Below are 144,179 nucleotides of genomic sequence, written 5' to 3'. Positions count from 1 at the left end.
TTCACCTTTCCTGGCTGATCTCTTTCCTGATGCCCGCTGTGGATCTATCTATATAGCTTATTCCTTTGAGTACAAGAAGCTACTTCTTTCTTAGAGGATAGAGCCCCCATCTTTTTGGAAGAGTCTCTTCAAATGTAACAAAGGTACATACAAATATATACGCAAATGAATGAATGAATGAATGAATGAATGAATGAATGAATGAAGCAAATAGTTTATTAGAAGTGAAATGAGATTGAATCCAAGTTTTATCACTAACCAACTAGTTGCATGACCTTGGACACAAGAACCTCCCCAGATCTTAATTTCCTCATCTCTAACATTAGAAGGTCAAAAGATATAATTGCTTACATATTTTTTACAAAGGTTTTGTTTTTCTTTTTAAATTTTCAGTGGTGGTGGGGGGAATAGGAGAAAGAGGAAAATCAATTTTTGTTCATTGAAAAAAGTGGATTTTAACTTAAAACATTAAAAATAGTTTTAAAGAAGAAATTATTTTCAAGCTCATAGATTTCTGACATTCTGTGGATCCATAGAATCAATAGCCTTTCATATTTAGGCATTACATTTATGGTTACTTACTTGATTAGATAAGTTTCTGCAACCACAGCTGTAGAAGCACATAAATCAAGGCTTTCTTTGGAAATGCAATTTGTCATATTTTACGTCATGGGGCTAGAGGAGCAAGTGGAAATCCTAAAGGGGGACATATCAAGTTATCTTTGAACCAAATACTGCAGTTGAAAAAGAACACCTCCTCCACCTGTGTGTCACTGATATAAATGCAGCTGGAATTCACATAAAATCACGCGTTGGACATCAAAGACTAAGAACCGGTGTCACTCTCAATAGTATTGCGTGTGATTTTGTTCTGGACAAATCAGACTATTCTCTGCCTCCCAAACACACTGTCCCACTTTCTGTTTTGTATCTTTATTCATACTTCTCTCTATTCAAGAATACCCTCCCTCAAAGAATTTTTACAGCTAAGCTCGGGGATAAAGGCCTCATTTCTAGAATATATAGAGAACTGACTCATATGTATAATCATACAAGTCATTCCCCAATTGATAAATGGTCAAAGGATATGAACAGGCAATTTTCAGAGGAAGAAATTAAAGATATCTATAATCATATGAAAAAATGCTCTAAATCAGTATTGATTAGAGAGATGCAAATCAAAACAACTCTGAGGTACCACATCACACCTATAAGATTGGCAAACATGACAGAACAAGAAAATGATAAATGCTGGAGAGGATGTGGGAGAGTTGGAACACTAATTCATTGTTGGTGGAGCTGCGAGCACATCCAACCATTCTGGAGAGCAATTTGGAACTATGCCCAAAGGGCTACAAAAATGTGCATACCCTTTGACCCAGCAATATCGCTACTAGGACTATATCCCCAAGAGATCATAAAAATGGGAAAGGGTCCCACATGTACAAAAATATTTATAGCAGCACTCTATGTAGTTGCCAAAAGCTGGAAGTCAAGGGGATGTCCACCAATTGGGGAATGGCTGAATAAATTATGGTATATGAATGTAATGGAGTACTATTGTGCCATAAGAAATGATGAACAAGAAGACTTCAGAGAGGCCTGGAAGGACTTATATGACCTGATGCTGAGTGAAAGGAGCAGAACCAGGAGAACTTTGTGCACAGCAACGACCACAGTGTGTGAGAGTTTTTTCTGGTAGACTTGGAATTTTGTAATAACGCAAAAACTTCTTATAAAAAAAAAAAAATCCCAAAGGTGGTTCTCAAGGCAAAATGCCTTCCACACTCAGAGAAAGAAATATGGAAGTCATTCACAAAATGTAGCAGATCATGTTTGTGTATGTGTATGTGTTTGTGTTTCATGTTTTGATTTGTTATATGATTTCTTTCATTTATTTTAGTCTGACTACATAGCATGACTATAGTGAAAATATACTCAATAGGAAAGTATATGTAGAACCTATACAGAATTGTATGCAGTCGTGGGGAGGGAGGGGGGTAGTGGGGGGTAGGTGTGGGGGGGATAAAATCTCAATTGTATGGCAGTGATTGTTAAACATTAAAAAATAATTAAAAAAAAAGAATACCCTCCCTCTATCATCCTACTCCCTCCCAAACCCACAGTCTTTCCCTATCCATGGGCTTTCTCCCTTCCTTAAGAAACCCTCAAAAAATTTGATCTAACTATCCATGCTAACTCCCATCCTACGTCTATCTAAACTCCTCGAGTAAGCCATCTCCACTCAGTGCTACTTCTTCTCTCACTCCTAAAGCCTTAGCAATCTGACTTCTCACCTCATCATTCAACAAAAACTTTCCCTCCAAAGATATTAATGATCTCTTCCTTGCCAACACAAATAGCATGTCTCAATCCTCATCCTTCTTGACCTCTCTGCAAACTTTGGCACTATTGATCACTCCTCCTGAATACATACTCTCTCCTCTCTAGGTTTTTGTAACATTGCTGTCTCAGGGGTCTCCTCCAACCTGTGTCACTACTCTTGTAAAGTTTCATTTGTTGAATCTCCATCCAGGTCATGTCTACAAATAGTGGGTATCTCCCTAAGGCTCCACTTTGGAACTTTTTCTCTTCCTCTTCTTAACTATTTGGTGATGTCTAGAGAAATATGTCTGAATACTGAGATGAGGAAAGAGGGGAGAAGTGGGAACTCTTAGTCATTGGCCTCAGTTTTGGATGGTGAATTAAAAAGTGAGATTTTTCAGTTGACAGCAGGGAAAGGGAATGTCATGCTTGAAGAGAGAAGAAAGGTCTGGAATTGTTGCGGTGAGTCAGTGGGAGAGCAAATTGAAAAATTGGAATAAGTGAAAAAATTTTTTCTTAATCCTTAGGTGGCATACTACTATGTTAGTAGCTTATTCAATATTGTTTTAGCACAGAAGATTAAACTTGAGAGGATACAGCGACAAAAGAGCTGCTACCCTATCTACCAGGGATCATTTCTTTCTAAGTGGTAAGATTATAGCTGCCTGAAAATGCTGTCGGCATTGCTAAATTAACAGGAGGAGCTGCCACCTTAACAATCTTGGAGTACAGATCCATGAGAGTTTGACCAAAGGGAAGTGCCCCCATAGGCCTGGAAATAAGAATGTCCGTAAGAGCTGGCCTTTTCCTGCTTTGGGAATGTTTCCAAGTAGAGTTGCTGTGCTTCCCAGCTGACTTTAACCTCTCTCCAGTTCCAGTAGAGATGGGTGAACATGTTTTTAACCTGTGGATCACAGAGGTCGCATTTCCATCCCTTCTTTTCATTACCTCTAGGGAAAAAGAAGAAGTCTAAGGGAAGAGAATGAATAATCATGCCACAGTGGAGCAGCTAATGCATGCACTACTACAGTCTGAGCTGGCATTTGGAGATCGTTCCCAGAGTTTAATGTGAACTTGCTCTCCGAACAGTTCTCAAAATAAGGATTGAAAACCACTAACAACCATATGAAAGAATGTACAAAACCACCAAGAATAAGCAAAACAAAAACAAGGTGAGGTTTCAGCTGATCCCCAGTAAAGTGTCATAGATGACAAAAGATGGAAATAATTATTGTTGGAGGGGTTGTGGAAAGACAAACAAATTAATATATTGTTGGTGGAGCTATGAATTGGTCCTACCTCTCTGGAAAACAATTTGGCAGTTTGGAATTATGCAAAGGTAGTGACTAAGTGACCTAGAGATTCCACTATCATATACACCAAAGAGGTATATTACAAATATAAAGGCCCCATATGCATCAAAGTGTTTGTAAATACTTTTTGTGGTAGCAAAAAGCTAGCAACAGAGTAGATATTCAATGACTGGGAAATAACTAAGGAAAGTGTGGTACCTGAAATGTAACAGAACACTGCCATGTTGTTTAAAAAAATAATGAATGTGAAGAACACAGAGAAGCATGAGAAGAATTATATGAAATGATGCAAAGAGCTAAGAAAATAGTACACACATCTAATACAACAATGTGGATGGAAATCAGAATAATCTATTCAAGATTAAATGTTATGAAATGATAATGACCCAGTTTGTTCCTAAAGAAGAGATCTTAGAAGCTGCCTCTCCTATCTTTGCAGAGGTGGGGATCATGGGTGTGAAACACTGTATAGAATATGAGACTTTTTCATATACTGATCACTTTTGTTGATCTTTTTTTCCCTTTTTCTTCATTATTATAGGAGAGATTTCTGGGGTTGGGAGAAGAAAAGGTATATAATAGGAAATATAATAGGAAATGTGAAAACAGAACATATAAATACAATTTTTAAAAAAGATACACTAGTTCTTGTTGCAGATGCAATGCTAGGTACAGGAAGTTATACCTAGAAAAAAGAGATGCAATAATAATAAAAGTATATTGACTCGGAGGAAACAGAGGTCCACCAAAGTTAAATAACTTGCCCAATCTCATACAAGTAATAAGTATGAGAGGTAGGATTAGAACTAGGTTCTCTGGCTCCAGAGCTAGTATTCTTTCCACTATTAATATCTATCACAGATTACCTAGAGCACAGTTCTCCCCAACCTTCAATTCCTAACCTGGGTTCGTATGTTCATGCTCCCCTGACATTATACCCAGCTAGAATTTCTTCTGTCTTATGACCAGTTTGCTCCTATCAGACTCCGAATCTTATCGTTTCTCTTGTGTGCACTTAGAAACACATCAGTTATATACTTTAAAACGTGTGGTTTAGTTTCCAATAACACGGTCTCTTTTCCACTTTGTTATCAGTTTCAAAATCTGGAAAAGGCTTCACTCATTTCAACAGCAGCTCACATGGAAGGCACTATGGCCGAATGGTTAGATCACTGGATTTGAGGACCAGACAAAAATGGTCCAAATTCCACTTTGAGTATTTATTAGCAATATGATACCCATCAGACTATGAAAGCCTTGAGAATAGCAATCATCTTCTGCCTTTTTTTTGTATCCCCAGCAATTAGCTGGGAAAACTAAAAATTGATCTCTCATCTACCTTAAAGGGTTATTGTAAAACTCAAATGAGATCAAAATAGCTAATGTTAACTAACAGTTTTTGGATAGTACCTACTATGTGCCAGGACTGTGCCATGTGTTTTGTAATATTATCTCGTTTAATCCTCACAAACTCACAACAACATGGGAGGTTGGTGCTATTGTAACTGAGGCAAACAGAGGTTAAGTGACTTGCCCAGGGTCAAGAAGCTAGTAATTGTCTGAGTACAAATTTGAACTCAGGTTTTCCTGAATCCAAATCTGGTGCTCTATCTAATATGTCCCCATACTGGTAAGAGGCGAGAGTAGGAGTCAGGGAAGAGGGGGCCATAAGTGAGGTGTCATTTTTTATGAGGTTTTCATTAAAGGTAGAAAAAAAGTGAAACTTAGGTTAACCAATAGCTGAGGACACGGCTGCCCCATGGAATCGTGGAGCCCAGCACGCACACCTGGCTTACTTTTTCAGGTGCTTAAGAGTTGAGTGATAAATGAGAGGGGGAGGCACCCTCCTCCTCCTAAAAGTTAAAAAAAAGAACAGAGGAAACATTTGCCATCTACTCCCTATTACTCAACAATTGTGACAGACGTGTAAGTCCAGGCCCACAGAACATGAGTGTCCCCTCCTTGAGCCCCCAGACAGAGCACAGAATCCCTCCTGGTTGTCCAGTCTTCCACACACCTGCACTCAAGTTTTCACTGAGATTCAAGCTTAGCAACTAGAATGAAGAATTTTTCACTGGATTTCCCAGGATGATTCAATTCAACAAATATTTGCCTAATATTCCAACTCTATCTTGGTTTACGTTTATATAATGCTTTGGAGCTGGCAAAGGGCTCCACTTGTGTTAGTTCATTCAGTCCTCACAACTCCAATGAAAACATTATTTTCCTGGTTTTGCAAGTGAGGAAACAGACACTCAAGGAAGTCAAGAGATCAGCATTCCATACAGCTAACAAGTAGTGAAGCCAGGATTCAAATCCCCGAAACCATTGCATTCCTCACTCCCATATGTTGTCTCACACTGCTACACACCACGTAAAAGAATGAATAAATAAATGAAAGGACAGAGAGACATTGCCTCCAAACAAAGGGCATCATTTAGGGAAACTAGTTGGGAGCCAGGGTTTTTATGACAATCAAAAGAAATAATATATGCGCAGTTCTTTGAAAACTTTGAAGCACCATAAAATGTTAGCTATGCCTATCGTTGGGGTAGCTAGGTGGTACAGTGGATAAAATGTCAGACATGGAGCCAGAAAGACCTGAGTTCAAATCCAGTCTGAGACACTTGTTAGTTCTATGACCCGGGGCAAGTCATTTAGCCTGTTTGCCTCAGTTTCCTCATCTGTAAAATGAGCCGGAGAAGAAAATGGCAAACCACTCCAGTATCTTGTCAAGACAACCCCCAAAACAAAATACTTCATAAAGTGTCAGACATGACTGAAAATGATTCAACAACAATTATCATTGTCATCACTGTACTCGGGATGCATGGACTGTCTTATTAGGATTAAAAATGTTAAATTCTTACCCTCAGATAAGACAGGTGAAAAAGAGCAATTTGAATACAACAAAAGCTGTCATTGCATCATCAGAAAAAAAGCAGGAAGTTGCCTTTTGGAGAAGTCTTAGTAACTGGGCTCTTTTGCTTTTGTCAAAACCCCACCTCCTCCCATCTTCTTTATTCCAATTAATTTACCAGTTGTACCTAGTTCTGTGTCTTGTTCTGTTGTTGCATGGTAACAGCTTAAATAAACCCTTTAACTCTCAACAAAACCAGGCATTGTGCAAATCTGAATCATGGTTCACAAGGGGAGCTCCCCATAATAATCTGGATAAATCAGTGTAAATTCATCAGTTGTTGTTCAGTCATTTCAGTTGTGTCCAACTCTTTGTGCCCCCATTTGGGGTTTTCATACTGAGTGGTTTGCATTTCCTCCTCCAGCTCATTTTACACATGAGGAACTGAGGCAGACAGGATTAAGTGACTTGTCCAGGGTAACATAGCTAGTAAGTGTCCGAAGCTGAATTTGAACTCAGGTCTTCCTGACTCCAGGTCTGGTGCACTATCCACTGCTCCATCCACCACTCAAATTCATCTGTACTATGGAAAAATCACTCAAAACCCATGTCAATTAGAGTCATCCCTGCATCCAGGAGTCCCCAAACACTCCCATAGTACTTCCTTGGGAAAGACAGGGTATACTACTGTTTAAGGAAATCAGGAGACCTGGGCATGAATGCTGACTCTGCCATTTTTGTACATAGGATCAGGCCTAGCTTTAGAGCTAGAAGGAATGCTCAGAGTCATCTAAGCCACATGTATCAAACATGAAGCCCACATCACTCCCCTGCTACTGAGTACAACCCAATTCAAATTAAATTGTAACTGGGAAATATTTAATAAAAACATAAAAATACAATGAAACAGATAATATTAATACATTGTTTTCTAAGTCAATATATAAGGATCCGTAGGGATCCTTATGTATGATTTAGTGGGCCCCCATTTCTATGTAAATTTGACATCACTGCTATAGTCCATTTCCCCTATTCCCAACACATACCACACAGTAACACACATCCACAGAAATGGCAGACCCCTAGCTGGTCTAAGAAGTCATTTGTAGACCTTGGAGTCATTTCTCCCAAATAGAATTTCAGGTCCATGTAATTAAGGTGCTCCTCAGGACTAGAGTTAGGGACTCTATATGGTCAATGAGGGAAAGAATAAGCATTTATTAATTGCCTACTATGTGCCAGGCACTATGCTAAGTGCTTTACCAATCTTATCTATTCGATCCTCACAACAACCCTGTGAGGTAGAGTCTTTTATCATCACCATTTTACAGTTGAGGAAACTGAGATTAAGGTACTTGCCCAGAGTCACACAGCCAGTAGTAAATATTTGAGGTCAGACTGGAATTCATCTTCCTGACTCCAGATCCAGCACTCTATCCACTTGTCCACTTTTGACACCTCTGCACTCTGCTAAGTAAGCACTGGGGATACAAAGAGAGGCAAAAAACAGTTCTCAGAGATGACTATCTAAGGGGAGAAAATATGAAAACAACTACATGTAAATAAGAGATATAAAGGATAAGCTGAAGGTCGTCTCGAAGGGAAGAGTCTAAGAGGAGCACTTAGGCATCTTGCAGAAGGTGGGCAGGAAGCTAGGAGACAGAGATGAGGTGGGAGAACTTTCCAGGCAAGGGCGAGAGCAGTGAACATCCTAGGGGTCAGGAGATGGAATGCTGAGTTGGAGGACCGTAAGATCAATGTTACTGGATCACAGACTACATGAGTAAGGTATAAGAAGACTGGAAAAGTAGGAAGGAACTGAATTGTGAAGAACAGCTTTAAGAACCCAAAATGGAATTTAATATTTGATCTGGGAGGCAATAAGGAGCTACTGGAGTTTACTGAAGGAAGGGAGGGGAATGACAGTCAGATCTCTACTTTAGGAAGGCCACTTTAGCAGCTGAGTGGTTGAACTTCAATGGGAGAGACTTGAGGGAGGAAGATCAATCAACAGGCTATTTCAATAGTGAAGTGATCAGAACCTGCTAGAGGGTGGTTAAAGTGTCTGAGTTTCATGTTCAAGAGATGTCATGGAGATAGAAATATCAGAACTCGGCAACAGATTAGATGTGAGGTGTGAGAGATAGCGAGTAGCAGCTGACACCTAGGCTGTGAGTCTGACTGATTGGGAGTATGTATTAATAGGATATATAAATATGGTATAATAGTGTATATTAATAAGTAAGTTGGGAAGAGGAGAGAGTTTGGGGATAAAAACATGAGCCTGGTTTTACATGTGCTGAGTTTAAGATGTTGGTGGAACATCCAGTTTAAAAATATCTAAGTTGGAGATAGGAGACTGGAGGTCAGGAGAGAGGTTAGGGCTGGAAAAGATCTGAGAGTCATCAACATGGAGATAATTATTGAAACCATATGAGCTAATGAGATCACTAAGTGAATTATTGCTATTATTTTATTATTATTACATATGTATACTATACATAATGTTATTAATACAATATTATTATATATTAAACATTTATTTATTAAGCACCTGCCACATAGAAAGATGCTGTGATAGATACTACAGAAATAGACAAGTAGTTCTTGGCCTCCAGGAGCTTTCATTTTAATGATGGTATACAACATTGGATCCATTTATTGCAACAGTTTCAGAGACTTAAAAGCTTTCACAGAAAGGGAAGACAGGTCAGTAATACTAAAAAGAAGTAGGAAGCAATATAGTAGATAGAACGCTATGATCAAGTCAGTAAGATCTAGTTCAAATTTAGCCTTATATGCCTACTAGCTGTGTGACCTTGGGCAAGTCACTCAACTATTTGCCTCAGTTTCCCCATCTTTAAAATGTGAATAATAATAATCATCCTCAATTACCTCAAAGAGTTGTTGTAAGGATCAAATGAGATATTTGTAAAAGTTCTTAGCACAGAGTCTGGCACTCAGTAGACTCTAGATACATGCTAATTACTTTCCTTTTTTTACTTTCCTTATTACTTTCCTTCCTAAAGGAGGAGACCTTTATTAAAGGAGGATTTTAATTCACAGAAGAAAGTACAGGAGGTCCAAAATTGGATACCAGTTTTTTTTCCATTTACTTTGCTGTTCACAATGTTTGATTCAACTGGTATTTTGAAATAACCTAGAATTTCATTCTGGTTCTGATGCCTTAATATTATATGAGAGTATCAGGAGGGAGATCAAGAAATGCACAGAGATTCTTTATATCCCTGCGGCTTATAATTATTCAGAACTACCAAAAACAAAACAAAACCATCCTACACAGTAAAGATCAAACTCCTTCAGATGCTTTAACTGAGAAGAATAAAAGCTTATCCACATTTTTTCAATAGAATATGAGTAATTTAATGGGTTTCTCTAATCTACTACAATCTTCACTTATGATAAAGATAGCATTCAGTTAGTGTTGGGGATAGAGTGTTTGGCTTATAGTCAAGAAGACCTGGGTTAAAATGGTGCTTTGACATTTACTAGTTCTGGGCATATCTCTTATCATATATGTGCCTGAAACATATATGACTTAACATACTACTAAGTATTACAGTACTGTTGAAGGCTGCTGGGTGGCACAGTAGATAGAACTCTGGTTCTGGAGTCAGGAAGAGGAGTTCAAATCAGAAAGTTACTAGCTGTGTGGCTCTGAGCAAGTCACTTACCTTCTATTTGCCTTAATTTCTTTAGCTGTTAAATGGGGATAATAACAGAACCTACCTGACAGAGTTTTTGTAAGAATCAAATGAGATAATATTTGTAAAATGCCTGACATTTATTGGGTGCTATATAAATGTTTATCCTTTGCTGGATAGGTTGCTATTTGTATTGATAGAGCGAGTTCTCATACTGTCTTAAGGAAGTCACAAATCCTTCCTTATACACATGTATATATTATATTTAGGCATGTATAAATCTACTGACATTTACTTAACACTTTAAGGTTTTCGAAGCAAATTACACAGATTATCTCATCTGAGCTTCCCAACAGCACAGTGAGGTCGGTACTACAGACATTATTTCCATTTTACAGGTAAGAAAACTGAGGCTCAGAAAGTTAAATAATTTTGTTATGGTGAAAGGGGCAGGATTTGGCCTCCTCTGCATGAATGCAAGTCCGTCACTCTAATCACCACTCTATGCCATGATAAAGTGGTACTAGGTAAACTGCATTGGACTTGGAGGAGAAAGGCCAGTGCCGAGTCCCACCTCTGACACTTCTGTGTTACTGTGGACGAGACATTTAATTTATCTGAGTCTCAGTTTCCTTACCCGTAAAAATGGAGATAAGGATACTTGTAGCACATAACTCATAGGATTGTTGTAGGGATAAAATGAGATACGCATGTAAAGCAAATGTCAGATATCAAAAAATAAGAAAGTTTTGTAAGGTAGTCTGTAAGGTCCCTTCCAACTCTCAATCTTTGATCCTAGGATCAATTTCTACTCTACCTTCCCCCCGAAAAAAACTTCAGAATGAGTGTAAATTGATTAAAAAACAACAACATAGATTCACTTTGCTGAGTGACTAGGTAACCCAGAAACACTGGGGCTAGGATGAAAATACTTGCAATTTATTTAAAACATTATCTTTCTTCTTTTTTTCTTTCTGAAATGATTGTGCTTCATCGGGTCAAAAACAAAAACATTTAAAAACTCTGTGGTCATCAATTCTATTACTCCAAGAGCTAGGCACTTTGTTTTATAATAAATGATGACATTAGTTTATATCATGTGACCCGAAAGGATTCACCACCCATTAGAGCCCCTAATCACAGCTTACAATCCTATTTTTACATTTCTCATTGGGCTATGCCACTTGACCCTGCTTACCATAGCACTTTTATTGTGTTTTTTAAAATGACAAGGGATTGAGCCCTAACAAATAGACTGGGCTGAGAACTGCTTTCACACTCTCTGTTCAGTCCAGCTTTAACTCTCAATGAATAGAGATCATTGGAGGGTGGACAAAGTCATCTGATGGAAAGCTCCGCCTTCCAAAAGAAGTCCTGTTGTTTTTGAAATCCCTCCCTACCCCCTTCCTCACATGTCCAGGTTGAGAGAGAAAAGCCTGTCTTTTCAGAATGGCATCACAACAAAGGTAGCCTGTTGGGGGGGGAAATATCTTGAATATTATGCTATGAGAGCTTGTCTTATCCTTCCTTCTTGCCCAGTGTTGGTTGATTTTATGAAAGTTGGGTTTGAACTGTGTCAGTCAGTCATAACCATTTTTAAAGCATTTACTATGTGCTAAGTGCTGGGGGTACGAAGAAAGGCAAAAACATGACCCCTGCCCTTAAGGAGCTCCCATTCTAATGGCAGTGGCATATGGAATTAGCAGAGTTGTCATGATATTTGAGGGAGAGAGAATTACACTAGCAACATTGACATTTCAGTGGCTTTCAAGCCAGATAACTTGTTGCAGAAACTAACTATGGGCGTTGTTCATGGAATAAACATGCCATACTAGCTTTCATCAGCTTCAGTTAAGAGAAATTTCAATAGTTCAAACCTAAATTTTCTCTGGGATAAAATAGAAAAGGAATTAGAATAAATGGACCACAGATGTAGAGCTGGAAGGGACCTTTGAGGGTATTGAGTCTAACTGTCTCATTTTACAGATAAGGAAACTGAGGCCCAGAGAAGTTAACTGATTTGCCTAAGCTTGCACAGCTAGTCTCCATCTCTGAGGCAGGATTTGAACTCAGATCTTGGAATGATCCAAGTCCAGCAGCTGAAGCATTGTGCCTTCTAGCTGTCTCTGTCTTTATGGTTCATCCTTAAATGTAGGCTGCGGAAGTACCAAGGGACTGGCTGAAAATGAAGCTACTACAAAATGAGAGTCAGTTCATTTTGAAAAGAGACATATGACTAGGCATTGCAGAAAGAGAGAAATGAGATATAAACCACTCAGCAGAATGATGAGTTAGTTAGGCTATGCATGGCTCAAAGTCAGTTTTCAGTGGGTTCTTTTTGAGGGGAAATATGAAGGGAAATTGACAAGAAGGATTAATTGGTCATGAGATCTATAGCAAGTACTCTCTAGCTTCACTCTCCCTGAGTGTTGCCAGCGCTATTGCCAACTCAAGGATCTAGGGGTACCCCAGAAGGATTGGAATATCTCTCCTTTAAATTGTCAGATTGAGACCCCACTTCTAGTTTGTTTACCCTACAGTTAAAGTGTCAGTGATTAGTATACAAGTTTCATTTAACCAATTAATATAAATTAGCTTTTATGAAAGGATATTTACTTTAAAGATATAGCAAGAACAGAAGAACAAACTTTTTTCCTAACACCCTCTGCTCTATATCACCTTGGTCTCTGGGGAAAATGGGTTCAGATTTTACAGAGTTTCTACATAGCATTAGTCCCATCAAGATCACATTCAAAGGTGGTATCACTGCTGGATAAGACCTTGTTTCAGCTCCTTTGGGGCTGGATTTTGAATGCCACCTTAACAGCTCTCTTCCCACAAGATGTTTTCCTTGCATATGTCAAATTCATACAAGAAGTTTAATGAAATTATATAAGATTTCTTGAAAGGTACAACAGAGATAAATTTGTTTGATGATTCTTTAGTCATTATAGGGGAGGAAGAGGTAAGGTGATGAGCACTGATATAGTACCTACTATGTGTCAAGCACTATGCTAAGTGTTTTTACAAACATTATCCAATCTGATCCTCAAAACCAACCTTTTGAAGTAGGTGCTATTATTATTTTTTACACTTGAGGAAATTGAGGCACATAGAAGTGACTTGCCAAGAATTACACAGCTTTAAAGTGTCTGAGGCCAGTTTTGAACTCAGGTTAACAACAAAAGATGCATGAAACAGGGAACATAGACACTGGAAAGAAGGATAGGGAAACAGAGATTATTGGCTATCATCATGGAGGATGTTCAGTGCAGAGACCAAGATGATAATGTCCTTCAGCTGCTGCAGTATGTAGATTATATTATTCTGGCTACAAGCAAAGTCTATTAAATGAGACCCATAATTCCTCAGAACTGTTTGACCTGATTTACCATACAAGAAAAGAAAATTAGGTATAGAATACCTATTGTCTATACCAGTGGTCCCAAACATTTTTGATCGCTCATTTCTCTCAGTAAAAGAAATTTTGAGTATAAACCCCCTACTTTGTGGTAATGAGTTAGCCAAGATTTACTGTGAGTTTCCAGATGGGGGAGGAGCATCATATGCCCTGTCTCTGCCATATGTCCATTCCTGCATTGGTGCCTCTATTTTTCTTGTGTTTATTCTTCCCTGATCTTTGGTGAAGGAGTATTCTGAGAAAGGAGTGCCCAGGAACATAGTCAGATAAGGAGATCCATCAAGAAGGTCCCACCAACAACTGGAGCTGATAGCACCAACTGCATCCAGTAAAGAACTGGTAGAGCATTTGGACAACCTGCTTAACCCAGCCCCAGTGAACTTACCTGTCAGCAGAGACAGCATGCCCAGCAAAGAGCCAGCCCAGTTGAGTAAAGAAATGACTGGTACACCACAGATGAAACATTGTAAAACAAATTTGGTGGGGACATCTGACAGGGAGAAAAAGTCTCCCAAGGCCGGGAGCCACGAGTGTTTCTCTGTGCTTCCTGGTTGCCTTTATACTTTACATTTAACTGTGTGAGAATGTGTAAGGGGAGAGTGTGCCCTCCCTCACCCCAGTCTGGAAAGATTATGATAGTCAGTCATGGTACATAGTAAATTTGTGGTTTCATGTGTAATTACCTTTTTACTGCACTATATTATGGAAATGCTTGTTTTATTTCATGAATTAAAAAGAATTAATTAAAAAATAAGCATTTATTAAGTGTTATCTATGTGCTGGGCACTGTGCTAAGTGCTAGGGAATACAAAAATATGTAAAATCGGTCCCTGCCCTCTAAGAGATAACATTCTAGTGGAGAAATGACATGCAAACAATCATGTTCATACAAGAGGCATACAGAAATAGATGAAAGGTAATCTCAAAGGAAAGGCACTGGCAGTGGTAGGGTAGGGTAAAGGTGAGGCTAATAAGTAAATAAAGGCTTACTGCAAAAGGTAGGACTTAGAACTGAGTCCTGAAGAAAGACAAGGAAAACAGTAGGCAGAGGTGAGAAGAAAGAACATTCTAAGTATGAAAGACAGCCAGAAGACCAGAGTTGAATAAGGACTTCAAAATACAAAGAGAACAGAGAAATCTAGAATGGTGAATTTGAGTAATTAGAATGAGTTATATAATGATGTAGTGCTAATGTTCAAATAGAAGAGGAGAAGTAAGTGTCCTTTTAAAGTTTTAATATCTTCAAAGAGTATTGAGGAAGTTATAGGGGGAAAATAGAGGACCTAGGGATGGATTGATTCTATTCTGAGAGTTTTAAGAGGGGAAAGAAGGAGGAGGATATACAGAGAGCATCATTATAAAGAAAAATAACTTGCAATTCTGATCAAAGCAATAACCAACCATGCCTCCCCAAGTACAATGAAGCATATTACTTATCTCCTGGCAGAGAGAAAATGAATACAAGGTAAAAACAAGGAAAAAATGCTTTTGGACCTGGCCATGGTATGAATTACTTTTTGCCTTTCTTTCTCTTGATTTGTGGAGGAAGGAGGGGAAAGAGTTGTCATGAGGTAAGGAAAAGTGACATCAAAGATAAGACTTTTGAAACTTTTTTTAAATGCACAAAAGTGTCAGCTACTTCCCAACCTTAATCCCACTCCCTTGGTTCCTGATATCTGACCTCTAGTCACCTCAGCTACTGGATCACTTCCATCAAGACCTTCCCTAAACCTCTCCTCTAGTCACCCCAGACTACTTGGTCACCCCTAGATCCCTTCCTCAGTCTTTCCGTATATAAGATCCATCTTTCCTCCATGAAGGTGCTCAAATTAATTCTGGCCTGCTTGTCAATACAAGCATCACAAATGCTTTGATTCCACGAGTCTATCCAATATGGGAGATCTTTAATAAACTTTGTTTTTCTTTGACTGAAAAAAGATAAATGCACAAAAGAGAGCAGAACGTGATTCAAAAGGAAACACAGATAAGCAGGACAGTTTTGAAAGTAATGTGTAGAATGTATATGCATTAAAATAGCAGATGATACAACATGGAAATTCAGCTTCATAAAGAATTTTTTTTGTTTTCTGAAATGTATGGAAATACTCTTTTTTGGTGTTTAAGCTCAGACTTTTAAAAATAAAAATTTAAAATTTATGCTAAAAATTCCTATAATTGGAGGTAGTCAATAATATGTCTAGGTCAGCTAAATAGTCAGTTAGCCAATAAATATTTATATACCAAAAACTGGTAAGTGCTAAGGATACAAAAAGAGGTAAAAGTCTGTGCCCTCAAAAATAAAGGAAATATGTTAACATGTCCTACATTAACTTATTCATATGATAGAAACTAAATCAAACTAAGGAAATATTTCACAGAATTAGATAATAAAATTTATCTGGAAAAAAACAATAACACATGTCAATAAAATTTATGAAAAAAAGGAAAAGGAAGATAGAAGACAAACTGAGATCTTAAATTCTACTATAAAGTGGTAATTATTGAAATTGTCTGGAATTGGATTTTAAAATGTATCAATGATCTCAATAATATAGTGTAGAATGAAGACCAAAAAGTGCAAAAGACTGGTGTTTGACAAATTTGAGAATACAAAAGAATGGGGAAGGGATTTATTATTTAATAAAAATTGTTGAAAAAAACTGTACGAATAGGATACTGGTGCTACTATAATTTTGGACAGAATTTGTATGATGTAAATGAATTACCATTACCAGGAGAATTGAAAAACTGCGTAAGTTAACAAACACTTGCCAAATGAAGCCAAGGACATCAGTTTAGAATATAAATTTATTTGTAAAACTTTACAGAGAAGATTATGAGCAATATCACCTCATAACACAGTGAGAAGTGGTGGGAGAAAAACTGTTTTAGGGCAAGTTTGGCAAGAGACACAACTAAGCAGAATCATCTTGAGTGAATTTAAGAATAAAACTGGAAGACAACAAACAAATGAGAGAGATGGAGGAAGGTTACAAAGATGCTTGTAACAAATGGTGTTCACTACCAAGGGCAGTGTAACTATCACTTTTAGGGATTCTAATATCACAGTCTCAGATATGCTTATTTGTTGGGATTGGAAGCTCAATTCCGTGTGGATGGTCTCGGGCGGGTAAAAGTGGGACTTCTAAATCTTAGAGTCTTACGAGGCCCTCCATGAACAGCGGGGGTTCGAGAAGGTCAGACTGAGCTAGCTCGGCTAGCTCGGGTATTTCCGCCTCTCCCCGGGAGATACGTGATGGGTGGAGTCTCCCTGCCCTCGAGATTGTCCCGGATTGGAGCACACCTAGTTACCTAACAGCACGGTATTGAGATGCAAACTGTGTGGCTGAAGGTTAAGTAGGATTGAGGAAGCCTGAAAGCTCTCTCTTAGCACGTGTGGAGCCAAGAGGACAGTAGACTCCGCTCCTCTTCTCTCCTCTCTCCCCTCCCCCTCTCTCCCCGCTTGTACTTCTACTTCCAATCCCTTAAGCTTAGCCTCCTTAGGAAATCTCCCCCTCTTCCTCCTAAGGAAGACCCCCCTGCACTTGTAACCCAGACCCTGTAATAAAGCTCAACCCTTGTTCGACTCTGATTGTATTAGGCGACCTTTTCCCCTTTGTTTAGCGAGGATCGCCTTTAAGGTAAAATTGATAAGAATGCATAGTGGCTGTTTGTTTTGGTATAGCTGCTGCCAGGTACTTACAAATGCTTGATTAACATCTGTAAGGAACCTGAATTTCCCGGATTTTTTCTTTATAACAAACACAGGAGCATTCCAGGGTGCTAATTGCTCCTTAACCAGTAGTTGTAGTGCCTGGAGTTTTTCTGGAGTCAGGGGCCATTGCTCCACCCAAATCGGGGTGTCTGACTTCCAATTCAAGGGTGGGGACTCCAGAGCAACAACAATGGCCGTTACTAAAAATTTGATAACCTCATCCCGAGGCGGCTAATAGCCATTCCGGCAATCAAGACATAATCGGCGGCCAAGTACTGTAATTGATTTCCTGTAGCCTCAAACTGCCCTGTTCCTGTAAATTGCTGATAAGCCTGGGGGGCCTGAGCCCCTAGCCCACCGGTAGTGCTCTTTACCCTCTGAGAAAATTCTGATACCCAAATCACATTCTGCCCAGGGGTAAGGCAGGCTCTAGCTAAGCTCTTCCAGTCATTAGGAGTCAGAACGAACTGACCACTGAGAGTTTCAAGCATGGCTATAACAAAGGGTGAATTAGGGCCGTGCTTGGTACAAGCCTCTTTAAGAGTCGCCACTCTCTTCCACTCTATGGGTATGTGGCTCCTTCTAACGCCACCGGGGACACTGGGGTCCGCTATTTCTAGCACAGGAAATGTCCCTACATCTTCTCCATTCTCTATAGCCTTTCTTATTCCTTTTTCCAAACTGGACTGTGGCCCTGGACTGTCTGACCAATGGAGCAGGCTATAAGGAGGCGCGGAGGGAAGGCACGGCGTATTCTCCCCTGCCTCGCCTTTTCCATCCGCTAGATGGAGCTCCGAGTCTATTTTTTCTTTACGCTCCTTAACTTTCCGCTTAACTTTCTGCTTGCCTGGGTCTCCGTCCCTCCCGTGTTCTCCCCTCCCCTCTCTCCGCTTCCACTCTCATTCCAATCCCGCCCTGGCCTCTCCTGCCCTTCCAGCAGGCTCTTAATTACACCGAATATCAGGAAATCTAAATCCTCCAGCTCCCCAGGGTATTGTTGCTCATAAGCAGTCATTTGCTCTCCGACCGCTCCCCATTTTTCTCTTGATATTCCTGCCTGCTTGAGCCAAGGAGAAACTTTCCAAATTCTTTTACAAAATTCTCGGAGGTCATCTAACTCTATTGTGACCCCCGCCTTCCTGCATTCCCTGTGAAGTTTCTCAGCCCAGACCTCCTGTTCCTCTGGCTTTATTAATGGCAATAGATTCCCCATCTCCGCCCTTTTCCCAGGGGTTTGGGAAGCTTCTCTCCACTTTCTCTCCTTCCGAATCTAGGATTCGGGACTCGCTTCTTTCACAGCCCCTTCCGGGTGTACCCCAAAAGCACCCAGGATTATCTACGCTCCCAATCCCTGTTAGGGCGCCAACTGCCAGGCCTAGAGGCCTGTATTGGGCTACCCGAGTCTTTCTTACCTCACCTCCGAGGTCTTCGGCTGGCCAAGCCGGATGCACATATGAGAGAAAGGACGTTCCAGAGTTGAACAAGGGTTGAGCTTTATTACAGGGTCTGGGTTACAAGTGCAGGGGGGTCTTCCTTAGGAGGAAGAGGGGGAGATTTCCTAAGGAGGCTAAGCTTAAGGGATTGGAAGTAGAAGTACAAGCGGGGAGAGAGGGGGAGGGGAGAGAGGAAAGAAGAGGAGCGGAGCCTACTGTCCTCTTGGCTCCACACGTGCTAAGAGAGAGCTTTCAGGCTTCCTCAATCCTACTTAACCTTCAGCCACACAGTTTGCATCTCAATACCATGCTGTTAGGTAACTAGGTGTGCTCCAATCCGGGACAATCTCGAGGGCAGGGAGACTCCACCCATCACGTATCTCCCGGGGAGAGGCGGAAATACCCGAGCTAGCCGAGCTAGCTCAGTCTGACCTTCTCGAACCCCCGCTGTTCATGGAGGGCCTCGTAAGACTCTAAGATTTAGAAGTCCCACTTTTACCCGCCCGAGACCATCCACACGGAATTGAGCTTCCAATCCCAACACTTATTGAGGAGGTGGAAATGATATTAAAGAGGACAAAGATAGGAAAAACAGGGGGATTAAACTGAGTGTACACAACTATGAAAGGGTTAAGTGATTGATTCTCAAGGTATCTGAAAGAAGGAGTTAATGAAGGTGATAGAATACTGTACGGATAGATAGAATGCTCTAAGAAATGATGAAGAAGATGGTTTCAGAAAAACCTAGAAAGATTTGTATGAACTAATGCAAACTGAAATGGGTAGAACTAAGAAAATAAATTATACAATAGGAAAAATATTGTAATGATAGTTAACTTAGAAAGACTTAGAAACTCTGATCAACACAATGACAAATCCCACTTCCAGAGGACTTATGTTAAAATGTGCTAACTACCTCTAAGTAGAGAGATCATGAACTCGAGTGAATATTGAAACATATTTTTTCTTTTTTTCTCTTTTTGTGCAGGGGGTGGGGATCACGGCTAATGAAGGAATTTGTTTTGTATGTGTATACATATTTGTAATAAGTTGTATTTTTCTTGATTTCTCAATGAGTAGGGGAGGAGAAAACTCAGAGCTGAAAATAAAATAAAAGTTTTTTAAATGAGAAAGAGAACAGCCTGAATTTTCTTTGGGAAATTGTAAAAAAAAATTTTAATGACTCCAACCTTCTCCCTGAAATAAAGACAAATCTTTTTAATACAAATATTCATTCAATGCTATTATGTAATTGAGAGTTGTGGAATTCTGAAACCTCTGAACAACTGAAATGGAAAAATCATCTAAAGATTAATGGAGAAGAAATAAAGTAAAGGTCATCATAAAAATATATGACTGTAAAAGATGATGATCTGATTATGTGACAAGATGAAGGGATAGCCATTGGGTGGCCCATGTTCTCCACTGGTATCTTAATGATGTCAAAAATAAATGAGAAAGGTCCTGGAACATTAGAGGTATTCCCTGATGAATTTATGGGAAGATATGGATGATCATATAGTATGGACTGGAATGAATAAATTGCAATCTACATCACTGGATGGGATACCCATATCAATAGGTCACACATCCTGAGATGTGTGTAAAGAATATGACAGTCTTAAAGTGGGAATCGATCTACATCTCATATCATGCACTAAAATAAATTCCATATTAATCACTGATGAAAACATTTTAAAAATCATTTTAAGTGGAGCATGATGGAATATTATTTTTATAGCAACAGTTATGAAAAAATAGACAATTCTTATCTATTCAACAAGTAGAAAAAACTAGTGACAAAGTTGAAGAATTTGAACATATTAAAACAAAGCTTTTACATAAATAAAAATGCATTCAAAATAAAAGAGAAAGAAACAAAGTGGGCAAAATTTAACAAACATTTGATAATGCTGATAGCCAATATCTATAGAGAATTGAAAATACATAAAATTAAAATTTATTTCCAAATAGATAACTGGTCAAAAAGTATGAACAGGCCATTTTCAAAAGAAGAAATACAAGCCATCAATATCCACCTAAGAAAATGTTTAGACTCTTTAATGATTAAAGAAATGCACATGAAAACACTCAGAATGAAATGAAAACATCTTATATCCATTAAAGTGGCAAAGATTATGTTCACTCTGTTATAGTTATTAGTTTGTTTTGAGCGTACAAACAATATAATGGCACCCAAGATCCATGTGGTTCCCTCTTCTACAGTTTTAGGAACTTCATTTTGACAAAAAGTTATTAATTCAATCACAATTACTCCAGACACCCTAGTTAAGAAGATTACTAACACTAGGTTAGGTAGAAATTGGGATCTCTGCCTAAATTTATACTTATATGTATCTCTAGTTGGATACAACTGGACCTCTAGCCTCTTTGTAACTGAAGCAAAATTCAGTTTACTAGAAATACTTGTTAACAAAAGTAATTACATTATACAGCCTGTAGATTGACAGGCATTGAGAGAAAGATCAGATCTTTTCTCAGGATTTTCTTGTTCCATGAGTGCATGATAACTAACATTAGTGGCATTAATTTAGTTCTTCTGCTCCATGAAGTCAATGACCTTCCTTGAAATCTCCTTTTTTCTGATACATTCTTTCTTTCTTTTTATTGGTTTTCCCAGAGATATCAGTTGGCTTAGTTCTATATGTTCTGTGCCTTCCTTTCTTCCTCCAAACCTTCAAAATCTCTCTGATCCTAAGATAATGGGCTAAACAAATCTTGGTTTATCATAATGAAATATCTTACCCTAAGGAATAATGAATATGAAGATTATTAAAGATATGGAGAGGAACATAAAATGATATCAAGTGAAGAAATTAGAAGCAAAAGAACAGTATGACTGATTACAACCATGTATGCAATAATGACAAATAATAAAAATCAATAAAATATGTAGAAAATGGGGGAAAAGAGACAAATCAGAAGAGTTTGAAATCACTTTGGTGAAGTTAATTTATATATTTTGTTGAACTGTAATTGATGTAAGCTTATGATACTATCATTTTTGCTTTTGTTTATGCATTTAAAGGCTTGTATTTGTTGCTTTCTTCCTAGTTTATAATGAATTTTTAATTAGTAGAAAATATGGCCAAAACTGTGCATAAAGATTAATCTATTAGTGATATGAAGAATGAGTTGGAGAGAATGGAAGTAGAGAGGTCAGTTGGAGGTCGTAGTCCAGAGGGGTGGTAAAGTAAATAAGAAATGTGTCCTTGAGTGGGGGCAGTAGAAATAAAGAGGAGGTGATGGATATGTATTGGATCTGGAGCTCAGAAAAGAGTTCATGATTAGGGATGGTGATTTAGGATTTTGATTTTCCCAAGGAAAATTCTAGTTCCAAAGTCAAAGTAGAAATTCCAAAAATTAAAGGCAAGATTAATAAAATTAAAAGTTTGAAAAAAACCCACCAATGTTTAATTGGGGTGTGTGTGTGTTAATTTTTTGGTTGGTGACAGGGAAACTCAAGACACAAATACAGAAGAAGACAATGACTTGAAAGAATCTACAAGCAACACCCCCCACCCAGCCTCCGAAGAAAAATGTAGATTGGACACGAACTGAACAAGAATTTCTCGAAGAGCTAAAGAAAGAGATAAAAAAAGCCCCCTCAAAAGATTTTTGAAACCAAATAAGAGTGATAGAAAAAAAATTGAAAAAATGGGAAAAGAAATGAGAGCTAACCAAGAAAGTTATGAAAAGAGAATTAACAACTTGATAAAAGAAGTACAAAAATCTCTCTAAAAAAAATAACTCCTTAAAAATTAGAATTAGCCAAATGGAAGCTAATGACTCCATGAAACACAAAAAAAATAATAAAATCAAAAGACTGAACAAATAGAAGAAAATATAAAATATTTGATAGGAAAAACCACTAAGGAAAGGAAAGTGCTCCAAATCACTAATAATAAGAGAAATATAAATTTAAAACACTCTAAGGTTTCACTTCCCACCTCACAAATTGGCAAAAATGACAAAAAATGGCAACAATCAATGTTGGAGGTGTTATAGAAGTATAGATACTTTAATACATTGGTGATGCAGCTTTTTGGAAAGCAATTTGGAATGGGGAGGGAGTTATTAAAATGACCATATCCTTTGAACACCAGAAACTATATCACTGGGCTTATATATACCAAAGAAGTCATATAGAAGAAGCAAATATCCATGTACTCTAAAATATTTATAGTAGCACTTACTGTGATAGCTAAGGATTGGAAACAAAGTAGATGCAGATCAATCAAGAAATGACTAAACAAACTGTAGTACATGAATGTAAAGGAATACTGTATTACTGTGCTGTATAAGAAATGGTGTGTGTGATGAATACAGAGAAGATGGAAAGATCTATGCAAACTGATGCAGAGTGAAACAGGCAGAACCAAGAAAACAATAAATATAGTAAATTATAGCAATGTAAATGGAAAAGATGACACATCAAAGAATCAAAAATAAATGTAACAAAATTATACAGATCAAGAAGGACTTGAATGAAGAGATAGGAGAAGACATCAATAAACCACCCCTTCATGGAGTTGGGAGGTCATAAGTATTACCCATGGCACATGGTTTTGAATTTTTTCAATGTATCAATCAATCATGCTGATTTTTTTTCCTCTAAAAAAGATACTATTTTTCATATGAGATAGCTCTCTGGGAGGACCAGGGTGTCGGGGAGGGATATTTAGGATAAATGGTGACTTAAGAAACAGAAAATAATCAATTACATTTCGTTATATAGGGAACTGAGTCAAATTTATAAGAATAAGAGCCATTCCCCAGTTGATAACCAAAAGATATAAATAGTTTGTAGAGGAAGTCAAAGCCAGAAATAATTATACTTTCAAATCCTCTAAATTATTAATAATTAAAGAAATGCAAATTAAAACAACTTTGAGGTACTATTCCACATCCATCAAATTGACTAAAATGACCAAAAACAAAGGAAAATGACAAATGCCAGAGATGATGTGGGAAAATAGGAACACTAATGTACTGTTGGTGAAGCCGTGAACTATTCTGGAAAGTAATTTGTAACTGCATTCAAAAAGCTATTAAATTGTACATACCCTTTGATTCAGAGATACTGCTTTGAGTATAAAATTTTAGGCCATGGCATTTTATATCTTGTTTTTGAGGTTTTGAAGTTTGTTCTCCCAAAGAATATATTGCTTTACCCCAATTTCCTCCCCATCTATGCCTTGAGCTCTGTGATGGAATGGTTACTTTTTCCCAAAGTTTCCATCATTTCTACTTCTTCTTTGTAGTAATGTTAATTAGAATTAAAGTTCTTCCCTGCCCATTAACAGGCTTCAGGCAGAGCCCATTAAGGGAAGCTTGATTAGGGGAGGCTTGTTTTGTAGGAAGGCCCATATCTTTTGTTAATTGTTAATGAGGCACTGATGCCCTTCAGCTCTGCAAAGTATATATATACATATATATGTGTGTACACACACACACACACACACACACACACACACACACGGAGATGAGGTTTTGCTTTGGGGCTTACTCTTTAGAAAAAGGTTTGTATACCAGATGACACTCTGGGTAGCCGGCCCCCTGGCTTTGAAAATCCAGATGTTGGTGTTTCTCTCTCTCTGATAACTATGTATGCATATATAATGGTCAGAAAGTTGAACCTGTCTGTTGATCTGTGATGTATGAATTGCTTATGGTCAGGCAGTTACAAGCCCTGTCTTCCTTTCTCTGCTTGTATTTTTTCTGTTGGTATATGTGATTAAAGAAGACTGTTGACCCCTCAAAAGTTGCTTTCCTTTTAGAAAAGCAGATCTAAGAACCTGTACTAGCTGGCCATCCTGGATATGTCAGGATGCTACACTTGCTGCTACACTTGTCTAGGCAGGCCAAAAAAGAAAAAGAAAAGTGAAAGATGGATCAGAGGAATGAGATATTGGAGGCAAGGAGACCAATCAAGAGACTATTAGAATAGCCTGAATAATAGATGATAGGTGATAAATGAACTAGGGTAGTGGCAATTTGAGGGAGGACTAATGAGGAAAAAATGTGAAGTTCAAATCAACAAGACTCTAGTTTACCAATGCACTTGACAATTAATTCCTTTTGTTGTTTATTTTACCTTGCAAAGTATGAAATTATCATTAAGGTAAGTCAAAAAATTTAACAACTGTGCCACTGTTTTTTTCCCAGAAAAAGAAACCCTGCGTGATATCTAGACAATTGCAGACTCCCATCACTACCATACCATGCCTTCATGTCAGCTTTGTGATTTCTTTCCTAAACTCACTCTCATTTTTTCCCAAGAAACCCACCTGTCTTCCAAACTTCACTGTTTCTGTGGAGATCATCATCCTTTCAGTCTCCCAGGTTCTAATCTTGTTACCTTTGACTCCTCATTCAACTCAAATTGTTGTCCTTATAGTTACCAGTGATTGACAAATCTAATGGTCTTTGACACAGTGGATAGAGTGCCAGGCCAGGAGTCAGGAAGACCTGAGTTCAAATCTTACCTCAGACACTTGCTAACTCTGTGACTTTGGGCAAGTCATATAACTCTGCTTGCCTCAGTTTCCTCATCTGTAAAATGAGCTGGAGAAGGAAATGGTATCTTTGCCAAGAAAATCACATAAAGGGCACAAAGAGTCAGCCTCTGCTCCATCTTCATTCTTCTTGGCCTTTCTGTAGTTTGACAATCTTCTGTTCCTAGGAACTTCCTATCTTTTCTTTAGGTTATCCATGTACCTGTCTGGCTACTCCTGTTTCTCCTTTGCTGATAACCCCTAATTGCAGGTATATCCCAATGCTCTGTCCTAAGCCCTCTTCTCTTCTTCCTGTAGTCACTTACACCTGATGACCTCAAAAGCTTCCAAGGATTTAACTATGATCTCAATGTCACTCAAAAATCTATAATCATCCTGTTCACATTGTGAACACATCACAGTTTCGATATATAGTGGGTCAGCATAAGAAATTAAATAGGAATTTGGGTGGAGTTTAGTGGAAGCTGCAGATGACACACGAAGGTCAGCAGATGACACAAAAAGCTAGAAACTCAGAAATGCATCAAATTTATGTATATCATATGATATCAACATATTTTATCTTTTAATACCATAGTAATTCAGATTTCTTCTCTGATATGCAGAAAGGATCAAAAAAATTTACACAGATTTTCCAGACCATAGGGGTACCATGCCCCTAACCCCTGTGATGTAGAAGGGATAACTGTATATCTATCCCTGGTTTGTCTTCTGGACTTCATTCCCACATCACAAGCTGCCTATAGGTATCCCTATGTCCCATAGGCATCTCAAACTTAACATGTCCAAAACAGAATGGTGTTTTGCCCCCAAACACATCATTTTTCTAAATTTTCCTGTTTTTTCAAAATTATTACCATCTTTACAGATACTCAAGGGCTTTTTTCTTTGACTTCTCACTTGCCTTTAACCTACATATACAGTCAGTTACCAAATCTTGTTATTGCTATTTCCATATCATTTCTTTGATCCATTCCCTATTTCTACTAACACAACTCCAATGGGTCCTCATCATCTCTTGCCTTAATTGTTGCAATAGCCTCCTAATTGATCTCCTCAAATCTCTGCCCTCTCTACTCCATTCTCTACACTACTCCAAGTGATTTGCACAAAGCACAGGTTTGATCATATAACCCCTATACATATGTATAATCTACACATTAGGGACACATGCTCAAAAATTTCTTTACTACAATTCCATCCCTTCAAAATTACTTTATATCTATTTGATGTTATATTGTGTGTTCTGATTATATATGTTGTTTCTCCCATTTACATGTAAGCTTCTTGAGGGAACTATTTTTTTTTTTTTTTTTGCTTTTTCTCTTATCCCCAGTGTGTTAAGCACATGATAAATGTTTCTATAAATGCTTGGTGATTGTCAAATAAGGATGTATAATCAAAAGTTTGGACAAACAGCTCTGTGGTAAAGGCTTAATAGATGTAAGCAAGAAATTTTCCACTTTGAAGATAGCAGAGTAGAAAGATGCATATACTCTAGAGCTTTCCCCACAGCCCACAAAATACCTGTAAAAAATGACTCAACAAATTCTAAAGCAGCAGAAGCCACAGAACAACAGAGTGAAAGAGATTTCCAGCCAAAGGTAACCCAGAAGGCCAACAGGAAAGGTCTATCCCACAAGACACTGAGCAGAGCAGAGCCCAGCCCTGGCTGCATGGTCAGGGAGGAACAGGACCTGAACAGACCTCTGGGGCAGAATCCTCAGCAGGGAGGGTCCCAGATCCCTCAACCCCCAAGCGACAAAGAAAGCTTCAAAGGTCAGTATGGGAGGGCTTTTCCAGCTGGGCAGGAGGGGAGCGGGGTCTCCCCAGCACTGGCCCCAGATTGCGGCAGAGGCTTCAGCAATAGCAGCAGTGGGTGGCTATGGTGACTGCAGAAGCAGCCTGGGTGCATTGCCCCAGCAGTTCAGCTTAAAGCCTCTGGGGAAATTGAGCAACTGATTTGAAGCTCAGCCCTGAGTGGTGGCCCCACTCCCACCCAAAACCCCTGGGGGAATTGAGCAGCTGATCTGAATCTCAGGTCTGATCACAGTACTGGGAGGAGGAGGAGCACTAGGACCCTTCTCCTGACAAAGGATTCAGAAGTCAACTAACTGGCTGGGAAAATGCCCAAAAAAGAGGGAAAAATAAGACCATAGAAGGTTACTTTCTTGGTGAACAGGTGTCTCCTATCCTTTCAGATGAGGAAGAACAAGGAATACTGTCAGAGGAAGTCAAGGCTTATGCCTCCAGTACCTCCAAAATGAATATGAAATGGACTCAGGCCATAGAAGAGCTTGAAAAGCAAGACAGTAGCTTGCTAAAGGAGGACCAAAAAATGCTGAGAAAAATAACACCTTTAAAAATAGGCTAACTCAACTGGAAAAAGAGATCCAAAAAACCAATGAGGAGGAGGCTTTAAAAAGCAGAATTAGCCAAATGGAAAAGGAGGTTCAAAAGTTTGCTGAACAAAATAGTTCTTTAAAGAAGAGAGTGGAGTACAGGGAAGCTAATGACTATATAATAAACCAAGAAGTTACAAAACCAAACCAAAAGATTGAAAAAATAGAAGATAATGTGAAGTATCTCATTGGAAAAACAACTGACCTGGAAAATAGATCCAGGAGAAACAATTTAAAAATTATGGGACTACCTGAAAGCCATGATCAAAAATAGAGCCCAGACATTATCTTCCATGAAATTATCAAGGAAAACTGTCCTGATATTCTAGAACCAGAGGGCAAAATAAATATTGAAAGAATCCACTGATCACCTCCTGAAAGAGACCCAAAAAGAGAAACTCCTAGGAAAATTGTGGCCAAATTTCAGAGTTCCCAGGTAAAGGAGAAAATATTGCAAGCAGCTAGAAAGAAACAATTGAAGTACTGTGGAAATACTATCAGGATAACACAAGATCTGGTAGCTTCTACATTAAGTGATCAAAGGACTTGGAATAGGATATTCCAGAAGTCAAAAGAACTGGGACTAAAACCAAGAATCATCTCCCCAGCAAAACTGAGTATAATACTTCAATGGAAAAAAATTGTCATTCAATGACATAGAGGACTTTCAAGCATTCTTTATGAAAAGACCAGAATTGAAGAGAAAAATTGACTTTCAAACACAAGAATTAAGAGAAGCATGAAAAGGTAAACAGGAAAGAGAAATCATAAAGGACTTTTTAAAGCTGAACAGTTTACATTTCTACATGGAAAGACAATATTTGTAACTCTTGAGACTTTTCTCAGTATTTGGGTAGTTGGAGGGATTACACACACACACACACACACACACACACACACGCACACACACACACATAGACGGAGAGCACAGGATGAGTTGAATAAGAAGAGATGATATCTAAGAAAAATAAAATTAAGGGATGAGAGAGGAAAATATTGGGAGGAGAAAGGGAAAAATGGAATGGGGCACACTATCACTCATAAAAGAGATAAGAAAAATCTTTTTCAATGGAGGAGGAAAGGGAGGAGATGAGGGGAAAAATGAAACTTACTCTCTTCACATATGGCTTATGGAGGAAATAACATGCTCATTCAATTTGGTATGAAAATCTATCTTATACTACAGGAAAGTCAGGGAGAAGGGGACAAGTGGGGTGAGGGGGATGATAGAAGGGAGGGAAAGTGGGAGAAGGGAGTAACTAGAAGTAAACACTTAAGGGACAAGGTCAAATGAGATAATAGAAAAACAAGGTGGGGACAGGGTAGGATGGAGGGCAATATAGTTAGTCTTACACAATATGACTATTATGGAAGTCTTTTGCAAAACAACACATATATAGCCTGTATTGAATTGCTTGCCTTCTCAGTGGGGATGGGTGGGGAGGAAGGGAGAGAAGTAAGAATTCAAAGTATTAGAAACAAATGTTGAAAATTGTTTTTGCATATAACTGGGAAATAAGAAATACAGGTAATGGGGTATAGAAATCTATCCTGCCCTTCAAGAAAAGAGAGAAGATGGGAATAAGGGAAGGATGGGGTGTGATAGAAGAGAGGGCTCATTGAGGGAAGGGGTAATCAGAATGCAAGGTGTTATGGGGTGGGGAAAAATGGGGAGAAAAATGGGAACTCAAAATTTTGTGGAAATGAATGTTGAAATCTAAAAATAAATAAGTAAAACTAAAAAAAGTTAAAAAAAGTAAAAAATTAAAAAAAAAGAAATTTTCTACTTTCCATCTTTTTCATTTAAAGTTCTTTTAATCAGATTTGAAATACCACAGGCAAATATATTTATATTGGCCCTTGTTTTGGTATATTTCCCCCGGTCAATGGTTCAGCATTCCTATTTTTTAAGTGTTGGCCCAGATATCCAAATTCTGCTCTCAAATAGTGACTTATTAATATTCCTTCACTTTCTAAACATACTTATCTTTTCTGAATCCTCTATTTCCATCAGGGAAGAGTAATGAAAATACCACTTGTACACTTAAAGATTTCAGATTTTCACCCAGGCCTTGATCATCCTTAGGCAATATTTTCTAGGTTCTTTCTGGAACTATAATTTGTCTCCATATGAATCACTACAAGTGATCATCAGATTTAACACATTTTTGCTTCATGGCATCTTACCTGTCTGGTCTCTGAGTCCTTTTGAAATGTTATTCCAGAATCTAGGGTATACTACAGATACCTATATTTCTTTTCCTTAGCTATCATGAGCTTTGTAAAGGAGGGATTACTTGCTAATTCTTAGTCTCTTCTCATGTACATGCCATGGGTGATATGAATTGGCTCCTGCACACCCTTGGATTTCACATTGGGAAGACATTAGACCTATTGTTTGTCAAGTAGACAAATATAAAGACTTTATATCCCCAGAGAAAGAATTATTTGTTTGGTCTCATCTTTTGCTAAAAATTGGAAAACCATTTACTCAATGGCAACTAGGGGTCCCTAACATCATTGCTTGGAGTACAAGGAACTTCTTTCTTCTAAGATGAGATAAAAAGATATGGGAGAAAGATAGTTATTACTTAGCTTTTCATCCCTTTTTTCCATGTCGTATTCTACTCCACAAATTAATGGCACTAGTTGACTACCTCTGCTTCTTCACTACCTTTTTTTCCTTCATTTTTGTCTTTAAGCTCCACCTCCCCAACTCATTTGATCAAGAAATACTTCATTCAAGGGGGCAGAGCCAAGATCGTGGAAGTAGAAAGACATACCTACTCTAGTTCTTCCATCATCTCCCATAAAATACCTGTAAAAAATGACTCTAAACAAATTCTTGAGAAGGCACAAAATGACAGAGTGAAAGAGATTTCCAGCCCAAGGTAGCCCTTAAGGACAATAAGAAACGTCTATTGCCCAGGGTGCAGAGCGGAGTGCAACCCATGGAGCCCAGAAAAGCCTTGCCTGCACAATACCAGCAGGGACAGGATTGGAAAAGGCCCCAGGGGTGGAACCCCAGCAGCAGTTGTGGTTTTCAGATTCCTCAACCCAAAAACACCAAAGAAAGCTTCAAAGGTCAATGCAAACAGCAGCATCCATTGTTGGAGCCCTTGGCCTAAAGCCCATGGGGGAAATGAGCTGCTGATCTGAGTCTCAGGCCTGAGTGGTGGCCTTGGGGTGAGGAAGAGTCCTGACTGGCTTGGTGGAGCTGGTGGAGGCTCTTGAAAGGGCATTTTACTTGCAGATTCTGGAAAGAACATTTTGGTAAGAGAAGGGAGGGTAGATTGGGGGTAGAGGTAATCAGAATGCAAGGCATTTTGCGGTGGGGAGAGGGGGGAGATGAGGAGAAAATTTGGAACTCAAAATTTTGTGGAAATGAATGTTGAAACTAAAAATAAATAAGCATTAAAAAAAAGAAATACTTCATTCTTACTGATTACCTGGAGCGCAAAAATGTATTTCTTCAGGCTAAATTTTCCTTTTTTTTTCCATAGGGAGATTTTGCATTAAAAGGGGTTTCTTAGTACCAGGAGAAAATTAAATATTCCCAATCCCTGAGGATCACAGCAAAATTCCTCATTTGAAGCAAGAACCTCAATCTTTTGTTTTCTATTTAGTTGCATTCTGGGCTAACCTTTGTGGTTGACTACTAATGCAAGCTACATGATTACCAGGCTTGGTGAACAGTGGAATGATGGGTATTAGTCCTTGAAATTTTAATCTTCTAGGGTACCTTTAATGGGCAATTACCACACTGCTGCCTAGCTTAAAAGATATCCAATCATCTAATTAGGTCCACAGCTCATTAAAATTCATGGTCTCCAGTTCTATTTGTTCCTTTTCCTTACTGGACAACCTTCTACTGCAAGGGCCAACTTTTTTTGTTACGGATCTCTCTGACAGTCTAGCGAAAATCATAGACCTCTTCTCAGATTTAAGTGAACAAAATACATAAGATTACAAATGAAACATAATTATATTAAAATAAGGATGGCAAACTACTTTTTAAAAAAAATTCACAGATATAAACTGTTTGGAAAAATAAGCAAAGAAGAAGTCCTACCAAATTCATTCTATGACGTAAATATGGTGCTGATACCTAAACCAGAATGAGCAAAAACAGAGAAAGAAAACTGTAGACTAATTTCCCTGATGAATATTGATGCAGAAACTTTAAATAAAATACTAGTAAGGAGATTTTAGACATATATCACAAAAATCAAATACTATGACCCAGTGGGATTTTATACCAGGAATGCAAGTTTTTTAACCAGGAAAACTACTGGCATAATTGACTATTTCAATAACAAAACTAACAAAAATCATGATTATCTCAATAGATGCAGAAAAAGCTCTTGAAAAAATACAACACTCATTCCCATTATAAAAACAAAACAAAAAAAAAACCTCTAGAAAGCATAGGAATAAATGGAGCTTTCCTTAAAATAATGAATATCTACCTGAAATTATAAATGTGAATGATCTGTAATGGAGATAAACTAGAAGTCTTTCCAACAACATCAGGGGTGAAGTAAGGATGCCCATTATCACCACTATTATGCAATATTGCACTAGAAATATTATAGTAAGAGAAAAAAAATTGAAAGTATTAGAATAGGCAATGAGGAAACAAAACTGATACGATGGTATACTTAGAGAATCCTAAGGAATAAACTACAAAACTAGTTGAAATAATTAACAATTTCAACAAGTTGCAGGATAAAAAATAAACCCACATAAGTCCACAGGCCGAAGGTTAAGAATCTCTGCTTAGTTTTTATTAATTTCAAATCACGTGCCCCCAAACAAGGAGTCTAGTATAAAGAAGCATGACTTTGGGAGTCAGACTGCCGGTGTTGGAAAAGGAGCTGTACTACCTATGTGAGGTAAGGCAAGTCATGGCTGCCATACCAGAGGCAGTATGGTGCCAGTCAATAATAATTCATCAAGAGACAAAAAAAATTGTCTCATCTCATGGAACACATTATAACACACACATATATGTTTGTATATTTGTATTATGGGTGCGTATGCGAATGGAAGCAGCTAGGTGCCTCCATGGATAAAGTGCTGGGCCTACAGTCAGAAAGACCTGAGTTCAAATCCTTACTTAGTTGTGTGAACCTGTACAAGTCACTTAACGCTGTTTGCCTCAGTTCCCCATTTGTAAAATGAGCTGGAAATGGAAATGGTACTCCAGTATCTTTGGCAAGAAAACCTCATATGGGTTCAGAAAAAGTTGGCCATAACAGAATACACACATACATATATACACATACACACGTTGTATCTAGTTAGTTATCTCTTGAGAATAATAGGGAGTCACTTGGGCAAATGACTTAGCCTTCTATACTTAGCTTTCCCTTCTGTTAAATTAAGGGGTTGGATTAGATAAGCTATGAGGTTCCTTCTAGCTCTAAATCAACAATTTGACTATCTATTCAGAACTCTATTCAGAATATGCATCAAAGCTTCATGAAAGCAACAGAATAACAATCTATTCCCCAATGATTTTAGGACACAAATATAGTTGCCAATTTTTTTAGTTTGAAAATGGTACATTAATGTACATTGTACATTACCAAAAAACATAGGATTTAAAAATTCTAACTGCATTACTCAAATGAAATGGTTAAATTTTACAAAAAGCAAGTATTTGGACATTTCAAACTGTGCCATAATCAATCACATTTTACTTTCTCCAATATGAAATTCTTTCAAACTTGTTTTGTATGATGTTCCTGATTTTTCACTGTTAACAAAAGAGTGATTACATCAACATTTCATTGTATGTTGTGCCCACTCTGTGGCTATAAGGTCTTTGTTGTGTATTGACTGGAAGCTAGGTCATATGATTGTCTCAGACACTTACTACAATAGGATAAATAGCTTTCTTGTCAGCATCACTAGATTTGGGGAGGGAGAGGGAAAGGGAGAAATGAAGGTTACATACAATTACCTTTCATTGTAGAACTCCTCTTTTACAGAAAACCCTTTGAACTAGTGGGCCTTCATTGCTTAACTGAAAAAAAAATTGCATCCACAGTACTTCAAGTATCCTTTACTATGTAGAAAAGTCACAATGGAGCAGATTCCCACTCTAAGATAAATCTAAATCTTTCTAAGGCTGAATCACAAGATTTCAAACTGGAAGTTACCTTCAAGATAACTCACTCCTAATGTATCTGACAGGTAAAGAAATTCAAGACCGCAAAGGTCAGATGGCTTTCTGAAATTCGTATTTATTAGTCAGAGCCTAGATTAGAACATAACTAGAATATAACCCAGGTCTTCTGAATCCCAGCTGTAATAAATCAGCAAGCATTTTCTACCCATCAATGCGCTAAACCCTGAGAATATGACAAAAACAAAGAGTTCCTATATTGAAGAAGCTATTATGGGAGACATGTTCATAAATGTGGACATTTAAAATAGATAAATAAGAAAAAGCAGGGAGCATAGCAGCTGAAAGGATCCAGGAAACACCTTTTGTGATGCCAGAGCTGAGACTTGGAAGAAACTAGAGATTCTAAGACTGAATAGAGTGCATTTCAAAACAGCCAATGCAATGGTTGGAATGGAATTTTTTCTCATTTTCAGCAAGCTGAAAATGACACAAAGATGAGGGTTATTTCATAAATCTTGACTTTGAAACAAATCCTCATCTTCACACAAAGAGAAGTTATATGCATAACAAATGCATTATGCAGAAAATGTTATGTGAACTTGGTTGAATTATCAGTGTCCTTAAAACTGAAATAGGCTTTGCTTCCTTATCTAAAGGAAAAAGCACACTTGCCCTAAACTGAAGTGCATGGCAGTCAACTACAGAAAACACAACGGGTAAAGATTTTTTTTGCCCCTTGGATAAAACCTGTAAGATACAGGTTCTAACCCTTTAACATCAATGATCCTCAAATTTGCTATTTTCCAACTAAGAAATTTCATTACTCTAGTTAATTTCCTAGCACTCCTCAAATAAGAGTCTATTTTATGTGTAGCACAAGTCTCTCTACCACAATGGAGCCTAGTATCTTTTCTGACTTCTCCCAATACACGTTAATTTGTACCACATATTTTGACATTTAATGACAGTCAATGCTTTTTTTTTTTAAGGTAATTTGAATTCCAGAAGAGACTATTAACTCAATTTTAAAATTTCTGAAAGGTATTTGTGTGTACACACAGATATACTTGTACATGCAGTGTGTATATATCTCTATCTATATATATGTACATGTATTTCCTATGGCCCCTAATATGTTAGTCTTTCAGAATAAAATACTTCTTAAATGGTATACAAAATTGAAACCTTAGTTCTCATGGAAACCATGAGGATGCCCATCAATTGGGAAATAGGTGAATAGCTTTTGGTATATGAATGTGGAGTACAATTGTGCTACAATACATGATTTCCAAGAGACGTGGACTTTGATTTAAAGTAAGAAATGCATGTGTGTACGTTGAATAACTTGTATAAACTCATTAAGAGAATGTTTCCTTGATTATTCATACTTATTACAAGAAATGTAGCTTTTTTCCAGTCAGGTAAGAGGGTAGGGAAATATTTTTTTGTTTGTTCATTTAAGAGATGTGAGGGCGGTGCTAAATGTGAAATGTTGCTTGTATTTTCAGATGTTTTATCTATTATTAGTTTTACTTAACTTTTTAATTTGCTCTAAAAGACCTCACAGTGGAATTAATCTGAAAATATCTGTAAAAAACACATCAATAAAAACCTTTTTAAAAACCACTTAGTGAAATAGACTCATAGAGCTGGAAGGGACATTAGACCATCCAGTTTGAGGGTTAACCTGGGAAGTCCAGGAACTAAAATTTTCTTTACTAAAACAAAAATTTAGGATTTCCTTCAACTATGAAGGTTGGAAACATTCTGAGTTGTCCATTGGCTTCTCCAGACTGCCAAAGGGTCCATGATACATGCAAAAATAAATCCCTGATCTGGTTCAAACCCTCCGAGGTGGTACCTTCAGGATACAGGTTACAAACTGAGACTAGAATCTCGGTCTCCTTACTCTCTATAGGGGTCTTTATTATCTATCTCACTAACAGACCAATAGACTTTGTTTTGCTGCTTTTGAGCTGGTTATATCATCTGACATCAAATTTAGTTTAATTCAAACATCGAATGTTGGTGAAGCTATAGGCTATGTGGCCCTATTTGGTACATCGTGGACTTGGTAATCATTACTAGATCTGGTTCCTGTCTTTGAGGAGCTTTACAGATTAGCCCAGATAAGACTGTTAGTATAGACTAGCTGCTCAGAACCCATCCTAGATACTGCGGGGTATAGAGAAACACCAATAGCCATATCCCTGACCCCGGGAGATGTATTAAAAAAACAGCAACCCTAAAACATGATACCAATCACAAGAAATAATTGTGTAAAGTTATGTAGTGTGTGTTACAAATACTACAGGTGTTCTGAATGGATTTACAATTAGTTGAAGGCAGGACATTTGCTGGGTCACAAAACTGTGGATTTCAACAAGCAGAGGAAACCAGGGTGCTAATTACAGGTAAAAGTGATGAATCAGGAATATTGCAGCTATGTAATGTGAAGCCTTAGCACCATCTATCTATGAGTGTGTAGTCTAGATGTTCTAAAACAGAGCCTCACAAACTATGGCCCAAGGGACAAGGCTCGGCTGCCAGGGCAAAAATGTGAAAGCCATTCTTACACTTCATACGCAGCAGACCAGTTCACCAACCTGTTCTAAAATGCCTCTTCTAGCTTTAAGAATGGATCCTAAATTTCTGAGAACCTAGGACGGATCTTGACTAAAATATGGGATGTGTGCATGAGTAGTGGGAAGTAACATTGGAGAGGTAGAGTGAGAGCTCTGAGAGCCAGGAACAGATTAGATTTAAAGCCACAGTCATGAAGGAGCTGTGGAAGGTTTTGGAGAAGGTTCATAGGATGAAAGCAATGCTTAAGTAAATTTAATTTGGCAATGGTTTCTATAATGGCTCTGGAGTCTGGAGGAGCCTGGAATCCTAGGTGGTGACTCTGGCCATCAGCCTTTGTAACCCAACTTTATGTTTAGGCCAAATTACCCTCCGTATGTTTGTTCAAGCAGTTTTCTGTGCCAGGAAGAACATCATTGCACTCTCTGGTGAATTCTTGGTTACCCTTAAAAATCCCCAAACAAGTGGGAATCCCAAACACAATCCAACCAAGCCTTTCCTGACTCTGACATCATCCTTACCTGTGCCATTCAGATCTCACATGTGCTTGCAAGACATTTCTCTATTATAGCGTATGCTCTGTCTTTTAAAGTTTCAAACGTACATTACTGCAAAATGGTACCAGTGGCTAAATAATCAAGTTGAGGAGAAATGTATAGAAATTGGCTGGGGAAGAGGGGGTGGCTTGGTTTAGGCACAGTTTGAGTGGCCTACAAGTGTTAATCGCAAATATACAAGATGATATATAAACATGTTGGTATGTACAAATGTTGTAGTTTAGTTGGGTTTCTATTCTTTTACCATGTCAGAAAATGTTTCACAGAAACAGGAGATTACACTATATATATGCCATGTAATGTGAGAAAATATTTGGCTGTAGAATTCAAGGGTTAGATGGGTCAGTCTCACTGGAACAAACTGGTAGCTATTCAGTGACTAGAGCAAGGTCAGAGATCTTCAGCCATAATTTTCAATCTCTTATTCAAAAAGCCCATTATTTACACAAAGATGCTAACAATCATCAGTCAACTAGGCCAAGTTCCTAGCAGATATTAAAAATGCTATTTTAAATTATTATGGGCTTTAGCTAATAATTTCAAAAATTATTCAACCTCTTCCAATCATTTTTCATATTCTCAAAATTTTATCAGGTAGGAACTACAAATGCTTCGTTAAAACAAAACTATTTTAACATTATTCTGGAACCTTTACAAAATGGGCTTTTCCCTTGGTTTGCTGTCCCAGTAAAGTATCAGTTAAAAACTGTCTTTTGTTCCACAGATTTTTGAAATAAGTAGTTTAAGTACTTTATTGTTTTCCTCCATTACATGTAACTATCATCAATTAGGAACTCAATCACACATACAAAAAAAAGATAGCTGCCATACCTATCTCACTTTCACACCCACTCTGCCTAAAATCTGTATCAGAATACAGACTCTAGTATTCAGGTAACTTTGCACAAGTTACTTCAACAGTGATGTAAGAGAGAGAAATGCAGAAGGGTAAAATTACATCATCTAAGTGGGATGGCAGACCAGCTCTTTAAATTCAGGTAATGATTCTCTCCACCCTCCTTCTCCTTAGTGCAGACAGAACTGAAAGATGTGAGGAGGGAGATTAATGGAAGCTGTGTGAATTGTTCTCTAACATTAACTTCCACGTGTATCATATTTAAAAAACAAAAACTTCAGAAGTGGAAGCACACAGACACATATGTACTACATTAAAATATTTTGTTCTATACTGGCAGAGTACTCAGAGAATATAACCCTGCACCTGCGAATTCTCAATTCCACAAGCACTGAATCTTAAGCCCATAATCTTCCAACACTTCACAAAGAGAAAACTGGAAGAACAGAGAGGAAGGCTAAAAAGTAATGGCAGGAAAATGAAACATACTGGTCCTATCTTTCCAAATGGAAAATGACCAACAATTCTTCGTATACCTGGAAAAGGATTTGAGACATCCAAGAATCAATGAAGCAGTAAAATTAACATCTAGGTCATGCTTGCAAATTGTTTCTTTTAGACTTCAAATTCTCTAAATGGCTTTTTGTATGTTTGGAGGTGCCAATAAAATAATGCCCAAAATCTTCATTAAACATATTCTATTTGTATTAACTTCCAGGTGACAGTTTCCTTTTTATTTTGACGAATAGGAGCCCATATGAAAGGAAAAGCATTCTTTTGCAGCCTTGCTAGCAGGTGTATCATTGAAGATCCTCCATAAACTAATGCTATTTGTTAACACTAAAAGTGTAAACAAAAACTCTTAAAATTTTATTTGGAAGGCAAACATAGCCATTGTCAATATTCATGATTCCTAAATGCCAGTACCTAAAATGGAAGGCACATAGTATTTGCTGACCTTAACACAAAGGTATGACAACAGAAATAAAAGCACTGAGGGAGCATGACAGTGCACTGGCTCCAGAGAAGCTAGCTCCAAATTCTGCCTCTTCACATTTGTGTGGTCTTAGGTAAATCAAATTCCCTGGGCCCATGTTCTGTAAAAGGATGGGGTTGAACTACACGGCCTCTGAAATCCTTCCAAATAGATGATCCAGTGTTCACAAAATTTTAGTCAAGTATCACGTTGGTCTCTGCTGCCATCTGCTGGCTTCGACACAGAACTACAAATATATACATAGAATGCACTGATGAGAACTGAACACTCACGCTCAAAATAATCAGCTTTTTGTTTATTTACCAAGTGTCTCTGAAAAGTTGTCCAAGGCTTTTGCACTGACATCCTGCCCCCGATTTTCCATTTGCATGCTGAAAAGAAATTTACAACAGAAACAAATTCCCCCATGGAATCAGCTGAACTGTTTTGGGGGCAAAAAAGGGGGGGGGGGTGATGAGGAGGGGGTGAAAGGTGTGGATTGTAACCTAAGCTGAGTTTTAGCAGCACTACATTGGCTAGAAACACTCTACCATATTCACTCTGGCATCTTTCAACAAAATATTATCCTTATGACCTAGAGAGGCACTTCTTTGGGTCACACACCTTTTGGGACCCCTTCCATGTCTCTTTAAACCATTCCTACTAGACCAGCACCACTATTAGAACCAGACTATTGTTTTGTGCGTGAGGCTGAAGTTAAGAGCATAATGGCATTTTTATAATCAGTGGGGGTTGGGGGGTGGAGAAACTTGTGCTCAATTCTAGTATGCAATGTAGTTTCCTTATTAGAAAAAGATCTACTTCCCAGGTTTCATCTTTCCTTAGCCCCACTCCACAGCAGTATTTCACCTCTCCATGGCACTCTTTCGAACCACACAGGCTAATACATGTAGTAACATACAACAGCTACATCTTTTGCTTTTTTATTATACCATACACTAGTAAGATGCTAGGGATGGAATAGATATGTTTAACAAATGCTTATTGACATAACTGCTAGTGAGTTTTCATGTATTGAATTTATTTGTATTTAAGGATACCTATATAGGTCCTTTAAAATTCTGTCCTATACATATATATTTATTTGAGAGAATGAAAATGTTTGTGCTATTTTAGGAAACATACTTCTTATAAGTCCCTAAGAAAACTAAATGTATGTAGAAACCTTAAGATTTAAAGTTATTTGTACACAGGAACAAAATCGTAAGTACAGATTCACAAATCACATCAAAAGCATTAAGTTGTATATCTGATGCCTCCCAGTGGAAGTAACCAGTGACCATAAGGAAAAAAAACACGTCCTGAATCAATTTGATTTAACCCAACCAGAAAAGTCAATCACTTCTACATGTCTAAGATGAGACACTGCTTTCCATTTTCTACAATGAGCAGAAACTGAACTCTGTCTGAATATAGAGCCAGGGTTTTTTCCTCAAGATAAAAATATGCTAAAATATTATTTTATTGATACTCTCCTTGGCCCTATCATAATTATCTTATCTGCATATTAAACATTTTCTTTGGTCGGTTTACTCTCAAAGATTGACTTCATGAATCACTTTAAAATATAACAGTTTATTAAATGACCTTATACTGAGATCTTCAGGACACTCTATATATAGCCAGAACTGTTATTTCTTAGACCTTTAAGACTGCCAATGAAATGTTAAGGAGTAATAGGTAGTTAGGCTGCTCAGATGCTCAGGTAAAGAAAACAAAAGGTAAAGTCTTCCTTTACTACATCCCCAAAAAGAAGACTGTTTCTGAATTTGAGAGGTAGATTTTAATGTATTTAGGCTGTGGCCAACATCAGAATACTTATGTATATGAAGGGACATGTACTACTTAACAAGAAGCTGAGAAAACCTAGTAAAGATTCCATTTTCTCTGTGTGTATTGGTTGTTTATAGGTGTGGAAAATACAAGCACAACTTGAGTTTAAGAAAAAAACAGAGTCATTATTAGGAATTAAAGGAGAAAAATGAGAAATTTTAATACTAGTAAAATTTCACCTCTCATCCCTCCTACAGATAGGTTTTCATTAAAAGCAAGGGAACACAGTGAAAGAGAAGAGGGAAACTATAAGGAGCAATTGGAAATAGGAGAGAAGCTCATTAAGGATAAAGTCCAGGACTAAAATTGTAATTGAAGGAGGGAAATTAATTCTTAAAACACTAAAAAAAAATTAAATTTTCAAAATGTATGTACTGAAGGATAAGTGGGAATGCCTTATGGGCAATGCTGACTTACTGGAACCAAATGTAACTGACATATTTGTAACAAGAGAGAAAATTAAATTCTATCTTAATAAATGCTTAACAGTAGTTTTAGAAAATTAAAAAAATCTTGAACAAATCAGGCCCAAGGCATTGGTGAATAAAATAACCTAAAATTTCTCAATTTGGGGATAGCTCTATTTATTTTTTTAATGTTATAAATAAACTTAAAAAAAATAAAATCCCAGTAACTGCCAGAAAAATACTGAAAACATCCAAATGTATAGTACAATATGCACCTTCTTCCCATTCCAGAATTTCACCATATAACACCATGTAAATTAGTAACAACTTTTTAATAAAAAGAAAACCATAAACCAGTTCTTGTAACTTACAGATAAAAAAACTATTTAAATAATGGTATTATTATAGTGATAAAGATTAAACTTCTTACCTAACCAAACCCCCTTTAGCATCTTCACCTGTCTTCTAACAAAATTCAAAAACCAAAACAAAACAAAGGAATGAGTTATGCAGACTCAATTATCTAAGGAAACCATTTTACTTAATGTGGAGATAATAGCTTGTACTCAATGATGGCAAAATAAACTCTGTGAACAAGCTCCCCATCCCATCCCACCCCAACTCAAAGAAAACCCAGCAGCTCTCACAGCCCAGCATACTTAAGACAATGCAAAGTCACGTTTACCAGATGCTACATTCAGAAATCACCAAGGAACAATAAAGAACTTCCTTGTCCTCTATGGCATCTTTAACTACAGAAACAACAATCCAGGAACGAATGGAAATGTGGTTGGGAAGAACCTCAGACTAGTAAAACTTCCATATTACAATGAATTAATTTTGGAAAATAAACAGAATAATTGCTGGGCTAAACATAAAAGTTTAGAATTTAAATCCTGAATTGTGTCAAGGTCTAATTATTGCCAATTCCTTTCAGAAAACAGATACTCTGAATTACATTAAAATTTTGAACTAAAAAAGGTTAATGTAAATAGCAGCAAGGTCACTGATATGCCAATTATTTAACATTTGGGTAACTACATATTAGATGACATTTGAAAAAAACATTATTGCCCTTGACAGATTATTAGCACCATATTATGTGGAATAAAAAGAGTATTTGTATCAACCACTTTCTAATGTCATCAATATGTAGCTAAAGCATAAGTATTTGAAAGAGCCTGATTATAATTAGCGTTCTAAAAAATGGGAGAAGATTGAAACGGTCATTTTTTGCATTATAAATTGGGAACTGCTTACTCAGCTAAATAGAAAAGTAGCAATCTATTTTAGATAAGCGGTTATCAAGAGTTGCTACTGGCAACCTGATTTTTTTTACCAATAGATATAAAACACATTAAGGAATAGAAAAGTTATTGAGACTTACTAAAAATCTCAAGGACATGGAGCATTATAAAGAAAGTTTCATATGCCCAAAACAATTCAAATAATTATTGCCTGAGTATATTAATCACTGTACCTGTGAAATTTTTCTAAATGATGATTATTTTTGTAAGGTATACTAAATATTTTTCTGATAAAATAGGGCAGAATAGCCTAGGAATATGTAGTAATTTCTTGGGCACTGTGGAGAATAAGTTTGATTTTCCCAGCAATCATAATAATCTACAATAGTTATCATGATGTTTCAGTAATTATAAAGAAAAGATTACCACACAAATGCTACCAAGTTAGCCATATGTTCTTACTGATGATCTGCAATGAGCATTTTTCTCAGTATCCTGGAAAATACAACTTTAAATGAATTTCTTTCTTTTCAAAGAAAGGGTCTTAAAGTATAAACTGCTACGCAGAAGCACAAAGCCTTTTAATGCAATCTTCTATAAGAAGTAATTTGAATTTTAAAAGACAATCTAACAGCAGATATGATTCCCACTGAGATACACCTTAATCCTTTCTTTCCTTGTTCTCTATTAATATTTGAATTCTAGACATTAATAAGTTGTACTAACAAGCATCCAAAGTATCAGAATTACCACACTGGAAATTTTTGTAGTAAAAATGTGAGACCATCTTATTTACATGAGTTCAACTTCTGTGAAACAACCGTTTCTGGGATTGTGTTGCTTAAAACAACTCTATCCAAAATAATACCTCATCAGTTATTTTTGGGTGCAGATAAATGAACAAGAGATTAATTGGTAAAGTTTCAGATTATTTCAGCCAATACTGCACTATGGTCCATTTACTATGGGCAAAAAAACCCTCTACAATAGAATGCTAAGGATATTCGGGTACTTATGGCTGGCCAGTGAAAACAGAAGACAGTTCTAGCAATTTCATCAGACATTTTTACAAAGTAAATGTCTTGATGAGCATGTGCTTTAAACTTAGTCACTCTTTATATTAATTTTATTTATTGGGGCGATGCAGAAAGTCACAAATGAGGGAAGGACACTAAGGTTTTAATAAGGGGAACAAAAGAGTTGTTTTCACCAGTATAGATTCACATTACAGTACACCAATATTGACAGCATTCTTTTGTCTATTTTTGGTACATAAGATGGAATCCTCTCTACACAGACCTTGTAAGGCTTCAGAAACTAAAAAGTAAAAAAAAAAGACCTATTAGTTTACAGTTTATTTAAAAATTCTGAAAGACACTGCAAGTTCTAAACTTTAGTAGTGCTAACCCATACACAGCCACTGGGTTAAGAACCCAGTAAAAGAGCCCCCCCTTCCAAGGAAGCGTGGCGACAGTGGAGTTGTGCAATATGGATGTTTCTTACTACAAGAAATGAAATTACACATGGCACATTCTCATTCATATTTTGTAATGTAAAAAGTTACAAACATACCTAATCAAATAAATAATAAAAAAATGAATTTGAATGTGTTTGTTAAGTATCCTAAAACCACTACATAGATAATGGCAACTTTCACTCACAGATTATTTACATGGTAATACCCAGTGTGGGTACACTGCTACAAAACTCAAAACAGAAGGAGTAAACTTGAAATGTTTTCCATAATAAAGATCTAGCAGCATGACTATCTAATGCTGTTTATCCCAACTGCTTCTGAAAAGTTTATTTTAATCCGTGTCTTCATCCAGTTCATAATTGTCTTTATCATAAATATCTTTTACTAAAAGAACCCGTACAAGCATATTTTCCAACGTATTTCGGTCCAGTGAAGTAGAAGTATACCAGACAGGACTATCTGTTGAACTTGAACATTCTGGTTGCAAATAAAAAACATCTGTTCTTTGATTAAGATTCTGTGGACTGAGGGAGAGAGGGAGGTGGAGGGGGAGGGAGGGAGGGAGGGAGGGAGGGAGGGAGGGAGGGAGAGGGAGAGAGAGAGAGAGAGAGAGAGAGAGACACCCCGATCATTTTCATGTAATAAACATATATTTATTTCCCTATAATATTCTCTTTTCCCATTAGAAGACTTAACCAAGACCCATTAATCTCAGAATGTTGCAATTATTGCTAACATTCTTTTACAAAGTACGAGACAAGCACATAGTTGCAACATTACAAATATTTTTAAATGAAGTCCCATACATATAAACAGCTACTGGAAGACAACTGCTCTTATTGCACTGGTTGACAGGGCCTCTCTTGCCATTGCTCATCACAAAATTATTTATTAATATGGTTTGACTGCATTGTTCAATCGTACATTTAGGGGTTGGCCTAACCATCATCTATAATATCATTCCTATGAAAATTCAAACTATAAAGTGAACTTCTAGAATAGAATCTGTTTGTAAAATAGGAAATGGCCACATTAGAAAATGATGTGAAACATTCTAAGGACTCTAACCTAAAAAGTAAAAGCAACAGGAAATAAAAGACATTATTATTTCTCTAGCCCGATACTGAAAAAACCCTGGTAATTAAAAAAAAAAAAATGGATGTAATTAGCCACTACAATTATCACTCCTTTTTACAAGTGCTACTGCTTAAAATTTTATTACTGCTTGATTTCACTTCTTTTTAAAATAGCCTTACAAAGATCGGTATCACAGAAGTTCAAGCGCAGAAATATAACAGGCATTAATGAACATTCTAATAATTTGGAGAACCTTCTTAAAGTTCTACTTGGATTCCAAAATTCTCACTTGACTGTGATCTACAAAAGGGTCTAGAAAAATATGAGTAAATTAGGAAACAGTCAAAGGCAGCAAAACTAACTAAAAATAAGAAAAAATATAGCAGCTCCTGGAGTTGTAAAATCCAAATCCCACTCTTCAAGACCGTTACCTGACTTCATGTACACTAATACATATTATTGTGCTTTACTATTTACCTTTTTGCTAGGTAGCATTCAAACATTTTCACAGGACATCTAGAAGGATTGGCTGTGTTTTCAATTTGTTCAAATACTGGCTCATCATCTTCATGTTTTCTTTTTCCAGTAGTAATTTTATCTTCAAAAAACAATAATAAGAAAAAAAAAACTTCCTAATCTCATTAACACAGAGTAATAGCCATTTTGTCACTCTACACTACAACAAAGACAGTCACAAAGGTAATTGTAATCTATGGATACTCATGGGTTTTAAAAACAAGAACCACTATGTAGCTGAAAATTGATAGTCACTGTGCTACAAACATTATTTTTGAAGAAAAGCGGGGCTATGAATCACTTAAGTTTTATTAAATATAACCGGATACCTGGCATAATATCAATGGCATCCCTCAGCTAGACAAAGTAGGGACAACCCTGCCATAAATAGTCCCAAAATGAAAATTGGCTACTCTACCTTCACTATCAGCTCCACACAAGGAAGACACTTGGTATCGAAGACATGCTTTGTTTTCCATTGTTACAGAATTTTTTTTCCACTGCCTAAATACGGTGCCAAAGGAAAGCCTTAAATGTTGCTCCACTGTTTTCAGGCCAAAATATTTAGTGTTAAAGTAGAACAGTGTATTCAGAAGAGCTACTGGAGAGTGTGATCCTAGCTGTTTAATCCTCCAGAGATAATCTTCTTCAACACGAGAAAAAATTGACCCTTAAAAAAGAATAAGTATTAAAGGCAATAAACAACAGAGGTAGAAATGATACAGGTATGACCTTCCCTCTTACAAGCCCAAATCATGCTTCAAAAATGTATCAATCATGAAGAAAACATCAAGAGATTCCAAGGATTTTTATCAAACTGACCAAAAAAAAAATTCCTATCTAAAATTTCAGGTTAATTTAAAAATGCACAAATAGATAAAAGAAGGTCTATTTTTATGCTGACCATCACCCTCAACTCCCCATCATTTCATTAAAATAGAATGAAAGCAGAAAAGGGAAACATTTTCCAGCAATTGGAAAATGGATGAATAAACTGTGGCACATATTAACATATAATACACTAAAGTACTAACAGACCTCAAAATGATGAAAACGGACTGAAAGGAACCTAGGAAGAAGTGCAAAAATAGATGTGGAGAAAAGTAGAAATAAGAGAAAAGGCACCAGAAGGGAATAACAATCTCAATCTCGTCTCCTGAGGGCTGACATGAAATAACTGCCCTCTCTCTGCAGACCTAGTAGCAGTATAGGTGAAAAATAAGACATATAGTGACAGCCTTGGTCGATATGCTAGTCTGGTAATCTTACTGTTTTTGTTACAACAGAGGAATCTGTAGGAATAAAGATGGAGTTACAGGGAAATGATAGCAGCATTTCTTTAAAACATTAATTTTTATTAAAAAGGAAGAATCCAAATATGGTTACATTCTTCGAACCATAAGATATTCATATACAGTTTGGGAAAGAATAAGCAGAACAACCACTTTTAAAAATATGAAAAACATTTCTGCTATATGACTATAATTACTTTAATTTATAAATTTTCTCTGAGCAGCAAAATTATCAACACCTTTATCTAACATATCTATATTTCTTTATTCAATCCTTAAGCTATATACAATTTAACATCTTATATCTATTTATTTTAAATAAACACACAAAATATTACAGAAAATATTCATAGCAAAAAGAATATTACCATCTGGAAGTATACTTGGTTGCCAACTTCTAAGAATTTTACTTAATTCTTGTTCAAATGTCTGGTAACCTGGATCAATAAATATGTTGTCTTTTCGATTACTACCACACAAGTACTACAAATTTTAAAGAAATAAGAAAAAAAAGAATTAATTCTAGTGGAATAAAATTTGCTAGTTAGGAACAAAATTAGAAAAAAAAAATCAGTTTATTCACTACCTGACTGAAAAACTAAATAAGAGAGGTATAACATATAAATCAAATCAGATATCTGTGATGCACTTAACACAGTACCTGGAATATATAGTAAACGTTTAACAAATACTTCTTCCTCCACTCTTCCCCCATTCCAATTAAAAAAGAAAACTATTGGCTTCAGGTAATTTTGGCAGAAAATGATCAGTACTTAATGGCTCTAAATTAATCATGAATTATCATTAAAGTACTATTTTTAAAAGTTAAAACAATCACTGAAGATTGTAAAATAATCTTCCCACTAGCCAGATACCAATTTTAAATTTCACAGATTATAAGAAATAAATCAGAAAAAGTTTAAAAGGAAATATGTGGTAATAATTAAAGGTGTGGAAAACATCAGGAATGATAATGGTCCTGTTAACTAACCTACAGATATCTCTATTCTCACCTAACTTAAAACACACACTTCACATCTTAGCGGCATAAGTTTGCATTCTTGAGAAACTAAGTCTCACTAAGCTAGAGTAACTTCTAAGAGTGAGGGTTGTTAATGAAAATGACTAGAGTAAAAGCCATGAAAACTCCATCTCATGAGCCTGGGCTAACTGTGGTTTTGTCAAATTACCCCATTTGAATAATGCATAGAACTAAATGAGTCATGGGTTAGACTACCACTTGGAAATGAAATTTGTCCTTCCTTGGTTACATAAGTCTAAATTATACTACTTATCCTACCTCTCCACTCCTGCTTTAACTGAAAAAAAAATGCTTTCTTAACTCAGTTCACGAAGCTGTTAACAATGATACTCAAAGCTCAACATCAAAGCTAGCTTTCAGTATTCTACCTTCATACTCTGGGGCTACCACAAAATTACTAACCTCTTGGATGCCAAGGCAAAGATAATAGATGCTGTCAGGTGCATAGTTCTCTCCATTTGGCCTTCGGATTTCATTGACAAAATGGGCCAAGCCATAATTAAGTTCAGCTGTAGTGTGAGATAGTAGATCCTCTTTTAACTTTACTGACTTAGCTAGAAAAAATACAGCAAAGTGATTATAACTCATTTATGGTTATTATTTAAGACTGTTTCAAGCCACAAATACATTAAGATTCAATCTAATTCATACAGATTTCTTTTTGGTGGGTTTCTCCTCCTATGCTTCCACACTCCCCTCCACCCCTCTCCAACGAAAATAGCTATCAAAAGCTTAGGTCAAAAGACAAAATTCTAAGGAAACAGAATCAAAATACTCACTGGATTTTAGTTCATCTGATACCAGTAGGTCTTCGTCAAGTTGCCTAGTTTTGACCCAGTGTTTCCATGCATTCACACCATATGTATATTTGAAAGGAAAGCTGCATTCCGAATTATCAGAACTATCATCATGGGACTGGTATCCTGACACAGCTTTTCTTTTTGCTCCCTATTAACGAAAACATCCCTGTAAAGTCTTTTTTTTTTTATTTTTAAACCTAAATTCTTTTGCATGTAACAGAAATCACCACTCTTAAAAACAATTTTCAAATTGTTAAGTAAATCTTGTAACAGTTGCACATTTTGCTAAATGCAGTGAAATTATGACTGGCCCCCAAAAAAAGAGATAAGAAAATATGTTTCCCATGCACCCACAAAAGTGGGTGACTATGGAATGCTACATAGGAAAAGTAAGACTCAATATTTTTCTTAGCTTTGGAAACTGCTTTCCCCTTCCCTTTAATATGGGAATGTCTTCTGAGAGGAGAAGAGAGATACACTGAGAAATGTCGATGAAATAAAACAATAAAACATACTACAACAAGTCACATACTTTCAATTAAAAAAACATTTCTGAGGTTAAGAGAACTTTTGCAACATGACGTTGAACCAACATGTCACCTCAGGAATATCAGAATAATTTCTAGAATTACTTTATTTTTGAGAAAATTTAACATGAGCTTAAATATGTTTGCCTTCCAATGGGAAGTTAATGTAAAATGGAACTATTTTTTTAAAGTATCTTTTAAAGGAACTCATAATCTAAAAATAACTGTGCACCAAAAAAAGAGGAAATTCAAAAAGCTACTCTTGAGACAACAGATTTTGTATTCAGGCTGTCTCCAAACAATTATTATTTTTGAGACTACCAAATTGAGCATTTCAATCATCCATAATGGATGTGATATACCTCAGAAAATCTAAATCTGGAAACCTGGTGATAAAATATTCAATGATACTACTGGATTGGCTACCTTAAGCCTGCCTACCCACAACTGGTGGGAAAATAATTGGTCAAATTGATTAGGTTAATTAATTTCTGTAGACCTCTAGTTCTAATAGCCATTTACATCATAAACAAATCACTCCTGTCCAAAGAACTGATTTTATTTTTTCTGAGCAACTATTTAATTTCAATATATTTATAGGAATAAGTAAAATGTTAAGTGAAAAATAATTTATTTTTAAAAAGTCACTGATGAACCAGATAGAAAGGGTCCTCATAATTTTAAAGTAACCTATGTATGACACCTCTTAAAAGATTTTTTTAAAATTTAAGAGAAAAAAATGTAAAAGATTGCTTTCTCCTTATCTTAAGGGTATATTAAGACTACACTTAAGTGCTATTCTCAACAGCCAAAAAAAGACAATTTAGCAGATAGCTGGAATTTTTTACCTTCTTTTTAGACCGAGGTCTTGGCTGCTCCTCGTATTCTTCCCCAAAGACAGGTGGTAATAGAAATTCATTTTCCATATCAAGCTCCTCAGCAGCTAAAAAGCATATTAAGTTATTTTCACATAAAAACATAAAGTGTCTTAAGTTCCAGAACTACAAGAAGAATGGGATTAAGACAGACTGCAAATCAAATGAGCCCTGCCTGGGCAATGGGTAAAAATGTGCATTTTCATTCTGCATTTTCCAGGAGAGAGGTCAATCCTTCTCCCCGCTAAAAAAAGCAGCACAATCTGCTCTTTTATAGCCAAATGAAAACTATAATTAGAGACAATTCAAGCATGAAATGCATAGAAAACTATATAAAATGAATAAGGTTAAGAAAAATTTCATGAACTCTGAAAGACAGGGTTCAAAAATAGAACTGTTGATCAAAATATTAAACTTCATATATGACTTACAGTCAAAAGTAACTTCTAACAAAGAACTCACACTGATAAGAATATTCTGGTTATTTCATTTTTTTTTAAACTGGATAATACCTATGAATTGGCTTCTTCTGCAACATGGTAGGACAACTTCTTCGGTGGATACATAAAAACTAATCTTTTCCTACTTGGTATAAATATGTCTTGATTTTCCAAAAAATTCCCAACACACTACATATTTAATCTCCACTACTTTACAACCATTCTCCTATGATCCTAGTGACAACCTAAAACTGTGTTTCTTAGATAAGTCATGCTAATTCAGCTTAAACAACTATCACTAGTACCAAATGAATCCTCTATAGGGCCTTTTTGTGATTTCTATGCCATCCCAGGTAATGAGTTAGGGAACCAGGCAACAAAGGTAGTGATACTACAGTTTTAAGTGAATGAAAAATTATAAAAACAAAACAAAAATATAATGAACGTATATAATAGTATTTCAGTACCTCTAGGAAAATCAATTTCAATATCGAGGTCTGGTTCATATGGAACATCGGGCATATTTACTTGTGTTTCTGTGTCAGAATTCTTCATGGCATCTGTATCTACTGTTACATCTGTTTCAATAATTACACCTGAAATAAGTTTAGAAATATTACATGTGTAAAAATACTGACACAAAACACATAACATATTCAAAATTATGAAACCCATCTACACTGAATTTTAGAAAACAAAATCAAGGGAAGGCACTTAACAAAACACACTAAACATCAAAAGAAGAACAAATCTGCCAAATTCTCATGGAAAATTCCAGAAAGCAGAAAAATAAAGTTGTCTAAACATAAAAAATTTTACATTTTCATAAGCAATAATCACACCAACAGTTAAATCTAAAAAGTCTTTAACTTCAATCTACCTAAACTCTCACAACAATTGATGATGAGGTAATAATATAGCCTTAATGTGCAGAGTATTCTGGAAATGTTCTGATTAGTAATACTCAAAAACATTTTAGATTAACATGTGTTATTTCATGTTCCAACGGAAGCACAAATAGCATCACTGAACAACTGAATCAATTATTCTACACTCATTAACATTTTTGTCTAAACAGCCAAACTAAATCATTGAATCCAAGAGGCTCCCAATCAACTGTCTATGGCCCATTGCTTGTCTGTCACCATTAGCATATAACCTGCCCCATGTACTAGCCTGCCTCCAATATAGGTTTCACTTATTTTCTTTACTGACCTTCATTTTTATATGGAACAAGAGTTCAGTACATTATTTTTACTACGTAAAACTCAATGACCTCAAGCTTCTACTGAATATTTCATTGTGAACTGACATGCTAATGTGTAAGAACTATGGGTAATAATACTATTTGAGGTAAATTTGTCAACCATAATCCCTCTGTAAACCATTATAACAATGAACATTTCTGACCCTTTGGTCTACTCTCTATCCAGTTAATTCAGATGCAGATGATAACCATGAAATACAGATATTCCACTACTATCAAGAATTCCTAATAATCTATGTATATAGTGTCTTGAATATCACCTAAATTTATTTATTATCCATCTGGATATCTATCCCCAACTATCAAACACCCTTGAAAAGCAGTGGTGTACAAGACAAAAATAATACAAAAAGAAAATGCATGAGGCATTCAACATCAAACACAATGCTGTTTTAATATTCAAAATGCAGGAAAAAACCTCTAATGTAGCTATGAATCTAACAGTTTGGGGAAGATTCAATGTTCTTTGTGGACAGTGATTTGGCACAATTCTACCAACAATTTGGCTTCAGTCAGTATCTACTATTCATACTTTTCATGAAGTCAGCATACATTGTATTTACAGTTATCTTTTATATAAATGCATTCAAAATTTCTTTGCATTTAATGCCTTTAGGTAATCACAAATTCAGGTATACTTGTGAACTACATATAATCTTTATATTCTTCTTGAATTATGTCACCAAACGTGTTTCTTGCAAAACCAACACAAAAATCTGAAGGTTCACAAAGTTTTAATGAGGATTTTAAGCCTTGATGAGTTATGATTAAGAGGCAGTATGAGATAGCGGAGTGAATGCTTCACCTATAAAGTTCATGTCCATCCACTGATAAGTCTAAAAAACATTTTATCACTGTGGCCTTCATCCTACTATCCTGTTGGCATATTAAATAATTCAAAAGATCCATGATTCCATTAGTATTACAGTCCCTCAATAACACAGAACAGAGTCTTCAGGATAGGGTAGCATTCGTGAGTTGCTAAGGCCAAAAAATTAGCACCTGGTGGTCCATTCTATGATGATGAGCATCTCCTGATTAACTAGAATGTAATTTAAGACAACAAATGCTAAGCTGGCATGCCACTTAGAAAGTAATAAGCTTTCAAGAAACTACAATTGGGAATTGGTGAAGGAATTAAGAAAGGAAATACCAAATTATTTGTACTACCTTTACTATTAACTTAAAATATAATTACGTTGTCAATCTGTTGTCAAAAAATATTATTCTCTAATGTCAATTACTGAATTATTGGTGGCACTGCTCTCCTTCCATCATCAATGAGGCAGATGTATCTCTTTACAGAACAAATTCTGTTAAAATAAAAATGCTAAATCTTGTAATGTAATTTCGTTACCATGAACACTGTTTTGAAGAGGTAAGTCATTACCAACAACAGGGAACACTGGTAAATGCAAGAAAAATAAAAATTTGTGATAAAGAAAAAATGGAGGAGAAAATAAGGGTATGGGAAAGAGAGCAACAGGATTTAAATTATGAGGATGCTTTGAAGTATCTATGTTTGAGTAAGGGTAGCCAGGTAAAGCAATGGATAAAATGACAAGCCTGAAGTTAGGAAGAGTCATCTAATCTCAGATACTTCCTAGCAATGTCACCACAGAGAAGTCATTTAAACCTGTTTGTCTCAGCTTTCTCATCTGTAAAAAGGACTGGAGAAGGAAATAGCAAATCACTCCAATGTCTTTACCAAGAAGAGTCAAACACAACTAAAAAACAAGTTGGAGTAAACTGGTTTATACTACATACACACACACATGTACGCACGCAAACACACACACATTTCTTACTATTGTACTCACTGTTAATGTCAGTGGCTTCTGGTTTTGCTTCTTCCTCAGCCATTACATCTGCTGTCACTGTAAGTAGCTCACCACCAAGGGGATCTGAACATGCTTTTTTCTTTAACTCTTCAGGTACTACAGGAATTTTTTCATTACTCTCTGGTGGAGTAGGCAAAAATATAGGTACTGGCACCTAATAAACCAAAGTATCCACTGTTATTATAAACTAAAAAACTATTAGTAAATATCTATTACAGTGAAAATGATTTTGATACCCGATTTACTTTTATTATGCTACAATGTATGCAACTTTGAAAAGAACATGTTAATTGCTAGTATTTTCCAGGTAAACATAGAAAAATGTTTTTCAAGCATCTAGAGAAAATTAGAAAAAAGGTTTTTAGAAGCTGAATTACTCATATACCCAGTGACAGCAGCAGAACACTGTCAACATAATGAACAGCAGATAAAACCGATTTAGAAAGAAATAACAAAAACTTAAAGTCCAGCATTAAAACTAAAGGCAGGTAATATCCCAGCATTTGATAAATCCTAAATAACAAAACATTGGGGAGGTGAATTAGATTTAAGAACTGTTGGGAAAACTAGATAACAATATGGGGAAGAAGGAGAGATAAAGCACACTGAGCTTAGATCCATATCTCATAACACAAACAGAAAAAATTCCAAACATAACAATAAATATTAAAACATAGCACTGAAATATTGTGAAAAATTGAATTTGTATCTTGAAATTATGGAGATGATATTTATTCAATGAACAGTATGATCAGGAAGAAAGCAAAATGATCTAAAGATACTGAGATGCTTTCCCATATTCTTCTGTATTCATCATACTGGGTTTAAGTTTGTTTGGTTTTTTTTCATACCGGTGTCTCCTTTAACTTAGCAATATAATCCCCAGTAGCCTTCTCCCTTCCCTCAAAGGCTTCCCATATAATAAATAGTATTTAAAAAAAAGACAAATAGAAAGAGGTTTTAAAAAAACCATCAACATTGATCAAAACACTGAAAGACTGAAAATATGCACAATGCACCACACTTATGGAGCCTCCCACCTCTGGGAAGAGGTGGAGATATCTCTTCTTTCAAGCCATTTGTAATTTTGCAACATTCGTTTTTATAGCTGATCTTTCCATTTGCATTGTTTGGTCATCAGATATACTATTTTCCTGGCTTTGTTTACTTCAATCTGCATTAGTTCATAGGGATCACTCTATGAGAAATTCTCTGTATTCATCACATTTTTAATTTCCTTCAGCACAAAATATTCCACTGCATTCATGTACCATAATTTCTATAGTCACTTCCCAATGAACAACTATTTTGTTTCCAATCCTTTTCTATCACAAAAAGTACTGCTAAAAATATTTTTTATCAATATCCTCCTTGGGTATAAGCCTAGTGGTCTTAACTCTAGGTACAGGGGGTACAGACAGTTTAGCTAACATAAAATGTATATTTCCCAAATTACTTCCCAAAATTGCTATATTGATTCACAGATCCACTAGCATGCACTAGTGTACTTTTCTTCCCTCAACCCCTCTAATAATCAAATATTTCCCATCTTTTGTCACCTTTAACTATTTGCAAGAGGTCAAGTGAAAATTCAGGGTAGTTTACGTTCTACAACAAAGGATGAACACAAACACAGTCAATTCAGGTATCAAAACTTGTGTAGCTTTTAGATGAGCACCCAAAAGATAAAGCATCAGCTTTGTTAATTTCTTTAAACTGATTACAAAGTGAAGTAGAATCAGATGACCAATTGTACATGATAACAATAATCATATAAACAAAATCAATTTTAAAAACTGTTGCAAAATCGTAAAGAAAAAATCTGGACTCAAGTAAAACGTGAGGTAGCACTGCACCACACTTTCTATGCAGATCGAACATCATATAACCAGATTTTTTTTAAATACACTGTTATTCTTGATGAATGTTTTCCTTCTTTTTGATCCTTTATTAAAAAAGATGGCTCTCTAGGAGGTGGAGGGATACATCAACCAGGGTAGGGGATCAAAGGCTGCAATAAAAATATCTCAAAATAGAGGTGTTATATACCTCAAAGTAATGAATAAAAAAAGTGAAGCTCAATCTGAGAAATAATTCTCCCCCTAAGTCTTCCAGGAAACAAAATCAGAGAACTAATATTTATGACTTATACAATAAGACCCATTTCTGTAATAGTTAAGTGGTCAAAAGACAGTACAAAGCATGCTAAAAGGAAGAGAACTTATCAATAGCATATCTGTGTGTGTTTGTCCTTTGCTGCCGAAGCAGACCATGCTGATCAGAGAAATAATGACAAGACTTGCACTTGACTTCGTTTTGAGTGAGGGAGGGCTGTGCAGGTTACCAGCCTCACTTCTCCTTCAGAGCCATCTGAATCCAGTGACCAGATATTCATCAGGATGACTGAAGATGACCCAGGGTGAGGCAACTGGGGTTAAGTGACTTGCTCAAGGTCACACAGCTAGTAAATGTCAAGTGTCTGAGGTGAAATTTGAACTCAGGTAGTCCTGACTCCTACACTGGTGCTCTATCCACTGCAACACCTAGCTGCCCCTTCAATAGCATATCAAATTAGAAATGAAGTCATATGTCAGATTTTTTAAATGGAATGTCCCTGTATCTCAGCAACTTCACTGTGCTCAATTAAAACAGTACCTTGTTTACAAAAGTCTGTTGGATCTCAAAGATTTAACTTACGGGAACAGGAACAGTTGTAGGAACAGGAATGTTCTGACTGTACATATGCATGGGCACTGGGATATACACAGGTACAGGTATAGGAACCGGAATATATTCGGTTTTCCAATTGTCTTCTAAAAAGCCAAGATAAGCAAGTTTAGGCAATGGTATTAAATAGTGCTTATATTAACTGGTAAGAGTCAAATAAATTCAGAGAATCATAACATTCTGAGTAAAAACCAACTTGAAACTCTACCATGTAAAAAAGGCAGCTTACAAAAATAATTAAGAATTGGATCCTCTTGAAGCTCTGATATTCCTGATGCAGAGCTATATTTCTCCTGAGATATGTAAAAATGGAATTTAGGCATACACAACACTCCTCTCCCCCAAACAAATGGACACTGAAAGGAACTTTTTAAAGTATTAAAAGTCCTAAACAAAATATTAGATTGAATGAAAATTAAAAAGTCCCTTGGCCAATAGGTTAAAAGTGAATAAATCTAAGGTTTTTATAAAGAATAATTGCTTGCAATACTACAGCTTATATTTAAAGAGATAAAATTGTCCTGTGTTTATTAGTTTCATTTTAAGGAATGTGAAAACTGAAATATTAAGATTTTAAAAAATGATTTGTCTACAATCACACAAATATTATTTTAAAAATAATGAACGGAAACCATTACTTGTATATTTTTAACAGAAAAAGCAGTTACCAATATTTTTTTCAATTTCTATAGTTCATTATGTCACTATGTATATTTCCTCAGAAAAAGCTAATTTTTCATTTCCATTATTTAAAATGTTTGTTACATACTGAAGTTACAGTATTTCCCAGGAACTTACACCACAAATTCAACTAGCAGTTTTTCTGAAACTGAAATGATCTGTAAATCACTAGTGAAATGCACATTAAGTCATACTGTCAAAAAACTTACCTGTTTGACAAGATTTTGTTTGCATGTGAGGTTTACAATATGTGGCCTTTGTCATTGTCAAAGGTTTACAAAGAACTGCTTTGTTCTTCATCTCTTTGTTAGGCGTTGGGGAAGGAGGTGGTGCTGAACTCTAAGAGGGGAACACATAAGAGTTTATTTCTTAGCTATCCACTTTGAATATCCAAAAGTAAGGAGTTAGTTAACGTTATGGATACCAATGTTTGTTCTGACTAGCATGTAACAAATTCAATCAAATTTTACAACAGAGTTATAGAAATCAAATATGTACAAAAAGCAGTTCTATTGGAAATCTATCTGTATATGGATATATATTATATATATAAAATTAAAAGTACACGCCCTAGAGTTATAGGTCACGTGCAACATCTTTGAAATAAAAGATCATTTTGCCAAAACATGTGAAGACAGAATACTGATTTTTAATATAATAGTACGTCAGGCCCAAACAAAACGTTTATATCCTGTAAAACAAAAGTCTCTGAATTAAAAAAATACTTTCAGAAGAAAAATACTTCTTCCTGATCAGCTAAAGTGTAACTATAACATTCTAGCTCCCTTGACTAGATAACTGCAAAGTATTTAGAAAGGTAAGAAATTTTAATTAAGGAAAGAGAAATACCTTTATCTCACATTAGACTACTTTGCTATTATGAGTACAGTTTCAAGAAACAGAGTAAAGGAAACTGTGAGTGGGATCAAGGCACACTGTAACAGACTGGGAAAGCCAAAAAACTAGAAACATTTCACAACTGACAGCGTAACAAAAATAGGCTTGAAAGATCCATCGCACCTTACAAAACTACCTTCTCCTTCCCCGCCGTGTCTCTCATAAAACAAATGTTCTAAATTCCCTTGTAGCATTGTAATAAATCTCTAATGAAAGAAATGTAATGGAGCTGAAGGCTTATTTCCTGTGTCCCAACATAACATAAAATTCAAAGAACTTAACAGAAATAAGAAAGTCTTTTCATTAAAATCTTTCTTAAAATAAACTGGCAAGGACATAAGAAGCAGGAAGTAATTTAGTAGAGGTAAACATGTAGTTCATTTTACAGCATTCACTGTTTTAGTAGAATGAAATATAATGTTAATATTCAAAAATATTCTGTGAGGAAAGGTAATCTGGCAATTTATTATGTTCAAATATGCATATTTGTTGCAAAGACTTTCGTTTTTATTTTTTTGTCCAAGAGGGGCAAGAAGGAAATAAGAATGTGGTAGCAAAAAAGAAAAACGGTTAGAAGGGTGTTGAGGAATCCTTTACTAAAAAAAAAAAAAAAAAAAAAAAGACAGGAAAAAAGTCACACGGCATACATTTAAAAGTGACAGGTTGATCGTGTGTGCACGCACATACGTGCATGTGCTCTTGCAACAAGAATAAGCCATACATAAAAGATACCTGAAGTTTCATGTATAATCCTCTTTTTCTATTTTTGGTACATGCAATTTCCCATTCTATTTGGTGTGTGTTGTGTTCAGAACAAGAAGAAAAATTAAAATGAAGTAAAAAAAAGTATCAAATTTAACTGACTCACCGTCACTTTTGTCCGAGGAGTCTGGCAACCTTGGTCTAAATATAAGCAGAATGAAAATAAGACAACTTCATTTCATTCCATAAACCATTTAAATAAACATTACATCAGTAAGACCTGTGATGCTGTTGATATGAGAACTATCTCCCAGAACATTAATCTCAACCCTTCTGAAATTTATAGGATCCAAAGGTGCCTGACAATCAGCAAAATAAAGTGATTGTCTGCCATGACACCATTTATCAATTAAGAAAAACTTATTAAGGAACTATTAATGCGCCAGGCACCACCCTCAGTACTGAGGAGATAAGCATAAAAATATAACAATCACTATACTAAAGTTTAAATTCTTAGATAAAACATTAAGTGTCAGAAGGGGTATTTGAACTCAGGTCTTATTCCCAAATCCAATCCACTATGGCACAATGTCCTTCTAAATTAATATTACTTCTATTAAATTCTAGTGGATTTTAAAACAGTCATTTGAAGATCAAGTTCCAAAATTCTGGTATCCTTAAAATGGAAATTATTATCAATTAGCCAAAATGTTACAATGAAAACATCCTAGAGATAATTTGGCATAATATCTCTGCAAATAGGCAATAAAATAGGTTTGCTGAATGAATTATAAAAGGAAAAATCAGCTTGTCTCAGCAAAAATGGGTTTTCCTTTATGCAATTATGAGTCTTCCATACACAAAAGTCAATGCCAAGCACTTCTAGATGTGTTTTATAACACAGCATGGTAAATACAAAAAAAACTATTTAAAAAATTTTTTTTCAGTAAGTTAGATTTTAAAAAGCTTTTATCTCAGATTCTTTGATACTATTATTCCCTAATTTCAAATGCTCTGAAATTTTTAAACATGGAATCATAAAAGACAATGCAAGCGTCTAGCCAAGTGGTAAAGTGGTTTGTTTTCTAGATTTGGAATCAAGAAAATATGAATTCAAATTAGTGACCCTGGGCAAAGTCACTTAACCTGACTGCCTCAGTTTCCTCCTGTAAAATGGGGATAAGTTCACCTAACTCCCAGAGCTGTAAGGATCAAATGAGATATTGGTACAATGTTTTGTGTAAAGCTTAAGCCACTACACAAATGTTAACTCGTTTTGTTATTGGCAAATAATTTAAATTAATATTAACATTTATAAGAATGGATACTAACATGTCTTTGGACATGTCATGTTTTCTTAATGGTGTTTAATTCTTTAGAACCTATAAACTTAGGTCGAACTTAACCACATACAAATTCAGAAATATCGACAAGACTATTAAAAAATTCAGCAAAATAGAACTTTCATTAAAAGCTGTAGATAAAAATACACACTGTCAATAATATCTGGCAATAGGTACAAGTGTTAACATATTTTGCACTATTTTCATGAAGTACCATTCATGTAACAAAGCTTTTTAAAATGTCAAGAATTTTGAACCTTGCCTCAAAGTCCATGTCAAGTAGAAAATGAAATAGATTGCAGATAAATATACCTCCTTCCAATCTCAGATTCTCTGATTCTAAGCTATATTTACTTTTGTCCTCAACAACTCCAAGAAATGGAACACTGTTTGCTTTCAAAATGGAGAAGCTGAAAAGTTTGCAGAAGTTTTCCAAGTTACTAAGTGAAGCAGCATTACATACCATAATGTAAGTTTTCAGGTCCTTTTTGGGTTGCCATGTTAGGTTCATTTTGCTGACAGTAAAAACGCAGTAAGCAGTGCTGATCGCAGAAATGTTTCATTTCCCCACGCCACTGCACACGTTCTTTAAGAGTTCCTTGGGATTTACAACAGTCACACCTTGCAGCCTTAATATAAAAGGAAAGTTTCAGATATTTTAAATAAGAGTCCATTTAAAGAAAAATTCAATTGTATACATACACAAACTTAAAGATTTCTTAACATTTCTCATCAATTTTGAAATTCAAATCCAAATGAGATTTTTACAAATAAATCTGATGATGAAAAAAATTATGACTCAAATTAAGCTGTGTACACATGCAATTTAATTAACAGTATAAAAAATTTTTTCTTCCTTAGCAAAAAATGACTGGTTCACCAAATTTTCAATAGATTCTTATTACTTACCAAGGGGCAAAAAGACCAAAATCATAAATTATCAAACTTAAGTGTTATTTTAACACAAATTCATGTCAATATCAAGTTTTATGGAGGTGTAGTTTTAGGCCCACCTGGAGATACTTAAGTTGGAGGCTAATGCAAATGGCCAAGTCACATGTAAATACACCAGTCAAAAACCATGAAAAAAAATCTAACAATAAAATGAAATTTGACTGCATAATAAAAGATTTCCTTTCCAAACCTCAACAGATGTTGAGTAAGAACAGAATGTATATATAAGAATTTTAACAATCCTGAAGACATCACTGCAAAAAGCTTCTGACCTGAAATACACCATCACAAGCAACACTAAAACAACTATTTGTTTTAAATTAGAATAGCATCAATTAATGCTTTGAAGTTAAAGTTTTTAAACAGCAAATTACTTTTAAGAAGATCAATCTATATCCCAGTCAAGATGTGGGTAGGTCCCATTCTAAAATATTTCCAGACAGAAAATGATGAGAACAAGTAAATTATCATGATATTAAAAATATACACATACAAACAGTAGTTCATTAAGGTTAAATTATTCAGGGATATATATCTATATATAGGCAGATACATATTTAGTTTGCAATCTTATCCATGGCCTGTTTTCTCCACCTTTCATCCACTTTTACTATCCCCTATTATCTCTCTAAGAGAAGGCGGACATGGGAAAGATAGAGGCTGAATTTCAAATTCCGTTCTGGTCAAACATTAATTTCCCATAAATATAAAAAGTGCTAAGCAATTTTAAAAAATCATCCACCTAAGTGCAGGTATGGTTGAATAACTAAAGATGTTTCCATAGCTTAAGGTACTCCTGGCCATGATTTTACCTGATAACCCCAATAATCAAAGAACTGGTATATGGTTTCTATATGCTTAATAATTTAATTTAGGACTAGAGAGATCTAAGAAAATCTACAACTTGAAAATTCCTGAATTCAAGAATGTTGACTGTTATGTTCTTAAAGTCTTATGTAACAGACATACCCAAAGATTAGAACACAGGATCTTTTTTTTCTCCAGGACAGGTTTTTCCCCTGCTAAATAAAGGTTGAATAAATGATTCTCAGTATCAATTACGAATACCAGTGATGGCAATGTCACTTCTCATCAGCAAATTTCTGAGACCAGAATTATAATGCTACCTGGGAGTCATCCATATTTACAAGCCAAAAAAATAACATTAACATTTTGACATAATATTAACGCAGGTAATACTTTAATACTAACCACAGATAATACTTTCTGAATATGATCTAACTAGAAATTAAATTGGCAAAAGGATGCTTTCAATTGTCCTATATTACACTCAACAAATAACAACTAAATACAGAAAATAACTTCATCTAATCTACAAGGGGTTAGAACATTATAGAAGTTGTAGAAAACTCGTGTCTGTATTATTACTTATCTGATTATTTCCATAAATAAGTTCTTAACTTCTAGAGGCTTATTTCCACATCTGTTTTATTCTCTGTAATCTTTACTCATTTAATACCATGCAGACCCATACTAAGTCACTATCTACCTCTGAGTGTGAGTTGAGTGTGAGTGTGAGAGTGTGAGTGTGTGTGTGTATGTGTGTGTGTGTGTGTGTGTGTGTGTGTGTGTATAAAATAAGCATTCTTATAAAATAAGCCAGAGGCATAAAAATAAAATCTGATTATTTCTAATCATACAATGTGAAATTGAGAAACCCATAATCCTTCATTTTATAATTACTGATTTCCATAATTTACACTGAGAATTTAGCATAATCAATAAGAAAAATATGTAAAACCTCAAAATAACACCAAATAGCCGACATGCATTTTCAGAGCACTCCAAAGAGCAATTACCATCATAATTCCTTCTTTCCAAAAACTTCTCCCCACAAACTTAATAGATTGCTTTAAAAAAATTGATTGACTCAGTATTAAATGTATGCAATTAAAACGCCAAAGCTCAGAACTTAAAGTTCTGAACTCAAGTTCAGTTGTATTCCAAAGACAAATGTTTTCTAGGTACTCTTTAAAAAATTTAGTGTGTCCCATTATTACCCCAAAACCTGTTTAAAAGATGGTCTTTCATGAATTAAACATACATTACCTACTATACACTTTTATTTCTCAAGGTACTTAGGGCTTAGGGATCCCTGGCATTCCATGGAACAGAGTTCAAAAATCACTACACTAGACTTTAAAGTCAACCAAAATACAACTGAACAATCTACTGGACAATACTGTCATTTAAAAATGTTGATTACTTCTCCGGTCCACTCCTGATTCCCAACCCCACATCCCCAATTCCATCATTCTAGCAGAATGAGAAATGTGTTTGCCTTCAGTTACTGAGTAAACCTTGCCTCCCTAGTGATTAGGCACAGACAGAACAGAAAAGAATATAATTTTAAAAGGAACTTTTAAAGATCCTCTGTCCATCCACTATAGGAATTCTTTCAGGTACATCTCTGAATTACTGCTGATACAGCCTTTGCTTGAACGTGTCAAATGACTGGAAACATCCGACACTCCAGGAGGTAGTCCCTCCACAGCTAGATTTGTATTAATTTCTCAAGGTGTTGAGGTCTAACCTAGTTCCAGTTCTGAATTCTATAGCAATAAATCCCAATTTAAAATTACTGTGGAGATGAGGTGGAAAGGTATTAAAATTTGAACGATGGAAAAATATTTTTACCAATCTTTTGTTAGGAAGCTTTTATTATTTTCTAATTATTCTTTTGACTAAAAAAGCATATACTTGGGTAGCCAAAATGAGGCTACCAGACAAGTGGATAACTGCACACTTCCAAGTACCAATAATAAAATGGGATATTTGTGCCTGAGTAACCATGTATTTGTAAAATGGCTTTCAAAACTAAAGAATATATAAAATCAAATACATAACAGGTTCTGGAGAGATGATGACCAAATAGATGCCATTTCTAATATTCAAGGAAAACAGCTTAAATTTTTTTTAAAGCAACCTGTATTAAATGAATCTTCAATGTGATCAAAGGTCATATACACTTTTTAAAACCACGATAAAGCTCTAGAGGGTAGGGGAAAAAATGTCAGATTTTTATAAAAACTTTTCAAACAGCCCAAACAAGAAAAAGAGTAGGGGCATCTTGTAGAAACAGTAGGTCTTTTTCAGAATGGAGACGTTTATACCAGTTTATACCAACTGTTTCAACTGTCAGGTGTAGAGAAGGAGGTGCAGGAGAAGAAACAGAAAAAAATTCTAGAAAAAGGCAAAAGAATCACCGATAATTAAATATGTGCCAAGACACCAAGAAATATTTATTTTGGGAAAAAAGCTGGAGGATACTGTCTTTCCAGGTATGTACGTGAGGGAAAGGTCAGTAAATCTGTTTCTAATATTTCTGGGTTGACTAAATGCCAATACATTTGATTCCCACTCACAATGTACTTTTCACAAGATGACAAGCTGCCTCAATTTTAACTCCTATTATGTTTTAATAAACCACAGAAAAGAGGGGACATATATACTACGAAACCTGATGATTTAACGGTACAGTATAATCAGGAGCTTAAGAGACCATTAATGTGAAAATTTCATGAGTACCCATTTGTGTCAAACAGTACAAGATAAGGCTGTACTAGTTTTGTTTATGTTGGAGGTAGCCTGGATTAATTTATATGACTAAGCCAAACTCCCAAACTGAATTAAGATAAAACTATGGGTTATGGTTAAAGACAGTTCACAAAGAAATTCTGTGGAAACCTTAAATAAAGAAACTGGAATAAAATAACAATATATTTTGCCAGATTTTAAAAAGGGTCCTTGAAAAAAAGCTGAATAAAGGAGACAGAAATAAATGTATTGTTTCACTCAAAAATAATGGCTCAGCAAAAACAAGAACAAAAAAAAACCCTCTTTCTACTCTGCCTATTGGCAACTTCATCTGAGATGCCTAAGATAAATCATCTTGAGCTCCTTTAGATCAGCCAGCTCACAGTTGACTGTGTTAAGATACCAATATTGTTGGCTTACTCTGCTGGTCCTTATAAGGTGACTTGCTACTTTATTCTTACACCTCAGATCAATAAATACAAATGCTTTTGCCTGAAATGAGAAAATTACTACCTTAAACGAAAAATACTTTCAAATACACAAAAATATTCTGGGTTTAAAGTAAGACAAAGAATACACAATAAAAATGTGTTTAATGAATAGAATACTGCCATTAAACATGACTAGATAATTAACTGGCTATTTCACTAATTTTTTAATATTTTGAAATAAATTGCTTTATTGAATTTTCAACATTGGACATTGCATGAAAGAGAACATTAAATACAATTATTCTTTAAACAAGTGGTAAAATGAACAAATTACAACTTGTGGAATTAGTCTACATATTTAATGACAAATCATTTATATTAGTTTCTCACAAAAAAAATTAACAGATTTCTCTATTTAGGCTATGGTATGAAAAATAAACACAAGGTTAAGACCCTCAAAGAAAGCAATACACTAGACAAAGGCACATTCATAAAGTTGTGAACACATTACAAAATTCTGCAAGATAATCCTTACCATCTAAAAATATATAAGGCTTATGTTCACAACATGCCAAGAAGGCACCAAACTGCACAATAACTATATATCATCACAGGGTAACAAGTTTTGTCTCTAGTATTAAAATATTAAGATCAAAATTGAATTAGTGGTAGGATCAAGTTTCTTAGTTATGATTTTTCCAGTACTAAGAAGAGCCAATGTTAATTTGTTCCACCCCCTAAAAAAAAATCCTAAATGCAAAAATAATTTTTAAAAATTTTAAAGAAATTCTTTCAGTGTTTACCTGAAGCCAATAAAAACAAACCTTCAAATGGAGCAAAAACTCAAAATCTGAATACAAGGAACAGATTAAAAAACAAAAACAAAACTCCAAACCATTAGTATAAGAAGATATGCATCAACCTGTATTTTAGAGGATATTTTATTTCTCCCCTGCCTGGCTTTTCAATTTAGACCTGAATTTCAAAGGTTTAGATCAATATCAACAAAAAAGCAGTAATTTTTAAAATGACTTTTAAACAAAATAAAACCTTTAACCTCAATTTTGCACACCTGACAATTCAGAAATTATATCTTGCTTAATGTTCTAGAATGGCATATATTCAAAAAAATTTAACTGTCGCTTTTCACCTAGAAAAATAACTATATATTTAACTGCAGATCTTCTGGAGTCATTCCAAGATATCCTTCAAGTCGTCATGAGTTAGTTCCATTTCAATGGCCAATCAATTTCATAAACGGAATGCATTAATATTCGCCACACTCTTATTGTTTATTTCGTAGCTCACAATTTTGTAAAGGTGATGAATTGTCTTCTTATGCTTTAAAATTGTATCCATAACGTAGCTTTAGTTATTGAGATGGTTCTCCATGTTGCTGGCACAGGAACTAGTAAATACTTCCTCCGGGGCAATATTTGACTACCTCAGTCCAATTTTACACTCTCTCCCACCTACAAGATATACCAATGGTGGTGCGCAAAATGGACTGAAATTATTAAACCTTCCTGAGTATTAAAAAGTAAAATAATTGGATTAAAGCTTCAAAAGAAATGCCTTTGGTCTCTTGTTTTTCCAGTCTGATTCTTTTCACCTCGAAAACACTGAAAAAAAAAAAGTCTCCAAAATTCACAATTAAATTTGGGAGTAGGCTGAGGTGGCAAAAAAAGAATACATCTAAAATACATCTCAAATGTTCAAAGCAATAACTGCCTGATAATATTTTTGAATATTTGCAAATAGCCATCAAAAATATTTTTTATTAATTAAAACAAACATTATAAAAATAACCTGATTTATAAAACAAAATTGGTGAACAGTTATCTATTGTATTATCTAAGACTATAAAACAAATATTTCACACAAAAAAACGCTACTTTCAAGTTACAAACATCAACTGAAATAACAAAAATCATATTTTTACTGACTGCATGGCAGAAAACTATTCTAAACTCATTCTCAGTTTGGACATTTTAAAGAACTATGAATTGTAACATTTGTAATGAGGTACTCAAATGCAGCTCTTTGTTAGTGACCAGTCAAAGTATCTGTAGAAGTCATCTAAAATTCTGAGTTACTTGCCTTATAGTACCAATCTTGAAATTTTTTACAGCATTCTTCACTGCAGAAATCTCTCACCACGCCATCAAGTTCTTTAGTTGCTCCCTTTTTACAAAGCTGGGAACAATAGTTGCAAGTAACACATCTCAATCCTAAACGTCTTGCAAAATCTTGTTTATAAAGCAGCTTGCAGCCTGAAAGAAATACCAGCATTTAATGAAATAACCATTATTGGTCATTTTCTTCAAAAGAGAGAAAAAAAGGTGATGAGTCCTATGAGTCATGCCCCAAAACATGTATATTAGCTACACAAGTGGATTCAAATAATGAGTAAACTGCTGAATTGAACAAACTTGCAATGTAATGTAATCAAAAGTATACTATTAAGACACCATAAAATAATTAAACTGGAAGTAATACATAATTAGGTTGAGTCAAACAAGACTTTAAGGTAGTAAAAAATCGTACTTCGTTATCCTTCACAATTTTATCTTTCCCTATTCTATTACCTGATGAATGATTTACGACAAGCAAACTACTTCACTATCTCTTAAAGAAGCCTTTACATTTCTCACCTCTGAGACCTCGTTTAGACCATTTCACAAAAAAAACTGTTATCACACCAATGTGAAAGATCTATCTCCTTCCTAATCTACAATGAGTGCTCCTAACCCAGAGTCCATGAACTTGATTTTTAAAAATTTAACAATAACTATATTTCATGACAATTGGTTTACTTTGTAATCCTATGTATTATATTTAAAAACATCCTGAGAAAGGGTTCATGGGTGTCATCAGATTGCCAAAAGATCTATGACACAAAAAAAAGTTAAGAATCACTGCTATGGAAGTTTTTTCTTTTCGTTACCAATTTCTTCTGCTGGTATAAATACTTTTCTTATTTAACTTTGTTAATATGTTTTTAATCAATAACATTCTAAGCGCTAGCTTAGGGCAAAGATCATGAATTATATTTATCTGTATATCATCCACAGTGCCTTGAACAATAGTAGACAATAAAATTATTTTATAAGGGATTAGTATTAAAGAAATCAGAAATGACTATTTTTAGCCAAAGGGACTATGCTATTGGATCAGTTTTTATTGTAATCTGAAAGATATTTCGCTTCTTCCTTTCCACGTCAAAAAACAAAAATCAAACTGTGTCATTCCAAAAGACTTTCCCAGCATTTATAATTGACTTTAATTTTATAATTTCCCTGAAAAGATAGAAGGGTCAAGTAACTATTCCTGTCTTCCAGAAAAGAAAACTCTGATCCAAATTAAACTAAGCAATCAGTGCAAAAGACAAAAATTATTTTTTCAACTGGTCTGCTTAAAAAATGTTTGCCATAAAAATTACTCAAAAATTTATCATCAAAGTTTACAAAACCACATACCTTCACTACAGAATGGCCTCTTAACTCCAGAGAAATTTACTGTTTCATGCAGGGTCTTCTCCTCTTGGCAGTATTCACAATATGTAACAATGCAATGCAACTTTTTGTAGTCATCTGAACATGTCTTGCTGCAGAACTGATAGACTTTGTTCTAAACACAATAAAGTAAGAACTTAAATGCGAAGTAAACATTATAGCAAAAAGTAGCAGTTAATGTAGCTAAAAGCTGGGGTCCAGAAACCTTAAAAGAAGATACCCTGACTCAATATAGGCATATATATGACCATAAATTCCAGGCTAACTAACTTCTCTTTCCTGGTAAAAAAAGGTATTGTTCTCCAAAATGCTCACTCCTGACACCTTTGAACTAAAAAGCAGAAACAAACAAACTAAATATCTGGCTTTGCTAAAAACAATAAGTTCACAATTATGAAGTACTATAAAACTTATGAGTAATCAACAATCCTGAGATTATTCTACTGGTATTATCCCACCGGTAATGCAAGAATTAAAACCAGCACTTGCAGCTTCAAAATGGATTCACAACTAATACAGTATCACATAGCTAAGTGTTGGAAATAGGATTGAAAGAGATATAATTCCTGTGTCCCTGATGACCATTTTCATTTCTGTCATCTACCTCAAAAGTCTTAATTTTTTCTCTGTGAAGATCAGAATTTCTAAGAAGGCATATATATCCATTTTCTACCTGTGAACTGTCATTTGAGGCACCAACTGCCTTATGAAAACCCACCCTTGTCCACCCACTTGTCAACACGCCCCACCTTAAATCACTCTGTAGTTTACCTATCTTCTTACATGTTATGTACTTTTCAACGCAATGAAACAAGTTACTTGAGAGCATAGATCATGGTTTTTCATTTTTTGCATTCACAGAATAGGCCATGTGGAATTTTTAGAGTCCACATCATTAATTTCATGGGTGCAGGGAACTCCCAGTGTGTCAAGCAGCTCTAACAGATACATGTCAGAATCTCATCTGATGTACTGATGTACCTGAGGCACTGAAAGGTTAAGTAACTGGTCTATAAAGCCAGAACATAACAGAAGCTAGATGTGGCCTCTGGCCTTCCTGACAAGGCAGACCCAGAAGATTCATCTTCTCTCTGGTTACCAATAATTAGATATTAAATCAAAATGAAGACAATCATACCTTTTCCAAACCAAAATTAGGGCTAATCCCTAATTGTACGAGGACTTCTAACACTGAAACTCTAGTAGTAGAAATAGCTAAACAACTACAAGAAGACAAAAGGGTATGCTGAATTAGTCCTGCAAGATTGGACAATGACTAATACTCTTCTTCCACAATGATAATAACCAACTGAATATGAAGCCTGACAACTTTGTGAAAGTCGGAACTTGGAAAGAAAATTTTTGCCCTCTTAATGGGAAGATAAGAGCTTAAAAAAAAGACAAAGTACTTCAACTTAACAATTAAGAGGTATTGGATGAAACAGACTGCCACAAATTGGAATAAGCTATGTGGCAAACACACCCAAATCTAGATGGCAAAAACATACCAAGAGGGTACCAGTATAACAAGACAATCTGAAAATTAAATCCGATATAGTTTTAAATGTGTTGAGACTTCATGGCTGTAAAAAAGCACCTACCTATGACTATTCCATTCACTTAACGCCCTCCAGAAATTCACATTCCCCTGCCCCCTGCTGACCAATGGCCTCAACTATGACTCAACTATGCCTCCCACTAAAATAATATTCAATCTTCTGCTACACCAGACTCTTAGTCCCCAATGTAGAGCATTAAAGCACCCATCTAACAAAGACCTTGATTTTTTTTCCACTCCAACTGTGCCTCAAATTAGGACCAATTAAGATGGAACAACGAAGAGAGATGCTGGATTTGGAATCAAGAAGACCAAGTTCAAATTCTGCCACAGATAATTACAAACTGCGTGACGATCATAGGCAAATCATTTAAATTCAGTTTCCTCACCTGTAAAATGATAGCAACAATTTCTACTTCACAGAGATCCTTTCAGGACTACATGAGAAACATATGTAAAGTGCTCTGAAAACTTGAAAATGTCACTAAAAAGCTAGTTATTACTTAAGAGGCAACTAGCTGACAATGTGGACAGAGCTCCAGGGCTAGAATCAGGAAGACCTGAATACAAATACAGCCTCTGACACTTACTACTAGCTGGGTGAATCTTGTCAAATCACTTAACCCGTCTGATTCCGTTTTTTCAACTATAAAATGGGGATAATAAAAGCACCTGCCTTACAGGGTTGTTGTGAAGAACAAGTGACATATTTCTATAAAAAGTATTTGGCACAGTGGCTGACATAGAGTTAGTGCTATATAAATGTTTAATTCTCTCCCCTGTCTCAAGTTCTGACTGTTTTTCTTGTTTCAAAGATATCAAATAAGTGTTTTTACAATCAACCTGGTGTCCTCACTACAGAACCAATAAATTTATCTTGGAGAACTCTACCGTCAAGCATGGGCTTAAAATAAGAGCTTTCATGATTTCCTAAAGGTTAAAAGTCGAAAATACAAATAAATTTTTATTAATGAAAGGGGCCTTAGAAGGATCATATAGGCCAATATATTGATAATATGGCTGAGGAAACAGGAAAGACCCAGAGATTTGCCAAGAAATATTGATCAGTTGTAGCTCAAAAGCTAGATTTTACATTGCAAGTTAAACACGCCTTAAAGAAAAGTTTAATTATTTGAAAGAATGCAAGACATCACATCTGGGTACAAAATGTGCCTAAAAAGGCAATCATAATTGAAAAAAAAAATTCCTTAATTGAGATACATATTAACAAACAATCATAATTGGGAGAAAAGGAAAAGGAGGGAAGACTGAAGAAATAGGGGCTATAAAATTAAAAGTGGCATCTAACAAATTAGGTAATATCTTAAAGACAAAACCTAAATGACAAAGTTAACAGAAATTACAAATAAAAATAATTACGTGAAACAATAAGGAAGAAAAAACTGTATAAATTTCTGGGGAAAGAATGTTCTTACAAAAACTAAAATTATTTCTTTTCCCCAAAGAAGTATTAAACATACATAAAAAATAAAGTTAACCAAACCAATGTTACTGTGAAACGTGTACTTTCTTTTGAGAGGTCACATTTACTGCACTAACTGAGCTGTTCTTTAATAGGGAGAAAATTCAATATTTCAACAAATTATTATTAAGCACTTACAATTGCTATATATGGAAGGGCTATATAAATGTTAGCTATTCATTATCATTACTATGTTTAAAGCATTGGACTAAGACCTGAAAAAATTAAATAGAAGACAGTACACCTATATTTAATTAATAATTGAGTCAAACAACCAAGTAGTTTTGACAAAGAAAAATAATTCCGTATACCTGTAAAATTACTCATTCTAAATGATAAGGCTAACTTTAAAATAACAACAACAACTTGCCTCCCATTCCAGTATCTCAGGTTTGGAACAAAAGGAATTTTTGCAGTAACTACATTTCAACTGAATATCACTTGGTGCTGCAAACTGACCATTTGGGGATGACTGCATACTAAGAGCCTGAAACAAAAATGTAATAAAAATAATTTTATATTTTAATTAACTTAATAATGATTACCGAAATGACTGGAAATTTATATATCATAAAAATATGAATCTGAAATGTATTTTTAAAAAAAAACAATATACTGAAAAGATAAAAGTTTTTCTAAATTTAAATTCAGAAACCTTAATAAATTCATAGCTAAAGATAGCTTAAGAAGACACTTCTACAATTGCCTCATGATGGACATCCAGAAACTAAAATACAGAGCAGTTACATAATTTTCCTGAATTACCTGCATCAAGAGCAGCAGAGCTAGAACTGGAAGCGAAGCATTATTACAAAAATAAATCCATCTACCTCCCTTCCAATCAGGAAATGCTTCTTAAAGAAGGCCATTTTAATTTTAAAAACTCTAAATTAATGAGTCAAATGTAAAAGAATTCCTTTAATGATTAATCATTCTTATCTCCAAACTAAAAATGTGAATATCTGAACCTAAGCAATGGCACAAGACCAGCATGAGTCCATGACACCTCAACCATAAGCTCATCAAGTCATGAACTTTAACTATGTATCAAGAAATCAAGAGAAACAAACGCCAGTGCCAGGCTGTATCTGTGACTGGGATGTCAATCAAGTTGGGGAGTCAAATGCTATAGTAAGGTCAAATATTTGGACTAAAATATGGACACTGCAAAATAAAATTAATTCTTTTTGATAAAATATAGTTTATCAGCTTCATTTATACATAATTTGAAAGCAAGTATTTGTTCTATTTCATCTCCTGAATGTCAGAGGTCTGAAAAAATAACACAAATGTATTCTGTATTCTCTGGCTCAGATTTTATGCACTACATTAAATCTGTCTGTGTTACCATCAATAAAACTGGTGTACAAAAAGTAAAATTTTGATTATCCACTAGTCTAATTAAAGAAATGTGGTTAAAAAGTATAAAATAAAGGATAATCCAAAAGTAGTTTCTACATAACAGTACTGTATATATGTCTCCTACAAAACTGCACACAGTTTTAATTGAATATTCAAGTTAGTGTTCTGAGGTCCAGTAAAAGTATAAAAGACAATTTGGAGTTTTCATATATTATTTCCCTATCAGAACAGGCAGGAAAGCTGAATTAGAGAATCTAAGAGTTGATGGCATAAGTATAAGTAACCTATACCACATATATATGTATATAGATAGATAGATAGATAGATAAACATTACATAAAACAAATGTCAAACCTGAAATTTAGCCACACAACTGGAATTGCAGAAGTTGTACAGTTTTCCATCAGGCATTGTGGCTTGGTACTGAGGTAAAGAATTTCGCTTACAAAAGTGACAAATGATTCCCACACCTGAGAGAGAAAAGGTCCACATATGATTTCCTTGCAAACTAAAGTGATAATGTAATTGGTTTTAATAACTAAAACATAACTCATCTGTTTAGTTCTTTAAGGTTTCCAAAGTACATTCCTCAACACAACACTGTGGTAAGTAGTACAATAAGCATTATTATTCTCATTTTAAAAATGAAGAAACTAAAACTCAAACAAGTTAAGGGACTTGTAACTATCAAGTTTCTGAGGTGGGAATTGGAACCCAGGTCTCATGATTCCACTTTTCCTATCCATGATGCCAACACTGATGTTCAGAGAGTAAACTCTAAAGCATCGTAACAATTTTAGAGACTATCCAGTCAGAAAATTATTTGATAATAAAAGAAAACAGTAATTGTTATATGGCATACTTTTCATAGGATCATAGGATAACAGACTATGGGACTGGAGGAATCCTTAAGGGAATCCACCTATTGCAAGACCTTCATTTTATTTGGATGAGAAAAATGAGAAGGGATGACTTTACTACAGTCATGAAGCTATTCAGAAAAATTTGAATGAAATCCTCTCCTGTCCTCAATCCTTAGTACATACCACACTATCAAATGATTTGTATGGCTACTATCATATATTTTATTTAGAAAGCACAAGGTAAAATATAAATAGTTCAAACTCTCCTGTATTTTAAAAACACAGAAGGAGCATAAATTTTAGCCATGAGGATAAAGAGGGAATAAAATGTTACAAATATTTTACTAAGCTTGAATTGGCAGGGCTATGAAAAATATAATTTAGTGTGAGGTTTTGTAATTTCATTGGTTTTGTTATTCTGAATCCCCTTAACACTGAAAACAGTCTATAATTCAGCAAATAAAGTAAGAGTTGCTGTGACTGGAGATTTCATCACCCTACAGCTAAAGATGGTGAAGAACTGAATTTATTATAATAATTTGGGTCCTCAAAGACTAGGCCCAGAGTGAAAGATCTGGTGATAGTTCTTCTGAGCTGGTTTCTGAATATTGACCCTCCTGTCCAAGGAGACATCAACAAGAACATTTAAAAAGAGGAATCTTTTTTTTAGTGGGGCATGGAATTAGTATTTTTTTTTTGCTAAATTAATAAAGTAACTAGTTTTTAAAAAATAACAAAACTGAAAGAAAAGATGTCAAAAGGAGGGGAAAACATCATTCACACACACACGTATATGCTGTGACACACATTTTTATAAACTTTAAACTTACTTGCTGATTTTGCATATTTTGTCTTGTGTGTGTTCATGCAAGCAGTTGAACAATATGGCTCCATATATCCATTAGGACCTATGCACTGAGTCATATCAAAAAACCGGCACTGAGTTCTACAACCAGTACAAGGTGTCAGTTTGCCATATTTCTAAAACATAAAATAGAAAACAACGAATTGTTTAAAACATTAAAAATCAACTAAAAATTATTTTTTAAAAAATTAGTTTACGTATTATGGTATGATTGTAAACATTTATAAAGGCAAGCAAAGATACTTAGATATTTAGATGGATGAATCAAAAAAAATTAACAAAATATTAAAAAAACAAAAAAGATCCGATCTAGTTTAATTTTTTTGACTAGATTTTTTTTAAAAAAATCTCAATATAATATATCTAAAACAAAAGGTGATGAGGAATTCAGTTCACAAACAAAAAAATTTCAGTTTATTTATTTATGCAGACATTTGGGCATAAATTTTTTTATAAAGAATTTCTTCAAAATTAACGGTACAGATTACTACAGCTTCAATAGCTGACAGTTATTTTAAATAAAGATACTAACTTCAAAAAAAATTTACCTAAGTCTCTTTTAAAATACAGTTTTCCTCTCTAACAAAATTCACATTACATGCAATCTTGGATTATAGATAAAAGACTAAGACAAGAATTCAACACTCAGTTTTGTGCTTATTTAGGGAAGAGGGGTTACACATTCCTACATTAATTGACAGAGATATTAAATGTGGCTAATAAAAATAAGGAAATGAAAGTACAAATCAATAGAACAAGTTTGAATTCAACATATACCAACCATAACACATATAATTGCAATCAAAGTTAACTGCCAGAAAACAAATAAGTTAATAAATCAATTCCTAGAGTAAATTAAGGACTATTTGTCACTTTCAGGAATATCCAAGATTGCAATGCAACCTGTGAAGATAGAAGCAATGTAAGAGTTACAATGATTACAAGATGCAGAAAATTAATCCAAATTCAAATAAAAGCCATTCAACGTAAGAAATTCAATTAATCAATAATGTGTTAAGAAAAAAACTGTTGAAAACTAGTAAAACATGAAAATTAATGGAATTCTAAGATTCTCACACACCCTTCAGAGAGTCAATGAGGGATGAACTGTGGGAAAACAGGCACATTAGTGAAATTAACACCAAAAACAGTAACTATTATATAATGTTCTTTTCATTATAAAGTGGTAGCTAGGTAGTAATAAGCAGCAGTCATGTGGCACAATGGACACAGCATGAGGCCTAGAGTCAGGAAGACATGAGTTCACATAGGCCTCAGATACTTATTGGCTGTGTAACCTGAAGAGTCAGTTAACTTCTACTTGACTCAGTTTCCTTGCATGTAAAAAGGGAATAATAATAGCAACTACCTTCCAGGGTTGCTAGAAGGAAAAATAAGTGAATTGTTAAAGGCATATAATATGCTCTATAAAAATGCTGGCTGTTATCACTAGAACAAAGAATAGCAGACTACAACGCTGGTGAGAACCTCAGAGAAGCCAGTTGTTGATGGAGCTGGGATTTGTTCCAGCCAATCTGGAAAGCACTTGGAACTATGTCTCCACAGCTCACCAAACTATGCACATCTTTTGACTCCATTCCTTAGTCAACATAGAACGAGATCCCAACTTCAGTAAAAGGAAAAGGAACTTTATGTACACAAATACTGTAGTACTTTTTTCTGTGTTAGTTTCTTTTTGTAGTGTTAAAGAACTACAAACTGGGGAAATGACCATCAACTGGGGAATCACTGAACAAATACTATATGAATGTAACAGAATACTACTGCACTACAGGAAAAACTGAAAGGGACCTTTCAGAGAAACATGGGCAGACTGGCATCAACTGATGCAGATTTTACCAAGACCATTATGACAATAAAAACTAATAATGCCATTACAACCATAGTTCTTACTTTTTTGCAGTTGTTCAGTCATTTTTCAGCCGTGTCCAACTCTGTGTCATCTCATTTGGGGTTTTTTTTGGCAAAAATACTAGAGTGGTTTGCCATGTACTTCTCCAGCTCATTTCACAGGAGAGGAAACTGAGCCAAACAGAGTTAAGTGACTTGCCCAGGGTCGCATAGCTAGTGGCTTTTTTTAATGCCATATGGTATTTGCTTGCCTGCTGGTCATTCAGGGTTGGGTAACAGTTTTATATTGTAGCAAAAGGTTAAGTACAAGAAAACTTGTTTAGATAAGACAATGATTCTGGGGAGGGTGATGTCCTCCCCACATTGATGATTTTTCTGCAAATCTACTTGTAACATAGCTGCCAAAACAAATAGTATTGGAAAATGGGATTTACATTTCTTATGTCTTAATATAAAACATGAAAGGATGTTTAGGGAAATAGTGCCATGAAGGAATATATTTCATATATTTGCCTGATGATCAGGATCAAAAGGGTCTCATATGAAACTGAAAATGGACAAGGAGAAAAAAAGCAGGTCATATAGAAATAGCCAGAAAACATGGAATCACAGGAAACATGCCCTAGGATGAAGTAGACAAGTATTAATTCTTCTTGGTTCTTATCTATAAACTAATAAACAGCTAATTAACAACAAATTAAATTTGAATCAAATATTGTCACAGGTTTGATGGGATGTGACACACTAGAAAAACAATGGCAAGTCATACTAAACTTAGAGTTGTTTAATAAATGAAACTTAAAAGTTTAAAGACTTAGATAAAATAGGAAAGAGGCAGGATGGCAGGGTAAAGGCAGAAATTTGCCTATGCTCTTACAAATTACCCTGCAAATAGCTTTAAAATAATGCCTCAAAACAAAATCTGGGACAGCATAATAAAAAGACAAGGTGAAATGATTTTCTAGCTTAAGAAAACTTAGAAGGAAAGCGGGAAAAGTTCTGTCTACCCACCTAAGCATGGAGGATAGTCCAGCCCAGGCCATACTCCAGCAAGGAAGCAGCAGGCCTCCAGGCCTATTATACTGATAATAGATTCTGGAGCTTTCAGGCCACAGACTGTAAGGGGGTTGGACAACTGGTCAGAAGGAGATTACAAGGGATCCTTGACTGGCACTGAGCGCAGGACTCTTGTATTGTAGGTAGGAGTCCAAGCATGAGGAGGAGCTATAGCATACTACAGCATGAAAGCACAGGGGAGCAGGGACTGTGGCCACAGTTCCAGAGAAGAAAAGAGTGCTTGTGGTCATTCACACACCAAAGTACAGGTCAGAAAAGCAGTGAAAGAACTGAAAACTTACAGACCCCCAGAACCAGCTCTGAAAATAGCAACATGAAAAACCTGAAGCTTGGGACTGGGCTGCCTCCACCCTGGCAGCAGAGCCCAACTTGAACATAAAAAGTTTGCAGTCAAAAAATATCCTGGAAATGTGAGCAAAGAACAAAGGAGGAGAAAACAGCAGCAACAACAAAACCTAATCAAACCAGAGAAAGTAACTGTGATGACAAGAAAGAACAAAACACAAACTCAGAAGAAGATAACAAAATCAGAACAGCTACATCCAAAGCGTCAAAGAAATGTGAATTGGTCTCAGGCCCAAAAAGAATTTCTGGGGTAACACAAAAAGGATTTTAAAAATCAAATAAGAGAGGTAGAGGAAAAAATAGGAAAAGAAATGAGTGATATAAGAAAATCATGGGAAAAAAAGAGTTAACAACTTGATAAAAGAGGCACACACAGACACACAAAAAAATGAAAATGGTAACACCTTAAAAACAGAATTGGCTGAATGGTAAAAGAGGCACAAAAGTCACTGAAGAAAACAACTCCTTAAAAAGCAGAACTGACCAGATGGGAAAAGATGTACAAAAATTTACTGAAAAAAAAAGTAGAATTAGTAAAATGGAAAAGGAGGTACAAAAGCTCACTGAAGAAAATAACTCTTTAAAAATTAGAATTGGGTGAGTAGAACCTAATGACTAGATGAAACATCAGGAAACGATAAAGCAAACTCAAAAGAACGAAAAAAATATTAGAAAATGTTCAACATCTCACTGGAAAAACAAATGATCCAGAAAAAAGAATGAGGAGAAATCATTTAAGAATTATTAGATGACCTGACATTATCCAAAAATAAGAGAGCCTAGAAATCATATTTCAAGAAATTATCAAGAAAACTGTCCTGTTATTCTACAACCAGAGGGTAAAATAGACATTGAAAGACTCCTCCAATCATCTCCTGAAGGAGGTCCCAAAACGAAAACTACCAGGAATATAATCGCCAATCCAGAGTTCTCATGCAAAGGAGAAACAATTGCAAGCAGTCAGAAAAAAAAATTCAAATATAATGCAGCCACAGTCAGGATAGCCCAGGATTTAGCAGCTTCTACATTAAAGAATCAGAAGGCACAGAATGGTAGTCCAAAAAGTAAAGGAGCTAGAAATACAGCCAAGAATCACCCACCCAGAAAAACTTAGTATAATCCTTCAGGGGAAAAATGCAGTTACTGAAACTGAGGACTTTCAAGCATTCCTGATGAAAAGAGTAGAGCTGAATAGAAAACCTGAAGTTCAAATACAACACTCAAGAGAAGCATAAAAAGTTCAACAGGAAAGAGAAATCAACACTTTACATTCCTATGTGGGAAAGATACATGTAACTCCTAAGAACTTAATCATTATTAAGGCAATTTGAAGGAGCATACATAGAGGGCATGAACGTGAGTTTATTTTTTAGGAAAGATATCTAAAAAAAATGAAATTAAGGAATGAGAAAAAGGGATGCATTGGGAGGAGGAAGGGAGAGAAAGAATGAGGTAAATTATGTCACATAAAAGAGGTATTCAAGAATTTTAACAGTAAAGGGGAAGAGAGGAGGTGGAGGTGGTAGACAGTGCTTGAACCCTATTCTCATCAAATTAATTCAACAGAGGAAATAACATGTGCATTCAGTTGGGTATAGAAATCTACCTTACCTTACAAGAGAAGTAGGATGGGAAGAGGCTAAGAAGAGACAGGGAGGGCAGATTGGGAGAAGTGGTGGTCAGAAGTAAACTGAGTGAGAGACAGAGGATAAACGGGGAAATAGGAGGTCAGAGATACACAGTAATCATAACTGTGAATGTGAAAATCTAGTGCCTTCCTATTGTCTCTAGAGTAAAATATAAATTTCTCTATTTAGTTTTGAAATCCCTACACAATCCAGCCCCAACCTTCATTTTTAGCCTCACTAGATGTTACTCCCCCACTTCTGAACTCTTAAATTCAACCAAACTGGCCTCTTTTCTCTTTCCTTTGAACTGTCTCCCATACCTATAATGCATACCGTCTTCTACATCATGGCCTCAAATGTATCTTCCTGGTCTCATTGGACATCACCAGTTCTCCCACACTGTGTATGTGATCCAGTCAAACCCAACTTTCCCAAGTTCATTAGATACAAAATTCTAAACCCTCTCTCCATGCCTTTTCATTTGCCATTCTCCGTGACTACAATATACTCCATCCCAACCGCATCCTACCACTCAAAATCTCACTTGGTTTAGGCAGCTGAGATTGTACAGTTCAGACACCATCTTTAGCATGAAACATTCTGATTTCCCCATCTGCCATCCCACAATGCCTTGTATTCAAAACTATTTAGCTGTACTTAATCATTTTATATTTATGCTATCTTTATTTATAGTTACTTGTCTCCCTCAACAAGAAAGTGAAGTATCTGTGAAAAGCGAGTGTCAGTCTTTGTATCTGTATCCCCAGAGTCTAGCCCATACCAGGTGCTTAACACTTGCTGACTGATTGTTCCATTGGTAAAGATAGATGAGGTTCCTTTCTGGGCAGGACCAAACTGATTGGTTGCTAAAGTAAAATGAAGAGAAAGGAAGTGATCACATTGTCTTAAAGTTCGTAACACAAAAAAGTTCAGTATAGTATGATATGTAATCTAGATCCAAGAACTTAAAACTAGGATAGTCATTATTATCACATTGATTTTCCCTATTTGTGCTGAGAGTAATACAATATTCCCAGTTCCCTAAACTTTAAAACTATGAATCATCTTTTGACTCTTCTATCTTACTCATACTCAAACAGCTGCCAATTCCTCTTGAATCTACATCCACATCTGTCCCACATTTTTCCCCTTCTTTTCATTCATTCTGGCCTAACCAACTAACTCTTCCACAGGCTGCTAAGGTGGCCTTTTACTGACCTCACTGGCTGCAGTATTTCTTTTCTCAGAACAATAGCTCACATACTTTAATAATATAAGGAGTACTTCTAAAAATACCATTCCAGTATAGAGTATGGGCATTAGAGGAACATAAAGATCCATATAAGGGTAAATACTAAACTACAAAAGAAAGTTAAAATCTTGGGAGACTGCATTAAATAACTGTTTTTAAAGGAAGAGACCCTTTTGGGGTTGTATAGAGCCCAGAAGAATGGGTTAAATAAGAAGGATGAAACGAAACACAGGTAAAGAAGAAAGTGAAAAATAGTATATTATTAAGTAAAAGTGGCAAAGTATGTTTAAAACTATAGAAGGATGAGAAAATAAGTACGTCACCCACCCTACAAGGTGCACTTTGCACCTTGAAAAGATGAGTCTAGACACCTTAGTGACAGAGAAACACATAAACACACAAAAAAAGCATCTCCTGTCCCCTTTACTCTCATTTGCTTAGACATGGAAGGAAAATATTAAAATTAAAGTGGTTCAATATGCAATAGATATCAGAGAAAGTACAGTTTTCTTTAAATACAAAGTTTGGGGAAAGAAAGGAAAATATAGCCACTTTATTGGACAGGGAAATCCATTAACATGCAATAAATTAGACAACATATTAGATATAATAAAGTTTATCTTTTATTTCAGCAACTCTTCACTCAAATTTTGAAAGAAACCAGATTAGCTGACTGGATTGCATAATTAAGGCGTTTCTTCCACTTAACGTCAATGTTATCCTACTATATTATCTAAGATGAATTCACTGAACTTTGATTATGGAATAATACAAGAGACAGAAGAACCATCTCTGTGGCTCGACTGGGGCTTAAACGCAAGCACCATCACAGGCTTTAGGCAAAAGACATCATATCCTTTGTATATATGTTCCTTTGTACAACTTATCTGTATATAACTTGACAAATGCCTACAGGATGTTTCTAAGTGATTTACCAAGTAAAATGAAAACTCAGAATTGACTTAAGTTTTAATGTTTTAAGTTTTAAACTACTTTTAAGCTAATGTTAAGTTTTAAACTACTTACCTACCCCCCTCCATTCCATTCCCAAGGCAAAAAATAGCCAAACAAGGAAATACCATAAGGTGTTAAGTATAGTTTAGGATCACTGAGTAATTGACATTTATATATAGCACTTGATAGTTGGTAATTTCCTTTATGCCCTTTATCTCATTTGATCCTCATAATAAATAGCAATACTAAAATATCCTTATGATTATTTAACTGATGAGGACACTCTATATGGATACAACAATTAATAAACATGCTGATCTAAAACCAGGTACATTTTTCTGCTGACTATTAACTACAGTCTTCCTAATAGATAAGGAACTGTCCATTTCATCTTCTGCAAAATTTTCTATCCCATATTTGATGATGAATTTGTCCTCCCACCAATCAAACTGAAAGGTAATTTCTTCCTTGTTCTACCATTCTGTTTGTGATGATACCCTTTTTATCCAATGTACGTATACCCATATGGAGTTTACGTTCTCATATGCAGCAAGACACAAGGCTGAGTCTCTAAGTAGACTGCTTCCCGATAATTTTGTTGAGTGGTGAATTCTTAACAAAAATTGTTGAAATTTTGGGGGTATACCAAACACTAGCCCTACAGTGTTCACAAGAGTGAACTTTAAGACATTTGGGGGTGGGGGGAGGATTAGGGCGATATAGCCAATGCGAGAACTTGTTTTGGTTCACTGTATGTGTTTCTTTCTCAAGGGCACAGGGAATGTAAAATGTTGATGAAGAAAGGTAGTAGATTTTCACTGAATGAAAAAAAATTAATTGAAAAAGTAAATGTATGAAATTTAAAGGACTGTTCATAAACATGCAGAAGTATTATAATTTAATGAAGAAAAAATTTTCTATCTAAGATAAATGATATAGAAAATACAAAGGATTACAAAGGAAACCAATTATATTGCAATACAAAAAACCTCATGGTAAAAAGTCCTGTTTTACAGAATTGTGAATGAGCAACTGTTCAGAAATTTTTTTATTCTATTAAAAAAATCAAATTTTGTGCAGCTTATCAAAATGAAAAGTGGGAAAGATATGTTACCAAATTAGAAATATCACCTTTACAGTCATTACAAACCTTTAGTTACATACATACACACACGACTATTCCCTCTAATCTTTTTAATTATTACAATAAATACATTTCATAACATTCAACGCTGGGGAAGTTGTAGACAGCACAAGAAGTATGTGGGCATTAAAAGTAACAACAGAAATCAAGTAGGGTGTCAGATTTCCGTGGCATAGTGTTTAAAAAAAAATTATTGCTTACTCTATTTTCTGTCCCTTCATATGTAACAAGAGTCTTGCATTGAAAACCAAAATGGAATTATGTGATTGCAATGTTTTAACTAGACAACACTGATATTGGCAATCTGAGTTGAGAAGATTTCCTATATTCCAGATAAATCATGTGTAGTAAACTATGTGAAGGTTAAAATATGGCAAAAAATCAAAAATTATGGTAATATAGAAAATTACGGTTAAAAACAGAATGCATGTAGAACACAGAAAAGAAAAGCCCTTTGTATTACTTTAGTAACCAAAAAGTAAATCCCAGAAGGAATCATTAGGACATCTACCAAAACAAGACTAATTTTTAACATACAGTTAGGTAACTGAGATTGAGAAGTGAGGTGGGAGGGGAGATATATTTGTAATAATGTAAGTAACAAGTAATTGCTACTGATTATGAGCTTAACTAAGGTCTTTCTTCATTACATTGTATACTTCCAGAGGGCAAGGATGTGTTTCTTTTACATATTTATAGCACTTGCACATCATGGCACAATAGTAGATGCTTAATAAATGTTTAGAGAATAACTGACACATTCACCTTATTTAAAAATACAAACACCTACCAATTTTGGAACCTACCATGAACAGTGAATATTAAATATGGAAAGATTTAGTCAGTGAACTGAATAAATAAATTCAAAATAATCGCTGATTTTAAGAACAGTATCATGTCATAGGACCACAGGGCTAAAGGAGCTTCAGAGATTTTCTTGTCTAACTCGGATTTTATAAATGAAAAAACTGAAGCCTAAGGAGGTGAAATGGTGAGAACATTATAGCTCTGTTATGACAGAATTCAATGAAATGTAATTAACAACAAACAAGTATCCAAACATTAGAGAATGTGGAAAAAACTGAAATATGGTAGAAAACACTTTCATGCAACAACAAAAATACATCTTCAGTCTTTATTTTTAATTAAGTTGCATTGTTAGATTCTCTGTAAGACAGAAAATTTAAAAACAGGCTCCTTATCTCAAAGGAATTTACAATCTAGATATACTACTATGGGGCTACATACTCATGGTCTTGTAATTTCCCAACCTCTAAAATTATGTATTAGGCTTTTCTAGTCTCATGTAAGAAACCTATTAAAACTCATCACATTATTTGAGAAGAAATGGAGATGGCAACTCAAAAATTAATACAATATAACTACATCATATTTCCCTGGAAGTTAATTGCAATATCAATGCCTAGGTTAACTTCTACATTCCCTCCACTTCAGAAACACTAAAAACTCAAAGCTTAAGTTTAGTAAATTCTAATTCATTCAGGAGGTTTTTTTGCTAAATGAAAACAAGGTGAAAGATGTGAAGCTATTATTACCAGCTTATATTGGAAAAATTCAATGGATACCTTTTGCAGCTTTGATTACTATAATGGACAATGGGCAAAGCACTAACTAAATCAAAATATTTACACCTCGGGTCAGTCATAATACCTAAGTTGTTAGCAATGATTTTGTCAAATGATTTCATGCTACATGGTAAAGGAAAAAACTTGAACTCACAATATAGAAAAGTAATGAATTAGGGATTATTTTTCAAGAAACTAAATCAACTTATGAAAAGCAAATTCAGTAACTAATACAACAGACTAAATGTTGACAATCCTTAATAAAGAATCTTTAGGTAAGATTGAGGATTAGAGGTAATACTGATTTATAATTAACATGGTTCATTAAAGAGTCTTTTAAAAGTACTCAGTACTGAGTGGAGCACAGGCCAGCACAGACACCAAGCTGCGGCAAGGATAGGACTGGAGCAGGCTTATTCAAGGTGCCAGGTCATTGGCAGCAGCTGTGGACCCCAGATTCCTCAACTCACAAATGCCAAAGACTGCTTCAAAGGTCAGTGAGAAAGCTCTTTCACTTTGGTGAGAAGGGAAAGCAGAGGTCTAGCCCTGGCCACAGGCAACTGTAGCTTCCATTGTTGAAGCCCTGGCCTAAAGCCCCTGGGGGAATTGAGCAGCTGATCTGAATCTCAGCCCTGAGTGGGGGCCCTGGGGAGAGGAGGCATGCTGGCTGCTGTGGTAAAGCTAGTGGAGGCTCTGGAGAGGGAATCCTACTCACAGACCAGAACGCAGGTCAGGAGAGGAATAAACTTCAGGACTCCCTTGATGTTGCCACCTTGGAGGAATTGAGAACTTATGGGTCCCCAGAGAATACCCTTGACCAAAATTCAAGTAACTGGCTGGGAAAATGCCCAAAAAAGGGAAAAAGAATAAGACAATAGGTTACTTTCCTGGTGAGCAGGTATTTTCTTCCATCCTTCTGGATGAGGAAAAACAATACATACCATCAAGAGGAAGACCTGAAAGTCAAGTCTTCTGCATGCAAAACCTCCAAAATAAATATGCAATAGTCTCAGGCCATGAAAGAGCTCAAAAAGGATTTTGAAAATCAAGTAAGAGAGGTGGAGGAAAAATTGGGAAGAGAAATGAGAGCAATGCAAGAAAATCATGAAAAGCAAATCAACAGCTTGCTAAAGGAGACCCAAAAAAATGCTGAAGAAAATAGACCAATTCAAATGGCAAATGGGCCCCAAAAAACCAATGAGGAGAAGAATGCTTTAAAAAGCAGAATTAGCCAAATGGAAAAGGAAGTTCAAAAGCTCAATGAACAAAATAGTTCTTTAAAAATTAGAATGGAGCAGATGATGGAAGCTAATGGTTTTATGAGAAACCAAGAAATTACAAAACAAAACCAAAAGAATGAAAAAGTAGAAGACAACGTGAAATATCTCACTGGAAAAACAACTGACCTGGAAAACAGATCCAGGAGAGACAATTTAAAAATTACAGGACTACCAGAAAGCCATGATCAAAAAAAAGAGGCTAGACATCATCTTTCATGAAATTATCAAGGAAAACTGCCCTGATCTTCTGGCACCAGAGGGTAAAATAAATATTGAAAGAATTCACCGATCACCTTCTGAAAGCGATCCAAAAAGAAAAACTCCTAGGAATAATGTAGCCAAATTCCAGAGTTCCCAGGTCAAGGAGAAAATATTGCAAGCAGTCAGAAAGAAACAATTCGAGTATTGTGGAAATACAATAAGGGTAACACAGGATCTAGCAGCTTCTGCATTAAGGGATCGAAGGGCTTGGAATAGAACATTCCAGAAGTCAAAGGAACTAGGACTAAAACCAAGAATCACACACACATACAGAAAGAGACAGAGAGAGACAGAGAGCACAAGGTGAGATAAATAGGAAGGGATGAAATCTAAATAAATAAAATTAAGGGATGAGAGAGAAATACACTGGGAGGAGAAAGGGAGAAATGGAATGGGGCAAACTATCTTTCATAAAAGAGGTAAGAAAAAGCTTTTTCAATGGAGGGAAAAGGGAGAAGATGAGAGAAGAAAAGTGAATGTTACTCTCATCACATTTGACTTAAGGAGAGAATAACACGTACACTCAATTTGGTATGAAAATTTATCTTACACTACAGGAAAGTAAGGGAGAAAGGGATAAGTGGGGTGTGGAGGGAATGATAAAAGGGAGAGCAAAGGAGAGGAGGGAGGTAATTAGAAGTAAACATTTTTGGAGAGGGATAAGGTCAAAAGAGAGAATACAATAAATGGGGCAGGATAGGATGGAGGGAAATATAGGTAGTCTTTCACAACATGACTGTTATGGAAGACTTTAGCAAAACTACACATATATAGCCTATATTGAATTGCTACCTTCTCTTGTCTCCATCGCCAGGGATGACTGGGGAGGGAGGAAGGGAGAGAAGTTGGAATTCAAAATTTTAGGAACGAATGTTGAGAATTGTTTTTGCATGTAATTGGAAAATAAGAAATACAGGCAATGGGGTATAACAATCTATCTTGCCCTACAAGAAAAAGGAGAAAATGGGGATAAGGGAAGGGAGGGGTGTGATAGAAGGGAGGGCAGATTGGGGGTAGGGGTAAGCAGAATGCATGGAGTTTTGAGGTGAGGGAGGGTAGAGATGGGGAGAAAATTTGGAACTTGCAGTTTTGTGAAAATGAATGCTGAAAACTAAAACTAAATCAATAAATTCAGAAAAAAATAAATAAAAGTACTAAGTACTTTAAATACTTCCAGTGAAATCTCTATTACACTAATAATTTCCTTAGCAAACCTTCCAAACAAGTAATAAATATTAAGAGCTTACTTTGCATAAGACATTGATTGTACTAGGAAAATGTAACAATTCATACCCACGATGAGCTTACATTCAAAAGGAAAAAGACTAATAATAAATCCAACATCTCACCCTACCACCTCCAGCATGAAACTAGGAAGGCAGGAGCCATCTTAGGCTGGCAAAGGAAAGGACCATTCAATCAACAAACAAAAAAATATCAAATGGAACCTACAGTATGTGAAGAGTAATGAGTTAGGCACTCTCCAGTCAGTCATCTATTTGGACAAGGAATTTCATTCTGGGATGAAAGGTTCACTTATGTAAGTCTAGATATGAAAAATCTTAAACACTTCGACTATACTTCTAAGCTACTTTTGAACTCTGCTAAACTTGAGAAACTAGTTTATAGACTACTACCAACTGCCTGCACTTCTTTACTGCCATTCTATCAAGTCTGCCTTTAGCATTCTATCAAAAGTGCTCTCAGGTCACTGAAAAACTTTCGATCAACAAATCCAATGGGCCTTTTAGTCCTCATATTGACTCCTCTCCAATTTGACATTACTAAATACTTCCTCCCAAGGAAATGTCTTTCCTCCTTTAACTTCAAATACATCATACATTCCTGGTTCTCCAAATTTCTAACTCTCCCTTATTCCAATTCTTATCCTTGGCCAAACACCTATTGTAGGTGCTCTCAAGGTGTCTGATTTTACACCCTCCCAGCCCAGGTCTAAAAGAGGCATTGTCATTCTCACCTCTCCAAGTGTAACTTCTAACAATCTGCAAATCTTTATCCCCAGTCTAATTTTTAAGGTTAACCTCACTCTTGAGCATCACACTGGCATTGCAAGACACTTAATGACTTTCTCCACCTGAATCATGCACCACCACCTCAGCATGCCAAAATGGAGCTTGGTATCTTTTTCCCAAGTGAGCTCACTCCTGACATGATGTCTCAATTCATTTTCCATGATGTTATTTTGTTGTTGTTCACTCACGCCTGACTTCATGACTCCTTTGGGCTTTTCATGGCAAAGATACTGGAATGGTTCTGCCATTTCCTTGTCTACTTCATTTAACAGATGAGGAAATTGAGTCATCCTGATTACAGGTCCAGAACTCTATCTACTGCACCACCTAGCTGCCCCCAATGAAGGTAAGACTGTAGCTATTTTCTCTCATTTCTTATTCCATTTACAAAATCTGCCCATGAAATAGTTCTAAAATCCAACTCCCTCTGCAAATGTCAACATTCTACTACTCAGATACAGGTCTTCATTATTAACATCTGTCATAACTTAACAAACAGTCTAACACGCTCTACTCCCTACCCACTCCTTGTAGTGTTAACAAAATAATATTTTTACATAGAGATCACACCTCTCTGCTAAGGTATCTTCATTGACTTCATATAGCATATCCATTGCATTTTAGCCAAGGCCCTCCTAAAATCAAGCTATCATTTGCCCACTCTATTTCCAAGGTAGGCAGTCTACAGAATTCTCTATAACCCTTCTAGTATCAGTAAGCCTTAAAATGTACTCTTTTTTACTCCCTTTCCAGCTAAATTCCTGAACAATATAAATATAGCTTCTTCTGCACACTTTTTTCAGGAATTTTGTGTCACAATTTCTCATTTAATATGTATGTGTAAGCACCAAGAAGGCAGAAATATTTAACTTTTGTATCTGGCCCCTTAGGTCTGAAACAATGTCCTGTGCAGAGTAAATACTTATTTCATGTTTAGTTAATATGGACTATGAGGAAATTTCAACCAAAAAACTGAAGACTATAATTATAATGATTAAAGTAGAGTTGACAAACTATATGTACTTCCCTCCTTTCACTGAGGAGGTAAGGCATCATAAAGGTGGGGGACACTGCAAATATTGTAAGACAAGGATGATGTGTTAGTTCTTTTTGTTACGCTGCTTTTTTTCACCCTATCTTTGTTACAATGGATGGTTTAGTGGAGAAAGAAATTAACCAAAACCAAATGATATAAAACCAAGAAGTAATAATAAAAATAAGATTACAAACATCTTAAACTTTAAGAATTCTAACATCCCTCAGTAAAGCAGTGGCAGAATTCTTACCTCTGACTGCATCAGGAAGGAGTCCTGCATATGATCTCTAACCTCCTTCAGGAAGCTGGGATGGCTACCTACCTGGAAAAAGATTAAGAAATTAGATTTGGCCAAAACTTAATTTTGGACCATTCAAATTTAGTTAATTCTTCCCTACCTAATGAAGAAATAAAGCTAGAACAAAAGAAATAAAGCAAGAAGGAAATAGAGTAGCTAAACCACAGGTAACTCTCAATATTATACTTTGTGAATACTCCTTAACATATCTCACGCTCTGAGACAAACAAACCCAGTCAGTTTATGTTTGGAAAATTCCAACTTTAATTATTAGCCTAAACAAAATGTAATTACAACAATGATCACCAACACCATAGATATTAAAATAAAAATACATGACATATCAGGAGAACTGAGTTCTATTTCCAGTTCTATCATTAAATAGTGGTAAATATTTCAAGTAAACAGACTGTAACTGAATAGTTTCATCTTTAAAAATAACAAAATACTTCCTAGGTCTCTTCTAAATCTGATTTTATCATCTTTTTCTAAGGAAATTGTGGTGTTGTTGTTGAGTCATTTTCAGTCATGCCTGACTCTTCATGACCTAGTTTGGGTTTTGTTGGATTTTTTTGCAAAGATACTGAAATGGTTACCACTTTCTTCTCCAGCTCATTTTATAGATGAGGAAATTGAGGCAAACAGGGTTAAGTGACATGCCCAGGGTCATATAGCTAGTAAATGTCTGAGGCCAGATAGGAACTCAGGAAGACTATTTCTGACACCTTCAGGCCTAGAACTCTAATCATTGCATCACCTAGATGCTCAGGGAAATCATAAGGTTTCAGTAAAATCAAAGAAGTCATTCTTGGGTTAATTACATGATCCAGGACATTGTTTCACCTTGCTAGCACAGAAAATAAAGAATCGTTGCAATGTAAGGCTAACAGCACATATCGCTATACTGAAAGGAGAAAATACAGAAGGATGTGGCACAAGACATTTCTAATACCAGCCTTAACTTGTGACAGATGAATTAGTAATTAATTAGACTGGAATAATCCAAAAGTCAAAGAAGAGATGAGAAGAAGGCAACTTGTACAGATCAACTATCAATTCAGGGTGAGGTGAGGGATATGGGGACAAAGGACAGAAGGGAGAAAACAGATATTTTCAAATTCAGAGAAGTATCAAGTATCATCCTAAAGCAATATGTAACATAATAGCATAAACAAATTAGATCAATATAAGCTTTTGAGTCAGGTACAGTATCTGTTTTCAGTTTTACCAATAATCACCACTTTGGGCAAGAAACATCTCATTTTGCTAAGTGTCAATGGTGGGGTTTGAACCCAGTTTTCTGGGTTTTCTGTACTTCTTTTACACAGCCTTACGATATATCCTCTCATATCCTAACATCACCAATATCCTGCTTTTCAAGAGTCTGCTTTAAGCTGATTAGGTTTCTCTGACCAGCTTTTCATCACAAATCACTGATTGTAGTAGACCTGAAAGACAGAGCTCACAAGTCACAATATTACAGACATGGCACAATGGAGAAGAATATCCTTAAATGACATCCCTAAACACAGAAAACTACTTACCAAGGGAAAAACAATAAACTTTTCTGAGGCTACAAAAGACATTGGCCTAGCAACTTTTAATTCATTCAACTATCTAAATAGAAATTGTTTAAGCTGCAGTGAAGTGTGACCTAGAGTATTTACTGACGCTGACAGCTTGTCATTAGAATACCTTCCAAGTTTGGAGTATGAAAATGACATTTTGCATGGCCAAGTCATATTATAGAAATGTTTGAGAAGAAAACTAGATATAAGTTAAAAACAAAATTTTGCCTTTTAATTCTAATTAACAATCCATGTCAATCTTTTTCTTCAGCCAAAATAAAAAAAGTGTATACGTATGTATGTGTGTACGTATAATGTTTTGCCTGTTTACATAATCCATAATAACAATGACTAAACAAGTTCTTGCACCAAAGTCCTTAGGATTGTCACAAGTGGTTCAACATCAGAAACTGATTAAATTTTATCAACAGAAATAACTGATTAAAAAGGTATGGTAATCTACTTTTTACTACATCATAAAGACTGTGAGACTTTTTCATTTGACTTACAGCTAAACTCTTCCAAATGTATTCTCTTCTATTAGTATGTGATGACCTTGAAAGCCAGAACCTTTTTTTTTTTTCTATTTGTATACCCAGTGTTTTGCATATACTGTGTTTTTAATACCAGTCTTATTTATTCATTCAAGAAAAACGTGGTGAAAAATATGGTGGAAATGAAATAATCTAGTCTCAGCATTTTACCTAAAATCATCCATTTAATACATGGTTTTTAAAACCTAGAATCACTGATATCCTCAGAAATTGCTTCCCATTATGACTCCCAAACTAAATCTGTTGCAACAGTATACATCAAAGGGAAGGGAAAGAAAGAAAATAAAACGTTTATATAGCACCTGTGTGTCAGAAACTATATTAAGCACTTTACAAATATTTATCTTAGTTGAGCCTCAGAGCAACACTGCAAAGTAGGCGCTGCTATTATTGTCATTTTACAATTGAAGAAACTGAGGCAACAGTGACTTGCCCAGGTTAACACAGCTAGTCATCCAAGGCCTAATTTGAACTCTAGTCTTCCTTACTCTAGGCCCAGTGCTATAAACACTAAATCCACCTAGCTGCTTCAGATGACTACCTACTGGATCTTGTTCCAGCTTAGCAAAAGGAAATGATTCTATAAAAACATTTTGGTTATATTAAAAAACCCTGGAATTATCAAAAATTTCAATTATTCCCTCTGGATAACTGGATAAATCTAGATATCACAAAACCAGAATTTAAATTCACAGCAATTAAAAATAAACATAAGAACAAATAATATAATAACAACATAAAAACAAAGAACTTTGAAATACTTAAGAAAGCTGATCAATGCAGTGACTAACCAGAATTCTGGAGGATTGACTGAAGCATCCTAAGTTTAATATATAAAAAGAGATAGGTAGGGCAATAGCTAAGATGATTTAGAATCACAGAGTAAGGTTTAAATCCCAGGTCTACAGATAAAAACTGTTACATAGGATAGGATAGTCTTATACTTATTGAACATCTATTAGGTGCCAAGTTCTGTGCACAAAAAGACAAAACGAAATGCTCTTGACACTATGCTCAAAGATTTTACCTTGTAATGGGGAAAAAGCAAGTACCAACAAGGTAATTTTTAGGAAGAGGAAATAGCTGTTGGGACCATGACAGGTCTTGCTTATGTAGATGGCACTACAGTTGTGCTTTGAAGGAAACTAAAATTTGAAGAGGTAGAAGTTAAGACTAAGTACATTCCAGGTACTCAATGACAACTTGTGCTATGGCATAAGGGTGGAGCAGGGAGGAAGGCAGGAAGGAAATGAGAGAAGAAAAAGGCATTTTGGGTTAGAATTCAGAGTACATGAATGGAAGCAATATATAACATAGGAAAAAAAAGTTGGAGGCATATCATGAAGGGCTATAAATGCCAAGTGAAAGAGTTTTAATTTATCCTAGAGGCAAGAGACACTGGAGCTTACTGAGCAAGAGAAGAATGCTAGTTTGGAATGTCCCACTGGCAACTGTGGAAAATGAAACGAAAGAGGGAAAGAACTGGATCAAGCAGGCACAATAGGAGGCCACAAGAATAGTGTAGAGGTAATAAGGGATTCACCAGGGGCGAGAGCTGTCAAATTACAGAAAAGAGAGGAATGGAATCAAGAAGGTAGAATCCACAGGAGTAGCAACTGGTAGGATATGAGGGAGTGACAGAGAGCAAAGATGAAGATGATTCTGAGGAAGCTGACCTACATAAGTATAAGGACAGTAATACTCTCAACTGAAATAAGAAGTTACAAAAAAAGGGATGAATTGGTCTGGAAGTGTGGTAGGACAGAAGTGTTTGTAAATGTTGAGTTTGACACGAGGTTTGCGAGGTTTTATCTAACACTCAGCAAAGCTGAAATATTGGAAAAGTCAGGAAAACACAAGAAAACTAATGCACTGTGGAAGGAGCTATGAACTGCCCCAACCCTTCTGGAAAAAAATTGTGGAATGATGGGAATATGTCCATTTATTTTGTCCCAGAGATTTCACTGCTACGAATATATGCTGAGGAAGTCAGTGACAAAAAGAAATCTTCCCATATACGCATGTGTACAGGAAGAATCCACTAGCAACTGACAGGATGAGGGACAGGGCAAGCTAACCTAGGTAAATACAAGAATGTACATGGTACCCTCAACAGAAATAAGAAATGTATACATATAATAAAAAATAGATACTACTAAGATATCTTAAATGTATGCTATGTCATTTCACGCTACTAAAAACAAGAAAATCTCTACACTTAGGTCAGAAAATCTCTTATTTATTTCAATTGTGTTATACTTGTCTCAATTATCAACAGTGAAAGGATATGAATTTATAGATAAGCCTTTCTTTACTTTAAAGCTAATTGAAAGAAATAATGTTGGGGGGAAACTGGTATTGATTTTTGTCTATTATTTCTAAACACAACTTTCATCTAAAAGTCCTTTCAACTTTCTTGGTTTCCTACTTTCACCTTATAAATTACAAAATTACAGTATTATACAGAACGCTTCACTCTTGAAAAAAATTACAATTTAATTTGGTATTACATAATTATTATTTAACTTTATAAACACATACTTACTCTATCACACCATGCATAAACTACCTCAATAGATCATTTGATGATCTGTTATGGAGGACTACAGAAAAGGCAAAGTCCATAATAAGGAATTAACAATTATTTTTTCTTCAATAAAAACCATCTCAGTAACAGCTCAAATATTACTCTTAAAAATTCTTCTCTGATATAGCCTAGAAGTCTTTATATCCACTTTCCCTACTATTCCCAATTAAATTGTTATTTAATTTCTCTTTATTAGGCTATAAGGGTCTATAAGGCTACTCCAAAAAAACAACTTTATGTACAAATCCTTCATGAACTAAGAGACTTCAAACTAAATTTTAAAAATGAAATTAATAGAGAATGTCTTTTTCCATGGATGTCTGCCTAAAACAATTTCAGTTAAAATACTAACTAAGCTGAAATCAGGTTTTTATACTTTTCAAAACCTAATACATGGTCTTTGTCTTTACCACAAACTTAGAGGCAAGGGCTATTCTTGTTCCAAGGTCACTGGAGGTCTTTAAGCAAAGGCTAAATGTCCACTTGGAGAGAATTCTTGTTGAGGAACAGGTACTGAGAGTGCTTCTAATGATGAGATTTGTGATCTCTATATATGCATCTTTTAGTTCTGTTAAGCATTACTGTTTTTAATAGAAAGATTTTTTTTAAAAAACCTAAATGTTAAGGACTCACTTTGGACAGTCACCTAACATGCACTAGGTGGCATAATGAAAATTACCCTAAATTTAACATAAGGTCTCAAACAGTGTTTCCAAGGTAAGTCTGATGAACAGAGATAAAAGATATGTCACTTCCTCTCATAATACATTTTTCAAATTAAAATTATCTTTATTAGAATAATTACCTGTTTGTATTCGCTGACACAGCTTTGGCAGCAAAATCTTTTCTGCTGGCCATCGATGATAAGGACATTATTTCCAGCACCTTTGCTAGGCAAGTACTCGCCACACTGTTCACAACAATTCATTATTAAGCCATTTGCCATTCTATATCTATTAAAGCAGTGGTCACTACAGAGCTTATGAGTCATGTTTTTAAAGCTTACTTCATGGCGAATCTATAAGAAAACATAATACACCATTAAGGTGACACTTAAGAGAAAAAAAACTAGTTATCATTATGTAAGAACAGAAGATCTGTGATTCCTCTGCAGAACACATTTAGAGAAAGTCAGTCCAAGTAGATTAGACATAGAAGGGAATTTTTGAATTTAATTGAATCTCCACATTTTAGAAATAAGGAAAGTGAGTCCCCCACACCGCCCCAAATAAAGTCAACCTGGCTATAATCACCCAACTAGTTGACTTCCACCTTCACAAACAGAAATGGAAACTCATAGACAACCAACTACCTTTGATGGTCCTGTCTAGTAAGAGGAATGGACCAAGAATTCTTAAAATAAACATTTTAAATATATTTTTTAAAAAACACTAAACTAGAAACAAGGTGAACTTTCCATGTACCACGTATCTTTAAGAAATGAAAACATCTTTATTTAAAGATTATTTCTTTATTTCTTCATAATGTCCTTCTACCTGAATTGAGCAAGATGATTATTTATTCTCCCTCTAACCCAGTCCTACTGCCAAACTCTTCTCAATTTACCCTTACATATGAGGAAGAGGGAGGAGAGAAGTGTGTGAAAACATGAGGAAAAAGACTACAAATATTAATGAATCCAACTCCTACTCAGAAATTACCCAAATAAAAATGTAAAATTCATATATTTAACTAGAAAAAAGTACTACCCATTTCAGCCAAGTGGATAATTACACAGTACTGATCAAATCTATCTTCAACTCTCCCATTAGACTCTACTAGCAGAGTACTTTGCTAACCAAATTCAAAAAATGTACAATACTTACTATAATGATGTAAAAAATAGAGCTCAGAAAATATTTTATCGTGAAAACTATTTTAAACATACAGAATACAAACCTCTGTTAGTTTGCCACAAATTGTGCATCTTGATTTATTTAAAAGTCCTTTTGAAGGATTCTGTTTGTCTTCATAGAGTGACAAGCATGAAGTACTACAGAATTCCTGGAAGGATTCACTTGAATCCACTTGGGCAACAATGGTACCTTTCATTGTTGTTATATCTCTAAAAAAAAAAGTGTACAACATATTTTAATAATAGAGCATTATTTTTTAAAATTATTAAATCCTTACTACTCTCAAATGTATATTCATAAGTATCTACCAAACTACTAGATGGGGCTCCCAATAAGGAGACCATGTGGAAGGATGCAGTCAAAAGACAACTTTAAGATGTTTACGGTACTAAGAAAAGAGACTAGGTCAACTACCACGTGAACACAATGTCTATCAGTAGCTAAAACAACTGGTCCTGAAAGATAATATGATTCAAGATAAGAAAAAGTACAATGAATTTACAGCCAGTATGTTCAAGTCTGTAAAAATTCCAGAAAGCAAATACAAATGAATATACCTCTAGCTGGAAATCAGAAAATTATATAGGATATATCCAGAAAAACATTCATTTTAAAGTTTGACCTCAATTGTATGCACAAAATAATACAAAATTATAGTATGCAAGTTGAAAATAATAGCAAATATTTATATAAAGCTTACTTTGTGCCAGGCACTGTGTTAAATGATTTACAATTATTATCCCATTTGATCCTCACAATAACTCTGGGAGGTAGGTGCTATTATTATCGTCCCAATTGTATAGGTGAGGAAACTGAGGCAAACAGAGATTAAGTCACTAACTTACCCAGGGATATACTGATATTAAGTGTTAGAGATCAAATGTGAACTAAGATCTTCATGATTCTAAGCCTGGCACTCTTATCTACTGCACCAGCTAGCTGCCTCATATTGTGATGAAACCAAAAGCTGATGTAAATTATAAGATTTATAGCCAGAAGGGAATTTTGAGTCCAACCTCTCTCATTTTACAATTGAGGAAACTGAACCTCCAAGTTAGTAGGCTTGCCCAAGGTCACAAAGATAATAACCAACAGATTTTGTAACCAGATTTTTCAAGAACACATTCCATGTTCTTTCTGCTATATCACTTCCCCTTTCCAAAACAATTTATTAATCAATATATCCTTGCAGAAATCAGCAATTAAATATCTTCTAAATTATGCAGGGCTAAAAATAATTGTACTCTCCTAGAAATGGACAGGAAGACCCCACCCTGACCTGACTGGTTATTATATACTCTCTTCTATCTAAGTTACATTTAACTTCTGAGTTGAGTTAAAATGGCAGGGAAAGATAGATTCTGACTCAGAAGAAAACTTATAGGAAGACAAAGTGATCATTTAAGGCAAATAATTCTCAAAATAAACCTAAATTGTATTTATTATGGCTTATTCAATGTTTTAAAATAAAATCAAAATACATTCCTCCTCTGTTCTGGTTTTCAAAATATACCAAGACCAAAATCTTGTCAAGTTTATAAAAATGTGTATCCTAGAAAACTATATAATTTTATTTGCCATGAAAAAATCCACTTCACTCAACTAAAAACCCAGAAACCATCAATTATCATAAAAGGACTACCCATACCATCATTCATCCAAATGCCAAAGACTTCTCTGTCTAAAGTAGCTTAAATCACAAAATTCCCCAGAAGCCCATCTGACCATAATTCTCCAAATATCACCCTGTCCAAGACTTTAGGAAACAATAAACTATAAGCACTGTGAGAGATAACAATGGATAATTTTGATTACATTAAATAATAAAGGTTTGTACTAATAAAATCAATGTAACTAAGATTAAAAGGAAAGCAAAAAAATAAGGGAAAAAAGTTTTACAGATAGTTTCTCAGATAAAGGTCTCATAACTCAAATTAGGGAACGTTGTCAAATTAACAGAAATGAGTCATTCCCCAAATGCTAAATGGTAAAGGCACACAAACAGTTTTTCAACAAAGAAATCAAGACTACATGTATCGTGAAAAAATGTTCTCAATCATTATTGATCAGAGAAATGAAAATTAAAGCAACTTTGAGATATCACCTCATACCTATCAATCAGGGTGGCTAAAATAACAGAAGAGGAAAAATGACAAGTGTTGGAGGGGATGTGGAAAAATTGGGACACTGATACACTGTTAATGGAACTTTGAACATCCTAATACAAGAACTCTAGAGAGCAATCTGGAATTATGCCCCCAGAGTTACAAAGCTGTGTATATCCTTTCATCCAGCAATACCAGTCTGTTTTCCAAGGTGATTAGGAAAAAATAAAAATAACCTCTATGTTCTAAAACAATTTACAGCAGCTCTTTTTGTGGAGGCAAAGAATTGGAAACTGAGGGGTGGCCATCAATTGGGCTAAACAAATTATGGTATATGATAGTAATAGAATACTACTGTATTGTAAGAAATGATGAACAGATTAACTTTAGAAAAACATGTAAACACTTGCATGAATTGAGTAAAATTAAGAGAACCAAGAAAACACTGGATACTGTTAACACAATACTGTTCAAAGAATAATTGAACTGAGATATTTTGAGTATAATAAATATTCAAATCAACTACAAGACCTATGAAAAAAATGCTATCCACTTCCAGAGAAAGAATTGATAAACAGAAGTATGCATAACATGATCTATCTATGTGTCAAACAACAGCCTTTTCTAGTCTGGGATAGGGTAAGAAGGAAAACAGTTTGGAACTTGAAATATAATAAAAAAATTAGATTTAAAAAAAACTTGGGAAGGCAGAAATTGGCCAACATTAGACATATATACAATAATGCACTTCATTTTTCTAATGCAATATATTCCCCTCCCCCCAAAAAACCGTATGTCCTACTCACCTATATGTTCACTAAAAAATAAAGTTAAAGATATCCCTTACTTTTTGCACATGACGCAGAGTTTCTTTGGAGCCGGCTTGTGTGAGAATGAGGAAAGACAAGAAGTAGAACAAAACAGGTGAGCAGATCCTTTTCGCTGATAGGCAGTTTGTCCTTTCTGCAAAGGTTTTTTGCAGTTTGCACAAGTAACTTTAACTGGTTTAGTAGGTTGCTGTTGTGAAGGAGGCTGGAAAATCTGCTTAGGAAGTGAGGCCACTGGTGACAAAGAATCCACCCCAGGCTGCTTCTGATTTCGGGGAAATGAAGCTGACTGGGAGATCCAGGAATCTTAAAGACATAATACACATAGAAGAAAACTAAAATAATTTTCAACCAAATTATAATACCATAAAATTGCTTGTAAGCTCTCACCAAATTGCAAGATTTAGGTAAGGAAGAAAAGTTTTCATAAAATTACTCTTTTCTGAATGGTTTAAACTGGGAATACACATGTTAATAAATGAAGATGTAATTGCAATCCTCAAGCAATGTTTTCTGTGAATAATCAAGATTTAGGTATTTAACTAAGGATTCACACTACAGATTATAAGCACAGAAATTAGAATTGAAAGGGATCTCAGGAATCATCTAATCCAAACCCCTCATGTTACAATTTAGGAAATGAGGGCCTCAAGGGATCTTGTGGGGGTTTCCCCCATGAAAATCTTTAGAAAACACTTTCCTGACTTCTACTATTATTCTGTGCTATCACCAAAGTATTTAATGTGAAACATGGTATTAAATGACTTAGTTTGTGACCATACTAGTGTCAATAAATGCTCCATCTACTGTTCAAACAAACAAAAAAAACCCAGAAAAACAAAACAACCCACCCAACACTTTAACTGTAATAGAGTTCCTTCAAGATGAAATACTATGACTACAGTAATGCATTATCCTCCCTACTTTAACTCCCACAAGTGTAGAATTATTTTATCTTTTGCCTCACTCATTAGCTCTCATCAACTTTTAAGACTTTCTAAGCAGCTTACTCCTTCCAACCCTCTTTAAATCTAATGTCCATGGCCACTGTGACTGCTAATACATCAATGACCTGTCTGCTAGTCAATATTTCTGCAGTCTACTATTGTGTTCCTCCTCTTCTTCATATTTGGTATAAACACTTTTCTCGCCAATAGTTACTCCAGTACATCTAAGTTTGGGTTTTGGGGGGGTTATTTTTTTAAAAGAGCTGTCTTCTTAGTTACCACCAGCCAACAAGAAGACTCCTTTCTAGCAGGAAAACTGACTAATCACAGCTTCTTAGATGAAGCCTTCACATCTTCTTGGTTGTATCACTGATGAGTGCTCAAAAGTTGCTTCTTTATTTTACATACACGCAGCGCATGCATGCACATGTCACACACATGGATGAGGGATAGGGGAAGAAGAGAAGATTTCAAGTAGGACAGGGGAAAAGACAAAGTAGGTAACATGAGTTTTGGGACATTCTGGAGGTCCAAGGACCTAGAAAGCTGATTCATCAACAACTAACAAACTTTTACTGGCACTTGAAGAACAAAAATCATAAACGCTATCTGTAAGGCAAAAATAGCACACAATCTAGGATTAAAATTCAATTCTTCCCATATCACCAAAACAATTTTTTTAGGCAACAAAAAAAAAAGGCTATTAAAACTGCTGTCACAGTTTTAGGGTGGAAAGCAGTGGATGAGCCTTTCAGAAAAATTTGTAATTAATATGCCACAAAGATGTAAAAGAACTAAGGAATTCGCTTTTCTAATAAAGTGTATTTAGGGTAATTCATAAAAATAATTACAATACCAGACACTGAATGGAAGTATTTATTGTTTTCAACTAAATTCAACAGCTCATTCTCTTTCCATATCCTATTTTGAGTAACTGAGCTCAGAATTTGCCTGACCAAAAAGAAAATTTTATACTCTAAAAAAGCTAATTGATTAAACAAATCTTTAAATTTACAGACTCAGAATTAGAGCTGGAAAGGACCTTGAATACCATTAATGATAGGTCCTTTACCTTACAGCTGAAGAAACTGTGCCAAAAAAGCTAAATAATATGCCAAACATCACACAAATATTTTCTAAAGCATTAGAAATAAGATTATACTCAGGACACCTGACTGAGTCCACACAATGGCTTTCTAGAGATAGTTCTTCAGTTGTACTTTCTGGAGAAAGGAGTAATATATAGCTTAGTTTTAATACTATCTATAAGGCAAGGAAAAGACCTCAAGGTCTTCTCCTAAAACCTAGGATTTCTTAAACTATCTTCTGTGCATAAGAGAGTAAGATATATAATGTTCTTTCTTTGCATACTATAGGACAGACAATTCAAGACACAAAAACTTCAATACATTACATGAGTGCTGCCTATGTTAACATACCTTGACATCTGAAATGAACTTCTTAAAACTTTCTTCACCAGTAATGTCTCAGAGAACCTTTGCTTTATAGCACCCAAAAAAGGTTCATGGCAAATATCATGCAATCACTACAGAAGTGATTACCTGAAGGTACCAACAGTATTATTTTATTTTTAAACTCAATATATTAAAAAACGTTAGTAACACATAATATTAACAACTCATACAACTAAAACTTAATTTTTGGTTAAACCTTAAAACATACAGATTTTGCTGCTCTTTAAACTAAAAAGATTATGCTTTTTTAAGGATGGCTGCCTGCCTTTTAATTTCATCAAGATATTAAATTTTCAAATAAGAAAACCCCTACCAACACAGGTAGGCACCTCTCTGCAATTTCTGTTTTTAAAGGGTTGCTTAGTCCCGGAAATCCAGGGTCATACATCTGATTTGTGGATGTGGATATAATACAAGAGGAAATGCTTGAACTCTTGCCTTCCTGCATGGGAGGCTGATTCTATGTATTTCATCAAGATGAAAACTGAATAAATTCAGTTTCAGAACATCACCTACTTTACTTGAAAATTTTGCTTTACGTGAAAATTGGGGAAGGCTCTTCCATAATTCAATCAATAGGATATTATTTTTATAAGCATTTTTCAAAAAAGTATTTTCATGCTTTAATTATTCAACAGTCATTTATTTTATGAAATGATGCAAAAATTAACAGAACCAAGAAAACAACACACAACACTACAATAATGTAAATGGAAAGAACAAGTGAGTCAAAACAGAATGCTGTGAAATTATAATGACCAAGTGTGGCTTAGAAAAGAAACATCAGAATCTATCTCTCTGTGTAACTTGTAATGAGTTAGTCATTTCTAAGGAACTTTTTTATTCTCCAATATAAGTCAGGGCCTCAGGAAGGGGGAAAAGGAGAGAATAGGAAATGTAGGTAACATAAAAAGAGAAAAAATTATTAAGTCTGTACTTTCCTTTCTATTTCATCAGAAAGTATATCTAAGTTGGTTGTTATGGTCATGAGCAACTGACTACATGGGGAAAAATGAAAATCAGTTTTATGCATAATAATAATTACTGGGTGTGACTGTAAAGCGATTAAGACCCACAAAAAAGGCACAATTCATAAATACAATTGAGCTGTCAGTAAAAATTTTTTCTCTGGTTTAATAAAGAATATTTTCTTAAGTTGTTTCCTTTTTTACCACAGAAGATATATAACTTTAAAATACCTGAACTTGGTTAGTGAAATATCAAACATGAAATCATCTTCCCATACTAAGATTCACGTGCAACAAGATAATTTTTTATAAAATACCACTTTTCCTCCTCAATTATCCATGTTAATAAAAGGACAAAGATATGTGACTTAGGATTAATATAAGGAAAATTTCTGTTCCAATGTTAACATGAACATGTCCAACAGTTTAAGAATTCATAAAGATGAAGGAATCATTTTGAGCCTTGACTCAAACTTCACAACTCAATTGTTTAATTTCTCTTATTTGACTTCCACTTTATCTGGTTTACATCCAATGACCAGGGCAGGCTAGTCCATCTCTTAGTTAACACAAAGTTCTAATCTAAGAACTTCCTTTAAACTCTTCCTTAGTAAATTGAATGTTCCTTTGCTCAGAGTAAGGCTCAAGCAAAGGAAGACAAAAAAATTAGCAAAATACCAATCAACCATCTTAAAGACAATGTTGTTATCCATTCTAATAATCCTCATCATAACTATTCATAAAAAAAACTACCAAAGAGACCTAAAAAGGATGAATCCTGAATTAGTTACTACTCTTTCTTCAATCTAAAAGAGGTGATTAGTTTTCTTCTCATATTTTCCTCCGATATAAACTTGGAGCTATTTGATGTGCAAGTAAACTTTCAAAACATTTATTTGCTTTCTTTGAAAAAGCAGTAACAATAAAACATTAAGAAGAAATAAAAATTTTAGTCTACTAGTAAAAACAAGGAGACAAATATAAATACAATATCCAAAAATAAGTACTTTTTCCTTCAAGATTTCTCATACAACCATTGTCTTGTTTGGACATGAAAACAAAAATACTGACAAACTACTATGCTGAGTCGAATCTATTTCTAAAGTGAAATACTTTACACATACTTGTTTTTTACCATACACAATTGATAAAACTTTTGAAGGATAATTCATATTTATTCTTGTTGACTAAAATAATTTTTAAGAATAAGTCACTGAAAAGGTCAAATCTGTTTCATACTCTAAAAAGAAAGAAAAAGCACTAATTTTGGTAAATGCAAAAACAATATTAATCTAAAAGTAACACACCTACAAAACTAAGAGAGAAAAAGAAAGGCAGGTAACAACTATAGATAAGAAACTACAAATGCATGCCATTAACACTTACCAGGATTATGATGAGTTGCAGATTCTCCATTCTGAAAAACGTCTCCTGCCACATTCATTCTACCAGGATTAAAAGGTCCTACTCCAGTCTTGGTCTGTGAAGTTAAAGATGGGGTGTATGTTTGTATATTAACACCAAAATTACTTGACTGCAGTCCGTTAGAGACATCTCCCAAGTTGGTATTCTGCAGTGATGTTACATGTGTAATCATTAAGTTCATATCACGCCCATCAGTATTTTCTAATTGGCCATCATTCACTGAGCTTACACCTGTTTCTAACGTAGTAACATTAGCAATCTGAATTTCAGAGTCTGGTTCTGTGGTGATACCGCTATTACCCATTCCTGCATTTACCTTACTTCTTGAAAAACTGGAAGCTGAGAAATCCAAATCATTGGTTCTGTTTTTAGTCTCAGGGAGTCTCCGTTCAACAAAACTGGAAGCATTTTTCTCTTGCCCTTGATTTGTTTCAATGTCCTCTTCATCATCAATGATAATTGTCTCACTTATACTTCCCTTTTGAGAAGTCAAATCTTTTGAGGAAGAAAGTTTAGAATCATTTCCTTGTTGCTCTTCATTTTTTGATGATGGAAATGTGATGTTTCTTTGATCAGATACCACTGGGGCAGGAGTTGGTGGGGGTTGTATAGGTTCAATAAAAACAACATCATCATCATCTTCTACTGATGTGTTCTGAAACTTATTAGATCTAGAAACTAAAGAATTAGTTGGACCTCCAAATGAATTTCCTACATTTGTGAGACTAGTTGCCATGGCTGTAGTCCCTAATAAAACAGGAGTCTGCTCCGTCAATTCTAATCCTCCCACTGAACTTGTGTCCATTCCAGATGACCTGTTGGGAAGAGTGAGGAAGGAGAAAAATATAGTATACTTCAGTAAAATACCACAATTTTTTTTTAACAAAAGTAGCAAACACTGAGAATTAAACCGAGTTTTTTCTTAAATTTGGTTGATCCTAAGCAAAAGTTGCAGTCTAATATTTCACACAAATTCCCTATAGTATAGGCTCTTCTATGTAAAATTCACCTGTTCACTTCTTAATAATAGAAGCTGAATAATAATATTCACGCACCCATTATCTTGCAATATAATTGCGGATGATTGCACTAAGAACCAAGAGAGTGAAATGCACTGTGGCAATAAGATAGAATATTTGCCAGACAATGGAAATACAAGGAAAACAGGGGTTCGGGGGCTTTTTTTTTTTAATCTTAGAAATGAAAAATATCTAAGAAATAACCTTAGAAGATAAAAGTATCCAGAATCAAGAGATCCAATTACTTTTATTTAATGTAGTCAGGAAGATCAGATGACCTGTACATATGACACTGAACTCCAACTTTTGTAGTATCACAAACTATATTTTTCCAACTATATTTTCTGCTTTCCTCAATACTTTCCCAATATGCTTTTCCTTACCTTGCATATCAATTTTTCACCATATGAATTTATACCTCCCATCTTCAAATTCTAAATACTCATTCATGTATTAAATAAACCATTAATTTATGAGTTAATATATAATTCAAACAGTGCCTGTGTTCTTAAAAATCACTGATTCCAAAAGACATAAACAGACATTTACTGTGACCAATTCTCTACCAGTATAATTTTATATAACTTTCTGCAATAAAAGATTTGGCAAAAATGTATCAAGATAAATTCATTTTAGGAAGTCATAAACATAACAAAAAGTGGCAATTTTTTTAAAATGAATTTTTCTATCAAGTAACCTGGTCTAACAACATATTGCATTTGTGTAAAAAAAAAATCAACTTAAAATAAGTAATTTTTTTCAAGAATGCACATAAATTATGTGACTTATAGCGCTCAATATAAACATGATTAGCAAGAGCTATTTGCTATAATAAAACATTTAAGCATCCTATAACAGTAAAAAATCTGGGCCTGTGATTTCACTGGTATAGAAAAAGAAGGTAGGGTAATCTATGAATGCAAATAATCAACTGTTCTGGAACCTTAGAAAATAAAACTTCCCGAGGGGTCCACAACCAATGCAGAGGAGGGACAGAATGTAAGTCAAGGTCTTTCTGAGGAGAGCCAACTCCCTATCTTCTCTATACCAGAGGATCACAACATTTTTTGTTCCATAAACCACTTTCACCATCAACATGTGTTCTCATCCCCCTGGCTAATTTAATACTCTACTCCTAATACTCTTTTGTATTTATTAAGGATTTAAAATACATACAATGATAACTTTTGCCCCCAAAAGGTCTGAATTAAAATTTACTTCAATAATGCCTCCAACATGCACATGTTTTCATCAAAAGAAAAACATCTGAAACATGCCTGGACAATTATTAGCTCCTTATAGTGCCATTAATATATTTTAAGCCCAAACTACTTGGATCAACAAGAATCTCCAAGGGATTTACAAACCATTCAATGAGAACCATTGCTATACACAAATAGTCTTCAAACTTTTTGATCATGTACCCCATTGGGAATATTTTTTAAACAAAAACCCAATGCTGGGTGTTAATGGTCGTCGGTGCTGAATAAGATAATTCATAAAGTTACAAAAATCCAAACAGAAGAAATAGCTGGCTAAGTTTCCTAAATCACAATAATCATTTTTCTATTCAATGCATGCAAAAGTTTTAGTTGGAATTAATTTAGCAAGAGCACAGCTTCCAGGTGAGGGGGGGAGGAGGGGAGAATAAACAGTGTCAGAATACCTGACAAAATGATTGAGAATGACCTGGTTTTCTGTTGCTAAATGGCCTTCATCTATTATCAAGTTGCCCAATCACTTTGGGGAAATGGTTACAGATCTGAGAGTTATGTATTTTGCTCCTTAATGTAATGACAAAAGTTATCAAACAAAATGTTTTTTTAAAAGTTAATAAATATTTTCAAATTATAATAATCCAGCTTGAATGCCAAAGAAAAGATGTAAGGAGCCATAAACATAAATCACCTCCTCCACCTAACTCACCTGTAGAAGTGGGTTTAGAACACAGAATGTAATGTCAGATTTTTTTTTTCCACAGAGATGAATTTGCTGAATTTTTTTCTCTTTATTCTTTTTTTTTAAAAAAAATTTCATCATAAGGGGTGGCTCTCTGGAAGGGATGGGTACCAAGGATAAGGGCATAGAAGGAAATCTAAGCCAAATAAACATCAAAAAACATCAATAAAAAAATCTATTTTTGAAAAGCAAGGTTTAAAGCTGATGTTGTAAGAGTTACAAGCTAAAATTGCTTTTTTGTAACTGCTATTTTTCTCAAAGGAGCAGCTGAAGAAAGAATAATTTACAAGGAACTACAATATAGTGAGGAGTTGAAATTTCAACACAATAAGCTATGAAAATTCAGAGGACAAAAATATTAAGAAGATGGAAAAGTTAGAAAGAGAAAGGTATATGAGAGGTTATACTTTATTTTGAGTATGCTTATCTAGGCTATCTGTCATTTTTTCTTTTTGTATTGCCAACACTCAGCATATTACCTGGAATACAGTAGAGACTTATATGCTTGTGGCTTCATGGAGGTGGCTAGGCCTTGAAGGTTGGATAAGTGTTTCAAATAAAGTTCTGTGGGTGAAGGCTTTCCAAGCACCGAGGAACAGGGAACTCTAGGCCCTTTTCAGGAAGTAGTCTGACTCAGCTTGAGGATATGGTTCTTATAAAGGAGAACAGGACAGTCAATGATAGGTTTGGAACTTAGGTTTGGAAGCAGGCTATAAAGGACAGCAAATCCCAACCTAAGAAGTTTGGTCATTATTCTGCAAATAATGGAGAGTTATCAATAGTCTGAGTTGGGCTTTTGCTTCCTTTCTGTATTTATTTTGGGAGAGGGAGCTGTACATTAAAATTATATAAGCTATTAAGGAAGTTAGCATCTCAATCCCCATAATATTCCTTGCTTCCCACCATCACTTACGGATTCTTCCTTTACCTTTCACTCTGTAACCTTTCCTCCTTTAAAGTCCATCCAATTTTCCACCCAATTAAAATTTTGGTACTTGGGAGTATACTGAGCTCCTCAATTTATTCTCTTTTCCCAAGCTCAGCACTGGGCTCATCATCATTCTCTGCTTGTGCCCTTACAACTAAGAGACTTTTTAACATACATGCAGATGCTCCATTAAATTCTCTATTTTCCTATTTCTTTAACCTCTTTTAAGTTCTATGGCTTATTCTTTCATTCTACCTCATTACATCTGATCATTACTCACAAGTGTAGCAATTCCTTAATTAGAAACTGACATTCTTCTATCTAACCATAACTTTCTATCACTCCACTGTTCAACGTGCTCTATTCTTCTCTCCTACACCTCTCCCTCAGCTCAGTACCTTTTCAGGCCATTAGTCTGATATGACTTCACTTTCCTATCTCTCCAATCTCCCAAATGTTAACCAATTCAATTCTACATTGTCCTGTTCTTGAATCTCTTGCCCCCTTATTATCTCCATTCTTCTCTTACCAAACCTCAGTTGTGACTCCTATTCACTATCATCATGTTGAGTGGGGTTCATTACAAATCATTTAACCAAACCTCAACTGGGCCCTCATTACAGCAAGGCAATCCTTTTATTCTTCTGTAATTGATTTCATACCTCACTCTCCACAAAAATCTATTCTAAAACCTTCTATTCCTTCCTCAATCACCTTACAACTTCTCTCTCGCTGAGCTGAGAACCTTCTGTCTTCTACACGGTTACATATGGTTTACCACTCAATGTCCATGAACTCAAGCAGCTAGGTGGCAAAACTATCATGTGGGGCCTGGAATCAGGAAGCCTTGAATTCAAATTCGACCCCAGATACTTATTAGCTGTGCTACTCGGGGCAAGTTACTTAATCCTCTTTGCCTCTGTTCCCTCATTTGTAAAATGAACTGAAGAAGAAAATGGAAAACCATTCCATTATCTCTGCCAAGAAAATCCAAAATGGGTCACAAAGAGTTGGACACAACTAATCAATGAAACATCACGTCAGTGAGCTTATTCTGTCTTCTCTTCATCTCAAAACCCCTAGAAATCATCTCCTACATTCTCTGTTCTTTCCCCCCCAGTGTCTGATAGGTAACCCCATTCTATGTACTATGATCAATTTGAAAAAAATGTACACTTGATTCAATCCCCTTTCATCTTTGCCAGCAGATTGGCTCTTCAATCACCTTCCCTCCCAAATCTTCAATCTTTCCCTACTGTTACTTTCAAATATGCTCAAGTCTCCTCCATCTTTAAAAAAAAGATCCTACCATTTCCTCAAATTACCTTCCTCTCTCTTCTCCGTTCCCAGTCAGACTCCTTGAAAAAGCTGTCTACACTTGCTGTCTCCACTTCCTCTCCTCTCACTCATGACCACAATCCTTTACAATCTGACTTTCTACCTCATCGATCAACTTAAACTACCTCTACAAAGTTATGAATGATCTCTTATTTACCAAATCCAATAGCCTTCTCAATCCTAACCCTTTCTCAACTAATCTACTGCATTTTGACACGTTAGATTACCTTCTTTTCCTGGATATTCTCTCTTCTCTGGCTTCTTTTCTCCTCCCCCCCTCAAATTTATTTGTTTTCAATTTTCAACAATCACTTCCCTAAGTTTTAAATTTTCTCCCTCTCCCTCCTTCCCCAAGACGACATGCAATATTACATGTGCTCTACAAATACATTCTTATTAAACACATTTTCACATTAGTCATGTTGCACAGAAAAATTAAAACAAATGGGAGAAAGCATGAGTAAAATGAAACAAAACCAAACATAACAAAAGAGAAAATAGTGTGCTTCATTCTGTGCTCTGACGCCATAATTCTTTCTCTGGATATGGATGGCATTTTGTATCATGAGTCTTTTAGAAATGTTTTAGGTTCTTGCCTTGCTGTGGAGGATAAGTCTATAAAAAAATAGTCCTCGCACACTGTGACTATTACTGTGTATAACGTTCTCCTGGTTCTGCTCATTTCTATGGCTTCTTTTCTGACACAATGTTGTCCTAGTTCTGTCAAATTAATCCTTCTCAGTCTCCTTTACTTTCTCAACATTCACATTATATCCTGCCTTATGTATGGGTACACTTTGGGTATACCAAGTTCTGCCTCCTTCTCTTCTCCCTCTAAATTCTCCCTTAGCAAAGGTATCAAATCCCATCAGATATGTGTATACACATACCTATGCAGACTTCATGTAGATAGGGACATACATATATACTTATACATTCATTCATTATACATTCATTGTTTTGACCTTCACAACAACTGTGTAGCCAAAAATAAGGAAAAAGAAAAGGACAATGAATCATATTCTGAAAATGCAAAGAAAAAACAGAAATCCAGAGAGGATCATAAAACAAGCAGGGCAGTTCTGAAAGTTATCATTGAATTTATCCTATATTATAAAAGAAAAGCAAGGTATATATTACAGGAAATTCACAGTTTTAAGTTCAAACCTCTTTTCCTTCTCTACATTTTATGGAAATGCAGATCTTATTTGATTTGTCAAGTTCATAAAAAAAATTAATTTTTAAAAAAGAAAATGAGGAATATACCACTGTCTTCTAACAAATAATTTCCTATTAGGAAAGGCTAGAAGCAGATAGGTGGCACAGTGGGATCTAGTGCTGGGCCTGCAGTCAGGAAGACTCATCTTCCTGAGTTAAAATCTGGCCTCAGACACTTACTAGGTATTTGACTCTGGGCAAGTCACTTAACCCTATTTTCCTCAGTTTCCTCATCTGTAAAATGACCTGAAGAAGGCTTCTCCAGCATCTTTGCAAAGAAAACCCAAAAGTTAGATGTGACTGAAATGACAACAACAAAGTCCCCTAAATAGGTCTAAATAGACTTCATTCCTTCAGATCACTAAAATTCAATGAAAATCACTTTTTAATTTTCAAAAATAGCTCAGTAAATGCATACTAACTGTACTGAATAGTATATGAAGACATTGGTCAGAACTTAATTCTACCAGACTGCGTAACAATTTTTCTAGTAATTCTTAACAAATACTTTTTTCTTGCCTAATTTACATTTTCTCATTTATGTAATACTAGATTGAGTTAAATTATCCATAACTGTTCACTGTCTAGTCTGTCCAACTCATTTACTTTTTCTAAACAGTTAAATTACCAAATAATTTTGATGATTACTAAGGTCTAGGGTGCTCTTCATTCTCAAATATTTTCATTAATTCCCCTGATGTTCTAGACCAGGAGTGGGAAAACTGTGATTTGTTTCATGAAATATGAATTCAATCAAAGGGCCACACCTGAGAACCAATATGCCCACATGTGGCCTCAAGGATGCAGGTTACCCACCCCTATTCTAGATCTTTTGTTTCTCCAAACTGTTAAAATTCTGTCTAGCTGTATAAAGAATTGTTCTGGTAGTTTGGTTTGTATAGCCCTAAAATGTAGGAACTAACTTCATAGTATTGGTATTTTCATTATTTTGGCATCGCCCAGCCATAAAGCACTGAATTTTTATTTTCTTCTTTATCTCTTTTAAGAGGTTAAAAAGTAGTTAATATATATCTTTCACAGCTTTAATATGGGGTGAAAGGGAGGTGGATGGAAACAGGAAGAATTGGTGTCAATTTCAACAATAAGATCATTTCTATTACATGACCTAAAAGCTTTTGCAGAACAAAATTAATGTGACATGGGTAAGGGAATTACTATACTGAATATCATTAATACAGAGAAGCATAGAAAGGCTTGCAGGAATTAACCCAAATTTAAGAAAAATCATCGTGAATACACAATGACAATAATGTAAATGGACAAAGCAATCAAAAGTAAATGATGCCAAAATTATAGTGTTCAAACTAGCCCTTCACCCCAAGAAAAAAATATGAATACAAGATGGTGTCTCCTTCCCTTTTTTGCAGAAGGAATAATACATGTGAGACAATACTATAGATATATTGATATGTTTAATTCTGCTGAAAATATTTTTTTATTTTGTATTCTTTGTTATAAGGCATGAGTAGGCGTGGAAGAGATATAGTGGGAAATAAAGATGATAAAAAAACAAATGTAGCAGTAAAAAATTTTAAATAAATAACTATGGCATATAATTAAAAGAAGTGGAACCTAACGTATTTAAATAGGTATTGACATAGAAAAATGGGAAATGGTTAGAACACACAAAAGTTTAGAACCAACCACTGCAATAACTAAAAAATTCAGCCAACAAACACTTGACTTCTTTGCCAAGAAGATAAGACAACCAATGAAAGAAGGAAAGAAATCTTGAAGATTAGAGGGATAAAGATTTTAAATAGCATCACCATATAAAACAGAGCACAAAAAAAAATAAGTTTATTAGAAAAAAGCTTGCAAAAAGAACCAAGTAGGAGAGAAAATGCCAAGCATGTTGAAGAATATTTAATTCCAAGAAGGAAAACAAGGGCAAAGAGGGAAAGTTATCAGCGTTTCTGTAACAAGCTTATTTCTTCATCAGTGATAGCTAAACCACTGTACTTGGACATGTACTATAATCATTGATTGTAGATGGCATTATGTTTAATGCACCAAATAAACAGGACCATATATAATACTGTGCTCTATCCACACAAGAAAAATTGAGTAGATGATGGTCTTATTGTTCAGACTAAAAGATTACAGCCCATAGATCTGGCCCGTCAGTACACATAAACCCAGAGACACTTCAACTGAATAATTAAATGGGACCAAAACTGACTAGAAGACTAGATTTTCATTTAGGAAAAAGACACAGCACCAAGATGCTCCCTAAAGCAAAGGTTCATCTCCCAGTGAGTCAGCATAGGTAAATGCCTTGTAATATCATAATCTCCAAAGAATTAAAGTTGTAGAAAGCCCACAGGACAATGAAAATAAATGTATATGTGGGTATGAGTAGGGCGTTTTGATGCCAAGAGATCTGCAAGGTGAGTGGATCCCCTGTGTAGGAGTTACATTCAGCAATCATGTGTTTTAAATGCTGATGTATAATACTGGGCACTAGGCAAGATTTTACTGGATGAGAAGTAAACGAACTATGATTTGCACTATGAAGTTAACTTATCCATATCGAATACGCTATCATTCTGAGTCTTCCTATCTTTCCCTAGTTAACATTTGCTAGAAAGTACTGAGTCGCCTGATATACAAAGTTCTAATTTAGATATCATATACAAAAACAAAGGTCCAAGCACCACTTCATTCTACTACTCCTTAGATATAATTTCCTAATTTTAGATCTATTTTATTTGTACACATATTGTACTATTACTAGTATGGATATAAGACTATGATTTTTAAGCTTCCTGGAGACACAATGCCATATCATCACATTTGACTTCACAATTCCCCACAGCTTTAGAAAGTGCTTAGTGGCATTCATGTTACTTTTAATGACACCTTCTGAAATACACAGAGATAATGTGATATAAAATCATGTTTTTTAAACAATGACCCAATATTTATCCATGACCCAGGTCATGGATAAAAAATTAACAATGAAATGAAGACAGTATTCCAAAAGTAATGCTTAAGTACTTGAAGACATTAATGCTTATTTCAAATACTAGATACAATGTAGTATCAAAAATAGAAGAGTGGTAAAAACTTGGCAGTAATTGCCTTAAGACTTCTTCTGCCACTTTACTGCTGAGAATCTGTTTTCTACATGTTGATCATCTAAGTTCCTTTTTGTAGTTCGAAGGTTCTACTAATTCTATTATTTTGCTTAATTCAGGGTATTTATACAGTTACAAAACAGCCCAATGTGATCAGATGATAAATATAATAATATAAAAATTATTTTTCTAAACTTGAACACCAAATAGAAGTAAAAACACAACCTGTTGTGTTTGGCATTCCTTCTGTTCTCTAAACTGCATTAAAAAAATATTCTTGGTTATTTGTTAATTATGCTTATTTTTCTTTTTTTTTCCAGGTGAAAGGGAAGAGGGAAGAAAGGAGCAGAATGCAGAAGGAAGGAAAGGAAAAGAAGGGGGGGTGGGGTGGAGGAGGGAAGACAAAGAATAATGAAAAAGAATAATGCTCCTATTTGGTGTTCAAGATTAGAAAAATAATGATTTTATAATCAAAATAATGTATAATAAATATATGTATAATAAAATAATGTATAATTTTAGATTTGCTGATTCCATATTCAAATTGCCAAAATGTTTCATCTGATCACATTGGGCTATTTTGTAACTGTATAAACAACCTGAATTTTCCTCATTGGTTCTGCACAACTACAATATTTACTTTAAAAGCCAAGATCAACCCACTGGGAATCAATTACTATACTCAGAGGCTTCACTATGGGAAATAAAATGCTATCATTTGATATTAGTTCTACTTTATTTGATGGCACTGATGCAAACTGTTCAACAGATGAAAACGACAGAGCAAGACAATATTAACCTGTTCATAAAGAAAAAGGTGTCACTGCCTTGCAAATTAACTTAGGGTTACACAAATTATATTTTAGTTTCCCACTATCATTTGCCCAGATAATTAATTTAGAAAGCAAATTTGCCACCCACTGACTCATCAGTCATACTACACTGATTTTTAAAATCTGCCATCAGTTTCATACATTCTTGCATAATAAAATTTACATAACTCTTTATGTGAAGTAAACAAGGCAAGTTTAATAATTTCCATGTCAGAAATAATTAAGAGAAATAATTAAGAGAAATGAGTCTCAGAGAACTTTAAGAGTGAGATTTCCAAGATCACCAGGCTACCATCAAAAGTAGGACTCAAATACTTTCTGAATCTAAGTGCAGTTGCTCTTTTCAGCATACCATGCTATAAAGTCTATCAAAAGGCTTAAATACATCTCTTGCTGACATACAGGTATTAACCTAGCAGTTTGCTGATTTAACTGCTGCATATTTATCAACAATAATAAAGCTGAGGATTAATTGCTATAATAATCCTTCACAAAAATGGGGTTCCAATGTCTCTTTATGGCATGAAAGTGACCATAGGTGTTCAAAGGCTATATAAGCAGAGCAATACATATTTCAAGTTGTCTACTAAGCATGGAAGACTTCAAGATAACCTGAAAAACTGTTTGAAAGGGTAAGATCAGCTTATCTAAATATATAGTCAGATTCATCACCAAAAAGTTTGACGTAAAGTGAAATTTTTTTGGTCATATTCAATTCATTACACTGATAAAAATATGGAATGGCCATCATTCTGCTATGCTGCCTTTCAGCTTACTCAGTTACAGTAGCAGAAAAAAAGAAAAACACTTTTATTCAAAATAAACATACTTTACGATTGGAAAATAAAATGTACAATCGTTGTCTAACCTTCAAGTTGATAAGAAGTGGAAAATCTATAGTAACACTCATTCTACATCAAAAACTATAAAAGGAATTGGACTTGAAAGGATTAACAGTTCATAGTTTACTCTTAAAAAAAGGGTGAATAGTGGAGATCCCAGAGTTGGTTTCATCATACAAAGATAACAAGTAACATCATATCATTAAACACGTGGTTATCTCACCTCCCAGTCTGATTTTTTTTTTTATTAAAGGGGTCATCCTTTGAGTAACTTAAAGAAGACTATTCATTGAATGAGTGTATCTTACTCCAAGTAAGCCTGTGAAAAGACCAAAGCCTGAAAAGGCCAGTCTCATATTGCCTCCTGAGCCATTTCCAGTCCTCCTAATGAATATCATGCCACTGGATCCAGATGGCTCAGGAGAAGAAAATGAGGCTGGTGACCTTGCACAGCCCTCTCTCACTCAAATCAAAGCCAACTGCAAGTCATGTCATCATCTTGATGCCATGGGTCCTCTTTGAGAATGAAGGACAAACACAATCTCACCTTGGAATTAATGCTCACAATGAACAATTACATAGACAAATTGGTTTACGATCAAGAAATAAGAGAGATCAAAATTTTAAGTCTCCTCTTCTTCAGCCTCTTCTTTATAGAACCTCAAAACACAAGGGAAATGGCAAAGCCTGAATAACAATAGAAAACTGATTCCTAAGATAGTAGTCACTTCAGAATCAGGTGCCTCCGTATAGTCAAATCAACTAGTTAAAGCAAAGGTCAAAATTAATCAGAAGTCTAAAGAAAAGACATGGTGTAAATTTACAAGTGCTCTAATTGGAGTAAACAAGTTATTTGCTCCAAGAGATCACCATTTCTGAGAGAAGTTTAAACAATGCAAAAAAATCTGCCAGAGCTGAAACCAAAACAAATACATCAGAAAGCAGCCAGAGGCAATGCTTACGTCCAATAGAAGGCTCATTTTTTAAAAAATCATCAAAGGACAGATCAGAAGATTTAAATGCAATGTCTCCTCTAAACAGGAGGGGGAAAGTAGAAGGGGAAAATATGCATGCAGATAGACTGATTTGAGGCCTAGCTGAGTCATACGGGAGCAAAAGCAAGTGAAATTGGAAAGAAGCAGCAAATGTGAAACAGGACACTTCCATTTCTATAGAGATCTTAGAATCAAGGTCCAACGCACTACTAGTAGTGGAAAGCAACTATGACCCTTAAGATGAAGTTCAGAAGAGCAAGCAGGTAGATCTGACCACATATATTCATGTGGAATCTACACTGAAGACAAAGAAGCCAAGGTTCTAAAGGAATGAAAAGGCTCAAAATTAGATTTGAACTAAAACGTCACAAATTATAACTTTTTCATCACTGAAAAGTATTTTTTAAAAGTTATCTACATACACATAAGGAAATAAGAGAAAGAAATCAGTTTTTGCAACCTTTTACCATGATTCACATCTTCACAGTTATATTACTATCCAAAATTAAAAGAAAAAGAAAAAGATCTGGTTGTGCTCATTGAGTGATTTTTTTTTTAATGTGGCCTTCAAGATTCACTACAAAGTGTCTCTTACACATGCTAAAAACAAATGAGATGCTAAGAGTAATCTAAAAACAAGATTTCCATAAGGATACAAAGATCCTTCGAACGCCAGTTTACATTACTAATTACATCAAGTCAAAAAGAATTAAAAAGCCTCCAATTAAATGCAGTTTATTTGAAAGACACTATTCTAATCATCCAAAGTTGAGAAAAACATTGATGAAAAGCACACTCTAAGGACTGTATTTTGCTGCCAGTCATTTTTAACAACAATAGCAAGCATTTATACAGTACTTTAAGATGTGCTAAGCACTTTACACATTGTACCTTGGATAGTCATTACAGATGAATAGGCTAGGGCAAGAACTAAAAAAAGCAACAATGGTTAAGTCCCTTCATATGTGGGAAAACATACAGGGATTTCAAACATGTCAATTCTGCTCAGTCACAAAGCTCCCCTTAACAAATATTATACCAGTAAAGGTTTTTAAATCAACAAATTGCCTAACAGCATCATATTTAAAGAATCATAACTTGACAAGGCCCAAAGTCAAACAAGAGGAGTTATTAATTAACCAGGTCTTAAAATTCCCTACAACCTACTACTCATTCACCTCAATTATACCTTTCTTCCTCTTCCATACAATTAATACCCCCACCAGAAAAAATTTAAATTATAAATAAAATATATTCTAGATGTTGAATTCTGATCTCCAATGGAATCCCAAAGCAAGAAAAACTACATATCTTGTTTAGCATCATCAGAGAGTCTAAGGCAAAAACAATGTCTTAGTTTCTTCACTTGTCAGATATATAAACTGGCCAAAACTTGTATAAGCTATCATTTCTGTAAAAGGAAATTCAAGCAGGAAAACAACATTTAGAAGTAGAAAGTTTAAGTTTCAAATAGTATTTGAAAGCACAGAAAACCTACTAGTCCACTTCCCCAAATTAAATTCTTAATAGTTCATACTGGCACATCATAAGCATTTCTTGAGCAAAAACAAAAAACCAAACCTCTAATTTCACACATATAAAAATTGTGAATCAACTTTTAAGGAGGAATACAAAACAACCTGCATCACTACAATATTCAAATGTTTACAGATCATAAATAAAGTATTAAAGGTCCAGAACAGTTGCCTTTAGCTTAAAAGTTTAAACTGGAGAAGGAATTACATAACTACGAAGGACATGGAAATGGTTTATTTAGATAAATCTATTATTTAATGCCTTCAGTGGTTCAAGTAATCCTTTGCAAAAGACATTCCATTATCTAAATACAAGAAGCATCTAAGGCAACTGTGTATCTCCCCCAATATAAAAAGTTAACATCTAAAAATTGTTCATTCATTGTTAGCTGATCACTTACAATGTGTAAAATGTGAGACTATACCTTTACATTCCAAAACATGCAAAGCTTGAATACAAGATTTCCTACTCAAAAAAATTAAGGTATTAAAAATAGAAGCAAAAATGCCACCATGAAGAAGTATTACCAAAACACTCAAATACCAGAAATAAAGCCAGAACAGTCAAATATTCTTTCTACTTTACTATGATAACTCCCTGCAAAATTAATGGACACAACAAAATATGACCATATTTGATGCAATATTGTCTGCCTTTAGCCCTCCCCTACATTTTTCTACATCAAAGATGGAAGCTGCATTTTTCTCCAGGTCCAAAATTTGGTCATTATCACTATTTAGCATTTCACTTTTCTTCCAATTTTTTTTTCACTTAAGTTATTGCAAGAGTGTCTACAAGCACACAAATATATAAACATACACAACCCCCTGATAGAATATAAGTTTCCTGAAAGAAGGAATTCTTTTATTCTTTATCTTTATATTTCCAATGACCAATACAGTGCTCGGCACATGGGTGTTTTAAATACATGCTTACTGATTAATTTTTCTACTTGTTTTGCTTACTTGATTCTGCATTTACTCATATCTTTTGCTTGTTTCATATTTATTGCTCCTCATTGAAATACCATAATTTGTTCAACTTTTCCCCCTAAATGGGCACCCACATTTTTTCCAGTGTTTTAATAATACAAAGAGTGCTGTTAAAAATAGGTTGGGCAAGATGGTGACCTAATCTCTCAGGATGAGTCAAATCACACAATTTCCACATACCTTGGGTCAAGGTAAAACCCTTAAGTTCTTATCAAAACAAACTGGTCAAGAAATCCACTAAGAAACTCAGTAGGTGATTTCTTGAAAAAATAGCAATCTTGGGGTGAATTGATTCTATTCTAAGAGTATGAAGAAAGAAGAATAAAAAACAGGAACATAGTAGTGAAGAAAAAAGGGGATGGAATACGCTGTTTTTTCCACAATTGGGGTCCATGATAATATACAAACATGAAGATCTCAGCGGGGTAAAAATAGACATCAAATGAACCTAAAACGGACAAAGGAGGAATGAACACACATATACTAACACAAAGTTTGGTGTAGAAATTCCAGTTCAAAAGGGAAACATCACAAGAGAGAGATTGGGGGGAGGTGTTAAGAGGGAAGATAATATCAAGAAGGTAGCAGTCACAAGCAAAACAACTATCCTCATTCTGATGACAGATACAAAAAAAAAAAAAAAAAAGGGAAGTAACTAGATAGAATATAATGAAGTGCCTTAGTCAATTAGGGAACATGGGGTACAGGTATAGTTAAGGGAATGACAAAAGAATCCTGGGTAATACGAAGCAATGCAAAATGAAGTTAACAAGACCAGAAGAAAATTTATATAAGGACAGCATTTTAAAGAAAAACAAAAGGAAGGACTTAGAACTCTGTTCAAGACAATGACCAACCATTCTCATTATCTGGAAGACTTATGATGAAGCACGTTAACCTATCTTCCAACAAGTGACCAACACAAGATGAAGACAAACATTTTTGGACATGGCCACTACATAAATTAGTTTTGCTTATTTATTACAAGGAGGCTTTTTTCATCCCTTTCTCTTAGTTAATGGGAAAGGAGGGATGGTGTGAGAGAGTTATCAAGGGCTTACCAATAATGTTTAATGAAAAAGAGGGTCATTTTTGCACCAAAAAATGCATAGAAGTGAACCAAAGCAAATTCAGAAGTTAGAAGAGACAAGCAGGACAGTTTAAAATTAACATGCAGAATTTACTATATAGTTAAAAATGGGAGATTTAGTTTTATAGAGAATCTTCTTTTCATGTTTTGCTGGGTAGAAATGTTCCCTTTTGGTGTTCTGGTGTTTCAATTCATAATTTTTTTTTTAATTTTTAAAAAACTTTTGAATATGTGTAATAGAGACTTCAAAAGCTTTCACATACATTGTTACTACCATTTTTCTTAGTGTTTGTCTTAAGTCACCACAATCTCTAACTCTGTTACATGACCAAGAAAGTATCTCCAAAAATAACATATAAAATTTACAGAATTAATTTACAGAATAAATTAAAGCAAGGGTGTTCCATTTTCAAACAATCGATCAACAAGTACTTATTAGCTCCTACTTCTTTTTCAGGCACAGAACGAGAAACTGATAAAAGTAGAAAAGAGTACTTAAAACATGCTCATGTTCAAGCACAGAAAAATGGCAGTGACAATGTACATAAAAACACACATCATAAACAATAAGTTCTTACACACATAAACATAAGTACATAAACGAAAATTAAATTTTGGGCAGTCTAGAAGGTAAGTAACACTAATAGGCAGATCAGCAAAGTACTCATCAAGAAGATGGTAGCTGTGCCACATTATAATGCAAGAGAATACAAGGTAAAGTTCATTTCAAGTATGGAGGGCAGGCAGTGAAAAAGCCAACTGGTATGTTCAGAGGGGAAGTAATGTTCAAGAGTTCAGGAGGGGAAGTAATGACCTGTGAACCTCGATATAGGTTGGTAAGTTAAAGAAAATTTATATTTTATTCTAGATATTGGTTGAGGATTAGAGTCATATGGTCAGATCTGCATTTAAGAAAAACTTATTTTTCACTACAATTATTTGATATAGTTCTACAAGTGCTAACTACTATAATAACAAAAAATAATTGATAGAATATACAAAGAAGCAACATTTTCAATATTAACAGATGACTTATTGGCTTATAGAAACTTAGAGAGTTAAAAATTAACTATTAATAAAAACTATTAATAAATTCAGCAAAGTAACAAAATCTAAAATAAACTCATGTCTTTCAGAACATTACCAACAGGAGAGGATTCTGGAAAGATGGCAGAGTAGGTCAGAAAATTTCAAGCACTCAAGATTGTCTTCTACAAAAGAGTAAAAATAGCTCCTTAGGGGGAACAAAGTGTGGGTGGAGATAAATAAGAATAGGGGGGGCAACCAGAGTCTTCCTGGGACGATTTGGGAAGATCAGAAGAAAAACCCTAGGACAAGGTTTAGTCCCCGTGAAGAGTAAACACTAGGGTTCCATTTTTAAAAAAAGTTCAAAGCTGCAAGTCCTGGGTTAGTTGGTTTGAGAGGCTGCATCTTCCCCAACTACAAGTACTTTTACCCTGGGGATAGTGAGCTCCTTTGAGCCCAGGAAGACTGAGGGAATATCTGTGGATAAGGAACGCCAGATCCAGCTGTGCTTAAAAAAAGGCGGTGGGAGTAAGTTGGGAAGGAACCAGCACACATGCAGTGAGTGTAGAAAGCCCCTGGCTTCGGGCACTTACAGTAGGTTGGAGGTTTGACTTCAGTTCCAGGGGAGAGGGGAGAACTGAAGATCTGAGGCAAGAGGCACCATTTCCCACACCCCAGGGCTAAAAAATGCACAGGCAAAGGATTAAGAATCCAACCACAGAAAGCTATTATGGGAATATAGATGACTAGGGTTATCTTCAGAGGATACTAAAGTAAAGAAAGTCCCTAAGAAAGAATACCACCAAATGGTCACCTACCCAAAAAGAATTCATAGAAAATCTTAAAAAAGACTATAAAAATCAAATGGCAGAGATGGACAAAAAATTTTTTTAAAAAATCCAAGAAAAACAAGGTTATGAAAGGAAAGTCAACCAATTAGAAAAGGAGATCTAGAATCTTAAGAAAATGACACCTTAAAAATTACAACTGGGCAAAGTGAAGCCAGTGAAATTATGAGATCAAGAAATAATTAAACATAACATGAATAATGAAAAAATATGAGAGAAAGTGAAACATCTTGTAAGAAAAACAACAGATTTGGAGAACACATCAAGAAGAGAAAATACAAAAGCAATCAGACTAACGTTATGAACAAAAAAGAAGAATCTTGATACAATAATACAAGAAATAAATTTTTAAAATTGTCCTGAAGCATTAGAACAGGGTGGGGAAGTAGAAATAGAAAAAAATCTATCAATCACCACTTACAAGAGATCCTATGAGGAAAAAACTCACAGGGAATATCAGAGTTACATTCCAAAACTCCCAGGTTCAAGAATAAAATATTAAAAGCATCAAGATTAAAATAATCTAAATACGATGGCACCACAATTAGAATCATGCAAGACCTAGCCGCAGAGACAGTAAAGGACCACAGGTCTTGGAACATAACATATCAAAGGCAAAGGAACTGGGGCTCCAGAAGAAAATATCATACCCTTCAAAGTTAAGTACTATCCTGAATGAAAAAAAAATGGATATTTGATAATCTCTCAGTCTTTCAAGACTTTGTTAAAAAAAAAATAACTTGAACTTAATAGAAGATTCAACATACAAGAACCAAAAGAAATATAAGATACAAATATAAGGTACGTATACTGACTATAAGGGATTCATAAGGACAGACTGTTTACCCTTTTATAAATGTAAAATGTGTCTAAGTTTCTGAATAACTGGGTAGCTCATAAGAAAGATTGAGGTAAAACAGTATGATGTGAATTAAAAGTAAAATCATTTATAAACAGCTAAAAAGAGTCATTATTTTATACAAATGATGTGTACAAGGAAGAATCAATAGAAGAATTACATGGGGAGGAAAACTGGTAGTTCTGGTAACCTACTTTCATCAGGAACGTGTTTTAGAGGGAATAATACATATATATTTAAAAGAGCATAAAAGTCTTCTAAATTCAGAAGAAATAAAAATGATAGGGGCGTAGGGAGGGGGAGACAACAAGAATGGGATCTTTAAAGGGGAAAATGAGGGAACAGCTAAAAGGTAGGTATAGAAGGGTGTTTAGATTTATGGGAATGGGAATATAGGGATGGGATCCTTAGAGGGATAGGCAAGAAACAGGAGGGCAAGGTAGTGTGTATAAGTAAAGTAGAGGAGGCAGGAGGAATAGGATACAAGAGATATATGCACAAATATAAAAACAAAGATCAGGAGCAGAATATGTTTGGGAAAGTACACGTCTACACATGTATGTATATTTGTATATGTCTATATATCTATAAACATAGAGAAACATCTAAATTTTATTGCAGCCTTCTGAGGGTAGGGGGAGGGGAAAAAAGAACAAAACAAAAAAAATCGCAGCAGAGAACAAAAGAAAACTCACAAGGAAGCAAAGAAAAGTTTGACAATTCTCAACACAATGTGTATTACTTATCATACAGGTTTTTCTTGAAATGAACATTTACTGTTACATATTTTGAATCTTTTTATGTTCCACTATGCACACAATATATTTTTCTCTTACTTTATATTTAAGTTCAAATATAAGCTTATGATATATTTTTGTTTCCTTTTTTCTATTCTGTATTTGTTCTGACCCTTGAGTCTAAAATATTTTTTTAAGTAAAAAAAATAACATTACCAACAAGATAGAGAAAAAATTAATCTTTAATTGGAGAGATATTAACTTTTCATGGTTGACCAAGCCAACATAACAAAAATTACAATATTAGCTAAATTAATCTACACATTAATGTCATAACAAACTATTTTATGAACCTAGGCAATATAATAAAGTTCATTTGGAGGAAGGAAAGGTCAAAAATCGTAAACGACATGTTGAAAACAAAAGGGAAAAAGAAGAGTCCAAGGATCTTATACTATACTAGAAATGCCAATAACATCATCAAAACTGGTCAGAAATGATAAAAAATAGAAAAGGGAATCAATACAACAGATTAGGTACACAAGACCTAGAAGTCATCAAACATAGTAGAGTAGCATTCCACAAACCTAAGAACACAACTATCAGTTGTATGACTCCTTATTTGACAAAAGATACTGCAAAAATTGGAAAGCAGTCTAACATAAAATAGGTTTATACCAAAATCACATATTCTATGCCACAATAAACTTCAAACGGAAATATTATCTAAACATTAAAAGAGTAGGGAAAGGAGAACTTCCTTAATTATGATGGGGGCCAGTTCTTGACTAAACCAGGCAGAGATGATCACTGGAGACAACATGGGCAATTCTGATTAAATTGAAAATCTTTTCCATAAACAAAATCAATGAAGTAAGAATTTAAAAGCAAAAAATGAAGTGGGGAGAAAACTTTTGCAACACTTTTTTTCTTATAAAAATACGATATCTAAATGTATTTGGATTGACACAAATATAAGAACAAGAGCCACCCCTAAAGAGAAAAATGAACAAAGAATGGGAAGTGACAAACTACTAGCAACAAAAAAAATGCTCCAAATCACTAACAATAGAAGTGCATATTATAGCAACTCTGGAGTGCCACAAGGATGTTGATAGTAGCACTTTTTGTTGTATCAAAAAATTGAGAACTAAGAGGCTTGCCATTAATTAGAGAAGGCTGAATATGACTTGGGAAAATTTGGGAAGATTTTACAGAGAAAAATGTTCATATATAGAAGAATATATGACCCACAACGAGGTAAAGACATGAAACATCGTAAGACATGAAAACTTCTTAAAGTAATTACCAATCATGACTTCAGAAGAGACTAATGACATGGCGTATTTCCCAGCTATTGTTACAAAGTATCTGAGGCCGTATTTGAATCAAGGTCTTCCAGACTTCAGCAATTCATCTAATGCACCACCTAGCTTGCCACCAGCTAAGTTTTAGGACTAATGTCAGACATATGTATTAGTTATTTCACATTCAGAGTACAGGAGCACAGATTTAGATTTAGAAGGGAATTTAAAGGACATCCAGTGCCAAACCTTCTCATTTCAAAGAAAAGAAAACTGTGGCTTAAAGAGTTTGTTAAAAGACTTGCCCAAAGTAAAAAAGGCAGTGGATAAAGCCCAGATATGAACCTGGGTCTTCTAAATCCAGGGCACTAGATACTACCACTATCCAGCAGGTAATGTTGGTGATAAAGGCACTTACTTTAGAAGCCATTTGCATAGGTGATAAATGAGGCTAAAGGACAAATGATGATAAATGATAAATAAATAGGATAATATCACCTATGGAGAAAAGATAAAGTGCCAAGAACCAGGCATATAGGGAAGCACATTCTCCAAAAAATCAAAAAGGAACAATCACAAAGGTAAGGAAATTCAGGAGAGGAGGTCATGCTCTAGAAGCCAAGGAAGGTAAGGATTCAAAGTGGTAGTGTAAAATGCTGCAAAAAGATTAAGGATGAGGACAACAAGATATGGGATTTGGTTAGGTTACTATTGACTTAGCGAAAGCACTTTCTAAAAGACAAGTGCCAGAATGCATGGAGTTGAGAAGTAATTTGATATTCAGGAAGAAAATGTAAACTGTAGATTACACTATCAGTTTACCACTAATAGGAGTAGTAAACATGAGATGATAGCTATAGCGAAAAACAAGTGTCAAAAGAAAACGTTTTGGTTTTTTTTAAATAAGGTAGACATGTACATGTTTGCAAATAGGTGGGGAAAATGAAGTGTGAAAACAGATGTAAAAGTAGAGATGAGTAATGGAATTAGGTCCCCAACGGGGCGAAAATATGATTTCATTTTTAAACCTGAAGGAATAAGAATGGTTAAGTATTTTAAAATTTTCAGAAATGAAGGAACTCATATCTCTTCCAGCAAGACAGGTAGGCCTAGTCTGAAATAATATAGTAAGACATGACACACATTCTACTTGAAAATAAAAACATAAAATATTAATAAATCCAACTATCAGTTAATAGGTATCCAGAATCAAAATTTTAAATTAAATCTTCATTTTAGACGTTAGTTTCAACTAACCTCCTCTTCCCCATCTAAATATACTTAAAATTATTCTTTAGGACATATGGCAAAATTAATATTAATTTTGTAGGCAGAATATGAAAAAATTCTTTGTATCAAACTTCTCAGACAGTGGCTTTGGTTAAGATATGTGTCTCAAGACCTACTGCAGTTCTGAGCAAATAAAGCTTTAAATAAAGTTTGGGACACACTATTATTGACAAGGTACATCTAATAGCAAAAATCATTTCCCACTAGACAAATTGCCCAAGAATATGAAGTTTTCAAAAGAAATTTCAAATGATTAACAAGGCTCCAAATCAAACAATAGAAATTTGCAAATCAAAATAATGCTGAGGTTTTATCTCACACCCAGAAAATTGGCCAGGATGACAAAATACAGGAACAATCACTGTTGGAGGAATTATAGGAAAATAGTACACTGGTACATTGTTGGTAGAACTGGGCATCAGCTTTTGGAATTATGTAGAAAGTTACTGAAGTACCTATACTCTTTGACACAACTAAATCCCATTTTCTATAGGAAACCTCTTCTAATCCCTCTTAATTCTAGTATCTTCACTCTTTTGATTATAGGGTTTATCCTCTATATAACTTATTTTTATGTATCTATATGGTTGTTGCCTCTCCAATCAGATTGTGTGAGCTTCTTGATAGCAGGGACTATCTTTTGCCTTTCTTTATATACCCAGAATTTAGCACAGTACCTGGGATATAGCAGGAGCTTAATAAATGCTTACTGACAGACTGAGATTCTACTATTAAGCTTAAACACCAAGGAGATCATTGGGAACAAAGTCATCATACCCAACAAAAATATTTATAAGTAGCACTTTTTTGTGGTAGCAAAGAATTGAAAGCAAAGCAGATACTGAATGGGGAATAGCTAAATAATTTATGGTACATAAATATAATGATTACTATGAGATATGAAATGAGGAACATGAATACAGAGAAGCATGAAAAGAACTGATGCTGACTGAAATAAGCAGAGCCAAGAAAGCCTTATACACAATGTCAATGTAATATACTATGTGAAAGTAAACAAGAAGTACCACAAATCAAAAATAAATGTTGCATGTATAACTGATATCTTATTTTTTGTCTTCACAATGGATGGGGGAGAGGTGGGAGAGAAGGAATTCCAAACTCAATTTTTTTAAAAACTAATGCTAAAAAATAATAAAATTTTTGAAAATGAAGAATGTTTCAAAACTATAAACAAGAATGGCCCCTAAATAGAGATATGAGAGAGTATCTCTGCCCTACTCCTATGAAGAGGTGGAAGGTCCATGGCTGTGGTTTATTACATATGTTTTCAAATTTTTTCAATGAATGAGTTTTGTTGATCTATTTCTCTTCTTCTTTTCTTTTAAAAAAAATTTATTATATGGGATGTTGGCTCTCTGGGAGGGGGAAGGGAGAGATATTGGGAGAAATTTGGGAATGTAAAAGAGATACAAAAACAATTTTATTCTTAAAGAAATCTTAATTTTTCAAATCTCACATCCTATCTCTGTACCAATAAATTAGAATGTTTATTAGAAATGCTAATGGTTAATAAATGTTAGAGAACTAAAGAGCAGGTCAATATACAAAAGTGCTATTTTGGGGTAGAAAACATTAAAACTAAAAATACATTGAGTTGTTTTACATAATAGTGACTGAATGAAGTAAGCCATAGACACTTGCCCAATCTCCAAATGAAAGGAAATAATGTATTTGTGAAATGGTTGGGGTAAGGACCTAGGTTCAGCAGAATAGTTAAAAACTGATCAGCCCTTACAAAGGTCAAGCACCCAGAGTTAAAATGACCTTGCAGGCCATCTGGCCCAATCTGAAATGTTATCCCTTCCTTTATCACCACCAAGTGGTTAGGTGCACAGGCTTTGCTTTAACACCTCCAATACCACACTGTGAGGTCCAAATCTGTTAACTTCTTGCCTATTTCTACTCTCCTTTGGAGGTACTCTAGGTTAGTATCTCCTAAAAAACATAGTTCCCAAATTGAGCACAATATTCCTGATGGAGTCTAACAAAGAATACAAACTGATTATTTCCCTTTACTTCCACTATTAGAGCCTAAGAAGTGACCGGCAGATTTGGGCTCAATTTTAGACCTTCCTAACAGATAAAGTTATCTGAAAACATTGTAGGTAGTCTTTAAGGAAGAGTTCCTTAGTATTAAATATGTTCAAGCTAGAAACAAAGCAACCACTTATGAATGTTGAAGGGCATTCATACATTAGCTAATGTGTGGTCAGACTAGATTAACTGTTTCTTCCATGTAGAGAGTCTGATATACTTTTAAGAGAAAACTGTTCTACTAAAGCACTCTTCCCAGGCATCTCACAAATGCATATATTGTGTCATTAGTCAAAGAACAGAAATAAGACAGAATATAAAACTTATAGAATACATTTAAAGGAAGATCACCTAGTGGACCAAGATACAGGGGCCCTGGCAGGCCACAGTCAACATGTGGACACAAAATGAGAAGAATTTCCTCAGACACGCATATAAATCAGTCCCACTTTGTAGTTCCTCCGACTTTTCTCTTGTAAGTTACCTGGCCCACACAAAAGAAAAAAATCTGTCCTTAGATCAGTAGCTCCATGATCTCTAATCAAAATACCTGGTACCTGACCCAGATACTTAAAATATTTTTCCTAACCAACCAAATATGATTAGAGAATATTTAAATAACCACTGGGACTAGTGGATATGCCAATATCTCTTCCACCTGCTAAAAAGAGAAAAACTAAATTAACTCAACCTACCTTATCTAGTAAGATTATACTATTAGCATCCATCAGTCACTACTGCAGAACTTGCTTAAAATATTCATTTTACAATTTCATATTTTTATGGAACACAAAAAACTTCAAGCACAAAATTTTTTCAATTAGCACAAGTTTAAATTTCACAGACAAACTTATACCTAGAGTCAATTAAGAAAACAAGGACAGAATGTAGATCCCCTAAAAAAGGGTTCTTAATCTGTGGGTCATTAACTTTTTAAAAAATATTTGGATAACTACATTTTAATAGTTTCTTTTGTAGCCCTACGTATTTTATTTTATGCACTTAAAACACTATTATGAGTAATCTATAGCCTTTGCTAGTCCGGCAAAGTCAATGACACAAAAATGGTTAAGAACCTTTGCTCTGAAGAAAGTCATTCCAGTCAATATCTGAAATGGAATGAACTAAATTTGGCAAACCTTCACAGATCTTGGGGGGATACCTCAGTAATGATATAAATATAAGATGGTATGCTGACATGTAACAGATTACCTGAACAGCTTAAATAATTTAAAATTACTTTCAGAAATATTTTAACAAACACTCACATACGCAACCTTCAGCCCAATCCACAAAAACAGATCCCCAACAATCTCAATCTTTCATTTTCATTAGTAATAAACCCAGTCTTAGGAAAAAAAAAAAACATCAAGCCATTCACATGTCTTAAGAATTTGCTTCTTACTACATTCCATTTTAGTACAGATTCTTTTTGTACCTTTCATTAACTAAAATTTAAATTCAAATCTCTTTGTTCTTTGTAAGCTTTACTTTGAATTTTCACTGAACAGTCATTTCATGGGGACAAGAGGTCCTGTTTTGTTTTGTTTTTAATTAAGACATTTACATTATATGGGAAAACATAATATAGTAAAATAAGTGTGGACTGACCATCAGGATATCGAGGTTAATCTCAACTCTGCCACTAAATGTCCATGAGTACTATTTCACTGACCTGAGCCCGTTTCCTTCTCTGCAAACAGAGGGAGTTACCCTAAGTCTCAAATGTCTCTTGAAGCTCTAAACTCCTAGGAGTCCATGACCACAAAGGACTATAAGAAAACACATCAACCTGAATAAGAGAACGTAAAAATTAAAGACAATAATTATATAGAAGTAATTCTAGTCTAAACTGAAATGCTTTACATTAGAACATTAGTTTAAATTATCTGACTTTCTGATATAGGCCAACATTTTATAAGTGACTAATAGTAAAATGTCTCATTGTGATTCTACAAAAGAAAGAATCTCTGCCTGAAGGGACTGACTAGAAGGGGCCCTAAGAAAAATAAACACCAAAACCAAATTTGAATAAAGTACCTAATGGCAAGTGCCAAAAAGCTAAAGGATCAAATGAGATATAAATGACTTTCAGGTAGGGTCCATCAAAGAAAATTACTTTAAAGATGGAGAGGCAGGGCAATCCAAGGCAAAGAAAGCTAGATCAGAAGTGCCCAGAAGTCCAAGTTAAATCGTTTGCTGCTTCCTCACTGTGCTCAAACTAACTTCATGTTATTTACAGGTATACCCACCCCTCTGTATAAATTCAACTCTCACTAAAGAATACAAAAAAAGGGAAACCACTTATTAGAAGTTATTTCAATTTCATAAGAAAGTCAATTAGTTACTTTGTTGATTACTCAAGGCAATTAACCTGAAATTTTAAAGTGGTTGAAAAAAGAATTTCATATTGCCTTAACTAAAGTAATAAAGGTAATGTACTACAAAAAAATTATTTCATTTCATCTGTCATATAACAGAGTTAAAGTCGTAGTGATTATGTTGTTTTCCAAATAAACACACAAAATGCAAGTTATAACCCATCAGTGGTCAAGTGAGCCCACAGGTCTTAACAAGCAAGTATTGGCAGGACAGCCTGAGGGGCATTGTTGGGAAGTCCAGCATGCATCAGTAGGAATGTAATGACTTGTTTACAATATGATACTATATTGCATCATCAAAATTTCAATGCAATGAAAAACCCACCAATTTACAATAAATTATTAAATTAAAGATGCATCATTTAAAAAAAATTTTTTAAATAACACACATTTCAAAAAAAATTGTTAAAAGGTTAAAGAAAGTAAATTTTCAGGGGGGCTGAGAAATTTTTTTTGAGGGAGGCCAGTAGGCCAAATAAGTTTGGGAACCTCTGAGCTTGGTGGTATAGTGGAAGACAGACTGGAGAGTCAGGCAGACATGGTTTTAAATCTCACTTCGGAAAATAGCTATTTGTCCCTGGGCAAGTCACAGCCTCTGAAGCTTAGTTTCCTCATCTGTAAAACAGGAGTATCAACAGCACCTATCTCACAGGGTTCTTATCAAGAACAAATGAAACACCTATACAAAGCACTATGAAAATCTTAAATGTCAGTTACTATAATTAATATTTTTATATATCTATGCCATCACCCTCATTAATAGGATAAAGCTGATCATAGCAAAGGCACACAAAAATAAATTTTCATCCCTCTTTCAAGGATCTACTAGATAGCTCTTCATTTGTGTTCAGTATCACAGTTAATATCCATCTGTCCTTCCGGTTTTTAAACAACTATAAGATTAAAAACACATGGGGAAAATATCTGAACACTAACCACCTTGAAGTATTTATGATTCAATGTTACCGAACACTAACCAGCTTGAAGTAGTTATGATTCAATGTTACATCAAAAAAAGGTGCTGAAAAAGAACAAGGTATCCAGCATAATTCAGGATCTTTATTTTTTACATTAACAGGTCCATCTATTGAAAAGAGTTGTTTATTATTAAATCTAATATTTTTAAAGATATTTATATTCCTTTTAAAAGAAAGGGCAAGAAAATCAAATTAATCATTAGCCTTACCTTCTTTAGAAATTGCTAGATGAGTTTGGAAGCTTTATTTCACACGTGTAATTTTATTCCATTTTAAATGCATTTATACATCCTTCCATTCTCAGAAATACTACACTTTAACATACGAAATTCAGTGGCTTTGGATTGGATGTGATTAACTTTTCTTGAGTATTTGGTGTTTACTGCATATTTATGCAATAACCTGCAAAACTGAAGCAGCGCCCCTAGCGAGAGTCCTATAAATCCCGATTAAACAAAATTCCATGGTTTCCCAAAATACATTGTTGAGAGGTATGGCGTTCACTTTTGTCACTTTATTACTTTATACTCTGGAAATCTTAGCTTTAAGGAAAAGAAAGTTTCAAACACAACGACAAATTACAACCATTAAAGTCTAATTCTCATTTAATAATCAATACAGAAAAATATATCTAACATCAAATCCAGAGACTTTGGAAATCAAGGCAAATAAGGATCTTAAGTCTGTTCAGCATTGCCACACACTAGGATGAAACCACGGCAGCTCTCGGCACCCGAACTCAAAGCTTTAGGAAGCGTCTCATCACCCACGCGACGACGGGACCTCCGTTTTTAAACAAACAGAACACCAAATAACAGATTCGTTTTCCTTCGTCCAGCGTCTCCTGTGCCTTCTCGGCCAGAAGCGGGTGGCAGAGATGCCTAGGGCATCTCCCCAGCTCATCTTGAGTCGGCTCCGGTTCCCACCCGCAGACTCTAGGGGGCACCAGCCAAGTGCCCTCCCCCCGGTAACGTGAGCAGCTGCAGCCCGTCGTCGGGGGGCTCGGGCCGCTCTCGCAGCCGCAGGAGCCGCGTCGGTGGCGGCCGGGCCACAGAGCCCACCCCCGCCGCCTTCCCAGCCAGTCCCGGGTCTTCGCCCCAGGGGCAGCTACCACCCGAGCAATGGCTCCTCCTTCTCAAGACAACAGAGGCCGGCGGCGAATCCCGGAGGTTTAACACCCCCCCCTCACCCCGGGGCTAGGCCCGCAAAAGGAGACAAATAACGAGAAAAGGACTCACAATGGGGGACTCTCCTCCGTAGTTTCGGCCAAAGCTGGGCCAGATGGGGCTGGAAAGGATTTCTGGTCCTACGAAAACAGAGAAGAGATTTGAACGAGAATCAAGTGGCCCCAATAAGGCCGCGTCCCCCCGCCCTGGGGGTGGGGGTGGTGGAGGTCGGGCCTCATTTCCTCCCCTCCGAGCCCCGAGGGCCACCCCCCACCCCCCCGCCCCGGCGCCCGGGCCAGGTCTAGAGAGGCGACATGGGCCAGCACGCATCCGCGCCCTCTGCTCTGGGAGGGGGAAGCCAGAGCCTCGACGCCAGGAGGGAGAGGACGTTCCTTCCGAAGGGGGCCCTGCCGGCCTCCTCTTCCACGAATCCAGACGTCCGCACCGCACTCCCGGACACTCACGTCACCGCCGGCCCGCGATCTCCCCATCTGCCCCCAGCAGTTGCCCCGGGCCCGGGGTTGGCCCCCCCTGCAGTCGGCGGCCGGCAGCGCTGCCTCCCCGTCCGCCATTAGAGACCCAGGCAAACAATACGGGAGACGCAGGAGCGTCGCAGGGCAGCGCCTGGGACGGCGGGGGGCCGACGACCGGGTTCTCCGTGGGGAAAGGGGGCAGCCCCCCAACAACTCCGGAGAAATAGCGGCGGCAATAGCCCGCCCGAGGCGGGGGGAACCCGGGTCCCCACCGCCGCCGCCCCCCTCCAGCTCCCTCAGCGTCACCTCCCCCCTCAGAAACCGAGACGGAAAGGAAAAATACCCCGGCCTCCGAACGCCCCGACTGCCAAACCCGCGGGGCTGCCCCCTCCGCGGCCTCGTCTCCCCGCCGGCGCCCGGCCCTGCCCCTCGCTCAGCCCCGGGGCCCGGCGGACCGGGCCGTGCTGCGCCGCAATGGGCCTCGGACCCGAGAGGAGGGAGAGACCCCGGGGCAGCCCCCGAGGCCCTGCACGGCCGCAGCGCCGCACTACGGGGTAACAAGCCGGAGGAGGTGGGAGGCTCCTTCGGTGGCTCACCCGTCTCCGCCTCTCCAGTCGCCTCCTCCGGAGGCAGTGCTGCCCCCAGCCACCCCCACCATCAGCGGACCGAGCTGGGGAAAGAGTGGGGGATAATCCTCACCCGGTTCTGGCTGCGGCTCCACGGAACGAACCTCCCCTCCCCCGCCCCACCCCCCCCTTCGGTAACACGCACAACTCCACTCGGTCCAGTCCCGGGCTAAGCGCTGGCGAGGAGGAGGAGGAGGCGGCACAACCGAGCCCCACGAGGCTCCGCCTACCCGGACGAGGACTGGCTGCCGGGAGGCACGGGCGGGGGTGTTTAGAACGCGTCAATTGGCCAGCAGGATAATCTTTCACCGTCCCGCCTTCGCAGGGTGGTCTAAAAGGTCGTCCGTCAAACTTTGGCCACGCCCAGAGTCCCCCCTTCCACTCCTCCCCCTCTCCCCCAAACCCCCTCCCCCATCCTCATTCCCTCCCCACCCCAACCCCCCGCTGGATCTTTCTGGTTATGGCAAATGTGAATTTGGTTGCCCACTACCACCAGCCCAGGGTTGCTACTTAGGGGCACAGGCGGGTGAAAACAGAAGCTGTGGCAAATGGGAATGGGACTAAGGGGCCCTTCTGTCTTCACCCAGGCCTGGGCACTCAATCTTGTGCAGCAACTGCAGCAGCTAAAGAACTCTCCCTACAGGAATAAGTGGGGAAAGACACCAACAGCCCAGATGCCCCCAAATCCTTTTCCCCACCCCGACTCCAATCTCCCTTACGCCCCCGGAGATGGGGCAAGAAGTGGACAGGAGCTGCCATTGGAATGCCAGGCTAAAGGGAAGGGATGGGGTAAAACTCTTCAAGCCTCTTGAGGGAAGGGGAGCTTCACTCTTTCTAACCCTCTCCCCCCCCATGGGGAATACCCCCCTTTCCCTCCCCTCCTTGTCATGGCTGCAGGAGGAGGAGACGGCGTCCTCCATTTTGTCGGAAGCTGCTGTGGGAACTTGGGACCAATTCAAAACCAAACCCAGTGGGGCTAAAGCCACTTCCCCCTCTAAGCCCCAGCCTGGAGCGGTCGTTTGACCGTGGGGGCATTCCCTGCCTCGAGCATGTGGAGGTGAGGGGCTAGAGGAAGCCAGAGGGCTTGGAGAGGGAGGTGAGAGATCAAGGCGCTCCTCCCCGCCTCCATCAACCAAAATGGAGGAAGCTGCGGACTCCCCTGAAGCCTGGACTCCCGCTTGTTGGAGGGGCTGGAGCTTTCCCCTTGGTCTGTCACAAGACGGTGCAGCTCCCTCCGCCCCGGCAGCCTCCTCGCCTCCTCCTGCTCCCCCGTTCTCAGGCGGCCGTCTCAACAGCCTTCCACCACCTCTGGTCGTCCAAGGTTGGCTGGAGCTCCAGACTCTAGGCTCCTCCATGACCGGGGGGCGGGGCGGCCCCCAGGCCCCCCGGGCACGACCCGAGCTCGGGGACCCTCCCTGCCCCTCCCTGCCCGCCCCCGGGCATCGGGCAGCCCGAGGCCCCACGAGTTCCTCTCCCGGTATCCGTCTGATGCCGGCGGAATGGTGGGGCTCCACTGCCGAGGCTCCAGCGTGCCCTGCGGGGAGAAGCGCCGCGAGGGCGCTGCAGCCGGGCCCCAGCAGGAGCCTGGGGGCTAGAAATGACGGCCGGGCGGGCGAGGAGAGGCTGGGGAGGCCGCTCGCCCGCCTGCAAGCTCAGCATTGTCTGTCTAACCGCGGGTGCCGGAGCGCCCCGGCGACTGAACGCCCCGACTCGAGGCCGGGCGAGCACGAAGTTTTTAATGAAGTTAATCATCCATGAAGGGCGCTGCAAGACTGGTGCACGAGCCTTCCTAACAGATTCAATTTAGAGAGGATAATTTGGTAGAAACGGAAGATTTCTCGAATCAAATTATGCTGGGCTGGTTGGTCATGTTGGGGGCGGTGGGGGGACTGAGCAAGTCCTTCTACCTGGGATTTAAGGTGCTGGATTTGAACTCCTCCCCCCCTTTTTTTTAATGCAATAAGCATCATTTGTGTGACCCTGAGCAACTCTCTTCTCTCAGCCTCCATTTCCTCACCTGCAAAAGGGGTCTGATAATTGCACTCACTTTAAAGGGCTCAAATGAGCTAACATTTTGTAAAAAGAACTTTGCCAACTCTAAGCCTATATGACTGTTAGGTAATATTATTAGCGGCTACGAGAGCCTTCATGACCTAGCCCCCTCCTACCTTTCCACTCTTCTTACACTTTACTTCCCCAAGGTACACTTCAATCCAGGGGCACTGGCCTCCTGGCTGATCACCAACTACTAGACTCTCCATCTCCTGGCTATGGGCATTATCTCTGGCTATTCCCAGAGTGTGGAGTGCTTTCCCTCCTCCGCTCTACTGACCTTCTTAGCTTTCTTCCAAGTCTCAACTAAAATGCCACTTCCCCAGCCACTCTTGATTCTGTGTCTTCTTTCTGTTTAATTATTTTCTATTTATTCTTGCTTTGTATATATTTGTTTGCCTGTTATTCCACTACCACTACCCATTGTTGGATTGTAAATTTCTTGAAGGCAAGGACTGCCCTTTCTTCTTTCTTCATCCCCAGCACTTAGCGCTGTGCCTGGCATATAATAAGTGCTTAATAAATGTTTACTAAATTTAATTGAACTATCAAAAAACTATTTTACTAATAGTTCATATCAATATTCTCAATAGGATTCTTTTTAAAGATTATTTTATTTCATAGTTGCATTCATGCATAAAATTCTTTCAATACAATGTTATTGAAACTAATATACTTGTTACATTTCTGTTCTGATAAACCTTGTGTCACCAGTCACCATTAAAGTTCCCTTCCCCACCCCCAACCACATTACTTAAAGTAAATATATAAATTAAGAAAAAGTTAAACCAGGATTATAATGAGTATAGAAAATGACACCATCCTTAGTTGGTAAGAGCCAGCAATTTGGTAATAGCCAGCAATCCACTGAATTTAGAGTGAGAGGGTCTGATAAGAAAACATTTGGAATTGAATTTCTCAAAGATCTGAATAGGTACCTTAGAGTCAACTACCATATGCTGCTGGGTTTTAAGCATGTAATTTAAAGCTGTCTTTTACTTCTCTCCCTCTCAGGCTTCCTTACCACAGTCAAAGACTGGAATAGTGAAAGGAAATAATATCCTATTTGACTTGAAAAGGATAAAGGACATAAGGTCCAGTTCTATTTGCCCGTGAATACCTTTTGTTATAATCCTGAAAGCAGACATGGCATCAGGAAACCTAGAAAAATGTACAAAAAAAAGAAGGTTTTCATATCATGTGGAATATCAGATTTAGTTATTTTAAATTTTATATGAGCCCATCACTGAAGAAGTACTTACAAGAGCATACCAAGTGCTGTACCTATGATATAGAAAACTCATAGAAACTTGAAGTTAGTAATGCTTATTATGCTTCTTCAAAATCTTTATTCCATATTTTCCCATTAAAATTAAAGTAAACCTGTGAATATCAACTATACATATATACATACATAGATATATACATATATGTATGTGTGTATATGTGTGTGTGTATGGAGAGAGAGAGAGAGAGAAGGAAATGCTGGGTAGATTTCAGAAAATACTGCAAAGACTTACAAGAATTGATGCTGAGTGAAGTGAGCAGAACCAGAGAACACTGTACACAGTAAACAGAAACATTGTGGGATGATCAACTATGACAGACAGCTCATCTCAGCAATACAATGATCTAAGACAGTTTCATGATGGAAAAGAACTGATGGAGCCTGAATGCAGATAGAAGCATACTACTTTCACTTTCTTTGTGATTTATATAATGGTTTTTTCCTTTCATTCTCTTTCTTCTTTTACAACACCACTGATGTGGATATTTAGCATGAATGCATATGTATAAACTATATCAGATTACTTGCTATCTTGGAGAGGGGGGAGAACAGGGAAGAAGGGAGAAGAATTTAGAATTCAAAATCTTATAAAAAATGGATGTTGAAAATTATATTTACATGTAATTGGAAAAAATAAAGTACATTTAGAAAAAATAAAATATACAATACCACAAAGAAATTTTGTACCATGCACCAAGGGTCTATACTTAAAACATGTGACTAAAGAAACTGTCTTCCAACTATACTAATACTATTCAAAAGCTTAATATTTTGGAAACCAAGAGCTCACTTGCTTTTCATAATTGCTTTGATGGTGTTTCAAAGAAACTAAAATCTTGCAGATAGAACCTAAACCATTTTTAACTTTCAAAGTCAAAATTAAAACATTGAAAAGGCAGAAATAAGTGGACTCTGCATCAGCATACAGCAGGCTTGTAACTCATAAGTGAGTTTATAGTGATTCTTAAGTGAGAGTAATATTTCACTGAATTCCCCGAGAAGACATCACTAGGAAAACAATACTTAGACCTGGACCTAAAAAAGAAGAGACTAGAAAATTCACCAAAGACAAAACTCTACAAAATTTTTCAATCGTTAAAATTAATCATGTTCTGCCAACAAACAAGCATTTGCCATGTGCAAGGCATTGGGCTATGAATTAGGGATGTACAAATAGATATGAAAAGTAATTTTCCTTAACCCCAGATCTGACCATATACTCCTCTTCTCAATCAACTCCAATGGCTTCCTATTTCTCTAGGATCAAGTAAATAAACTTTTCTGTTCAGCACACTAACCCTTCCCACACTCTAAAATCTAGTAAAATTGACTTTTCCTCTCTGTTCCTCAATCTGTCCCCTGTGTCTCTATCTCTGCACTGGTTGCCCTCCATAGCTGGAATATACTGCCTTCTTACTTCCCTCTCAGTCTCTTTTCTTTTAATTTGCAATTCAGGTACCATTTTGTACATGAAGCCTTTCCTAATCACCTCAAATACTAGAGCCCTTCTTCCCACATACCTTGTATTTGACTACCTTATGTGTGTATTTGTATTTATTAACTGTAGCTATGCTATATATATATAACATATATATATTTGTCTCCTCTATTAGAATGTAAGTTCATTAAAGTAATAGCTAATAGCATTAACATAACATGTTAAGGCTTGCAAAGCACTGTACAAGTATTATCTTATTTAATCCTCACAACAACCCTGTTATTATACCCAATTTAGACATGGGGAAATTGAGTAAGAGAGAGGCTAACTTGATCATATTCACACAGCTACCATCTAAAACAGAATTTGAACTCTGCTCTTCCTGGCTCCAGGTGCCTCACTCTATCCACTACATCACCTAGCTGACTCTAGCTAGCTCTAAGTAGGGATGTCTCATTCGTTTTACTTGCACAATACCTGGTACATAGTAGGTACTTAATAAATACTTCTTGATAGACTAACAAATACCCTACTGTGAAAGAATGTGCAATCTGATGGAGAGGAACATATACACCCACAACATGTATATATATGTATATGTATGTGGATATGTGTATATATACATATGTGCATATATATGTATATCCACACACATTGTGTGTGTGTATGTGTGTGCATGGCATGACCAGTGATAGCCCTGCCCTTAGACATCTCACAATGCAAGGGATAGAAAGGCAATGTGACTGAGGACTTCTCCCTATACATTTATATGACTGAGGACATCCTGATGAAGCAATTTGGTCCATTTGACAAAGTTGAAGGACGGCACCTTTATTCTTCTGCCTTTGAAGAAACCTCCTGATTTCCTGTGGCATTGACTGAAGTGTGAGACATAATTAAATTTCAGACATTGAAGATGTGAGGGGGAACCCTTGGACTTGAGTCTATAAAAGGAAGTCAACAAGTCTGCCAGAGATCAGAGAATCAAAGAACAGAGGGAAGTCAACTGTAGTATATGAGTGTACTCTATGCACTCTGATTCCTGAAGTTTGAAGCCCCCAGCTCCAGAGACAGTGGTCATGGAGAAGAAGAATGAAAAAAGAGCCAAGGAGCACCTGGATTTGTGAGGCCTAAGAGACAGAAGCAGCCCAGAGGAGCAATGGTGTGGTGAGAGTTCCTGGACCAGTCAGCGAAAGAAAGGAAAGGCAAGAACACAGCTCAAGAGAGCACCAAGCACTTCAAACAATAAGTGAAAGAATCAATCAGCACGCATTTTTAAGTGCCTAGTAGGTACATGAATCATGGCCTGCATTTAGGATCAAGAACTATGTAGACTCTACAGGTGTAGAGGAAATGAGGGTTGATAGTAGCAACACCAAATGTAAAACTTTTTAGAGTGAAAAACAACAGTTGTGAAAACCTTCAAGTAGCAGTCAATCTAGAGAACTGTATGGATCTCTAAGGGAATATGGGTTCACAGTACAAAGAATGATCATTTCCATTCTGAGTCTCAATCACAAAAAGGTACTGAGTCTAGATTACTGCATATAAGTAGTTCCTGTGGGGAAGGTTGGACGAACCAAAGGGGGAATAAGGCTGTCAACTATTTATGGGCTACTGTGGTTCCTAATTCTATATTCTCTGAGGTAAAATCAATGTTGTCCTATATCAAATAATATATTGTTAGCCAAGTCCTTGCATAGTAGATTAAGTCCCTTTTTACTTCTGGAGAGATCTGGGTGTGAACTGTAATGCTTCTCAATTTCCTGAGAGATGAAGTGGGTGAGGGGAGAGATCTTTGGGCCTCAGGCTTTCAGCTTTGAAAGAGAACATACAAAGTTCCAGGAGAGAATCTATCAGATTGTAAACTCCTTGAGGATGTTGTTTTTTCAGTTGTGTCCAACTCTTCATGACCCCATTTGGGGTTTTCTTGACAAATATACTGGAGTGATTTGCTATTTCCTCCTCCCGCTCATTCTACACATGAGAAAACTGAGGCAAACAGGGTTAAGTAATTTGCCCAGGGTCACACAGATCCTATGTGTCTGAGGTCAGAATTGAACTCAGGAAGACTCATCTTCCTGACTCAGCACCAGGTCTATCCACTGTGCCACCTACCTGCCCAGCTGGCACATAATAGGCACTTAATAGATGTTTATTGATTTAGAGGTCCCTAGCAAGATAAAGAGAGTCCAGGAAGAAGCTGTCTTGTAGAAGGGCATTTATTTCCATCCTGCCACACTAGAGATTTTGGGGAATTTCCCTAGAAGTGAGATTGAGAGCTATCTCTATTTTGGTTGAGATATCTTGTTCCCAGTGTGAAAGTTCATGCACTGTGTATATTATCCGGTATATCTGGTATATAGCTTCTTCAGTTTCTATTTGCTATCAGCTTGAATAGCTGTGTTTATTCTCTGCTTATTATGTGTGATAGTCTTTGTGTGACTGGTATGATAGGAAGGGAATCAAGCCTTTAGATTTAGCATGGGGTATTCCTTTCCTGTAGAGAAAGCAAATCAGGAGAGTGACTTAAGGGTATGCATTATTTCCCCTAGACTAATAATATTTATGGGAGCAAAGAGATATAATTCTAATATGATACTTCCTCTCTGAAAAGAGCAAAGTGATCAGCCTCAAGGTCTCAATATCCTGCTCTGAGAATGGCAGGAAACAAATTCTTCTTTGGAGAAGAGCACTTGGCAGAGGAGATACTAAAGATATCTATGCAGGCCTCCTTGTAAGACTCATATGGACACACACCTTACAGAGCTGTATCTGCCGTTCCCTAGGGAAACGCTCAGTGGAAACAAAATGAACCAAAATTTGAAGTTGCCAGGGGAGACACCGGATGAGAGCAGAAGCCAAAGAGCTATGTAGGCAGCCCCAGAGATTGAATTCAGTCCACACAAGTTTAGAATGGGGGGAGGTAGGCCATAGATTACATAAGGAACAATATGGTAAGTATGGATGGGAGGTCGAGTAAACTGCTAGGAAGGATTTAAAGAGAGACATAGCACTTTCATCTATCACAGTGGGTGATAGGCAGTCAGCAAAGTCTTCCTAGAAGAGGTGGCACTGGAGTTAAAGATGATGCTAAAATAGACAAAATATTGGAAGAAGTCACAAAAACAGGAGAGTAAAGGAATAGAAAAGTGAGGGCTGTGAAATAGTATGAAGTAAGATGAGAAAGGTCACTGGACGCCAGATTGTGCAGTCCCATCTGACCTTTGGTTGATAAAAGCGCTCCAATTATCCTTATTCCTTCCCAAACATGATTAGATCCATACATAAGGAATACCTGTCAGAAGAAAGATCAAGTAAAGGGGACTAGAGACTGAAGGAATATTCCCAAAAATCTGGTAAAAAAAAAAAAAAAAGACACAAATACCACCAAATAAGTAGAAAATCTGAACTATTTCTTTAACATATTTTTACTTTAAACAAACATTCTCAAAAACTGCTAAGAAAAACATGCGAATAGGGTTAAGTGATCTTAATTAAGCATTTTAATCCACATTCTACAATAAGCTTCAAATGAATATATGATCTAAGTAAGAAATGTTACATTATTTAAAAAAATAGAGGAAAGTCGAAGTAGTTTGGTTCCACTGTGGCTATGGGGAGAGTTATTAACTAAACAAAGAGAAGTGATCACAGAAATCAAAATGGGCAATACTAATTACACGAAATTTAAAAGCTAAAATTAGAAGAAAAGCAGTTATCTGAGGGAAAAAACCTCCACAACATATGTATTTGACAAAGGTCTGAGATGTAAGACATATGGGGAATTGATACAAATATATAAGATCAAGAGTAATAATTCTCAGTGGATAAGGGGTCAAAGGATATGAAGTTTTCTTTTTTCTTACTAAATTTTTATTTTGTCAAATATTTCCCAATTACATGTAAGAAAATTTTAACATTCATTTTTTAAAATGTTGTATTATGAACAAATTTCATATTATGTATTATGAACATATTTCAAATATATGAAAGAATGTTCCAAAGCATTCATATGAAAAATGCAAAATAAAACAAATCTGAAATTTCACTTCATACTCTTTAGATAGGTAATGATGACAAAAGGCAAAAACAGTAAATGTTGGAAAAGCTGACAAAAGAAAGGCATGTTAATGTTCTTTTGGATTAGCTGTGAATTGGCCTAACTTTTCCAGAAAATCATTTGGAATTATACCAAGAAGCATCACTAAACTATACACAGCCCTTGACCCAGAGACAGTACTACAATGCACCTACATACCCAAGGAAGTTAAAGACAAAGGGTCTTATAGATATAGAAATGTTAATAGCAACATGTTTGTAATAACAAATAGCTAGAAATAAAGCAATGCCTACCAATTTGGGAAATGAATACATAAATTGTTGCAAATGAATGTATTAGAATAGTATTACACAGTAAGAAAATGAACAATTCAGAGATAACTTGGGAAGAATTAATATGACCCAATTAAGATAAAAATATGTAAAACCAAGAAAATGATTTACATGATGACCATAACAACGTAAAGGAAAACAATATCAAAAGACTTGGGGGATGGGTAAGAGAAGGAGAGGACACAAAGTTGGGAGAAAAATAAATGTTTAATTGAAATGAAACAATATAAGTTTTTTAAAGACTTCAGAAATCCAATCAATAATAACTTCAGAAAAGTGATGATGAAGCGTCACTACCTACCTCTCAGAGAGGTGGTGAACTAGAATGACAGAATAAGGTACTCATTTTCAGGTATGGACAATGTGTGAATTCGTTTTGCTTAATTATACCTATTAATTAAAGGCAGAATTCTGTGGAAACCACAAATTTCTTCCCTCCCTCACTATGTTATCCTAGAACCTGGCCTTCACAAAACAGTGTATTTTGGAGGGCCTAATAAGGAAATATATTAGGGAGCAGAAAACTGAATGAATCTACAGTGAACACTAGAAACTAGTAGTAATTAAAAAGTATCCTCAGTTTGAAAAACTCATTCAAACTTCATCTACAAATGCAGATCAGTATCAACTATGAAACTTATAGAATTGAAAGTGCTAGTGATCTGCCCAGGGAAATACAAGCAGCATGTATCCACGGGAACCTGAACCCCAGGATTTCTGTAGCTGAGTTTTCCCTCTGTGTATCCATTACACCTATATTCACTATTACTATAAAAAAACAAAAAGCCCAAGAAATATGTACCTATACAGATATTTAGACACAAATGGATAAAAGCTAAATTAAGATCTCTTCCATTTCTGTGCAACTTATAGTTGGTGTTTTATGTTCATATATAGAAAACAATATAGAAAAAGTCTACCAACCTATTTGCTTTCTTTGTGATCTTAGTAAAGACTTTATGAGAAGGTCTATGGATATACCAAAAGTATTAAAAGAAGGCTTTTGTAGAGAATTTTCTATAGCCGACCACATCTTCACAGACAGATACAGAAAGATATCTTTGGACAAATCATGCACAGTGCCCAAGCTTTAACAACTTAAACCAACACTAGAACTTTTGGAAGACCTTATACAAGATTCAAATGTGTTTATTTGCTAATTTTTTAAACTAACTCAAAAGAACAAAATGAAACCTTAAAGGTTTTCCTTAAAATGTCTTCCACACATTTCATACATTAAAGTTATAAAAATTCTTATATCAGATGCTACAACGAAGAGAACACTGTCCAATGATCCACTGAACAGTAGCATCTTGGACAGATATGAAGGATGGAAAACGAGGGTATTTTATTATGGTCCCCTAACTGACAGGAGGAATGACATTGGGCTGAGAAACTGTCAGACCACATCTGGAACACTGTGTTGGGTTCTGAGCACTCTGTTTCAAGAAGAAAATAGACAAACTGAAGCATAACAGGAAGACAGGAAACAAAATGAGGAAAAGACTAAAAACATGCCATGTGAGGATTAGTAGAAAGAACATGGGAAGGAGATTTAATATGGAGGACTATAGGTATAGAAAAGTCCAGAAGGTACATAACAGCTGCCTTTGAGTATGTGAAGGATCATCATATGAAAGACAAATATTCGTCTTGACCCAAGACAAAATGACTAAAAGCAATGAGTAGAAGTTTTGGAGTGAGGTGAAGAAAAATTTCCTAACACAGCTCTACAAAAGCCATCCTCTAGATGAGCAGAAGTTCTTAATGTCTTTTATGTCATCCACCCCTTGGACAGTCAGGTGAAATCTATAAACCCATTCTCAGAATCATGTTATTAAATTATTTAAAGAAATGCTAAATTTCAGTTAACAATAAAAACAAAGATATAAAAATTTTCCCCATCCAAGTTCACAAAACTTCTCTGAAATCCATAAATGAATCTGTTGGGGA

General features: G+C 35.8%; 1 protein-coding gene across 4 annotated transcripts; it reads right to left on the bottom strand.

Annotated features, from left to right (window-relative positions):
• Positions 1-43,397: 43,397 nt before the first annotated feature.
• On the bottom strand, positions 43,398-133,234 carry ZMYM2 (zinc finger MYM-type containing 2). Of its 4 annotated transcripts, none has more exons than XM_072611668.1 (26): positions 133,127-133,234; positions 132,027-132,094; positions 103,777-104,275; positions 103,422-103,515; positions 98,666-98,951; positions 95,757-95,922; positions 94,663-94,875; positions 89,101-89,172; positions 74,348-74,498; positions 73,009-73,124; positions 71,663-71,779; positions 68,216-68,366; positions 66,837-67,009; positions 60,257-60,422; positions 58,617-58,651; positions 57,061-57,190; positions 56,141-56,256; positions 53,423-53,597; positions 50,803-50,931; positions 49,869-49,963; positions 48,473-48,641; positions 48,096-48,247; positions 47,020-47,134; positions 45,778-46,029; positions 45,321-45,441; positions 43,398-44,290 (listed from the first exon to the last, which is right to left on the bottom strand). In XM_072611668.1, the coding sequence occupies exons 3-26, from the start codon at positions 104,263-104,265 to the stop codon at positions 44,098-44,100; spliced, it is 3,876 nt and encodes a 1,291-aa protein (XP_072467769.1). In that variant the 5' UTR covers positions 104,266-104,275; positions 132,027-132,094; positions 133,127-133,234; the 3' UTR covers positions 43,398-44,097. The 4 variants fall into 4 exon arrangements, with proteins under 4 accessions (XP_072467769.1, XP_072467767.1, XP_072467766.1 ...); XM_072611666.1 differs by adding an exon at positions 129,106-129,222 and having other exon boundaries at positions 103,422-104,275; positions 133,127-133,215; XM_072611665.1 differs by having other exon boundaries at positions 103,422-104,275.
• Positions 133,235-144,179: the final 10,945 nt, after the last annotated feature.

This window comes from Notamacropus eugenii, chromosome 5 (assembly GCF_028372415.1).
Source record: "Notamacropus eugenii isolate mMacEug1 chromosome 5, mMacEug1.pri_v2, whole genome shotgun sequence".
In the NCBI taxonomy this organism is placed as follows: domain Eukaryota; kingdom Metazoa; phylum Chordata; class Mammalia; order Diprotodontia; family Macropodidae; genus Notamacropus; species Notamacropus eugenii.
The sequence above is the reverse complement of the archived record's forward strand: the minus strand, read 5'-3'. Positions and strand labels throughout refer to the sequence as shown.

Excerpts from the sequence above, each read along its gene's own strand:
- ZMYM2 (XM_072611665.1), bottom strand. The coding sequence starts at position 104,265 with ATGGACACAAGTTCAGTGGGAGGATTAGAATTGACGGAGCAGACTCCT. Across the intron at positions 95,923-98,665 it reads CTCTGCGTCATGTGCAAAAA|AGATATAACAACAATGAAAG; the intron begins GTAAGGGATATC and ends TTTTTTTTTTAG. Across the intron at positions 50,932-53,422 it reads AGAAGCCACTGACATTAACA|GTGTAATTATTGAAACAGAT; the intron begins GTGAGTACAATA and ends AACTTATTTCAG.